Source organism: Xyrauchen texanus, chromosome 49 (assembly GCF_025860055.1).
Source record: "Xyrauchen texanus isolate HMW12.3.18 chromosome 49, RBS_HiC_50CHRs, whole genome shotgun sequence".
Taxonomy (NCBI): domain Eukaryota; kingdom Metazoa; phylum Chordata; class Actinopteri; order Cypriniformes; family Catostomidae; genus Xyrauchen; species Xyrauchen texanus.
The window spans coordinates 8,170,894-8,295,512 of record NC_068324.1 but is presented as its reverse complement, the minus strand read 5'-3'; the positions used below and the strand labels follow the sequence as shown (position 1 = coordinate 8,295,512).

General features: G+C 40.4%; 6 protein-coding genes across 8 annotated transcripts; 5 read left to right on the top strand and 1 right to left on the bottom strand.

The window, feature by feature from the left end:
- The first annotated feature begins 16,535 nt into the window (after nt 1-16,535).
- Nucleotides 16,536-79,699, top strand: LOC127640056 (sphingomyelin phosphodiesterase 3-like). Of its 3 annotated transcripts, none has more exons than XM_052122429.1 (8): nt 16,536-16,664; nt 48,282-49,970; nt 57,221-57,296; nt 60,601-60,762; nt 72,784-72,873; nt 75,015-75,078; nt 75,162-75,324; nt 76,096-79,699. In XM_052122429.1, exons 2-8 carry the CDS (start codon nt 48,519-48,521, stop codon nt 76,195-76,197), a joined length of 2,109 nt encoding a protein of 702 aa, XP_051978389.1. In that variant the 5' UTR covers nt 16,536-16,664; nt 48,282-48,518; the 3' UTR covers nt 76,198-79,699. The 3 variants fall into 3 exon arrangements, with proteins under 3 accessions (XP_051978389.1, XP_051978390.1, XP_051978388.1); XM_052122430.1 differs by lacking the exon at nt 16,536-16,664 and adding an exon at nt 45,271-45,486; XM_052122428.1 differs by lacking the exon at nt 16,536-16,664 and adding an exon at nt 45,271-45,503.
- Nucleotides 79,700-90,873: 11,174 nt separating this feature from the next.
- Nucleotides 90,874-92,322, top strand: LOC127640688 (C-C motif chemokine 3-like). The gene is made up of 3 exons (XM_052123382.1): nt 90,874-91,134; nt 91,357-91,471; nt 91,844-92,322. Exons 1-3 carry the CDS (start codon nt 91,065-91,067, stop codon nt 91,953-91,955), a joined length of 297 nt encoding a protein of 98 aa, XP_051979342.1. The 5' UTR covers nt 90,874-91,064; the 3' UTR covers nt 91,956-92,322.
- Nucleotides 92,323-101,027: 8,705 nt separating this feature from the next.
- LOC127640242 (monocyte chemotactic protein 1B-like) lies at nt 101,028-101,711 on the bottom strand. The gene is made up of 3 exons (XM_052122694.1): nt 101,595-101,711; nt 101,279-101,402; nt 101,028-101,178 (listed from the first exon to the last, which is right to left on the bottom strand). The coding sequence occupies exons 1-3, from the start codon at nt 101,656-101,658 to the stop codon at nt 101,028-101,030; spliced, it is 339 nt and encodes a 112-aa protein (XP_051978654.1). The 5' UTR covers nt 101,659-101,711.
- Nucleotides 101,712-104,100: 2,389 nt separating this feature from the next.
- On the top strand, nt 104,101-104,778 carry LOC127640241 (monocyte chemotactic protein 1B-like). Its single transcript, XM_052122692.1, has 3 exons — nt 104,101-104,210; nt 104,403-104,526; nt 104,628-104,778. The coding sequence occupies exons 1-3, from the start codon at nt 104,147-104,149 to the stop codon at nt 104,776-104,778; spliced, it is 339 nt and encodes a 112-aa protein (XP_051978652.1). The 5' UTR covers nt 104,101-104,146.
- A 2,687-nt stretch (nt 104,779-107,465) lies between these two features.
- LOC127640240 (monocyte chemotactic protein 1B-like) lies at nt 107,466-108,098 on the top strand. Its single transcript, XM_052122691.1, has 3 exons — nt 107,466-107,529; nt 107,723-107,846; nt 107,948-108,098. Exons 1-3 carry the CDS (start codon nt 107,466-107,468, stop codon nt 108,096-108,098), a joined length of 339 nt encoding a protein of 112 aa, XP_051978651.1.
- Nucleotides 108,099-116,132: 8,034 nt separating this feature from the next.
- On the top strand, nt 116,133-121,337 carry LOC127640239 (C-C motif chemokine 2-like). Its single transcript, XM_052122690.1, has 5 exons — nt 116,133-116,265; nt 116,437-116,560; nt 116,662-116,800; nt 120,158-120,234; nt 121,063-121,337. Exons 1-5 carry the CDS (start codon nt 116,202-116,204, stop codon nt 121,199-121,201), a joined length of 543 nt encoding a protein of 180 aa, XP_051978650.1. The 5' UTR covers nt 116,133-116,201; the 3' UTR covers nt 121,202-121,337.
- The last annotated feature ends 3,282 nt before the right edge of the window (nt 121,338-124,619 follow it).

Here is a 124,619-nt window from a genome sequence, read left to right as displayed (position 1 = left end):
TGTTTTTATAGACAGGATTGATCTTCTGGGTTTGCTTCGTCCCGTAGTATTAAAGCAGAACTATCGCACAGCCAGTAGAGCTTTATGTGTCATTATAATAACTCAGCTGGCAGTTCCATGAGTCAGGCTAGAAGACAAATGGCTCTCATGATTGTAGAAGCGAGCTAAGGTCAGTCTTTGCTTGTTATTGGCCAGGTGCTTCAAAATGATATCTAGCTCAGTGAGTCAGTCTGACAAGTAATAGATCTTGTGGGCAAGGCTCTGGTAAAATCAGATATCAGATTGAGTACATGAGCATCTTAGAACAACTGTTCAAATCAGCTGAGATGGAAGGGTATGACATCTGGTTGATTGGCATATGTGTTATATAAAGCTCTAAAATGAAGATTTATATTCTCTTTATTTGACAAGAAAAAACACTCACCTGAGTCTGTGATGATAGTGTCTAACAGTTGCTGTGTCATCAAAAACCTGCGCTCTATAGAAAATGTACACAAGTATGAAATACGTAAGGGATATAGTAAAGCCAGACAGGGTGATCAGGTCTTGTATCACTTTGAAGGGTTTTATTTTGCAATAATGACTGGCTGGCTGCACATATAAAGCAAAAGATCATTTTTATTGTTAAATAAACAACTTTAAACCAGTAGTTTTATATTTTGCTATAGTTTTAATTCTATTACATCAATTGCAATGCCATATGGTATTGTAAATCATTCCCTCATGAAGGACGTTAAGTATGCAGTCTTGTACCTTTGTCTGTATGTACAGTTCGAACCACCTACCTTGCGATTAGTGGACAACCCACTCTACCACCTGAGCCACAGCCGCAGTTCAATTCCCCAATGTTTAATGAAATCCCACAGAATAATGTTAGTAATAAAATTAGTACACAAATTTGAACTCCAAAGGAGCAGATTTGTGATTTTACTTTAAGGTACCAAATGTGCATATTACAGGCCAATATGTACAAACATACCTAATTACGTAATGCCGCTTTTGTTTTTCAAGTTCTAACTTGACGCTGAGGTGCTCCACTTCCTCACGTTGTAGATCTAGCTGAAAAGCCATGTGCCACCAAAGCGTGCACACACACACACACACACACACACACACACACACACACAAAGAGACATGGGTTTTATACTTATTATAAAGATATGTGTATCTGTTTTTATAATGCACTGAATTAGCACCTTTCCATTAGTGAGGAATAATAAACAATATTATGCTAAATGTAATATCACCTGTTCACATGAGATCTTGACCTTTTTGATTAGCCTGCACATGCTGGTAAGCAAAGGGGGCCTACGTCCTTCTAAAATAATAATAATAATAAAAAACATAACATTTTACATTATAACATTCAACCTATGCTATATTGATACACCTAATGATATTTATCTTTACAAAATCTCAGTAAGTTGTTAACTCATGCAATATCTAGTTCTGTCCCCAACTCTTGTAAAATCATGGAAAAATCTGGATTTCTCATCTCTAAATCTCTAAATTTAAAGAATGAAAATATAAATTTCTCCAAGTATATACAGAATGTGTAGGAGTATGTGTGTGTGTGTGTGTGTGTGTGTGTGTGTGTGTGTGTGTGTGTGTGTGTGTGAGCGTGTATTTATCACTTTGTGGGGACCAAATGTCCCCATAAGGATAGTAAAACCCGAAATGTTTGACCTTGTGGGGACATTTTGTCAGTCCCCATGAGGAAAACAGCTTATAAATCATACTAAATTATGTTTTTTGAAAATGTAAAAATGCAGAAAGTTTTCTGTGAGGGTTAGGTTTAGGGGTAGTGTTAGGTTTAGGGGATAGAATATAAAGTTTGTACAGTATAAAAACCATTATGTCTATGGAAAGTCCCCATAAAACATGGAAACCACAACATGTGTGTGTGTGTGTGTGTGTGTGTGTGTGTGTGTGTGTGTGTGTGTGTGTGTGTGTGTGTGTGTGTGTGTGTGTGTGTGTGTTTGTACATACAAACGCTGCTACAGTTTTGGACAAAATTTCTAAGTATGTATGTGTAAATGAGTGAGTGAGTGAGTGAGTGAGTGAGTGCTTCACCTGTAGTAAAGGGCTACAGGTATCTCATAAGAATACTGTTGGTCCAATCATATTTCAGCTCTCTGTTATAAAAAAACTACTGTATCCATTGAAACAGGCAATTCTTGTAATCTGAGACATTCATTTGTGTCTGTGTCTGAATGCATGAGCATTTTACATGTGAGCCCAGTTAAATTATGGGATTTTGAAATTAAGATTTAAATTCAAACTTCTGTGTGACAACATAGCATGTAATATGAGACAAAATGATCTGTTCTTGCACATGTCATTGAGCAGGAGGTCAACAGTGAGTGGCGTTTGAAGAAACCTATCACACCAGTGTCAGCATGGAAAATGAGGGCATCATATTGTCCTACCACGGACTGAGTCTTCAAAAGCTGTCCATGAAACAAACATCTACACATGCAATACACAAACATAACACAGACAAATAGACTTTGACAGTGGTTAATTAGCGAATACAAATAAATGAATAAATAGCATTACTGCATACACACAGCAGAGGGCAGTGTTTATGCACAATGAAAACATACAGCTTGCTGAAAATATGTAGGCAATGTTTTTTAACTTAAAACTGATGTTTGTAATTTCTAGATTGATTTAATCTAAAAGTGAAATACACTGGCTCTGTGGCACTATATAAACTTTCCTTGGTTTGTTTGAGCAACCCGTCCAGTCTGACACAGTAACACTGGCTCGACCAATTGTGTGGGGCAAGACTATCTGTTTATACAACCAATGGAAGACAGGGGGTGTTTTCTGGAATTTGTTGAAAAAAAAAGTGCCTTTCTTTTTGGTTACACTTGTTCATTCATGAATTAATCAGAAAAAATAATAATGAAAGTTTCAAATGTTTTTCTATTTTTTGCATTTTGGTGTAACAAAGTTTTTTGTGTTTTGGTGTAACAAAGAAGAATGTGAAAGTAAATGAGGAGATTGATTATAAAAATAAAAATACAAATACCAAAAAAATATGATTTGTTCATTTATGATTAATACATCATATTGCTTCTGAAGACATGGATTTAACCATTGGAGTGGTATGGATTACTTGGTATGAGGGTGAATAAATGATGAGTATTTTCATTTTTGGGTGGCATATCCCTTTAAAAACTAGACATCTTAAGTCTCTATTCTGTTCTCAGGTTGTGTGTGTATGTGTGTGTGGCAGACACTATAGGTTAAACTAAACCACAGGCCATATGGAAGCCTCTGGCACAAATACAGAGAGCAGGAGAGAGAGCGTAAGAAAGGAAGCAATAGTCTCTCACTGACTGGTAATATCGCGCCACAACCAGTAGGAGAGGGCAGGTCTCTCCACTCTCCTGTCCGCCTATACTGGATATAGACTCAGGGTGGAGTAACAGCCCTTTGGTTGGATCTTATAATGACAAGGCTTGTTTCAGTTTCATGATATATAAAGTATTTTTTAGAAATTCTGGATGGAATCCACTCATAATGAGGTAAAATGCTGACTGAGGCTGCAAGCAGGGACAGACAGTGATTTGTTCTTGGATCTGGACAGAGTTTACTGTGGTCTTTTGAATTTCAGGTGGAAGATTACAACATTTTTTGAATAGATTTGCATTAACAACACAGAAAGTATTAATGTCTTTTGGGAACGTTGTAATGCAATTTAACTCATGAGTGAAAGTGTCCAATAATAAGGAAGCTTCTGTGATTGGTATTTGGCTGGTCATGTAATCCTAACATGGCAGCAACCATGAGGGGACCCTCCTCATGTAGAATAAAACAGATTTTATAAAGTTACAAATATGACTGGAATATTCATTTTTGTATGTATTTACACAAGTGGTCAGTCTGTAAATTTATATGTATGTTTCAAAATTACTGTTCATTTTTTAGGAGCAAAACTTTTATAATGAGCAAAAAATAACTGAGTGCATATGTAAACTTGTATAGATGCCAAAACCCGCCAAAATAACCAAAGTTCAGCCTTGAAACTCTATGTGGCGCCTATTATAGCCAAACCTATTGGTCCGATGTTGGATTCCAACAGAATGGCCACTGAAGGTTTGTTGTTCTGTCTTTTCTGAGCGCTGAACCAAACACACTTATTAATTTGCACTTTATCAGTTGACAATTTGCTTAATTTTATCTGACTCCAATTTTATATTAATCTGACTCCAATTTAAGTTGACCTCTAATTTAGATTACAGCTCCAATTTACTTCTGATCATTCTTTTAATTTGATCTTTTTAAGTTCTTGCTTTCTCTGAATCATCCTTTCATTCAGGTCCCGATTGTCGCTTGTCCTGGACATACGTTTGCGGTAACAAAAGGCTTCCCTCGAATCTACCAGTGATAAATAATTTCTGAGGAATAAAGAATAAATGAAAAAGTAACTTTATTTGCCAGGTATGATTTAAAACATAAGTTACAAATTCAATCAAAGCCAATTTCACACATGATCAGATTAAATAAACATTCCTAAAAAATAAAAGACAAGTCAAAGCAACATACCTGGCAATAGAAAGTGACACACAGCAATTTGTGCGGGATATCTGAATACAGATTCCTCGAGCTCTTGGCAAACCTTCCTTAAATATCCAGACAGAATAAACATTGTGTACCAAATGGTATTATCCTTAGAACAATGAATATTTAGGGGTGAATGGGTTCTTGACTTCCTGGGATTTAACCTTATTAACATACAGGAGATCATTTAAATTGTAGGTCAAGGAGGGGGATATACCTTCAGAATAATGCAGTATTTGGCAAAGACCTTATAACTGTGTCACCATTAGTTTTACTGACATGGGAAAGAGACCATTATGCACAGAGACCTCTTAAATGCATTCTTTGTTTTCATGGTTTTCTTGGTTACATTTTCACATATACATCTTGTATGTATGTGTGTGTGTGTGTGTGTGTGTGTGTGTGTGTGTGTGTGTGTGTGGACCTTGTTGAGGAGACAAGGTGGAGAGAGAACAGCTGGAGTTTGTGGGGGTAGAAAGAGGATGGCAGGATGCCTCAGGTGTACAAATGTTTGTTAACAAGGAAGCTGGGTTTCTCACACAGTGATGTCTTTGTTTTCTCAGGTGCAGATCCTACTTGTAAGAGAGTTTGAGCATTGTTTTTCCTGGAAGTCTTTTGTTGTTCCACGTGGGCATGTGCTGTGTTACAGTTCTCTTGGCACCTAGCCTTACAGTCCTTTGACATGTAATCAGGTAGCAAATCAACTTACGTCTCTCTCTTTGTCTGACATTTAAATTGCATGTCACGTTTAAATGTGTTTTGTTCATGTTTTGTGTTCATGTCTTTTATTTGTTTTGTTTAGTTCCTGTTTTATAGTCCCGTGTTCATGTTATGTGATTTCCTGTTCCCTCATGTGATCTTGTCATGTGTTTCCCCGGTTCATGTGTCTTGTTTTCATTGGTTCATGTTTTAGTAGTCCTGTCTTGTTTTTAGTTTAGTCTTGTAATTGGTTGTCATTGTCATGTGTTTACTCATGTCCTTGTATTTAAGCCCTCATGTTTGCCATTGTCTTTTTTCAGGTATTGTTTGGTGTAATGTTGTTCAAGTCAAGCCAAGCCAAGCCAAGCCAAGCCAAGCCAAGCCAAGCCAAGCCAAGTCAAGCCAAGCCAAGTCAAGCCAAGTCAAGCCAAGCCAAGCCAAGCCAAGTCAAGTCAAGCCAAGCCAAGCCAAGTCAAGTCAAGCCAAGTCAAGCCAAGTCAAGCCAAGTCAAGTCAAGTCAAGCCAAGCCAAGTCAAGCCAAGTCAAGTCAAGTCAAGTTGGCTGTGGCTCAGGTGGTAGAGCGGGTCAGCTACCAATCACAGGGTTGGTGGTTTGATTCCCGGCCCAAACAACTCCACATGCCAAAGGTCCTTGGGCAAGACACTGAACCCCAAGTTGCTCCCAATGGCAGGCTAGCGCCTTGCATGGCAGCTCTGTCGCCACTGGTGTAAAGTGCTTTGGTAACCTCTAAGGTTAAAAAAGGATATAAGTGTCACTGAATATCTAAATAACAGTTGTATTGTTGCAGAAACTGCCAGTAATGCAGTTCCAGATGTCATTGTAATTTACCTTAATAAGCTCAGGATGATGTTTGTAAAACCTGGGGCATGAAGGTAACTTTAGGGGTTAAGAATAGAGCTGAACAGAACCGAACAGAAATACTTGACAAACTGGTCTATTGTCGAGTGTATTTAATCCCATTTAGTGTCATTTTAGTCAACAAAAGATGTGTTGCTAATGTAATATAATGATAAATAATGAAAACAAATTCTAATTAGTGACCAAGGCTACCCACAGCTAATCGTACCTCCAACTGTGATAATGGTTTTATGATTTAACCTTTTTTCTAATCTGTCAATATTACATGTTTATTCTGGCCACATAAAAAAAAAAAAAAATACATGATTGACTTGCTGGTTTATTGTGGTTTATAATCCCAGACAAATCATATAGGTCATATTGATAATATGGATCTTCATTCGTGTCAGAAATATAATTTACATCATACACTGCATGTTATCCTCTGTCCCATCCTCTCTTTCTCACTCTCTCTTGAACATACTCTCACTCATCCCTGACTATCCATTAATTCTCTCTTCCCCCATAGTCTTATTCACTTTGTCATACCCACTATTGTCTTATTAGCAGAATGGAAATTTGTGCTAGTCTAAGCTGGTCTTTTCAGCAAGGAAGCTCCAAAAAGCACCATTGTGTGCTATAATACTAGTCTTCTAAATCCAAACGAGAGCTTTGTGTGAGGAACAGGCCGACATTTAAGTTATTCAATCAAAATGTTCACCTCTGCTGTGGCTTTCAAATCTCCTTCACACAGTGCCGTTTTGCATTATTGCAGTCATAATTAACGCAACACATACTGACATGCCATATTTGAATATTCATGGGCACGAAATAGATTATAGAGCTGTGGCAAATTTGGCATGCAGGATGAGCAAATGATGACTGAATTTTAATTTTTTGGATTAACTATATATTTAAATGTAAGAAACTTACCTTTAAGTTCTGTGCACATTTTCATGAACTCGCACCAAAACACTGCTATACCAATGTAAAGTCCAAAGTAACAGTGAGCATGCACAATCTTACACCGATCAATAAACAACATGTTTGGTCATTAAAATACCTTAAATGTTTTTGTTTTATCTGGTAAACCTATCGGCACACCTCGAATTTTGCCCAATACCTGGATTTCGCATTGCATGTAAACACCTTCACTGCCGTTTTTACAGGCTTATCCAATGTGCGCAAATATTGTTGGCATAACTGTTCACGTTTTGACGTCAAAAGCAGAGAATAACCAGATGATTTCAAATTTCATGTAAACACAGTTTTCTTGCATTATTTATTCATTTTTTTAATGAAGCGTCACACAAGCAGACTCAAAAACAACTAGAATTTGGCTGAGATCTCACTCTCTTCAGTCAGGGGTATGACAAATCTGCTGATTAAGAATGGTGGAGGGGTGACAAACATACTGATTAACTGCTCTAGCTTTATCTTTATCTCTATTTCTATTAACTCTATCTTTCTGATTCCCTGTCACGTGGAGCTCACCGTGTGAGCATAAACAATTGTAAAAGAGTGATTTAGGATGCCATTCATGGAGTAACTTTACCTTGTGAAAGTGCGTGATTATGTATTTATCCCCTCAAGGCTTGATGTACAACGAGTTTGTCCATAGGTTAAAAAAACAATCTGTTGTTCCTCTGCTTTCTGATTTTATAATCTTTTTAATGTAGGAGAAAAACGCTTGGTGGCAGAATCACTTTGGATTAACTCAGCAAGGAGTCTTGATGGTCAAGGGATTGATTTTTTGTTTTTGTTTTTTTTTCTGGTAAATTTACAATGAAATAACCAAAAAAAAAAAAAGGAGTATGCTGAAGCAGAGGCTTATGTTTTCCTACCCTATTTAACCATATACCTGAAGAATCAGGATTATAAATTATACAAAAACAGTATACATTTTTTTTTTTTTTTACATAATATTAACAAAATGTACATACTAACTGAATACTCATTAACAATTTTCTTTTTTTTTAAAGATCTTTTGAAGCTGAACAGAGAAGTACAAATCAACATTATTAATTATAAAAAATTGTATACATAATTATACAATACTGCACATGCATTTTTTTACATAATATTAACAAAATGTACATACTAACTGAATACTCATTAACAATTTTCTTTTTTAAAGATCTTTTAAAGCTAGACAGAGAAGTACATAATTTCAAATCATCTTTTAGTAAAGTCCATAATTTCACACCCATAACTGATACACATCTAGATTTTACATTAGTTCTTTCTTTTCCACATTCAAACATAAACAGGCCTCTTAAGTTATATCTACCCTCTCTTAACTTAAATAATTTCTGAATACCAGATGGGAGACTTTTATTAAGTGCTCTATACATTATTTCCAATATTTTTCTATATACAATAACTGTAAATTTTAAGGTATTACTTTGAATAAAGAGTTTGTTAGTTGGTTTGCGAAATCCTACTTTTTTAAGAAGTCTAATAGCTCTTTTTTGTAACTTAATTAATACAACTATATTTGTTTTATTTGCATTTCCCCATATTTCTGAACAATATGACAAGTGTCTGCTAGCGGGAGATTAATAACCTCCCGCTAGCAGACACTAGTGGCTAGTGTCGATTAGTGTGGCACCACCTTAAACTGATTTTAGGCAGTTGTCAGCATATTGGTGTGCAGATAAATGCACTCAGTTACAAAGGTGCCATTCATTACAATAACTAAACCCATTACTGTACAGCTCTGTGAGTAGGTTGTGTGTGGAAAATGTTCTGTCATTTTTTTTTACAGGGTACTGGCCTGAAATGGCTTCTGGGTGTTTTGCCTTATATCTTTAAAGAGAAATCAAATGGAGCATAAATACATCCTAGATTAACACTCTTTCAATACAGAACATTGCTGGATCTTACAGTATCAGAAGTAATGGTCCAAGCTAAACTTATCCCTGAGCGTAAACAGTCCAATTCACTTAATCATAAGAACATTTACAAGCATACACTCATACCAACAACATACAGTATGCATGAAGTGTACATGTCAACACATTGCAATAAACATTTCATGAGTTCACTGGTTCAGTTAGAAACTGAACGTCACAAACACGCATGTTACCATGCCGTCATCGTCCACAGTCATAGATCTGGTTCATTCCACGTAAATTGCAATCTGACACCAACCCCCTAACCCAACATGCTTACAAAGCTCTGGCTGGGTGGCAGTGGAAAGCATCCTCTCAATTAATACTGGAGGTTCCTGGACAACATGACGGGAGGCTGAAACATGACCTATATTCACAATCACACAGGCTCAATGTGGCAGGGTGGAGGGCGGGGCCGGGTTGTGATTATACACACCCGGTACCTTATCAAGCTAATTAAGCCTCCGAGAGGGATAAAGGTCGATGGCAGACAGTGGTGCGATGAGAGAGATCATTTACGGACATGTCCGTTATGTGTGTGTGTGTGTGTGTGTGTTTGTCTTTTGTTTAAGTTTATATTAAACTATTATTTATATTGACAAGCCGGTTCTCGTCAGGAGGTATGCCCGAAACGCGGAGTCATCAACACTGCCGTCCACCCAGGGGAGCGCCGCTGCCATCCATTGGGGGAGGGAGTAGACCGACCGCCCGGACGCGGTGAATGGCCGCCGTCCGCGAGGCGAGTGGGGACTGGACTCCCTGACCGCCTGGAGCAATGCAGCCACTGCCAGGGGCAGAGGAGAGCCCTGCCATCCCCCAGAAACGCGGAGGGGTCGAAGGAAGACCGCCGCCCGTGAGGGGAGGAGGGAAGTGTCTCCCCGACTGCCTGGAGCGGTAGGGCCGCTGCCAGGGGCGGAGGAGTGTCCCCACGAGTTGCCGAGAACGCGGAGGGGCGTTCTGACCGCCGGGGGTCGTGAGTCTCACTCCGGTCCGCCCGGGGAGAAGCAGCTGTCGTCCGCCTGAGAGGGTGGAGAAGTGATCGAGGACCATGCGACGGTGTATCGGAGAACCGGCGAGTAGTTTTTTTTTTATCTCTCTCTCCTCTCTCTCTCACTGCCGCTCTGCGTTGGGCTTTTCCCTCTCGTTTAAATTTTACAGTGTTTTTTTGGGGGGTACTACACTGTTACAGGAAGTACCCGCCCATTTTAATTATTTCTGTTTCCCTCCCCTTGTCCCCTCCCAATGAAAGCCAAGCTAATATTTCAAATACAAAGAAGGAGTTAATTCATTGAAAGGCAGTGGAGTATGGTTTTCAATAATCAACAAACATCAATAAGGGGAAAGCCAGCATGATAATAAAACAGACTAAGTGAGTTTGGGAGAGATGGAAATGAATTAGCGTGTCTGGGTGTACAGTAAGTGTATGGGCGTGTATGAGGCAATTCTGTGTGTCATATGAAGACATTTCTGTTTTGTTATAGTACACCATTCTTATGTACAGTACAGGACACAGTATGTATTTCATTATACAGTTTATAAAATAATAGTAGGTAATTTCACTGATCATTTTAGCTCTTTTTTGAAGATGAACCAGCACAGAGAAATCTTTGTCCTTTCCAAATGTTAAAATAGCACTCGACTCCTCACCCACATATAAAGATATGAGAGCAAGGGAACACAAACAAATGCCTTGTGATGTTTGCATAGTCCAGTGTGATATTTGCCATCCTTAGAATAATATTCCAAACTCAGCCCACATTATATTTACAGTCCCCAGAAGAACAATTAACTATAGTTGGCATGTCAAGCATGGACAGCAGTGTTCTGCAGTGTTATAGGCCTACAGTAGCTGTACTTCAATTTTGCTATCCAAAAACGTAATTTTTTTCTTGTATAATTATTGTTTAATAATTATATATAAAAATTTTATTGTATTTTTGTTTTTTTGTTTATTTTGAGAGACAACATAGAATACTTTTTTAATTATTCTTTCACATCATAGAATTGTCTATGTGAATCAGTAAAAGGTGAATAATATAGTAACCATGCTTCAGGCTTTATGGGATGTAATTTTGATGCTTGTTTTTTTTTTTTTTTTCTGATGTATGTTTTACGGTGCATTACCGTTTATAATATTAAATTATATAAACGTAATACTTTAACTTTCTGAAACTGTACAAATATGCTATTCACTTTATAATGTATTGTTACTCACCATAGTATTTACAGAAAGGCACAAGATGACATGGATTTCATCAGTAGTGGCCTCTACAAGAGCAATGACCAATAAACATGTAGAGACCATGCTCAGTGTCACTCACACAAGCAATAAACACCATCAGTGTAACACATGTGAAATTAAAATTATGCAATAAACATTAACTAAACTTCATAAAATATAACACATAACACCCCAAATACATAACTGAAATAAAAAATAAGAAGAAACAACTATTCCCATATAATGAAATGTGATGCCAAAGTTTTGGGAATTCTGGGAACGCACGATTATTGTTTTTATAACTGTAATTTTAACAATAATTTACTGTAAAAAATACTCTCTGGTTAAACATATTATACATTTTTACTGTTAATTATATGGTAAAATCATACTTTTTACATGTAAAAAACGAAATAATTTACAACATTGTACTGTAAAATACATGTGAATTTAAGTCCGAATTTTACATAAAACTTAGCCAAACACATTTAAACTCAGTTTTTCACAATTCCTGACTTTTAATCGTATAAAACATTCCCTGTCTTCGGTCAGTTAGGATCACTACTTTATTTTAAGAATGTGAAATATCAGAATATTAATAGAGAGAATGATTAATTTCAGCTTTTATTTCTTTCATCACATTCCCAGTGGGTTAGACGTTTACATGCACTTTGATTGCATTGCCTTTATATTGTTTAACTTGGGTCAAACATTGCTTTCCACAAGCTTTTCACAATAAGTTACTGGAATTTTGGCCTATTCCTCCAGACAGAACTGTTGTAACTGAGTCAGGTTTGAAGGGCTCCTTGCTCGCACATGCTTTTTTCAGTTCTGCAAACAAATTTGAGGTCAGGGCTTTGTGATGGCCACTCCAATACCTTGACTTTCTGTCCTTAAGTCATTTTGCCACAACTTTGGAGGGATGCTTTGGGTCATTGTCCATTTTGTAGACCCTTTTGTGACTGAGCTTTAATTTCATGGCTGATGTCTTGAGATTTTGCTTCAAGATGTCCACATAATTTACCTTCCTCATGATGCCTTCTATTTTGTGAAGTGCACTGGTCCCTCCTGCAGCAAAGCTCTGCCACAATATGATACTGCCACCCCTATGCTTCATGGTTGGGATGGTGCTCTTCGGCTTGCAAGCCTCACCCTTTTTCCTCCAAACATAATGATGGTCATTATGCCCAAACAGTAAAAATTTTGTTTCATCAGACCAGAGGAAATTTCTCCAAAAGGTAGGATCTTTGTCCCCATGTGCACTTGGCTTAGCAGTGGCTTCTTCCTTGCTGAGCAGCCTTTCAGGTTAAGTCGATATAGGACTCGTTTTACTGTGGATATAGATACTTGTCTACCTGTTTCCTCCAGCATCTTCACAAGGTCCTTTGCTGTTGTTCAGGGATTGTTTTGCACTTTTTGCACCAAAACTACATTCATCTCTAGGAGACAGAATGCATCTCTTTCTTGAGCGGTATGATGGCTGCGTGGTCCCATTGTGTTTATACTTGCGTACAATTATTTGTACAGATGAACGTGGTACCTTCAGTTATTTGGAAATTGCTCCCAAGGATGAACCAGACTTGTGCAGGTCCGCAATTTTTTTTCTGAGGTCTTGGCTGATTTATTTTGATTTTCCTTTGATGGCAAGCAGAGGCACTGAGTTTGAAGGTAGGCCTTAAAATACATCCACAGGAACACTACCAATTGACTCCAATTATCCAATTAACCTATCAAAGGCCAATTGGATAATTGTCTAAAGGCTTGACACAATTTTCTGGAATTTTCCAAGCTGCTTAAAGGCACAGTTAACTTAGTGAATATCACTGGAATTGTGATATAGTCAATTAAAAGTGAAACAAGCTGTCTGAAAACAATTGTTGGAAAATTTCTCATGTCATGCACAAAGCAGATGTCCTAAACGACTTGCCAAAACTATAGTTTGCTAAGATAAAATCTGTAGAGTGGTTAAAAAATGACTTCAACTGTATTGTCTTTTCAGATATATTATAATTTTACTGTATATTTTAAGGTAACTGCCCATTTACCAATGACATTTTTTTTAACTGTAGCATTTTTGCAGTCTTATACTATTAAAATTATGGACATTTTTTACAGTGTGCACTATCCTGTAAAAAGTAAATTTATTACCTAAAAAAAGTCAATTCACTTTTTTTTTGTGAACTATCCAATTATGGTTCAAAATGATTGTCTGGAAGTAGAATGATACACTTTGGATTCCTAATGAGATATTGGTCTAGTAGTTATTTAGTAAGAATCTGTAAAATCTACAAATGTTATGAATAAGAAAGAAGAGTAAGTCAACCGTGAGCAGGCACATCTTTGGTTTGGAGGAGTTGGTGGAAGTAGATTTTGATGGGCTGGGTGGTTCAGTCACTCCGAAATTGCACACTATGCAGACGGACCACACATCCCTCCATTACCCACCTCAAACAAGCTAAAGAGAGGGACACAGCATTAAAAGGGACCAGGTTGAAGTTTTTTCGTGGAATGGATACTATAAAATCTTTGCTAAAACCGAGGCCAAAATGTATATGATAATTTATAAGTACTGTAGGCTACGCATGAGACCACAACAACAATGACACTTTACAGTAAATACTACATTATTTAGGTACATTAGTTATTTTTCATGTTAAAACACAACTTTTAAGCCTAATAAAAGTAAGCTAAATACCTCTGATACCTGCTAGAGGAACACTGACAGTTAAAAAGCCACCTTTGAAAACTTAGCTGTGTTTGTATTTAAGCACTTGGACAGTACGTGTAACTATGCTGATGGTAGAATGGGAAATCGATTGCACTGTCATCTGGGATTTGAAGTCCCCAATAATAATGCGATAATGGGGATGCACCGTTTTCAATACAATCTTCTTTTCAACTGACTAGTTCTAAACATTTTATATGCACACTTTTCATGTCTTTCTGGCATGTATAATACTATGTAGTGTGTTACAATGTAGACTAGGGGACATTCACGCCGTTTCTACTTCCATCTGTGCTGTTTTTCTATTGTTTTTCTATGTAAACCTAAGCTAGACCAAAGCTTCTTTCATGGCAATTCAGTCCACTCGGCCTCCATCTTTGAAATGCTCTCAGAAAGGCTGGGCAGCTAAAGAGAGTAACAGTGCCAGCGCAACAGTGTCTGCCCACTTAATTAACCATCTGACCACTTCTTTTTAGAACAAAAAAGTATTTGAATATGGACAAAAATACAAATGTAGAAGGCTGTGTTCTTAATGTCATTGCGAATAATATAATATAGTTGAAAAAAATAAATAAACCGATGGGAATATATCCCATTATTGATTTTAGGTAGTTGTTAGTATAGAAACAATTTTTTGAATAGAAAAAAGGTTTATTGCAAAATATTCTGATATGTACATACAGATAAGTAGTTTAAAGGTGAAGAGACATGGACTCGATTATGTCATTCGCAGTGCATCATGGGAGTGGATGGTCACTCTGAGGCACGATTTGTGGGTTTGGTTGGTTGTGATTCTCTGATTGGTGAAGCTTTCTCTGCTGGACAATGGGTAATGTTGTTAATGTTGTTAATTATGTTGTTTTAAAACAATGAAGTTGAAATAATGCAGATGGATGGCTTCAACAGAATAATACACCATCGATGAACAACCTCGTAGCTCACGGTTGTCAGCATCTAAAGGTTTATAAGTTTATTAAACAAATTGGATTTTTACTTCCGGAACCAGACTGATGCAGTCTATTTTCAATGTAAACAAGAGGCATAAAAGTACAGCTCCTATCAACTTGAACAGGGAAAGACCGAAATATCCAAAATAGTAAGGCCAAGATTAAGAACCAAGAACATATTTACAATCAGAAGAAAAATCTGACAACACTGGTATTTCCTGGATAAATAGCACATCTTCACGAGATCACGAGATCTCCACAATCACGAGAATTTAATAAAGAATTCTGGCTGTTTCAGCTAATGCGCAAGCAAGTACTCGAGTTAACAGGAGATGTCTGTATCTAAATGGTGATTGGCTCTTGTACCTGAAATGCGGGACTTCCTTTTCTACATCCGTTGGGAATTCCAATTTCCCTTGTAGACCTTATTCACAGTAGCACCATCTTTGATTTTTAACATGAATGAAAATGAGGCTGAAGTATAGACTAACCATCTCTTCAATGGCACGCTGGGTATTAAGCTACCAAAAAGCTCCTAGATCCCATCTAAGTTTTCACAATTCAAGTTGTCTGGATTTTTTTGTCTACTGAATTTTCTAGGAAATATTTTTTTTTTTGTCAGCTGAAGAAGGAATGTTTTGTCAGCAGAATGATCCAAAAACACGAGTTAAAACACTCTAGTTTAAAGTGTTTTTGGATCATTCCCTCACAGCCTCATTGTAATTCATGTCAAAAATCAAAGATGGCGCTGCTGTGAATAAGGTTTATTTTCATAGCAACGGTCCATCTGTGCTAAACTTTGGCTGGAGGGACGAACTTTGCGACGCATCTCGCTGATATTTCGGCATCTCACGCACGAGAGCAACATTTTTGGATGCCGCGTCAAGTTTAAAATAACTTCAACTTTTCAAAACGCGTCTCGAGAAAATGCGTTCGGTTCGTTTTGTCATGCTGCATCTAGCTTTTTTAGCATAATAACTTGTTTTGGTCTGAAAGGCCCCTCTTTCATAAAGAAAACTAGCGTATGTCTTGGAAATTATTTAATTATTTTATTTTTTATATCTAAGTGTCATCGTTTACCACTATAGAGGGCCAAACTACTCGAATTTAAATAGTTAAATTAACGTTTAAATAAATAATTAAATACATCATAAATTTGACAATGAATCATTAAATCACCAAATAAAACAATCGATGTAGACCCTTTATTCCATTTTAGCACTAGTTTGCGTCCATTTCTATTTTAGCGTGATCTTTAGGTTGATATAAAGCTGCGCGCGCGCTCGTGTGCGTGTGTATGCGTATGTTTGGCGATCAATTTACTTTTCTTTGTGTTATGAAAAAAATAGGACCATTAAAAACTCTGGCAATCTTGTAAATTAGAATATTTTGTATTTATTTATTTTTGAATTGACTGGGATATGAAAGCTTCCACACATACGTAACGCCCCTGGAAGTATTCAGTGTTAAATGTTGTAGTGTATATTAGGTGGGGTCTCTGAAGGCTAGCTGCTGTCTGTAGTGTCTCGCTCGGTCGTTATCTTAAAGGTATGGCGTTGGTTGGCTTGGCTGGGAATGACGTCAGTGGAGCTGTTCAAAGCGCGGTGGTGCTGGAAAGAAACTCAGCGTCGTCGTCAGCAGTTGCAGCGCGGGGCGGAGAGGCGGACCGCAACGAAATCACATATCTGGAATCTCCCAAGGAAATAGCGCGAAATCAAGAAAAAATCACCTGTTAGAATCGCTGAATCGTGAGTATTCAACACATCCCATAAGACCGGGTTAAAAGGGGAAATTTGGGGAGGGAGAAGAATGGGGAGCATCACTAACCACGCTTCTTTGTGCGACTTGTACGACATATTATACACTCTCTGGAAGGGGGTTTGCTCTACATAACTGTTGTGCTTCAGTGTTTATCAATTCATTGTTTCACAGAAGTGTACCGCCTCTGGTTTTAAATCCCCGATTTCCTGGCTCTCTAGGAAAAGAGACATTTGAATAGTATTTGCATGTGCGAGGCTGTGCCAGATCAAAGCAGGTGTGCTTTTGAGTGTGTGTGCGTGCGTGAACGCTCGAGACCGATTGACCGCTGAACCCACGCTGTTCTTATATGGTTGATCACTAATAAAGTGAGAACTGCTTCCTTCTTATATCATCTGCAGCTATACAAGGCTCGACTTGCATCTGCCAAGCATAGGCAAAGTATGCATTATATATTTTGCCTATATCTCTAACGTGGTATTCCACTAATATTGATATGCCTGATTAAGAATGTCAAATTAAATCTGAATTCCTAAAGGCGCATTCACAATTTCAAGATTCAAGGATGAGAGAGGCTTAAATCTTCTGTTTACCATGGAATCACTTGATTTGTAGCTTAAACCTGTGTATTCAGTTGTATTTTCTTACATACTTTCTCTGAGATAAGACTGTAGTGCAGTAGTGGTTTATTTTGGCGTACAGTTTAAGCCATGGATCAAGGTGTGGCAGCTATGGCACCAGGACCAGAACAGGTTGCGATCCTGGTGGTGGTGTTTGTCTCTTCATCGGACCGGGGTAGAGGAGCTGCCTTGATCACTTCACCATCCAATCGGAACTGGGGGCACAAGGAAAATCAATGGGGGCAATGCCCCTAAGCACGCCCACCCCCCAACCATTAGACCCGGCACAAGTGTTACCCCATTTGCCTGACATTTGAAAAGTCTGTTTTTTCTACCTTGTCAATACAACCAGGTGAACACTATTCAGTCCCAAAAAGTCGATTATTCTCTGTTACAAGTGGCACACTGTCTAAAAAGCTCTCAAATCTACAAAAAGCCCATCAACTTTTCCACCACATTAACACTTGTTAATGTTTCCATTAAAAAGTCATGATCCTCCTTCAGGCGCACTTCTCACTAATAGACCAGGTCATCAAATGGGGCGGAGTCATATGCATGCCCAGCCGATACGTGATACCAGAAAATGCGTGTCCCAAGGTGAATTAGATGTTAATTACTTCTACCGCCATCAAACCGTGTTGCTGTGTTACCCACACATGAACCCTTTTGGCTGGTAATTTATTTTTCTTCTTCTTCTACTTGCTGTTTTGTTTTTGTTTTTATTCCACCTTAAAATCAACATGAAATCAAAATGGGCCCTATTATTTTTAAATGCATGCGCCTTGTCTGGTTTTTTCATGTAAAGCTGATGCTGGTTTTTCAATGGTAAAATTCTTTCTTGTATACCAGCTTAAAATACAGTGTCAACAATAAGTAAGCCATTTGTAAGTTGATTTCACCTTAATGTGTAACTCTGTGGCATTTATTAAAACATTCCTCTCTTTGTTTGAGCAGCCCGTCAATCCCGATATAGAAACACTAGTGGCACATAAATTACACTTCAGCCTTCATAATCTTTCATCAAAATGTTATAACTTGCTTAGCCTTGACACAGCTTTTTTTATGAATGAGATCACAAAAATCCCTTTTACTTTTCAACCTCTCTTGTTCATCCATCTGACTAAAAACTGGTGTGTAATGCCCAATTTTCACGATCCAATCACTCCCTGATGGATAAAATCAAGCCCCGCCTTACATTTTTTCTTGATTAATTTTTTTCCCATTTGGAAATACACCAGCTTACACAAGGAAAATGTGCAAAACGTCATTTCATGTTGACTTTGAGATTAGCTGCTAAACCACCCATAGCCTCCAGATTTAAAGAGGCCCTCTTTTCATCTAATCCTTGTCGAACCTCTCAAGATTGGCATTAGGCCAAGTCGTGACAGTGGGTGAGGGAAAATGTGGTCACTATATTGAAATGAGCAATGACGCAGTGCTAATCCAACACAGGGGCTATTTACTCACTATTTGCTTAAATTTAGTTTTAGAGCATATTTTCTGAATTTGAGACAACAGAAGGAAAAAAATGAAACCGGTTAGTGTCAAATACTGTTGTGAGTGTGCCAAAATGGCCATCAAAAAGTGTTCACGTGGGGTTCTTTAGGCAGTTAGACATTCCTCATTACATAATTATGTTGAAGCCATTACAGGAGCAGCGGAGAGGAGCTTGTGTCATGCTAATATGCTTCTTAAGAGCTCAAACGCATGATACATTTAATCTGCTTGAGAATGATGTGCTTTAGTGAAAACCACAAAAAATCTCTTTGTCTTTCCTATAGAATGACATAATGGAATTCAAGTATATGTCGATTAGCTTTGAGGCTGTCTATATCCTTGCATACTCATGAAAGTTGATCAAAAGAACTTTTAGTAGGAATAAGCATTTAAAAATGTCTCATCTGGGAAAATAGACCACATTTATTGATAACTTATCTTGCACTGAGGGGCATATCCAAATTTTTGTCCAATAAAATGCTCTTTAGAATGAGAATGTCCCTCCTCTTAAAGGAATATTCCAAGTTCAATACAAGTTAAGCTATGTCGAAAGCATTTGTGGCATAATGTTGATACATTTTGACTCGATCTGTTTCGTTAAAAGAATGCAAAAATCGAGGTTACTGTGAGTCACTTACAATGGAAGTGAATGAGGCCTATTTTTGGAGGGTTTAAAGGCAGAAATGTGAAGCTTATCATTTTTTAAAAGAACTTACATTTATTATTCTGTCAACAATTGTGTATTATTTGAGCTGTAAAGTTGTTTAAATAATACATTTTGCAGTAATGTAGGGTTTACAGAGTTTTGTCGTCAGGACAATAAAGTTGTAAAAATTGGATGTAACCTCAAAAGGTTAATGAGAGATTTTTTGTTCCCTTTAAATGATTTTAACACCCATATATTTTGTTTTTTTTTACATTTACCTACTGGCCCCATTTCACAATTGTACGTCTCTCACTGTACCTCGATTTTTTCATTTTTTTATTTTTAAAGAAAAAGAAGGACAATCAAAATACATTTTTGTGTTAATCAACATTATGCCAGAAATGCTGTTGATTGAACTTAGTTTAACAATATTCCTTTAATACCTCTTTTCATCCTTCTGTTTTGCCTGTATTCTCAGGATATATACTCAGGAGTTTTCTTTACCTTCTTATTTCGTGTAGTACCTTGATCGGCTCATGTTTGAGTGTTTTTTATGTTATGATGGTGGTCCTTTCACATAGATTTTTTATAAAAAAAATTTATCACGCACCTGCCTTAATGTTTGGATGTGCTTCTACTTTCGGTCCTTTCGCATAAGCCAACAAATACCCCTTAAGCACACACCCACCCACACTGATCCTTATTCAAGAATAATAATATGGTGTAGGAGAACAGGGCTTTAGGTCCTGAATATAGGGCATTTCATCATGTCATTTACCTCAATCTCAGCTGCAAATGGAATACCTAGGAATCCTCCAACAACAATCCCATGTAGAAGCAGTGTGGATTGTGTTAGTGACGTGGGAGTCTATTTTTAGGACAGGACTTTAGTTTTGTTTTCAGGTCTACAGATGTTACTCTCGCAGAGCACTCGGCCAGATATAGGGCTGGTACGGCACATGGTGTCTGATTGAGAGTGTGTGTGTTTTGCCCAGTACAGTATGTTCAGGTTCATTCAAACACTGTGCTGAAATTCAAGGATGCTGCTGAGTGTTGAATGAGTGGGTTGACACAGTACATGCATTCTACACTACATGTGGTCTGCTTGTTTTTTCGTGCTGTGTGGAGCAAAATCAATGTTTGCAAGTGGAAATTTTGTTTAGAAATATATAAGAAAAATACTTGCTTAAATTCCTAGACCGACCATTAGTTTGTTTTCTTGTTTTAAGTATGAATCTCACAAATTCATAGGGGTTAATGCTTTAAACAATTATACACTATTTACCTAGGGATAATAATAATACACTTAATTCAGTATATATCCTCTGAAAACAAGTGTTATCTTACATAATTTTGCTATTTAATAAATATATCTTGTTTAATGGATGTTTAGATTTGTTTTACTGAAAACCTAAATAAGATATAGGACAAAATGATTATATACTCAAGATGGTCAAATTATTAAAAATGACCTCACTAATATTGTAATACATGTGGAAAACCAACAAATCTACTGCTATCAACAGTTGTTTTGAGGGTAAGGTTTATGGATAAAGTTTGAGTTGGGTTCAGCAAATATCATCACCTCTTTATAAAAAAAAACATTTGAGATGACCTTATAGTGAAACCAATGTGTGTGTGTGTGTCTGTGCTGGCTGATGTTGGCAGTGCTCTGTGAACAGATTGTGTGAACATGGGAGAGATTAGGTGTCCTCTGCTGGTACACAGGGAAATATGAATGTGATGAGAGAGAAGGATTTGGTTTTTGTTCAGTTAATGCTCTGCCGGAGCATTGCGATGTGATTGTGTGTATGTGTGTGTGTGTGTGTGTGAGAGAGCGAGAGAGAGAGAGAGAGAGAGAGCCCTTGCAGGTCATTTGTAGAACATTGGGTCTTTGCTCAACTCTGGTTTTAACATTACCTTGCTAACCTTCCATTAATGGATTGATAGGCATTTGGTGAGATGATATGTTATTGTGATGTAGGATCACTTTATCTGTGCGATAATGATGGTGATAATGATAATTGAGGGAACCTCTTATTGGCCTGCCATGTTTGACATGATCAAAACGTGATGTAGTTGTGAAGAACTGAAGAACTCACCGCCTTGATGCAAGGGTGTTCTGGGTGGTTGCCAGGACATTGCTATGTCGTTGCTAAGAAGTTCTGAGTGTTTGTTAGCACATCAATATGTAGTTGCTAGGATGTTTCAGGTGATTGCTAGGGCATTGTTATGTGATTGCTAAGGTGTTCAGTGTGTTTGGTAGTAGGTTGATAGATGCTCGCTGTGACAACGCTTGGGTGGTCAGGATGGTTGCTAGGTAGTTATTGTGTCTTGGGACCCTCCTTCAATGTAAACCAATAGGACGGACATCTATCAATCCATCCATCCATCTCCTGGTAATATGGAGCTGTGCACAGTAAAGAGCTGTAATGTTAGACTAGTACCCATGCTTTGCGTTTGCTCTCTTTAACTCTACCTCCAACCATATTTAAAGACTGTGGTTCTGGTAGAACCTCCAATTAAGGCTCTTAGCCAAGCCAAAGATGCCAGTTGTGGGTGTGCGCTCAAGACCATGGCTGTTGGTAGATTACAGAGGGCGCTTTGATTCTGAACCACCCTAATGCACCCTGCTCTTTTCGTTAGGGGCCAATCAGCACAGCGATGAGGTCTGTCATTACCTGCAGGACATGTTCTGACCTCAAAATAGATGAGAAGATTTTCTGATGAAGAGATGTATGTTTATGAAGGTCGGGTTTGGAAATGTGTGTATGTGTCGAGTGTGTTGGCAAACAAACTGTACAGTGGCTCCAAAAAGTATTTGGTCACTTAAGATACAGTTAAAAAATTATGAATTTCATTGATTTAGATACTAAATACAATGTGAAACCAAGGCTGACATTCTGCCATTTGTGGTCCATAAAGAAACTATGGAAATGTTCCACTATGTTCCAAATACTTTCTGTGTTATTGTTTGAAACGTGCTTGTGTTATGTTTCTTCAAAATTAGTGCTACTTGGTTTGATATGTTATTATTTAATGTTTGTAATGTTAAGTTTGATCATGTGCTTCATGGACGGGTTTAACCATTGCTAAATAAAGTCATTTTTATTTGTATAGCGCCTTTCACAACACACATCGTTTCAAAGCAGCTTTACAGAACATCAGTCATTAACAAGATAAAACTGTAATGTCTATAATGTATATGAGTCATCATTGTGTAGTTTGATAAAATACGATTGTGAATTGTGTTTAAAAATAAGTAATTCAATATTAATTGTATTTATAACCCCAGTGAGCGAGCCTAAGGCGACTGTGGCAAGGAACACAAAACTCCATAAGATGTTGGTTAATGGAGAAAAATAACCTTGGGAGAAACCAGGCTCACTGTGGGGGCCAGTTCCCCTCTGGCTAACATCATGAATATAATGCTGTAAAGCAGTCAATGGAAAGGAGGAGGCGAGAACCGGCTTGACGATATAAATAATATTTTAATATCACGACCCGGCCCCGCCCTCCGCCCTGCCACATTCCTCCCTCGTTCTCTCAGGAAGGGAGCCCCCGGCATGACGTACATCCCCTCCCCCTTTTTCCCTGGGGAGGGGCGTGCCATTTTGCCCCGTCTGCCAGCAGGTCATCCCAGTCTACCTTGACGAGGGAGGGGACAAGGGGAGGGAAACAGAAATAATTAAATAGGGGGACTTCCTGTAACAGTGTAGTACCCCCCCAAAAAATACAAAAATTTAAACGAGAGGGAAAAGGCCAACGTGGAGTGGCCGTGAGAGAGTGAGAGAGGAGAGAGAGATAAAAAAAAAACACACTTACTCGCCAGTTCTCCGATATGCCGTAGCTTGTTCCTCGGCCACTCCTCCACCCTCTAACGGACGACAGCCGTGACTCTCCGGGCGGATCGGAGGCAGTCCTCCAGCCCCTGGCGGACGGAACGCCCTGCCGCATTCTCGGGGAACAGAAGGGGTCTCCCCTACCCCTGGCAGTGGTTCTCCTGCTCCAGGCGGTCGGCAGTGAGCCCCTCCCCGCTCGCGGTCGGCGGTCTCAGACCCCGCCACGTTTCAGCAGATGGTAAGCGATTCATCCGCCCCTGGCAGCGGCCCTGACCGCTCCAGGCGGTCGGTTAGGAGCCCCTTCTCCCCTCGCGGTCGGCGGCCGTCGTCCTCTTCCAGGCGGCCTTTACATAGTTTAAAATGATTAAACTAAGTAAATGTTAAGGGCCAGTGTTTAAACAAAGATTTTGTATGAACTGTAAGATTAATGACTATGTCTTTGAAGTCCATCCTGGATTAACTGCAGAAGTTCACATAGATGCAGTTGTCCTTGTTAGTTGGCTGATGAAGGGTTTTGTTAGCAATTCAATGATAGTCTATGTATTCCATTTCAAGAGTGTAGTCCATCAATAGACCGAGGTGATGCAGGCAGAGATCAGTGAGGTTCATCGCTGTTCAACCTGGCCGGTAATTTTGGTGAGGTCTATCCTAAGTCCAAGGTTCAGGCAATGGCATATGAACTATCCCATGTCTTATGGTTGGAGTTGGCATCAGTTCATCCTCTGAATTCCATCGTAATAGACTGAAGTGATGTTTGGCTGGCACTGGCTGCTATTAGTCATCATCACACAGTGACAAAAAGCATTGGAGTGCAACACAAAGCAGGAATGGAGCTGGATCCAGCCGGTTCTGGTGACCTCAGGATAGGAGTCCCGATGTTGAGACAGGGAAACCAATAAAATCATATTTGCATAGATGCCATTCAATTTATTGCACTTAACTGAGTGAGTGTGTCTGCATCTCGAACAGTGTTAGGGAAACTATTCCATAGTTTAGGTGTCAAATATGAAAAGGATCTACCCTACTTTTTGTGGATTTTGATATTCTAGGAACTATTAACAGGCCAGAATTATGCGATTGTAATGAACGTGATGGAATATATATGGTAGAATGTCACTTAAGTACTGCAGAGCTGGACCATTCAAAGCATTGTACGTTGTTAACAGAATTTTTAAATTAATATGAAATTTAACAGGTAGCCAATGTAACAGTGAAAAAATGGGGCTAATATGATCATATTTCTTGGTTCTCATCAGCACTCTGGCTGCTGCATTTTGAACCAAGTGAAGTTTATTTATTGATCTTGCTGGACATCCTCCCAGTACAATAATCTAGTCTTGAGGTCATGAACGCATGAATCAGTTTTTCGGCATCAGCAACAGAGAGCATGTGTCGTAATTTAGCAATATTTCTTAGGTGGAAGAATGCTGTTCTACAAACATTGGTAACTGCGGCTTATTTTTAGAGGTTTTTGGTCCAATAATTAGTACCTCTGTTTTGTCGGAATTGAGTTTACTAAAATATGCTGACCTGGCAGCTTCTAGTGCCTGTCTGTAGCTACAGACACATGCCTCTAATTTTGTATTCTTACACTTGCGCTACATTTTCCAATCTACTCTCTTATGAGCATTGAGTGTGATCATTGTACCATGGTGCAGGACTTTTTTCTTAAATTTTCTTTAAACGAAGGGCGGCGACAATATCAAGAGTGCTAGAGATGACTGTATTTATATTTTCTGTTATTTCATCAAGTTTTTCTAGGCTTTGGGGTTTACTGAGTGTATGAGATAGAGCTGGAAGATTATTAGTTAAGATATATTTAGTGGTCGAAAGAATAGTTCTACCTGAATGATAGTCTGAATCTACATGTGGTGTAGATTGGGTAACAGTAGCTTATTGCAGCAAAACAAGAGACGCGGTAATAATCTGAGATGTCATTGCTCTGTGGCAGAATTTCTATAACATCAACTCCATATGACAGAATTAACTCTGGCATATGATTATGGTGATGAGTTTGTCCCGTTACATTTGGTCTGACTCCAAGAGTTGAGAATATCGATACATACTAATCCCAATGTGTCATTTTCATTATCTATGTGAAAATTGAAGTCACCAACAATTAAAACTCTATCTACAGTAACTACAAGATCTGATAAAAAATTTGCAAATTTACCAAGGAAATCAGAATAAGGCCCAGGTGATCTATATACTGTAGCAAGGGTAAAAGTTTTTTTTATTTATTTCTGATGGTGTCACATTAAGCATTATTAGATTATAAGGCTTAAATTGATATCCTGTCCTCTGAGTTACACCAAAAACTGCACTGTAAATTGTAGAAACACCTCCTCCTCGACCCTTCTGAAGAGGCTCGTTTTTATAACATAACCTGTATGATCTGTAACAATTTCATTTAAAATGAGTGCTTTGGTAGAAAGAGATTTAATGTTTAGTAGCCCTCTTTATATGATGTTTATCTTTAATTTGTTTGTTTACATTTCGTTCAAGTTTGTCCTTAATAAAAAGGTTTCTAAATGTTTTAATGAGGGTTTTGTTTTTGGTAGTTCAGGGAAAATACACGGTCTCTATGAGATATCTAGGTGATACAGTCTCTGTGTTGTAGTTTATGTGACCTGTGTGACGTCTCAAGGCAGCTAGTAGACGTTCGGAATAACCAGTTTGTCTGCTTCCTGACCTGGGCTTCCCAGTTAGTCAAATACTATCATTATTAAGACTATGAGCCAAATTACTAGAGAGGATAGCGGAACCTTCCCTGGAAGGATGGAGTCCGTCTCTCTTTAGCAGGTCAGTTCTACCCCAAAAACTCTTCCAATTGTCTATAAATCCTATTCTATTCTCCAGACACCACTCAGACATCCTACCATTCAGTGACACTAATCTACTATAAACCTCGTCACCACAATGAGCAATCCACTCAAATGTTAATATGAGTGGATTGTCTCTCTCCACATGGAATGTGAAGCTGTTGGGGAACCCCATAAAAAGAGGGAAGGTTAAAATATGATATAGTGTTTCTTCAAGAAATGCATCTTTTCCCGCAGGAAGCTGGGAGATTTGGGAGGATGTGGGGTGGACATATTTTCTTTAGTGCTGGCTCAGGTAGAAGCGGGGGAGTTATTGCATTGATAAGTTAGCATCTATAGTTCAAATTTTTCAAACAAATTAAAGATAAATTAGGAAGAGTCATTATTGTTTTACCAGACGTTCAGGGGCAAAGGTCGATTTTGGCTGATATTAGCACACCTAGCATTGATGATCTAAACTATTTTGTGTATCTGGGGGGGATGTTGTGGGCCGCTGGCACACCTCATGGTATGGTATTGGGAGTAGTCTTTGATCTTTTGATGGACTCGGCCCTTGATCAAGGTGAGGTGGGGGTGTGCAGGCCCCCTGGAGCAACATTGATGATGCACAGGATGTGTAAATATCTTGGTCTTGCAGATACTCGGAGACTTTTGAACCCATCTGGTAAGGATTATAATTTTTTTTCATCAGTCCATAAGATTTATTCTAGATTAGATTTTTTAAAAAATATTTTGGTCCCTCATTTCATCTGTTGTTGATAGCACAATTGGTAGCATCTTGGCCTCAGATCAAGCCCTGGTGAGTTTCAAGTCAAGTGGTTTTAGAGGTGTTGCCACATATGGAGAAAAATAAATAATATAGTTGGTGCTTTAATGTATCCCTTTTGCAGAGTCCTGAGTTTCAGCAAGTGTTGAAGACTAGTAAGCAAATGTATAATTTGCATCACTGCTGAAGAACATTTGGATGAAATGTTTGATCGTGGCTTGTTTTTCCTTCCTATGAATGTTTAAATTACACTGTGTTGACTGTACTATACTTTAAACCTGCCTTCAAAATGCAGTAATCCACTGGAAAAACGTCTCGGGTTACATGTGTAACCCTTGTTCCCTGAAAAAGGCGGAACGAGATGTTGCGCTGCTAAGCGCTACGGGGAACAGCTTTCGCTGTGAGCCGAGCTGAATAATGTGTGGAACACGTCAATGGACATTGACCGGAATTTATAGCCTCGGCTGATGTAATCATTAGATGCACCAGAGGCCAGGCTATAAATGGATACGTCACCAGGTGTCGTCAGATACTTCTTTTTGAAGAGCAGTCCTGGGACGTCCCAGTGCGGCAAAGCAGCGCAACATCTCGTTCCGCCTTTTTCAGGGAACAAGGGTTACACATGTAACCCAAGACGTTCCCTTTACAAAAGGCTTCACTACGATGTTGCGCTGCTAAGCGCTACGGGGAACGCAATACCCACGCCGCCGCACTTGGGGCTGTCCGGACCCCTACGGTTGTGAAGTGTACTCACAAAAACATGAGAGGTCTCAGACATGAGCTTGAGATGTCGACTCAAGGGCATAAGAGCCCAGAATAGCAAAGCATCTAACCCACAAAGTTCGATGAATGTGTGCGAAGAGAACCCTATCGCAACACAAACCTGTCATAAAAACTGATGAAAGTGAGCGGAGAGGACCAGCCTGCCGCATCACAAACTTGTTCAGGCATGAGCTGAGATGTCGACTCAAGGGCATAAGAGCCCAGAGTAGCAAAGCATCTAACCCATAAAGTTCGATGAATGTGTGCGAAGAGAACCCTATCGCAACACAAACTTGTCATAAAAACTGATGAATGTGAGCGGAGAGGACCAGCCTGCCGCATCACAAACTTGTTCAGGCATGAGCTGAGATGTCGACTCAAGGGCATAAGAGCCCAGAGTAGCAAAGCATCTAACCCACAAAGTTCGATGAATGTGTGTGAAGAGAACCCTATCGCAACACAAACTTGTCATAAAAACTGATGAATGTGAGCAGAGAGGACCAGCCTGCCGCATCACAAACTTGTTCAGGCATGAGCTGAGATGTCGACTCAAGGGCATAAGAGCCCAGAGTAGCAAAGCATCTAACCCATAAAGTTCGATGAATGTGTGCGAAGAGAACCCTATCGCAACACAAACTTGTCATAAAAACTGATGAATGTGAGCGGAGAGGACCAGCCTGCCGCATCACAAATTGTTTAGGCATGGGCTGAGATGTCGACTCAAGGACATAAGAGTCCGGAGTAGCAAAGCATCTAAACCATAAAATGTGATTAGTGTGTGCGGAGAGTGCCAACCTGCCTCACCACAAACTTGTTCGGTGTCAACTCAAGGGCGTAAGAGCCAAGAGTGGCAAGAACATCCAAACTATAAAAGTTTAATGAATGTGCGTGGAGAGGACCAACCTGCCGCACCACAAACTTGCTGCAGAGGGAGACCTCTAGCCAAGGCTTTAGAGGAGGAGAGCCCTCTGGAAGACCTACTGGCGAAGCTTGACCGCGCGCCTCGTAGGCCCGGGCAGTAAGGTCCCTCACCCAAAGTGACAACCCGGTCACGGCTTCAAAGTGAAGAACTGCTGCCCTGACTTTACGCCACTAGCAATTGCGGTGGACATAAATCTGAAGGGCACAGACTGGACAAAGTCTGAGTAGTCTTTAGCTGCTCCGGCATTACAAACGGCAGGGAGCAGAAGGCTTAGAGAATGACTGGCCAAGGGTCGAGAAAGGCACCTTGGGCAGGTAGTCAGGGTGAGGGTGCAAAGAATGCTCTTGGTCTTACCTGGGGCAACTCAAAACAGGCCGGCAAAAGAGACAGAGCCTGTAGGTACCCAAGTCTCCTTAGAGACGTAATTGCCATATGAAAAACCATCTTGAGAGTCAGAAGTCTACCAAACGCTGACTCTAGAGGTTTTAAAAAGGGGGGGGTCTTACCCTATGAAGAGGTCCTAGCAAGGATGCCTCTTAGAGGGCACCCCGCCCACCAAGGCATGGCAAACCGAAGTGGAAGCCACATAGAACCTGGCAGTGGCGAGGCAAGTGCCCGCTGACAGTTCTTTCCACAGAAAATCCAGAACTGAAGCAAACTGGCAGTTAGCTGGTTCTGTAATTTGAACTTATTAGAAGGAAACACATGCAGGCGCATTTGTGCCATGTATGCGCCACCACGATCAGCACCCCTGAGGGGGGGGGACTGGGTGACTCGGGGAGAAGTAGAGGAGACATTGCGCTATCAACAGAGGCGAAGAGGTCCTCTTCTGCCCTGTAAAATCTACCCAGATCAGTTCCAAGGGAGGGAGCCCTAGCACTTGCAATGGTCTCGATAACTTCAGGAGAAAGCCCTGTGAACCTCAGTTGGTACCCTACAGGGGCCAAGCATGAAAGGTTTCAAAATTCGGGCCGGGGATGAATATGCCCCCTGAGCCTGAGAAAGAAGGTCCTACCTGTTCGGAATCGGCCAAGGCGAGCCGTCGAGGAGAGATATTAACTCCAAGAACCATATCCTGTTCAGCCAGTGCAGCGCCATTAATAGGAGGCAAGACCCTTGCTGGTGAACATTGCCAAGACTCCCGGGAGCAGAGAAACCGGGGAAAGAAACGCATACAGATGCATTCTGGGTCATGTATGTGTTTTAACGTCCAGACCCAAGGGGGCTGGGTGATTTCAGGGAGAAGTAGAGGAGACATTGCGCTATTCATAGAGGCGAAGAGGTCCTCTTCTGCCCCAAGATCTCACCCAAACTTGTTCCAAGTGGAAAAAGCCCGGCATTTAAAAAGGTCTCGATAACCTCAGGAGAGAGCCCTGTGTCCCTCAGTTGGTACCCTTAGGGGCCAAACATGAAAGATTCCATGAAAGTTTGGGGCAGGGATGAAATATTGCCCTGTGCCTGAGACAGAAGATCCTTCCTGTTCGGCATCGTCAAAGGCGAGCCGTCGAGGGAAGAGATTAGCTCCGAGAACCAAGCCCTGTTCGGCCAGCGCGGTGCTATCAGTAAGAGGCAAAAACCCTTGCTGGCGAACTCTGGGCAACTACTACCTTAGGGTGGAGTTCTTAACTCCCCCGTTGGTATTTTCTGTCTGGACCGTAAATCTGCTCCCATATACGGGCATCCAGGGATATAACTGACATGAGTGACAGGAGCTTGCCATGGGCCCTAAGGAGAACCCAACGTGTCAGAAATACAGCTGACAAGAACGTGGGTCTCCTTGATGATTTATGTAAGAGGCTACCGCTGCATTGTCCACCCGCACCAAGACATGGCAGCCTCAGGAGGAGGTATTTCAGGGCCAGAAATACAGCCATCAACCCGAGACAGTGACTGTGACAACCGAGCTGACGACCCTCCTATCCCCTTAAGCTGGAAGACCACTTAAGGCCGCTACCCCGCCCATCAGGGAGGCGTCTGTCGTTAGCAGCCTGCGACAACAAGACGCACCTAGAGTGGGACCCAAGGCAGAAAACCGGGGTCTGAACCACATAGAAAGGGAACGAAGCCTGAGGCGCGTAACCCTATTTAGCCTAGGGGTTTTGGCCCTTGGAAGAAATCCCCTGGCTTTTGGCCACAACAAAAACGGTCGGTCTCATGAGCAGAAGGTCCAGAGGGATCACTGTGGACGCATTTGCCCTGAGACCTGGAAATCATTGATACTGATAACAGTGCAACCTTGACCTAGCCTGACTTTGCTCAGGGTAATCTAAATGGACTCAATCCTAGCGGGAGACAGTTGTGCCCGCATTGAGATTGAACTCCATACGATGCCCCGATAGACAGTGTTCTGAGTGGGAGAGAGGACGCTTTTTTGGCGTTGAGCCTCAACCCCAGAGAAACAGATGAGCTAAGACGATGTCCCTGTACTGAACTGCCAGTTCCTGGAACTGCGCTAGGATCAGCCAGTCGTCTACATAATTCAGAATGCAGATGCCCCAGAGTCGCAAGGAGCCAGCGCTACATCATGCATTGTGAATGTGCGGGTAAAAAGGGCTAGGCTGAGTGAACCTGACCCTGAAGACTTCGCCCCGGAAGTGAACCTCAGGAACTTTCCATGTTGTGGCAGAACTTCTACATGAAGTATAGAAGTGCGTCATAAGATCGATGGTGACCAGCCAAACGAGTTGTAGGGCTTGAGACACGACCGTCTTGACAGGCATCATCTTGGACTTGAACACCCACGGGTAGTTCAAGCTTTAAGATCTAAGCCAGACGCCACCCCTCACCCTCCATGGGAAACGGGAAGTATTTAGTGTAATAACCTAACTCTCTCTCTGGAAGGGGAACACATACCATGGCCTCTTTAACTAGGAGATTTAGTTATATATTTTTTTTTTTTACATAAAAAGAAATCCGGTTCACGGTAGTGAGAACATGCCGTTGAAACACGGAAAAGCGGCGGGTGAATTAAATCCTGACGCCCTTATAAGACCCACAGAAAATAATATATCCGGCAGAAGTTCCCACGCTGCCAGGATCTCTGAGATGGGTATTAAATTTTAACACTTCCTGTTGAGGGGTTGTCGAGTGTTTCGAGTCCTGAATAAAATGCAGGAACAGCGAAAACACCCAACTGGGAGGAACAGCATAGTGTGCAGAGCAGCATAGTGTGCAGAGCAGCACCAGCCTGACCTGCTGCTTGATAAGCCCTTCCCACTAAAGTGGAGGTTGTCCTACAAGGCTTTGAGGGGAGAGAGGGCTTCTTAAGTGACGATGCCGAGCCCGGCGAGAGATAGCCCATAGCGTCTCTTCGACCGGCGGCATCACTGAATACCGCCGTGCCTCAGCACCCATGACAGTCGAATATAATGACGCCGAGGGTATGTGAACACGGGAAGAAAATATATATATATATATATATATATATATATATATATATATATATATATATATATATATATATATATATATATATTTTTTTTAGGGGTTCTCCATGAGCGAAAAAGCTCTTAATGGAGGTTTATCAAAGAAGGGAAGGAACCCATGAGGCGTTCCCTTTCTTAGACTGGAAGATAAAATCTATCCCCTAATTTGGAGCGTTTGGGGGTCTCTTTTTCGCGTGGCCAGACCAATCTGGCAACCGCACGAGTAACAACATCGAGCAATTCCTCCGTAGATTTTTTATCGCGGACGGAAAGCTCGGAGGCGGGCGATCCACCTCATGATCTGAGAAGCGTCGAGATCATGTGAAGAAACAGCTGGGTTTGGGGAGAGAGTGAGAGAAAGGGATCAACCCGTCTCTTGCTCCTCAGCCAAAACCATGCAAGAGCCCCACGAACGATCTTCTTTTCGAGAGTGCTGACTCCTGGAAGCAAGCGAGGCGAGCACGACGCACTCTGCCTGTTTAAGCAAATCGCAGAGCTCGCACCCACCCTGCTGCAATGCGAGAGCACCGTTTGCGGCTTTCAGTCATTCTCTCTTTTTTAGAAATATATATATATATATATAATATTTTCTAAACAGAAGAGAAAAGAGAACAAAGAACAAAGTTCACTGCACACTGTCTAAATGATTCTAACTCCTAACAGAGGAAAGAAAGTTTTGACAGGGTGTGTGAAACACACAGAAACAGAATCGCTCTGAAAAAAGAGTTTCTGACGACACCTGGTGACGTATCCATTTATAGCCTGGCCTCAGGTGCATCTAATGATTACATCAGCCGAGGCTATAAATTCCGGTCAATGTCCATTGACGTGTTCCACACATTATTCAGCTCGGCTCACAGCGAAAGCTGTTCCCCGTAGCGCTTAGCAGCGCAACATCGTAGTGAAGCCTTTTGTAAAGGGAACTGAGAAATACTTCTAGAATATAAAAAAATGTTTGCACCGTAGATCTATATATTTGTTCCCAGAGAGAGTTGGATTCAAACTGGATGCGTTTATGTGTTTTGCGTGTGTTTAAGCATGTATTTGTTTTTGCTTTTGTACACATGCAAGTTTTAGAAAGTAGGTCAGAATTTATTGATTTGCAAGTAGTCTTACAAGGGTATTATGCTATAAATGTGGCTTATGAGGACATTTCTAGTGTCCCCATAATTTAAACCACTTCAAAAACATACTAAACAATGTTTGTTTTTTTTTTATGTAATTTTTTTTTGTTAGGGTTAGAGAATCTATAGTTCGTACAGTATAAAAATCATAATGTTTATGGAGAGTCCCCATAATGATAGCTGACCCAATGTGTGTGTGTGTGCAGCAGTGTATTGATCTGGCATGATCTAGATTTTCTAGCAAGGGAGGGGGAGGGGGGGGGGGCACTGCCCAAGCACATGATGGTAATACTGAATCAACATAATCCTCTACATGTCATTCTGCAAAACAAAGGATCTGTGTGGAGCAGCTTTAAATCATTCATAGACAAGTACACACACAAGTATCCATAGATAATTTATACAATGGGGTTCACAATTATTTGTGCAAAACCTGATCCATATTATCCTACCATAATTTGAGTATGTTCCAAAAGGTGTGCCTGAATGAAGGTAATTAAATCAGACCTTTTGTAACAATGAGTTAAAGCTTAACCCTTGTGTGTCAATTAAAAAAATTACTCAGAGGTCTTTAGAGGACAAAAATGTCTGCGTCAAAAATTTATATTTTCCATATACTAAATGCAAAGGGGATTTTATTTTTTATTTTTGGGGGATTATCACAGTCTGGGATATGTCAGTGATTAGCAACAACATTGATTTTGATGCATTATTATTTTTTGTGCGGTGTCCACGTCAAAAAACTGCCTTAAAAAATATTATATATTAATAGTATTTTCCACTTTCACTGACTTTTTATCCAACATCATAACTACCAAATAACCATTCATTTTCAGGATTTTAACCCTTTAGATTCCAGTTTGTTTACATAATGCCTCTGTTGTTTTACACACACGCGCACACACACACACACGCATTTCTCAATACACACTTACAAAACACACTCTGACATCCATTCCAACACACCCACACAATTTTAGCTGCATCGTTTATTCAATTGTCCTGCAGTGCTCTATAATACAGCAAACAGAAATTAGGAAAAAAGCATGTATTTGCTCCATAGGCTAAACATGAGAAAAATTGTGCCATCTGGTGTAAAATATAAAAAAAAAACATTTTTGAAGCCAGGGCTTTGTAAAAAGGGCACTGGGATCAAATATTGCAGTTTAATGGGTTTCAATGGGGACATTTTTGTCCTTAAGGTCCTGCATGTAACCATTTTGTGCACACAGTGTGTTATAGATGTGTTGTAGGAACTGAGGTTGATATATAAAAATTTCCCAAAAAATACACACCTTTGGCAAAATGTATGCCATTGTCATTAACAAAATGTTTGAAAAAAAAACAAAATGAGAAAGACAAAAAAAGGTCCCAAAGGTTGCATAAGGGATAAGTATGTAACTTTTTCTGTGTTAAAATATTTTCTTCTATCCCAGCTTAATATGCAGAGACAACTATAAGTAAGCCATGCATATGTTAATTTTCTCGAAAACTGTAAACACTTTGTCTCTCTGTGGCAATATAAACATTTCTGTGTTTGTTTGAATGACTTAGAGCCCCAACAAGGTTTCTCAACCAATGGCGTGATTATTTCTTTAGCCAACAGTAGACGAGGGCCGTTTTCAGAAAGCTGTTTTTAAGTTTAATTCTGTTCGGTGGTGCAGAAATTTCATACTTCAGCTTTAACATGATCAATGTCACAAATTTGCTTACTTGATTAGTGATCTAGAAATAGTGCAGGATCTTAAATATTTGTTTTATTTTATAGCTTTTTTATAGCTTTTCTTTTTTTTTTTTTTACATTTTTCAAAAACGTAAAACTTTGTGATTATTTCTAGGTTTAGATTAGAGTTTGAATTCCAGATTTTCAATTTGAACCCACTGTATATCTGTTTTCAGTGCAGCTGTCTTTACAAGAAATGAACAGTAAGGAAAAATGTAGCACAACCATATCTAATAGCACCTTGCCTCTCCTCTGCCATCCCACGCACTTCTTCACTCAAAACACTCTCTGTCTGTCTTGCCCCTGGATGCCACTCAATCTCACAAACGCCCACACAGTAAAAGCACTCGTCACCTTGTGTAACCAGGTGTCAGGGAGTCTGGCTGAGTAATGGTCGCTCCTAGCTTAATGAAAGTGATAGCAGAGGCAGATTTGAGTTACTGCAGAAGACAGAAAATTATTTATGATAATTGGCAGTAATTCATTTCATTAAACCATTTCAGTTAAATGTCTTAAAATTCAGACATAGTTGAGGATAAATACTCCACATGAAGGGGAAGAACCATTTGAAGTCTTACCTTGATGAAAGTTTAATTTGTAATTTTTTTTTATCAGATTCTTCAGTTAGCCAGGCAAGTTGTTTTCAAAAGGCTAAACCATAAGTATTAAACTGGCGCTTAAATCATTCAGCATTGTTCTCTCCATTTTCGGTGGAGGAAAACACCATGCTAGTGTGGATGAAGCATACATGGAGTGAAATCAATTTGTTTTCAAATGTAAACAGATTAGTGTGGACATTGCCTTACTTTGAAGGATGGACCTGAGACTTGAACATCCTAGCAACCTCCAAGCAATTCTCTAGCAACTAATCAGAACACCCTAGCAACCACATAGCAGCACTCTAAAAACTACTCAGAACTAGCTGCTGCATAGAAACACCTTGGCAAACACTCTTGGCAATCACACAAAACCCTTGCATAATATTGTGACTTTTGCAAGGGCAAGCAGTTCTCACATATTCTTCAGAAAATGTAAAAAATGAATTTTAGTTAGACAGTTTGGTAACGCTTTACAATAAGGTTGTTTTTATTAACATTATTTAACATGAACAATTAACAACCCTGTTACAGCACTTATTAATCTGGGTTAATGTTCATTTCAACATATAGCAATGCATTTTTTAAATTAAAAATTGTGTATGTTTACTTAGTTAATGCAGTATGAGTTAACGTAACAATTTGTTTTAATGCCAGCAGTGGTCATTTCACAATTAAACATAATACATTAAACAGTATGTTGTTGAATCAGACCTTAGTAAATTTGTAGAATTAGAGCTGTATTGATAAATGAGGGATTATGGAGGATCTGATATTCAAAAATGTCACATTGTTTAGCATCTCAAATGAGGTTTATCTACAGTGCAGAGGAAATGCATTTGATCTGTTGATGGATTAAATTATATCATGACCAGTATGCTACTGCAATTAGCCCAAATTTGATCTCAGTCTGAGAATAAGAGAGGGAGTATGCCGGCTGGAATATCCTCATCTAATTTAAACTGGAGTCATGGTGAGGGATAAATGCACCTTGCATAAAACATTGTTTTCTTTGGCTTTGTGGATTGAAGATCCTTTGCATTTAATTCAAGTATACAAATAGTAGTCATCATTTGCCCAAAACACTATTTACATATTAAAAAATAATTTAGTTTTAGCATCTACTCCTATATATATGATATGCACATTTGCAGCTGAAATATATAGTGTCTGTTTTACCTAGATGAAATTATTTTTCGAGCATTAGAACATCTGCAATATGCGGTAATTCCGCAGATGTTTTGAATATATATTTATACACACTTTTTAAAGATGTTTATCAGAAGTGTACAGACAAACATGACACTTAAAAAAGAACACAGTGTTTTTCAGATGATGTTTTCTTTGACTGATGTCTTAGTGACATGTTTACATGCTGAAAACCCTTTACACATAAATCCATTTGTTTGTATTTCATGGGTTCTTTAACAACAGTCAAGCAAACAACATAAACAACTTTTTGTTTGTATTTTGCTTGCATATAAATCTTTAAAATCTAAGTAATAGAGTTAGTTTAATTTTGTTGTTGTTGTTGAAAAGTGTGTGTTTAAGCGTGTCAGATTATTTCCAGTAAAACACTACTTAGAGAACAGATCAATGTTTAATTTGCTTTGCAAATGGAAAAGCTCTTTTTGACAGAAGAGTAAATAGCTCTAATCTGACAGCTTTATATTTGATAATTAACAAGGCTTATTTTTACAACACAAGCTTAGATCAGCAGAAGAGTTTGACGTGTTCGGCTTCAGCTTGTATAATCAAGTTCTACCCAGTAATGTGCATTTATGTGTGTGGATTTGGGGGGCATAATATGTGTTTCCAAATTCTGAGAGCCAGAGTAACATGTTGCCTACAAGAAAAACATGTAGTAGGCAAGAAAACACCTCCTTACACATATAAATAAATAATATCATATAATAATATATAATATATATTATTAATATAATATATAATATATATAAAATAATTTTTAAGTGATTAGGGGATAGAAATTGTCACTCAGCAAGCATAAAAACAATTGAAGTCAATGGAAGTCCTTTCCTTCTGTGAAATAAAAATGTGTGTGTGTGTGTGTGTGTGTATTTGTGTTAGACTTAGTGGGGCATTGACCAGACTGACAGACAATAGCAATAAGTGAGTGCAGTGTCGCCATGGCAACAAACTCCCTTGAGTGCGCTCAGTTTAGTGTCACTCGCTCGCTCTTTCACACACACACACACACACACACACACACACACACTTATACATACAAACATTAGTCAAGAATAAGCATTTCCCGACTTCAACAGGAAGTTAAAAGACAAGAGGGGAGAGCAAAACAGAGATGTTAAAGGAACAGGCAGATAATGTGTGAGGAGTACATCAGGAAAATACATACACGATCAGCCACAACATTAATACCATCTGCCTGTCCCCCTTTTGCTGTCAAAACAGCACCAACCCCCATCTCAGAATGGCATTCTGAGATGCTTTTCTTCTTACCACAATTGTACACAGCGGTTATCTGAGTTACCGTAGACTTTGTCAGTTCGAACCAGTCTGGCCATTCTCTGTTGACCTCTCTCATCAGCAAGGTATTTCTGTCCACAGAACCGCCGCTCAATGGATGTTTTTTTTTTTTGGCACCATTCTGAGACAATTCTAGAGACTGTTGTGCGTGAAAATACCAGGGGATCAACAGCTATAGAAATACTCAAACCAGCTGGTTTTCCACCAGAAATCATGCTATGCTCCAAATAATTGAGATCACATTTTATCAGCATTCTGATGGTTGATGTGAACATTAACTAAAGCTCCTGAAATGATTCTGCATGATTTTATGCACTGCACTGCTGCCACATGATTGTCTGATTAGATAATTGCATGGATGATTGTTGGTGCCAGACAGGTTGGTTTGAGTATTTTTGTAACTGCTGATCTCTTGGGATTTTCAAACACAACAGTCTATAGAATTTACTCTGAATGGTGCCATAAACAAACAAAAAACATACAGTGAACATCAGTTCTGTCGACAGAAACGCTTTGTTGATGAGAGAGGTCAACAGGTCAGACTGGTTCGAACTCTACGGTAACTCAAATAACCACTTATGTGGTGTGAAGAATATAATCTCAGAATGCTATTCTGAGATGCAGGTTGGCGCAGTGTTTGGTAGCACGAGGGGGACCTACACAATATTAGGCAGGTGGTTTTAATGTTGTGGCTGATCGTGCATGTCTGAAAATTCTTTATTGAAATAAATTGAGCATTTATTGATAATATTGATATTGCTGTCACCAAGTCATGAGAGGAATAATTAAATAAATGTGTTAAACTTGAAGGATGCATATGAAAACTGCAGTATGAAACTTTCAGTGAACACTCCAGCCGATGTTTGTTCTTTTTTTTTTGTGTTTGATAAGGCAGATAAGTGTATGTAAGGTGTTGATTTTGTATCCGGTAACTTGCAAGATCGATGGAAACCCATTAAGCGGGGCTGTGTCTCTTTCCTATTGGTTAATTACTAATGGACAGCAGGAAGAGAGAAAAAGAGAAGAATGAAACAGAAAGAGGGACAGCTTTAAGAGTAAAGGCCAGAAACATGATCTGTACAGATGTCTTACTTTAGGCTCTTTGATGGAGTAAACAAGGAAAGCTTAAAGGTATAGTTCACCCCAAAATTACAATTCTGTCATTTACTTATCCTCATGTTTCTCCAACACTGTACTACTTTCTTCTATAGAACTGTGCCTTTAAATCATATATTTAGGAATCCAAAACCCTTTCTTTGGCTCCTATGGAACAATGTTTACATCAAGTAAACAGTCTCAGATATTGATGTGGTATTTCTCTGTCCCTCACTGTTTTTATCTTTATCTTTTTTTCTCATGGGGAAAGTTGTGATCAGTATTGATTAGATGGTGAATGATTCGGGTTTAAACAGATCTATAGGTGAGGCTTTCTAAACATGTTGTGAGCTGAGACTTCCTTATTGTATCCACATTCATTTCATATGTTGCCTTGATAATCAGTCTTCTTGTTGGCACTGAAGCAATGTTGGACTTTAAAGGCAAATTATTGAAGGCACTTATAACATTTTAAGTGCATACTCATAAAGTAAACACACAGGAGGGGGCTGGACTGATAATGATAGACAGAAGTCTCCTGAACACAATGTGAACTGTTACGCTAAATGATGAGAATAGATGATATCTCCTTTAGGAAAGAAAACGCAGGGCTGCCGCTGGCCAAATTGATGCCCTACGCATAGTTCCAGGTGGAAACCTGAGAAAAGTCCTTAGTAATCTAACATGTATCAATCGATAAGTCAATGGAAAATGGCCACCATGATAGAAAAATAAACATACCTGCTGAAAAAACAGCATAACGCTGGTTCCCTATCGGTCACTCACTCAACGTTGTGTTGATGTAGTGACACTAGGGGTCACCCTTGGGAGCCCCAAACACCACTGATCTTTGAGGAAAGGCCAATGGGAATTAGTGATTGGAATTTGCATGCCACTCCCTCGGACATATGGGTATAAAAGAAGCTGGCTCGCAACCACTCATTCAGATTTTCGCTCCGGAGACAAGCGGTGTTGATGTATTCCACTGCCAATGCATTCGCCTCTGTAGAAAGCAAGCGATCTGTAGGAGGATGAGATCTCGATAGTAGCATCGGTAAGCAGGCTGCTTCAGTCCGATGAGGAGGATTTGGCTGGGCTTCTACCTTTAGGTGTGGTCTCCCAGTCTGAGGCTGAAGGTGAGCTGACGGCCATGCTTGCCCGGGCTGCTGCAAGTGTCGGGCTGGAGTGGAACCCTCCGTGGATAAGGCGGTTGCGGTGCACCTTTGCACGCAAAGCGCCGCCACCTGGTGGAACCGCCCAAGACTCCCGTCCAGGGCCTATAGGTTTACGTTGTCATGGCGACTGAGGCCTATGGTGCCGCTGAACAGGCCACCTCCGCCCTGAATGCCATGGCTCTCCTGCAAGTGCACCAAGGCAAGGCTCTGAGATAACTTTACGAGGGTAGTTCTGACCCGGGATCAAAGCAGGCGCTGCGCTCGTCATCTGATCTCACCCTCTGGGTGACGAAGGTCGCGTTGTGGACTCTCGTGCAGGCGATGTCCACCTTGGTGGTCCAGTGGCACCACCTGTGGCTCAACTTGGTCAAGATGTGGGAGGCTGACAAGGTACGGTTTCTTGACACCCCCATCTCCCAATGTGGCCTATTCGGCAACACCGTTGAGGACTTTGTGCAGCAGTTCTCGGCAGTCAAGAAGCAGATGGATGCCATTCAGCACATCCTGCCCTGGCACGGATCAAGATCCCACACCCCATCTGCTCGTCGCGAGGGGCATCCCCCTGTGGCCAGAGTCCCGGCCCACGTGTAGAGACCTCCGCAGGAAGCAGATGCCCCCACCTCATGGCCCGCCACCAAGAACCGGAGGAAGGCTTCTAGGTGACCCTGAGATGGGCAACCAAGGTATGTGGAGACCTGCTGCAGGCCTAGAGGTGGTACAGTGCATCAGGAAAGTATTAACGGTCTGCCACCAAGAACCGGAGGAAGGCTTCTAGGTGACCCTGAGATGGGCAACCAAGGTATGTGGAGACCTGCTTCAGGCCTAGAGATGGTACAGTGCATCAGGAAAGTATTAACAGCACTTAACTTTTTCCACATTTTGTTATGTTACAGCCTTATTCCAAAATGGATTAAATTCATTATTTTCCTCAAAATTCTATAAACAATACCCCATAATGACAACGTGAAAGAAGTTTGTTTGAAATCTTTGCAAATGTATTAAAAATAAAAGCAAAAAAATAACATGTACATAAGTATGTCCTAGTGTCACTACACTGACACAACGTCGAGTGAGTGACAGATAGGGAACATCCTGGTTACTTTCGTAACCTCCATTCCCTGAAGGAGGGAATGAGACATTGTGTCCCTCCTGCCACAACACTGAACTACCCGCTGAAATGGCCAGGACCCTGTCTCGGGTCCTCAGCACAAAACCTGTATGTCCAGGGGAGTGGCATGCAAATTCCATTCACCAATTCCCATTGGCCTTTTCTTAAAGATCAGAGGTGTTTGGGGCTCCCAAGGGTGACCCCTGGTATCACTATATTGACACAATGTCTCGTTCCCTCCATCAGGGAATGGAGGTTACAAAAGTAACCAGTATGTTTTCTCTTAGCTGGTTTAAGGTGGCCGAGCTGATGTTCAGTTGGTTTAAGGCCCCGGCACACTCACGGCAAAGTGTTTCTTCGTTCTTCGCTCAAAGCCAAAAAGAAGTTTGATACAGCTGAGCAAAGAAATACTACTTGTGAACATTCGGACACCCACCACACTGCTGTATAGAGGCGTTTAGAGGTAGGCCTACATGTAAATTTGAGGATGCTCAAGACTTGATATAAAACATAAACTAATATGAAATTCAAATGTGTTATCTTTACTTCGGCCTCATTCTATGACAAGAAAAAAGATGATGATGATTAAAAATAATATATGTGCTGTAGATTATGTGTAATTTGTAATGTTTTGTGGTGCTAATGTGCTAACATGCTATACCAGACATAACATGTGCCGGTTACCTTCTGTTATTGCAATTTATGATGACACTGATACTACTGTAAAGATATATAAAAGAGTGTTAATGGGTAAAATACAGACAAAATAATGATGATGTGTATATCTTACTATGGGCAGATAATGGGCTCTGTCTCAGACTCTGATTGTCTCTGTGGCACTAAAAGTTCCTGTGTTTGTTTAGAGTGACCCATGAGTTGGGGGTGGGACTATCTGACAGTTCGAACAATAGCAGACAAGGGGTGTCTTCAGAAAGCTGTTTTGAAAACAATGTTTATTTTTTGCAATTCCTTTTGGTGGTGCTAGTGTCATTTAACTGGCTTTTAGTGCCACTTGGTGGACATTTTCGCTTGGAACAGCCGCAATATGAGTTTAGCTGGTCATCCAGCTGATCTACCAAAACCCAACTAAAACCACTCTAAAACCAGCAGACCAGACCAGCTTAACCAGGCTGGGAAACAAGCAAAGTAGGGCTGAAACGATTATTCAATGTGATCGACAATGTCAACAATAAAAAATTGTCTATGTCGCTCATAGTCATAGAATTGTCGTTTGATCTCATTTAACGTAACATGAGATGACATTAAATTCTAACGATGACACACGAGAGCAGCACTGCAGATCACGTCTGACTGAGGAGAGGAAGAATTACACAGCTCACAGTCCAGATGCACTCTAAACTTCCACAGCTTCAGGTGATGTAGATCACAAAGTATAAGGGAATAAGTTTTTTATTTGTTTTGGCTTGTTTTCCAATATAAATATCTTAAATTGCTTTAAAACAACGTATGTTTTATTAGCAGCTATACTTCAGAAGAAAAAATTATTATCTGAGAATGTTGAATATAATATTAAAAACACAAATAATTTAAAATATCTAAAAAATCTTTAAAAAAAGATACATTGACCTGAGAAGCAGGATATTAGATATTTAGAGTTGCTTTTAGAGAATAGATCTTGAATATAAGTATATTTTGTCTTTACTGCACTTGCAGAATTAGAACCAAGTGAAAAAAATACACTTATATAAAAAATACACTTATATAAAAAATACACTTATATAAGATACATTCTCTTAAAGCAAGTCTAAATATCTTATATGTTGCTTATAAAGTAATGTCACAGTCTGTTCCCTAGGACCCTTATTTTGAAGTGTACTACCGGACTACGTTACCCAGGATGCACTGCCCTCATCACTGCCATCTGTTCTTCATTGTTCTCACCTGTTTTCCAGACCCTCATTAGCTCTTGTTTGTATAAATACCCTTTAGTTTTTGCATTTCTTTGTCAGTTCTTGTTTGGTTTCCTGTTTGTTTGTTTGTTTGTTTGTTTGTTTGTTTGTTTGTTTGTTTGTTTGTTTGTTTGTTTGTTTGTTTGTTTGTTTGTTTGTTTCACTGTCATCATTTTTATTAAAGCCAGCAAATAGATCCTACATCTCCCGTCCTATCTCAGCAATGACTTGTGACAGAAGAACTGACCCACATGGATTTAGCGGCTGTCCAAATTCTGCTACTCAATCAAGGGGATCCATTTGAGGATCATGTCTGTTAGTTCTTAGAATTAGCTAATTTAAGAATTATTCTATTCTATACTAATGTGTGTAGCTCAGTGGTAAAGGCACAGGCTAACACTCCTGGAGTGCTGGTTCGAATCCCAGGGCATGTTGATTGACTCCAGCCGGGTCTCCTAAGCAACCAAATTGGCCTGGTTGCTAGGGAGGGTAGAGTCACCTGGGGTAACCTCCTCGTGATCACTACAATGTGGTTCGCTCTCAGTGGGGCACGTGGTGAGTTGTGCGTGGATGGCGTGTATCCTCCACACGTGCTGTATCTCCGCGGTAACACTTTCACAAGCCACGTGCTAGGATGCGCGGGTGGACGATCTCAGACGCGGAGGCAGCTGAGATTTGTCCTCCGCCACCCGGATTGAGGCGAGTCACTACGCCACCACGAGGACTTGGAGCACATTGAATAGTGCACTGAAGGAACTGATGCCTCCGGCTGATCCTCACTGGACCCTCTGTCAATATGTGGAGAAGGCTCTGGAACTTTGCGGTTCCAATTACACAGTGGATTATGGTGGGAACCCTGGGCCAAAACCTCCATCTTCGGCTCCTTGCTCCAAGCCTTCCATGGCCAACGAGCCAGCGCCTATGCCTGCCATGGCCATGGCCACTGCCTCCTGTCTCTGCTCTGTGGCCGCCTCCCAGGCCTCCTGACCCTGTCCCCGCCCTGTGGCCATCTCCAAGTCCTCCTGACCCAGTCCTGTGGCCGCCCCCCCAAGGCCTCCTGACCCAGTCCCGGCCCTGTGGAAGTATTTCAGACCTCCCAACCCAGTCCCTTCACTCTTCCCTTGTTCTCACCTGTTTTCCATTCCCCCATTAGCTCTTGTTTGTATAAATACCCTTTAGTTCCTTTTGTCAGTTCTTATTTATTGTTGTTTGAGTTCCCATTTCTTTGTTTCACTGTCATTTTTATTAAAGCCTCCCGTCTCATCTTAGCAACGACTTGTGGCAAGTAAATGTATCTTGTTTTAAGAATTTTTAGACAAAATAATGGAAAACACAGTGAATTTCTTTACTAAATTAAACTTAACAAAAAGTAGTTTTGTTTCCCTTTTATTCAGTGAATGTCATTTAGAGGTATTTTTAAAAGATTATATTGTCCTCTTTATTGTTATTAAGCACATTTAATACAACATTTTAAGTCAGGCACAAGCTGAATAATCAGTTAAGAGCTAATGATTAATCATTGCAATAATTGCCAAACAGTCGAATAATCGGTTGTTTAATCGATTATCAAAATAATCATTAGTTGCAGCACTAAAGCAAATCTTGCAAACTTAGGCTGGTTGAAGGTGTGTGTGTTTGTGTGTAGGGGCATAATAACAGCAGTACCTTCTCAGGGTATCCAAGATTTGAGGACATTGTTGTTGCACCAGATTCACTTCGCAACCTTTGAAGGTGTGTGTGTCTGTGTGTGTGTGTGTGTGTGCGTGCGTGCGTGCGTGCGTGTGTGTGTGTGTGTGTGTGTGTAGGGGCATAATAACAGCAGTACCTTCTCAGGGTATCCAAAATTTGAGGACATTGTTGTTGCACCAGATTCACTTTGCAACCTTTGAAAGTGTGTTTGTGTGTGTGACCTGAATGCTGTTCAGCATTACTTAAACTAAAGACATTGTCGCTTTGTGCATGTGTTTGCATTTTTGTGTGCGGTAATGTGTGTGTATACAGCATGCACAGCTGCAAACAGCCACACACTCATTTGCTGTGCTTCCTTTTCCTGTTCTTCAGTGCAGACGGACGTTTTTGTCACTTTCTGAGTCAAGCGGCTCAAATTCTCCTGAGCACAGTACTGTATTCACAGCAGGCTGTCAAAATCAGCCCTCTCACAAAATGATGAGCTTTCACCTCATGTCTAGGCCGCTATGCAGTCAGTGCGCCGGTCCAGCACAGATTATTCAGCCGTGATGGAAAAACCATGGAAATTATTATTCCACGGATTAGGTGTGTGTCCAGATGTGGTGAGTGTGGATGCAAAGGGATTAATGTGATTCTTTGTGCTTGCTGGTAACGCTTATCTAGGGGAAACTACAGTACTCTTATGAGGTAGAGTACGGGCAGTGGGTTGGGTTTTATTTTTAATGTGCTTTGTGTGTGTGTGTATTTTTAGAACACTTTGTGTGAGAGGTCATTTTTATGTGAGCACATGTGTTGATTTGGCCACAAGTGTAAATGTTAGTGTGTCCATGCGACTTAAAGCCAACATGAAACAGTTTTCAGCCTTTGATCCACAGACTAAGCCTGTCATCCAGGCATAAATGTTAGTTTAGACTAGTTTCTTTATGTTTATTATTTCCTCCAGTCAATAGGTCTCTATTGTAGGGTGAAAAAGAAAATGTAAGATGAGACAGTTTGTCAGTCAGTTATGGAATGATCACAAAAACTTGTCTCTAAAATGCAGAAGTTTAAGGGGAGGGGTTGAAAAATAAGAGGGATTGATGACATCAGTTTAAAAGGAAAGTTGTTTCAGAGGAAAGCAAGTTATTTATTATTTATTATATTTTAATGAAAGATTATGATGACATTCATGACAGGAAAAAGCTATCTATTAATATTTTCAAATATTTTCAAATCTTAAACCAACACTGCATGCTCCAGCCAGCCTAATCTACACTTAGAACATCCTAATGTTGTTATAATAATGCAAAAAGCACTTACCAGTTTACTTGAAGGGAAAATTAGCCCTCCTTTCCTGTTTACATCTCATGATTTAAAATAATAAGGATCTCTTTCTCAATGGCAATAGTGGTAATAATGACAGCCGACTTGTCAGCTAGACCTCACACTCTTCACTTTCAAATTACATACATCACTTAATGCATGATTGCGTCACTCAACGCCAGATAGAACGCCTCGACTGGGACATATCCTAAAGACCACACCCACCATGAACAAATAAATCAATCTTATTGGTTGATGAATCTGACACTGACTTTAGATGCCCCACTGTTGAGGGATTCTGTATAAATTCTGAAGGCCTAACGGGTTGGAGCTCAGACTCACACGCTGCTTCAAGCTATTTTTGAAACAGCCACCACACTTTGCTTGTAAGCATCAGTTCATAAATTTTGTTTGAATAAACTTTTAATTTTGTGCTATTCGTTTGTAGATGAATTAGGAGTGGAAAGCGATTGGAAATACATAGGCGAAAAGGTGATTGAGAATGAATGGATGGAAAAATATTTATGTATTAGCCACGTTTAGCTTTGCTAGCCTTGGGAATTCACCACTGCAAATAATATGAATGAATAAATTTCAAGAAAACTAGGAATGTGTATTTTTGTAAATATGGTCAATATTAATTTCATATTGACTTTAAAGTGTCTGCATTTGTATGTACAGTATGTGTTTTAGTATAAATATTTATTATTATTTGGGTTATTAGCTATTATTTTACAAAGCCTCCCTTTTGGGGGCTTCGTCATTTTTAAAATAAAATGTAAAATAAAACTCAATGCACTTTTAGAATATACAGCATATAGTTAATTAGTTAGTTTTATATACAGTAAATATACTGTATATAATAAACTGTCTCTTGACATCAGTGTCAACTGTCAACACATTTATAAACAACAAAAAAATAGAGATTCTGATTCTGAGGCACTTTGATCTGTAGTAGAGCTTTTGATGATGTAGGTCAGGGTTTCGATAAGGAGCATCTGCTCCTACAGTGCTGCAAAAAGACAACCAACATTTACATAAAAGAATGAGTAGCAGTCAATGACAGCTTTAAAACAAAGGGTATGTATATGTACTTGGTCTATTACTGAAAAGAACCAACTGTGCACAGATCAACAATAAATCCTAAGGCAAGAAGTGCCACAGAGACGGTGTTTACAGTTTTTGAAGAATGAATGGCTTACATACAGTTGTCTCTGACTATTAAGATGGGCTGGGAGAAAGTATTTTAACAGAAACAAATCACACACTTCAGCTTTGTGTTTGTATTAATATGTTTTAAATCACACAGAACAAAATTCTAAAAACATAAGAATTAGAACACTTCACTGAATTCTTCAGCATTCTATTTTCAAAACCAAGGCAAATTAATTGGTATATCCACATCACAAAGAATATCTTTTCTAATCTTCTTTTCTTACAAGTAATCACTTTTAATTATCTCTGTGTGAGGCTGCAGTCTAGTCTTTCTCATCTATTCCATTTAATGGTGTGTGCCTTCTTTTCATGCTTGTTTATTTCATGTGAAACAATCAGAAAAAACAACCAGCTTTTTCAGCCACCACTTCACAAAGGGACTTAGTTATCATATTTTACAGTGACACCTGTGTGGTGGGAGCTTTTTAAATGGTAATTATCCTAATTTCTCCTTTGTTGAAATCCAAAGGTCACATGGGATAACAAGCCACATCTGGTTGACCTATTTTATGAAAATCCCTTAACAATAACTGTGGCTGCACAAATTTGAATATTGAATATTTATTAGGTAAATCGTCTTTATATAAGCTTTTAGATTATTTATAAACAATTTGAATTTAAAAATGATATATTTAAGTTGCAGACGCATATATGAAACACTTTTAGCAGTGTTCTTACACAGCGGGCCACCTTTGGTGACCTGACACTCTGTATTCTATGAAAAGCTGTCATTATTTATTATTCATCATGATTTCAGAAATGTTTGTAATTTTACTGAGATCTAATTTGTAGATTGCATATTATCCTCCACTTTCAACTGATTGCCTGTTTATTCTGAAACCCCTCCCCTTGCTTTTCTGCAGGCACAACATTTACGACGCATCACTACCTTTTGGATTTGGGGTCCCAGGAGTTTTATTGCCATCACCATGACCAGATTCCTCAAAAGACTGTAGCACTGCAGACCCCCTCCAAGGAGGGCTGAGGCTGGGCACGGAGCCCATTTATATACTGTATTCAAAATTGGACACAGTGAAAGAACCATGTAGTGTATGTTTTACCACCACAGGGGGGCGGGTTAACTTGTGGTTCTTTTTTGTATGTTTTCTTTTTGGGGAGTTAGTCTAAAAGGTGAGCCAGAAATGGTCTTGCACACCTCTCCCTACCCCAGTGCCTTCCTCAGCTTCCTGAGCAGTCTGTCTTGGGCCTTTGTTTTCCCTTGCTACTGGCTGTTGGACCGGTTGTTGGCCTCCTGTGTAGCAACATCACTGGAGAAACATCGACGCTCCCAGGATCCCTGTTCGTTTCTGGCTCTAGGGGTCCTGATCGCAACACCACTCTACCTTGTTCTGCTACTGGCATCCCTCCCATTCGCCTTCTTTGGCTTCCTTTTGTGGGCCCCACTGCAGAGCATTAGGAACCCGTACATCTACTCCCACCAGAAACCAGATAAGCATGCCGCTGAGCAGGGAGGAGTTGCTGGAACTGAGGCAGCACTTGCTGAGTGGCGCCCACAGGGTCGCAGCTTTTGCTTTGGGAGTGCCAATGTTTGCCTGTTGCCGGACTCAATAGCTCGCTTCAATAACCTGGCAGACACTCAACGGCGGGCACGAGAAGTGGGAAAACGGGTCCGAAATGGTGCCAGTAGACCACAGATCAAGATATATATCGACTCACCCACTAATACTTCGATTAGTGCCGCATCCTTCTGCAGCGTGGCCACACAGGGCTTCCGCCGCACCTCTTCTCTGGACCATCGTCCTGAACCAACAGTTACCACTGAAACTGAGACTGAGCCATTAACAGAGTGTCCCATCTGCCCCTCAGGAGGTACCAGTTCAGATTGCCCCATCCACAACAGTGGAGCCCAGAATTCCTCGGAGTGTCCCCTTCACCCCAGTGTAGAAGAGCATTCTCCCAACTGTCCCGTCCTCCAGTTTGCAGACCCACATGCCACCAGTGAGTGTCCAATGCATAGCAACACCACCCAAATCTCTGAGGACTGTCCTTTCAATCCAGCTGGAGTACAGATCAGCATTACCTCTCCTGATCCAGAGCCAGCTGAGGCTGATAAAGGAAACCATCAGACCGGGGATGGGGACACGGGTAGCCTAGAAAGCCGCACTGCCTCCAGGGAATCCCTGGTACGATTCCATGCAGCTGATGGAGGCTTCTTGCCCAATAACACCCTTTCACAACATCGCACCTCAGTCTTTAAAAGACCTAATGGGCGCAAGCGTCGTCATGGCGATGACGGCTTTGACCACGAGATCTCCGCCTTCTTCCCAGCCAACCTGGACTTCCTGTGTCTGCAGGAAGTCTTCGACAGGCGTGCTGCAGATAGGCTCAGGAAGAAGCTGCACCTCTATTTTCCCTTTGTACTAAGCGATGTGGGACGCTATGGCTGGAAAGGCTGTTGCTCCCAGTTCAAGTTCTTGAACAGCGGGTTGCTGTTGGCCAGTCGCTACCCCATTTTGGACGCCCATTATAAGTGCTTTCCCAATGGGCGCAGCGAGGATGCTCTGGCTGCTAAGGGAGTTCTTTTTGCTAAGGTAATTGTGTTTCTTTCCTGGTTTCTTATAGTCTTTAATGTAGCTTTGTAAAAGTGGATTGACTACATCCCAAGTTGAACTAAGACAATGTAAAAGGACTTCTAAAAGTGAAAATTTACACTACATGGCCTAAAGTGTGTGGACACTTTCTTCTAATTAAAATGTTTGGCGATTTCAGCCACACCCATTAATGACAAGTGCATAAAATCAAGCATTTTAGTAGAATTGGGAATACCTTTTCTGTTCCACAATGACAATGCCCCTATGCACAAGGTGATGTCCATAAAGAAATGGTTTACTGACTGAACATGACTGGCCTAAAAAAAGCCCAGGCCTGAACACCTTTGAAACCCTCTGGAATGAATTAGACAACCAAGTGGTCCAGCATCTAATGGAAAGCTTTCCCAGAAGAGTGGAAGCTGTTATAGCAGCAAAAGGAAGACCAACTTTGTTTTAATGCCCTTGATTTTGAAATTAAATGTCAAACTAGCACATATTGGTGTGGTGTCACTTTGCAAAATACTTTGGCCATATAGTGTATATTCCACCAAGTTATATTGATTGATATCAATGAGATTTCTTCATTAATTGTAATAATTGCTCTGCAAATAACATTTCACTTAAAGCATTGATATTATCAATTAGGGCCCTTTGGGTCTATTCCTGTTTTTTAAGTTTTCAAGGCACATGCTCCCTGGAGTTGAAGCTGGACTGGTGGTTTGAGTGTACACAAACAGTCTGAATAATTTACAGCTAGCTTTTTGTAACCCAGAGGGCCTGTTTGAAACACTCATCTTTCATGCCTTCAGAAACATATGCTTCCTCTCTTTGTTGAAGCTTGGTCGACGTACAGTACATTGCCTGTGGGTTGCATGATATATGGTCTTATGGTCTGGGGCTCTGCACTTATGCTAAAGTTATATTGCAATTCAACATGTAATTTTACTGTAAAACAATATTTTATGCTTCTTGTAGTCTAGAATTTGTAAACGCAGGATAATTTATCTTGTAGCTGCTATTGCAAGCATTCCCTGACAAAGTTTTCTTTATGATGCATTGTAGTGCAAAAGCGGTAAATGTCTGTTTTAACTGATTGAATATGAACAAAGGTGGTATTTATTAACAAATATGAAAGTTCAGGCTTAGATCTTTTTGAACTGTGGCACATACTTAGGTAGGCCAAGTATAGAATATAGTTAGTATGTGAGAACTAGTGTCCATATTTGTGCATGATTTTTATTCGAATTAGCTTGTTTGTGCACCCTCATTTAGAATGATGATGAGTGCAGGCTTTTAGGGTGGAATTATCATTACACTCTCAGCACGCTGGCTGATTCTGGCCACATTCCAGACCTGATATCCTTTTCCTTCCAAAAGGGCACCAGGTCAGCCGCCATTGTATGTCAGACAAGGCTGCTAAATACTAACTCTGAATATGTGGGTGTGTGTCTGTGTGTATGTGTTAGAGAGAGAGAGAGAGAGGGTCTTATTAAATATTGAATAGTGTACACAGAGAGACAGCAGGTCAATGCCTTTGCCCTCTACACATGCTCACATCTCACTTGAATCGATGTTTTATCTATCATGGTGTTGTAGATTCAAACTTCAAGCTGCTCTTCGCTGTCCTTTTCTGCAGATCGCGGCGCCGTTTTGTAGTCCATTCTGCATAACGCGATGGCTCATTTTAGCTTAACACAGCTCATTCAGCACGTTTTGCAGCCAACCCACCCGCACTCTCAGTTTTCCTGATGGCCATTCCACCTCTGATCAGCCCCCAAAATGCGTCAGCCTACCGGGAAAATGTCCAGTATGCCAGATTACCAGTCCAGCCCTGCATACCAAAATCAAGCCACAACAATTGCAACTTTCCTAAAACAATGCTCAAAAAGCTTTTTTGGCTTATGGTTACAAAAACAGCAGAAAGAAAACTCATGAAAAACCCCTTCCTATGAACTTTGACAACTCTGCATTAGTTATGCTCAGCTCTAAACATTTTCACTGGCTAAAAATTCCTCCCAGTGAGTGCAATAAAATTAGGCTATATTTTATTTGAACAACAGGACAAAGTCATGGAAATGTAATGGAATATTCAAGGAAATTCATTGGTTAAAGACAGAGGAAGAGCATGTTTTAGCATTTTTATTAAAGATTACAGTATGAATGCCAAAAAAATAAATAAATTGGTGATGAATCATTCACATGTTACACTGAAAGTAAAAAGGGTAAAATTATATTTCAATGTTGACTTTTTAATGAGGACAGAACTTAGACTAGGACCAGAGTTTGACACAGAAACAGTAATTGCAGAAAAAAAACTGCTGTGAAAATCCCATGAGAGTTCGGTGACTGGAGCAAAACTCAAAATAATAAGTTAGAAATCGTACAATTACAGTTATAAAAGTTTTGGCTTAATTAACTCAATCAGATGGAACAAGATTGTGGAAGGTCAGTCTCTCTCTCTCTCTCTACTAAAAATTCAGCCTCTGATGAAGTGAGAGACTGAAAAACTTCAAGAAATGTGCCCAAGTGTCAAACAATTTGGGGTGGAAGGGGGGCTGGTAAGTGAATGGGGAGGGAGGATGAAAGGGAGGGATGTGTGTGGAGTGAAGATATGAATTAAAAATGCTTCCCGTAGGACTGAGCGGCCCTCTAATTAAGGCCTTTCAGCATGTATGTTCAGCCTCTTATTATTATTCAAGAGCTCTCTGCACTCGCACCATCAAGGGTAGAGCACTCGTTTTGCTACATAGTTTGCATATTGTTGGCACACATGCTCCCAGCAGTTCTGTGCTTTTTGTATAAAGGAATGTTTATTTGTATTTGTTTGAAAGTTGGCTCCTATTTGCTCCAGTTTGCAGATTTTGAGCCAGTCGGTGTTGACAAATTTCACAGAAAATTGCATAGAATGGAATTTGATGGGTACAGACTCTGATTTCTTACCCTCACTATGATTCCATTTAGTATTAGTATATCAAGCATGTTTTATATTTTAGAGCTGACAATAGAAGAAAGTGGTGTATGATGCACCAGAACTCAAACTTGAAGTCATATGGTTACTAGCCGATGGAAAACAAGGATTTAAAATGAGAGCTTTGAGTGGAATCTCATTGGTCCAGTGTACTGCTCCACATAGTTCAAATATATCAAAGTGACGGACTGGGAATGAGAGATGCTTTGCTGGCGAAAACACAAAGTTAGAGATCTTTAATGTTATTATGAGAAGTGACAAAATATTTTCAGTTCATTTTGAAACTGTGGCAGGACAAATTAGCCAGTCTAGGTAATTCATGGGAAACACTGATACCACTCAAATTTACAAATTAACATACAGGGATGTAACTAAACATTCAAGATTGGGGGCAGGCAAATGTAAAACCAATTTTGATTGACAACTAAACTAAATATTGAGTGTAACATGCCCTCTTTAAAGTCTGTCATGGCAACAGCCTTGTCAATGCATATTCATTATTCAGTAGCTTGACTTGTCCTGATGAATAACAGTGTGAACTACACCAGTTCATGGTAGTTAGCTAATTATAACAGAAGTCATTTGCATTTAGAAGTCTTTAAGGAGTGTTTAAAATCCCCCTGAAGTACCTTGACAAATGCAGTTTTCTTTAGCCTGATTACATATTTCTTACTGAAACATAAAATTGAGACAGGACTTGATGAACCCAGAGTTTCTGAAACATCCCAAGAAACCTCAGAACTACAGCTGCATTCAACATATGAAGAAACTCCAGCATTCCTTGCATTCAATGTTGGCACGTCCCATTCGGCAGTGATCCTCCCTATGACCTACACCCTTCAAAGATAATTACCCTCCACTGTGAGAGCTTCAGATGGCTGAAAAGTGATAACGGTCTTTTAAAACATAATGTTTGAGTGATTCTTATTGGAATCTGTTGGGAACAACACTACAGCATAGATTGTGCACCCTTTGAAGTGCCTTGCGAAGTCATGATCAGCTCCGGTTAGAATGCAGCCAGACACACTGATCAGATTTAGGGGGTGGGGATGTTCTCATTCTATAAAGCATTTGATTGGTCAAAATTAATGCAGTGCAATGTGAGTCATCATTTTTCTGGATCTTTCTAGCCAGAAGAGAGAGACTGCAAATTTGAAATTATTCTGAAAATGTTTAGAAGTACAAGCATATAGATGGCCTGAAAGCAAAAATATATGGATAAAACTTTAGCAGCAAAATTTTATTTTTGATTTTAAAGGTTAAGCTCAGTCAACAGCGTCTGTGAAGCACTTACAATGGAAGTGAATGAGGCTAATCCGTTAATGTTAATATACTCTGTTTCAAAAGTATAGTAAGTAACAAGATGTAAACAACATGTGTGTTAACATGAGTTTCATGTGATAAAATCGCTTACTATTGACTACATCATATTGTAAATCCTGTAATACAGGTAAATTAGCAGTCGGCCACAAAAATGATAATTTAAACAACTTCACAGCTCAAATAATACATGAGTTTAACACAAGACTTAATGTAAGTGCTTTTATAAAATTATAAATTTCACATTTCTGCCTTTAAACCCTCCAAAAATTGGCCCCATTAACTTCCATTGTAAGTGCCTCTCTGTAACCTAGATTTTTGCTTTTTGTAAAGAAAAGGAGGGACGAATCAAAACTTTGTTGTGGTTATCAACATTATACCACAAATGCTGTCGATTGAGCTGAACTTGTATTGAACCTAGTTTGATTTTGCCACAATAAACCTTGACTAACATTATAAAGTACTTTGGGGGAAAACATTTAATGCTATATGTAGAAATGGTAGAATATGGCCCTTTAAAACTTGAAGATATTCTACTATTGCAAATAGAGGTAAAGAGCTGTGACCCATCGCTCCTGCTGTTGTCAGTTCTATTTAAAAAGCTTTGTTGGCGTAAAGTACTAGCAGTTTTCAGCCTTAGCAGTGTCTTTGCTCTGTCTATCAGCTTAGCCCTAAAGCTGCTTCTTGTAGCAGTGGATTAGAAGGCTGTAGGAAGTTCATTAGACAGCCAGTCTATGTGTGTGTGTATTTGCATGCTGGACTTTCTGAGACAGCCGACTTTTCCTCCTTTGGGCAAATAATCTTTAACCTTCTAAGAGATCCCACATGAGGCAGACAAAGTACAATTAGCACATCGCTCATTATCAAGTATTTACATGTATGCGCTCACACACCAACAAATACGTACCCTCCCTTGCACTTTAAAGCTGAAATGTACCATCTGCTTTACTAATGGAATTGCCAAAAGTTTTTTTGAACACCCTCTTCATCCTGCCATTGGTCAGTCAAACAGATAGTCCCGCAACCAACTCATGGCAGCTCTGTCGGGCTGATTGGTATGCTCAAGCAAACAGAGCAATGTATTGATTGCACCACAAAAGCCACAGTGTTACACTTTTGGGGGAAATTAACCTACAAATGGCTTACTTGTAGTTTTCTATGCATATTAATCTGGGATATCAGAAAGTATTTTAAGATTAAAAAATTACCTCAGATAAAGCATTATGCAATTTCACACACATACAAAAAACACAAAAAACAATTCTGCCCTCCGAGCTCCCTGCCTCCTCTAGTCTGTCAATGCAAACATGCACACACTTATCCAAGCATGTATAAACGCTTGAAATATTCATACACAAGGATGCAGAAAAAAGAAGCACGAGATGGCAGAAAAACATAGAACATAGGAAGGCAACGTGAGCAATGAAAAGAAAGACTATCAGCCATGTTTGTCCATCCAAAGCTATAAGTCAGATTTTCATTAATGTAATTAAATCTACAAATCACCTTAAACACTTTGACATTTATTATCACCCGCTGCTAAAATGTAGAACTTGCATTTTGTGGAGATTTCTGGGCCTTCTGTTTTTGGAAGGCAGTAGAGAAACTGTCATGCCGTACATTTACATTTATGCATTTGGCAAACACTTTTATCCAAAGCGACTTACAGAGCCCTTATTACAGGGACAATCCCCCTGGAGCAAGCTGGAGTTAAGTGCCTTGCTCAAGGACACAATGGTGGTGGCTGTGGGGCTCGAACCAGCATCCTTCTGATTACCAGATTACCAGTTATGCGCTTAGACCACTACACTACCACCATGCCGTAGAGAAGTAGAGGTCTCCATGGGCCTCTAAATGAAACCCGAACCCAACCCGTTCACGAGACCGTGTGGCCCGACCCTACCCGGCCCTAACGATACCGCCAGATTTTAAGCCTGAACCCAACACTAACCCGAAATCGCTTACTATCTCATTTCTTCTCCTAGCAAGTACTGTTGCAATAGGCTGTAATTTATGTAAGCATATAGGCAACATTAGTAACAGTACTGAAACAGTAAACATACACAGTTTTAACAAGGCACAGCAGACCCTGAATACACTAGAGCAGAACAGAAAAAAAGCATTGACTTACCATTTATGTGCTGAAACTTCACCTGGTGCAGAACAATCTGGAATATTGTTAAACAAAGCAACAGTCCCCTCTATGCAGCCTGAACTTGTTTAGAATGTTGAATCTTTGCGACTACTGCGCTAAAAACCATCTAGACGCCGCGCAAAGAATGAAACAGAGCATCCGTTTCTCAACATGCGTTTTTGACAATTTTAAGTTCTTTTTAATTTGACATGGTGTTTAAAATGTGCCAGTCCTGCACAAGATGCTGAAAAAATAGCGAGATGTGGTGCAACAGTCAAAGACATTCATCCAGCATGTGTTTACATGGGAAAAATAGGGGAAAACAGAAAAGACACGCACAAAAACACATTCGGTGTGAACGGCCCCTAACTCTTCCTTTCGCGAGTGAGAGTGCATGCGGAAACAAGTTCGGTGAGCCTGTTTATTTTTTAATTCATTACAAACCCAAACTTGAAGTCCTATTGAAAAACTTAATCACTTTGTCTTTCAGTGCAAATATTCAGTACATTTCAATATTATGCATGAGCCAGGCAGGGAAAAAAAGAGGTATTTGGTGTGCCTGAATAAAATGACGACATGAGCAGGTGTTTTGAAGAGCTCAGAGGTGTGCATGTTGTGACTGTAACCTTTTAACATGCTCCCCTGACAAGCTACAGCCAGATAAAAGGAATCTAGAGTGTTATGATAGATGAAGGATGAGCTGACAGTGATGGAGTGAGAGAGAGGGTGTTGACAGCACTTTGCATTTCAGTAACACTTTTGATGTGGCAAAGTTATCTCTCCAATCTCTTTTGTCCTCATTCTCTCTTTTCTCCGTCTCTCTCTCAGGTGCAGGTGGGATGCTCTGCTCAGGAACAACGGGTTGTTGGATATATCACTTGTACTCATTTGCATGCTATTGAAGGTAGGTGACTGTAACAAATGGATGATGGATTCAGCACACCTAATTTCAACACACACGTTTGTTTTTGTTTAATATATAGTGGTGTTTGCTGTTTGCTAAGGCAAACATTATTACTTTCGTTCAATATAATCGTCAAAATCCTAACTCTACACATGAGCAACATTTAGCTCATTAAATATTTTAGAGCTGAAGAAAACTTGAAAATGTATATTCACTATACATAATTCCATGACTTTTAAGATTGATACATTTTCATGAGTTTTCCAGGCCTAGTTTTTTTTTTTTTTTTTTTTATGACTTCTGGAACTGGCCCACAAAAGAGCTCCCCTCCAAGTCTCTATAATATTCTGGTCCCTAGTTATGGCTCGAGTCCCTCCTCCAGAGTAGTCTATAGGATTTGTTTTGGCTCATATAAAATCTTAAAAAGTAATAGCATATCTCGCCTCAAAAAGCTTTAATTTGATTAAATAATAAACAGTCTGCATGTGCTGCACGCTTGAGAACGGGAGTTGCCGCTGTGTTCCCTTTCGTACTTTTACACACACATACACACACAGATGGTGCGTAATGGCAGGTTGTTTAGTGTTTGAGCAGCTGTGAATACTTACATGAATTCCTTCTCCAGTGAGATTTCAGCTTGTGAGTGTTTCAGCATTTTATTTGGAATGCGGAACTTACTAAAAACTACCATCAAAATAAAAGTTCTGCCAAAATAAAAGCTCTGCTTAAATAGATGCGTAAAATTACATAAACATCCAGAAAAGTTTTAATGATAAACAGAATTTGTAATGGCAAGACTTTATGTAGTTCTTTTAATCAAGTCCTTTTCTGTGTATTTTCATCAGTAATTTGAGGCTATTTACAGAATTTGTTCATTTCATCAATTTAGTATTAATACCGAGTATATAATTGCTGTAAATTACTCTAAACCTTAGGCATTTTTACATGTGAAATAATAAATTTTTAGTCCCCTTTTGAAGCTGTTTCCCATGGGGACTATGAGGTTGGTCCCTTTTGGTCCCCACAAAGATAGCTAAACCTCACAAACACAAAAACGCAGACACAAAGCCCCAGTCGTGTTGCAGTACTATGACTGGAGCAGTGACACTGAGTGATACTGACAGGTTTGTCCCAATCTGCTCATCTGGAATACATCTGTGAGTGGATTTCCACATATAACAAGGGAAACAGATCGAGAAAAAGAGGGAGAGAGATCTGACATTGCCCATGAAAGTCAAATTGGGCTTTAATGCACATGTTTGTGTGTAACCCCCAAAAAGCTGTAAAAAATATCCTTTTCTAACTCCTTATTCTTTACTATGCATATACATTCACAAAACGACAATCCACTCTACACAGGGCACTGTGACATCACTGCATGTTGACCCCCATTCTCCATTCCTCTTCCCTGCTCAGATTAATCAACGTGTCCTTCTCACCCACAGGGTCCCCATTCCCATGGCAACGGGCTCTCGCAGATCCTGGCGTCAGCCCTATATAAAGCTTGTGGCCTCTAGCACTAATTTTTTACTAAGACACTCTTGCTATTCTGGGATCCACCTATGCATCTGTGTGTCTGCACCCCTTCTAATTATAGTGCAATGACTATTTCAGGAAAATAAATGAAACATATGGGAATGAGGCAAAAAGGGGAAGAAGGAAAGAGAGACCTGATTATGTTGTAGTGATGCTGGACAGGGACTTTCAGAGACAAGCGTGGTTAAGTTAATAGAAGGAGGCAGTGTTGTCTCTGGATATTTTCAAGCCCTTGTTTTCCTCTGTCACTCTGTGTGTGTGTGTGTGTGTGTGTGTGTGTGTGTGTGTGTGTGTGTGTGTGTGTGTGTGTGTGTGTGTGTGTGCGTGTGCGCTTGTATGTCTGTGTATATTTTATAGACTTTGATATTGCAGTGGCGGAATAAGTTATTTTCAAGGCGTACATGCATGTATACTAGGTTCCTGTCCTTCCCTACACTGAAATATGGTTTCTTGTGCTATCAGTTTAAAGACCTCAGCCTACACGGCACCGAAAGGAATAATTTATTGCTCCAAAGTTGCTCTGTCATAGCTCTGGAGACTTAATGGAGTTTTTAATCATTTTTAAATTAAGTATCACGTTTCTCAGATGGTTTCCTTAAATTAATTAGAAGAAACAAAATTAGAAACTAATAAGACTATTGTTGACCCAGAGTATAGACAACCTGATTTAATAGAAAAACTTTACCTACATTTTTGCAAAATATTTTTTTACGTGGCTCATTGAACAGTACATATCGCAGCAGTTTCTTTGTATAAGAATCACTAGTGGGTGAAGTGCTATGCTATAACAATGATTTAAAATGTACTTTCACACAAATCAAGCAGATTATCGGTTCAAAAACACTTCATTTTCACCCTTTTCCTCACACAGTGTTATCATATGGCATTTAACACTTTTACTATAGCTCATGACTTGTATGGTGCTACATTTTAACGCTTGCATTACATAACCAGCTACATTAATCAGCTTGTTCAATCACGATCAAATTGCACAGTAGTGCAACTTTATACTGCCTTTGTGTGCTTGTTAAGCTTCAAAGTTCTGGCCACCATTCACATGCATTGCATTACCCTAAAGAGCTGAGATACAGTATTCTTCTAAAAATCCTCATCTGCAAAAGAAAGAAAGTCATACACATCTGAGATGCCATGAGGGTCAGTAAATTATGAAATAATTGTTATTTTTGGATTAACTTTTCCTTTAAGTGTTTTTTAATGCTTTTTAACTTGTTGCTATGCAGTTTCTAAGGAGTTCTGGGTGGTTGCTAGATAGTTGATTACTTGGTTGTCATGGTTGTTAGTCCTGCAGTAACGTTCACGCACATTTCGGTTATTAAAAGAATGACAACACACAAACGCATTTCTTTCTTCAGCAGCTGTTTGAGGGGCACGATTTGATTGCTGTATATTTTCTCCCCTTCTCGCTTTCTCTCTCTTTTTCTCTTCTACACCTGCCTCTGTCAGCTCCAACGCAGAGAGATATTACAGCCTCCTCTTTTCCAATGGTTCACAGCTTACTCTCTCTCTCTCTGTTTTTCCAACTTAGCCACATTATATCGCTTCATCTGAAAATGTGATAAACTGAAGGAACCTCAGTGCGATGCTCTTTCATTACATGAACAAACCAAATTAGTTGTTTTGTGCAATGAAATATGTGCTCTCTTTATTTAATAAAATCCCTGTAAAATAGAATTTGGGGGTTTTATTAGATTTTGCTTCTTGGTAGGTATTGTCGGTGTAAATCTCTCTTGCTCTCTGTTTCCCTCAGGTGATTCGACAGTGCGCTGTGTGCAGTTGGATATGTTGTTGGAGTGGGGTGCTGAATTTAGGAGGGCCACCTTGAGTCAAACGGATGAGGAGAAAGTTCTGGAAGATCAGGTAGCCTTCGACGTTATCCTTGGAGACCTCAACTTTGACAACTGCTCGTCAGGTAACAACATTTGCTCCCAATTTCTGTGCATTTAAATAGTTTACTAAAACAAAAAGCATTATTTTACAAAGTGCCATAATGTTGATGACCACAAAATAAATTTTGTCTCACCCCTTGTTTATAAAAACAAACCAGTCCATAAACACACATACAGTATTTTCAAAAGAATAGCCACAAGATTTAAATGCTGTATGTTACAGTATTTTAGTGTGATAAAACTAATCTTATCTGTGTAAAGTTATATCCAGTACCGTGATTACAGGGTTCCCTTCCGAGGGAACTCGCACTGCGTCGTTGAAAACGACTCTTTGGGGAACGCTCCTTAGCGTGCGCCTCTGAAGTATGAATGAAACTATTCCAATCTTGATTGGTGTTGCGTCATGACGTAACATGTGACGGCATAACCGGATGCATAAAAGTGACGCCGGCACACATACACATTAGCTTTCGCTCTTCAGCAAGCGCTCTATGTATATTGTTTGTCTTATTTGGTGTTGTTTGTCCTATTTAAAAGAATTATGGCCACCAAGCAGTTCAAGAAGTGCGTGCACCCCTGCCCTCGTTTTATTACGGGTAGGGACACGCACGATTTGTGTGTGAACTGTTTGGGAGCGCAGTACGCACAGGCAGCTCTCGAGGGATCTGCCTGTGTAAGTTGTGAAGCACTACCCATGAGAGTGCTGCGCTCCGGTTGGCGTGCTTTGATGAGCACGGTCAGGCTCGCGTTCCCCACGGTTCTGGTCCCGCGTCTGTTGAGGCAGCCGGCGATTGAGATCGTGGGGTTACGCAGCGGATCTTGCAGATGAGAATGAGACTGCTGCGGCACTTTCTCATTCTTCATTTGAGGATCCCGAGCCTACTGTGAGTGGTGCAGAAGCCCGCGTCGCGGCTTCTTCTGCCCACGATCAGGTCCCAATGCTTGAGCTCTCTGCTTCCGAGGAAGTGGAAATGCTCAGCATTGATGCGGACGACCGTGAGCAGCCAAGCACGCCAGTTTTCGGCCAGGCTTTTGAGGAGCTGATTCAGGTTGTGACGCGTGCTGTGGCCAGACTTAACATTAGCTGGCCACAAAATGAGCAGAGAACGCACGTCGGAAGCAAATTAGACGAGCGTTTCCTGCAGCACGCGTCACAACCCCAGCGCCGGGGTTTGCCGTTTTTCCCGATCTCCACAAAGAGATCTCGAGATCGTGGGATAAACCACATTCGATCCCGTGTCTCCACCCCCAGTGTGGTCGATTACAGCGACGTTTTAGGGGCACGGGATATGGGCTATGGGAAGATGCCTGGTGTGGAGGAGGCTTTAGCGGTTACCTCTCTCCTGAGTCGGCATCTTCCCTTAAAACCCGGCGCTGCCTAGTAAGCCCTGCAGAGATACATCTGCATTAATAAGCAGGGCTTACATGGCGGCAGGTCGGGCTGGTTCGTGCCTGCACTCAATGGCGATTTTGCAGGCGTACCAGGCCGATCTCCTGAAAGACTTAGACGAGGGGAGGGGCCAACTCCGAAGATATCGCGGAGTTGCGCAGAGCCGCAGATCTGTCTCTCCGGGCAACTAAAGAGGCGGCCCGCGCTATTGGCCGCTCTATGGCAGCTATGGTGACCACGGAGAGGCATCTGTGGCTAAATTTATCGGGAATAAAAGAAAAAGACAGAGCTTTTTTGCTTGATGCCCCGCTCTCGCCCTCTGGCCTGTTCGGCGACGCCGTTACATCGGTCGTCGACAGGTTTCAAGAGGCGAGGAAACAATCTGCGGCGTTCAAGCAGTTTCTCCCCGTAAATCCAAGTCTAAGTCAAGTAGGGTGGGGCAAACACATCAGCCCCAGCCTTCAGTCAGCTCCTCGCACGCGCTGAGCAAAGGAGAGCGTTTCCTCTAGAGCCCCTCCTCCAGGAGCTTGGCAACAGAGGAAGCGCTCCCAGCGAAGCCCTCCAGCCAGGGGGCCGACCTGAGGGACGTCCTTAAGGCTAGGAGGGCTTCGGGAAGAGGTCCTAACCGGGTGTTAGAACCTCGGAGGGCTGCCCCGCTGCAGAGCAACCGAGGTTGTTCTCGCAGCGAGTCCTCAGGAAATCGGTGTTGGTTTCCGCCGTCTCTGACGCTCGGGCCACACCAATCTCCAGCTAAAGCACACCGTGCCGTTAGCGTCAAAAAATAAAAAACACACATCAATTGTGGTCACAAGCACTGTATCGACCAAATCCTGCCGGTATCCCGCTTCAGGAAGTCGAGAACAGTGCTCAGCAACTACCGAGACCAGCCTCGAGAGGCTGGTTCCCTTAGTAGATTTTGTAGAGGCATGGAATCATCTTCCCAACATATCTGCATGGGTCCTGCATATAATAAATTCAGGGTACAGACTGCAGTTCGGGCACCGCCCCCAAATTCTCTGGGGTGGTGCAGACTACAGTGGTTCCGGAGCAGGCTCAGGTGATGGAACAAGAAGTGCAATCTCTGCTGCTGAAGGAGGCCATAGAACGTGTTCATCATTCAGACAGGGAGTCCGGTCTTTACAGCCGGTACTTTATAGTTCCAAAAAGGATGGGGGTTGAGGCCGATTTTAGATCTCAGAGTTTTGAACCGGTCTCTGAGGAGGTTCAGGTTCAAAATGCTTACTATTCCTGTCATCGTGAGTCAGATCAGATCCGAGGACTGGTTTGTCACGATAGATCTAAAAGATGCCTATTTTCATGTATCCATCCTTCCATGTCACAGGAGGTTCCTGAGGTTCAGCTTTGGGCGAAGCTTACCAATATCGGGTTCTTCCGTTCGGCCTAGCACTATCTCCCGCACATTCACCAAATGTATGGATGCAGCTCTTGCTCCACTGAGACTTCAGGGCATCCGTATACTGAATTATATCGACGACTGGCTCATTCTGGCCCAGTCTCGAGAAATGGCGATTCGGCATCGAGATGTCGTTCTTGGCCACATTCGAAGTTTGGGGTTGAGACTCAACACAAAAAGAGTGTGTTACAACCATCCCAGTGCACAACGTTTCTGGGCGTTGTGTGGAACTCTGTTACGATGCAGGCACGCATGTCTCCTGCACGTGTCGAGTCCCTTATGGCGATGGTGTCGGGTTAAAGCTAGGCCAGGCCATCACTGTAAAGCAATTTCAAAGACTGCTGGGCCTCATGGCAGCGGCATCCAACATTGTACCGTTGGGCCTTCTACACATGAGGCCCCTCCAGTGGTGGCTGAAAGCCAAGGGTTTTCCCCAGCGGGAATCCATTTCAGTATAATCAGAGTAGCGCGCAGGTGCCTTCGTTCTCTGCTAATATGGAAGAAACCTTGGTTCCTGTCCCAAGGGCCAGTGTTGGGAGCGTCATGTCGCGGAAAACCGTTTCGACAGGCGCCTCCCTCACTGGCTGGAGCGCGGTCATGGGCGGCCGCTTTGCCAGGGGTCTGTGGCAGGACCATCATCATTCTTGGCACATAAACTGTCTAGAGATGTTGGCTGTGTTCAGGGCTCTGAGGAGCTTCCTTCCAGACATCAAGGGTTACCATGTCCTAGTGCGTTCGGACAATACATCAGTGGTAGCTTATCTGAACCGACAAGGAGGACTCAGATCGCGCCCTCTGTGCAGACTGGCGCATCAGATAATTCTTTGGTCCCGAGGGAAAATACTGTCTATCAGAGCAATGTATATTCCGGGGTTCAGAATCAGGAGCAGACATCCTGTCGAGGCAGGGGCTGAGGCCGGGGAATGGAGACTTCATCCAGAGGTGGTGAAGTTGATATGGGACAAATTTGGACCATCAGAAGTGGATCTGTTAGCGTCTCGAGGCGTCCCACTGTCCACTTTGGTTCTCCCTCTCACATCCAGCCCCACTGGGGTTGGGCGCCATGGTACAGGCTTGGCCGAGGCTTAGCCTGTACGCATTTCCCCGATCGCTCTGCTCCGGGAGTCCTGGAAAGGGTCCGCCAAGAGGGCATCAGTCTACTTCTGGTTGCCCCCATGTGGCCGGCCCAGTATGGTTCTCAGACATAATTTCACTCCTGATAGCTCCGCCATGGCAGATTCCTCTGAGGAGGGATCTGTTGTCTCAGGCGGGGGGCACAGTCTTCCACCCTGCGTCCAGAGCTGTGGAAACTGTGGGTCTGGCCCCTGAGGGGGTTCAGTACCTAAATGCTGGTCTATCAGCGGGGTGGTTGAAACCATACTTAGCTCTAGGGCTCCGTCTACTAGGAGATTATATGGCCTCAAGTGGAATGTGTTCTCCACTTGGTGTAGAGAACATGAAGTAGATCCAGTTAACTGCCCGGTGGCTTCAGTTCTGGAGTTTCTTCAAGATCGTTTCTCTCGTGGTCTCTCCCTTCCACACTCAAGGTGTACGTGGCTGCCATTTCAGTTCCATGCACCACTGAGTGATGGGCCTCTGGGGAGGCACCAGCTGGTCATTCGTTTTCTCCGTGGTACATGGAGGATGAGACCGACAACCAGGTCCAGGGTTCCTGCCTGGGACCTGGCGGTGGTTCTCGAAGGGTTATCCCTGGCCCCTTCGAACCCCTTCAGTCGGCTTAGCCCAAGGACCTGGCGTTCAAGATGGCTTTTCTCTTAGCTATTACCTCTCTAAAGAGGGTGGGTGATCTTCAAGCCCTGGCAGTGGCGCCAGCTTGCTTGGAGTTTGCCCCTGGCGGAGTTAAAGCCATTTTACACCGAGACCTGGCTATGTGCCTAAGGTGCCGTCTAACACGGCACGGTCTACTGATCCTGCAGGCTTTTCATCCTCCACCTCATGTGTCGGCAGAAGAAGAGAGGCTCCATTTGCTCTGCCCTGTCAGAGCTTTGAGCGTTACCTCGAGAGGTCCTCTTCTTGGAGGAGGTCGGACCAACTGTTAGTGTGTTTTGGGTCACCTAAGAAGGGGCTCCCTGCCTCGAAACAAACCATTAGTAATTGGATTGTTCAGGCTATTATCTCGGCCTACAAGGTGCTTAATTTGCCTTCACCTTTGGCCGTGAGGGCTCATTCAACTAGAGGCATGGCGTCCTCTAGGGCTCTCTTATCGGAGTACCCCTCCAGGAGATCTGTGAGGCAGCCGGTTGGGCTACCCGCACACTTTCATCAGGTTTTACAGTCTGCACCTCCCTAGTACGCCTGGCGCACGTGTGCTCTCGTCCTAGCTGAGTGCCTGAGTTCAGTTTCACCCTAGGGCAGGCCTTTTTTTGGTCGCGTGGCCTAGTGGGCATTCGTTCCCCAAAGAGTGGTTTTCAGCGGCGCGGTCGCAGTTCCCTCGGAAGGAGCGTCTCGGGTTATGACTATAACCCTTGTTCCCTGAGAAGGAACGAGACACTGCGTCGTCCTGCCACGCCCCTCAAGGCCTGAGGCGGCTTGCTTCATCGCTAGGCTAAGGTGTATGTGTGCGGCGTCACTTTTATGCATCGGTTATGCCGTCACATGTTACGTCATGGCGCAACACCAATCAAGATTGGAATAGTTTCATTCATACTTCAGAAGCGCTAGGGCGTTCCCCAAAGAGTCGTTTTCAGCGACGCAGTGTCTCGTTCCCTTCTCAGGGAACAAGGGTTATAGTCATAACCCGAGACGTTCCCTTCGAGGAACTCGCACTGCGTCGTTGAAAGCGACTCTTTGGGAACGCCCTAGCGCTTCGAAGTATGAATGAACTATTCCAATCTTGATTGGTGTTACGTCATGACGTAACATTGACGCATAACCGATGCATAAGTGACGCCGCACACATACTAACCTTAGCTCTTCAGCAAGCGCTCTATGTATATTGTTTGTCTTATTTGGTGTTGTTTGTCCTATTTAAAAGAATTATGGCCACCAAGCAGTTCAAGAAGTGCGTGCACCCCTGCCCTCGTTTTATTACGGGTAGGGACACGCACGATTTGTGTGTGAACTGTTTGGGAGCTGTAGCACGCACAGGCAGCTCTCGAGGGATCTGCCTGTGTAAGTTGTGAAGCACTACCCATGAGAGTGCTGCGCCCCGGTTGGCGTGCTTTGATGAGCACGGTCAGGCTCGCGTTCCCCACGGTTCTGGTCCCGCGTCTGTTGAGGCAGCGCGCGATTGAGATCGTGGGGTTCGCAGCGGATCTTGCAGATGAGAATGAGACTGCTGCGGCACTTTCTCATTCTTCATTTGAGGATCCCGAGCCTACTGTGAGTGGTGCAGAAGCCCGCCGCGGCTTCTTCTGCCCACGATCAGGTCCCAATGCTCGAGCTCTCTGCTTCCGAGGAAGTGGAAATGCTCAGCATTGATGCGATCTGACCGCGAGCAGCCAAGCACGCCGGTTTTCGGCCAGGCTTTTGAGGAGCTGATTCAGGTTGTGACGCGTGCTGTGGCCAGACTTAACATTAGCTGGCCACAAAATGAGCAGGAACGCACGCCGGAAGCAAATTAGACGAGCGCTTCCTGCAGCACGCCACAACCCCAGCGCCGGGTTTGCTGCTTTTCCCGATCTCCACAAAGAGATCTCGAGATCGTGGGATAAACCACATTCGGTCCCGCGTCTCCACCCCCAGTGTGGTCGATTACAGCGACGCTTTAGGGGCACGGGATATGGGCTATGGGAAGATGCCTGGTGTGGAGGAGGCTTTAGCCGGTTACCTCTCTCCTGAGTCGGCATCTTCCCTTAAAACCTCGGCGCTGCCTAGTAAGCCCTGCAGAGATACATCTGCATTAATAAGCAGGGCTTACATGGCGGCAGGTCGGGCTGGTTCGTGCCTGCACTCAATGGCGATTTTGCAGGCGTATCAGGCCGATCTCCTGAAAGACTTAGACGAGGGGAGGGGCCAACTCCGAAGATATCGCTGAGTTGCGCGAGAGCCGCAGATCTGTCTCTCCGGCAACTAAAGAGACGGCTCGCGCTATTGGCCGCTCTATGGCAGCTATGGTGACCACGGAGAGGCATCTGTGGCTAAATTTATCGGGAATAAAAGAAAAAGACAGAGCTTTTTTGCTTGATGCCCCGCCTCGCCCTCTGGCCTGTTCGGCGACGCCGTTACATCGGTCGTCGACAGGTTTCAAGAGGCGAGGAAACAATCTGCGGCGCTCAAGCAGTTTCTCCCCGTAGAATCCAAGTCTAAGTCAAGTAGGGTGGGGCAAACACATCAGCCCCAGCCTTCAGTCAGCTCCTCGCGACCGCGCTGAGCAAAAGGAGAGCTGCTTCCTCTAGAGCCCCTCCTCCAGGAGCTTGGCAACAGAGGAAACGCCTCAGCGGAAGCCCTCCAGCCAGGGGCCGACCTGAGGGACGCCCTTAAGGCTAGGAGGGCTTGGGAAGAGGTCCTAACCGGGTGTTAGAACCTCGGAGGGCTGCCCCCGCTGCAGAGCAACCGAGGTTGTTCTCAAGAGCGAGTCCTCAGGAAATCGGTGTTGGTTTCCGCCGCCTCTGACGCTCGGGCCACACCAATCTCCAGCTTAAAGCACACCGTGCCGCTCAGGTCAAAAAATAAAAAACACACATCAATTGTGGTCACAAGCACTGTATCGACCAAATCCTGCCGGTATCCCGCTTCAGGAAGTCGAGAACAGTGCTCAAAAACACTCGAGACCAGCCTCGAGAGGCTGGTTCCCTTAGTAGATTTTGTAGAGGCATGGAATCATCTTCCCAACATATCTGCATGGGTCCTGCATATAATAAATTCAGGGTACAGACTGCAGTTCGGGCACCGCCTCCAAATTCTCTGGGGTGGTGCAGACTACAGTGGTTCCGAGCAGGCTCAGGTGATGGAACAAGAAGTGCAATCTCTGCTGCTGAAGGAGGCCATAGAACGTGTTCATCATTCAGACAGGGAGTCCGGTCTTTACAGCCGGTACTTTATAGTTCCAAAAAGGATGGGGGGTTGAGGCCGATTTTAGATCTCAGAGTTTTGAACCGGTCTCTGAGGAGGTTCAGGTTCAAAATGCTTACTATTCCTGTCATCGTGAGTCAGATCAGATCCGAGGACTGGTTTGTCACTGATAGATCTAAAAGATGCCTATTTTCATGTATCCATCCTTCCATGTCACAGGAGGTTCCTGAGGTTCGCCGGGGCTAAGCTTACCAATATCGGGTTCTTCCGCTCGCCTAGCACTATCTCCCCGCACATTCACCAAATGTATGGATGCAGCTCTTGCTCCACTGAGACTTCAGGGCATCCGTGATACTGAATTATATCGACGACTGGCTCATTCTGGCCCAGTCTCGAGAAATGGCGGTTCGGCATCGAGATGTCGCTCTTGGCCACATTCGAAGTTTGGGGTTGAGACTCAACACAAAAAAGAGTGTGTTACAACCATCCCAGTGCACAACGCTTTGGCGTTGTGTGGAACTCTGTTACGATGCAGGCACGCATGTCTCCTGCACGATCGAGTCCCTTATGGCTGATGGTGTCCGGGTTAAAGCTAGGCCAGGCCATCACTGTAAAGCAATTTCAAAGACTGCTGGGCCTCATGGCAGCTGCATCCAACATTGTACCGCTGGGCCTTCTACACATGAGGCCCCTCCAGTGGTGGCTGAAAGCCAAGGGTTTTCCCCAGCGGAATCCATTTCGTGATAATCAGAGTAACGCCGCAGGTGCCTTCGCTCTCTGCTAATATGGAAGAAACCTTGGTTCCTGTCCCAAGGGCCAGTGTTGGGAGCGCCATGTCGCCGAAAACCGCTTCGACAGACGCTCCCTCACTGGCTGGGGCGCGGTCATGGACGGCCGCTTTGCCAGGGGTCTGTGGCAGGACCATCATCATTCTTGGCACATAAACTGTCTAGAGATGTTGGCTGTGTTCAGGGCTCTGAGGAGCTTCCTTCCAGACATCAAGGGTTACCATGTCCTAGTACGCTCGACAATACATCAGTGGTAGCTTATCTGAACCGACAAGGAGGACTCAGATCGCGCCTCTGTGCAGACTGGCGATCAGATAATTCTTTGGTCCCAAGGGAAAATACTGTCTATCAGAGCAATGTATATTCCGGGGTTCAGAATCAGGGAGCAGACATCCTGTCGAGGCAGGGGCTGAGGCCCGGGAATGGAGACTTCATCCAGAGGTGGTGAAGTTGATATGGGACAAATTTGGACCATCAGAAGTGGATCTGTTCGGCCTCGAGAGACGCCCCACTGTCCACTTTGGTTCTCCTCTCACATCCAGCCCCACTGGGGTTGGACGCCATGGTACAGGCTTGGCCGAGGCTTCGCCTGTACGATTTCCCCGATCGCTCTGCTCCCGGAGTCCTGGAAAGGGTCCGCCAAGAGGGCATCAGTCTACTTCTGGTTGCCCCCATGTGGCCGGCCCGAGTATGGTTCTCAGACATAATTTCACTCCTGATAGCTCCGCCATGGCAGATTCCTCTGAGGAGGGATCTGTTGTCTCAGGCGGGGGCACAGTCTTCCACCCTCGCCCAGAGCTGTGGAAACTGTGGGTCTGGCCCCTGAGGGGGTTCAGTACCCAAATGCTGGTCTATCAGCGGGGTGGTTGAAACCATACTTAGCTCTAGGGCTCCGCCTACTAGGAGATTATATGGCCTCAAGTGGAATGTGTTCTCCACTTGGTGTAGAGAACATGAAGTAGATCCAGTTAACTGCCCGGTGGCTTCAGTTCTGGAGTTTCTTCAAGATCGCTTCTCTGCGGTCTCTCCCCTTCCACACTCAAGGTGTACGTGGCTGCCATTTCGGCGCTCCATGCACCACTGAGTGATGGGCCTCTGGGGAGGCACCAGCTGGTCATTCGCTTTCTCCGTGGTACATGGAGGATGAGACCGACAACCAGGTCCAGGGTTCCTGCCTGGGACCTGGCGGTGGTTCTCGAAGGGTTATCCCTGGCCCCCTTCGAACCCCTTCAGTCGGCTTCGCCCAAGGACCTGACGCTCAAGATGGCTTTTCTCTTAGCTATTACCTCTCTAAAGAGGGTGGGTGATCTTCAAGCCCTGGCAGTGACGCCAGCTTGCTTGGAGTTTGCCCCTGGCGGAGTTAAAGCCATTTTACACCCGAGACCTGGCTATGTGCCTAAGGTGCCGCCTAACACGGCACGGCCCACGGTCCTGCAGGCTTTTCATCCTCCACCTCATGTGTCGGCAGAAGAAGAGAGGCTCCATTTGCTCTGCCCTGTCAGAGCTTTGAGCTGCTTACCTCGAGAGGTCCTCTTCTTGGAGGAGGTCGGACCAACTGTTAGTGTGTTTTGGGTCACCTAAGAAGGGGCTCCTGCCTCGAAACAAACCATTAGTAATTGGATTGTTCAGGCTATTATCTCGCCTACAAGGTGCGTAATTTGCCTTCACCTTTGGCCGTGAGGGCTCATTCAACTAGAGGCATGGCGCCCTCTAGGGCTCTCTTATCGGGAGTACCCTCCAGGAGATCTGTGAGGCAGCCGGTTGGGCTACCCCGCACACTTTCATCAGGTTTTACAGTCTGCACCTCCCTAGTACGCCTGGCGACGGTGCTCTCGCCCTAGCTGAGTGCCTGAGTTCAGTTTCACCCTAGGGCAGGCCTTTTTCGGCGCGTGGCCTAGTGGGCATTCGTTCCTCAAAGAGTCGTTCAACGACGCAGTGCGAAGTTCCCTCGAAGGGAACGCCTCGGGTTATGACTATAACCCTTGTTCCCTGAGAAGGGAACGAGACACTGCGTCGCCCTGCCACGCCCCTCAAGGCCTGAGAGCGGCTTGCTTCATCGCTAGGCTAATGTGTATGTGTGCCGGCGCCACTTTTATGCATCCGGTTATGCCGTCACATGTTACGCCATGACGCTAACACCAATCAAGATTGGAATAGTTTCATTCATACTTCAGAGGCGCACGCTAAGGAGCGTTCCTCAAAGAGTCGCTTTCAACGACGCAGTGTCTCGCTCCTTCTCAGGGAACAAGGGTTATAGTCATAACCGAGACGTTTCCCTGTCATGAAAACAAAGTTGTAATATTTTATAACTTTACACAGACAAGGTTAGTAAGCAGTTTATCACATTAAAATCATGTTAACACATATAATGTTTACATTTTGTGGCAATACTTTTGAAACATTGTATTTTACCATTTGTGGACTGGCGTCATTCACTTCCATTGCAAGTGCCATATATACTGTAGCCCAGATTTTTTCTTTCTTTTTTTTTTTTTAATAAAGGAGGGAGTCAAGGTTATTATCGTAAACTAAATGAAATCTAAAATGTATTTAAAAACAAACATTTTCATAAACTGAATTCAAAATAAAAATCTACATAATTGGAAAAACTGAAACAAAACTTTCATGGCTCTTAAAAAGTGAATTAAATGTAAGTAATAAAATAAAAAAATGAAAAAAATTCTTCCAATGATGCTACCCACTATCACCTTAACATGAAGATGCCATGAGGTGAAATGAAAGTGTTTTGCTGTCACACTGTAAATGTTCCCATGGCCACAGTTTAACAAGCACTAGTACAAGCACTTCAATTTGGAATTGTATTTGAATTTTTAAGGTCTAATGTCGCAAATTTTGTGTAAAAATGTGCAGCTGACAAGACATTTCAAGCACTGACTAGTCATCATTAGTAGATAGAATAGGCTACATAGATATTTACAAATATCTCAAATGTGGTTAAAATCATATAAAACAATATATAATAAAATAAAATAACATTTCACATACTAAAAGATTTTATATTGAATTTAGCTACATATTTTAATACAATGTACAGAATCCTTTGGATTTTCCTGGCAAAAGCGTGCCGCCCCCCTTCGCATGAAAATCAGTCTACAGGCTTTAATTGGCAAACTAGGAAGTCTGGGAAGGGCACATTTTTTAAGTTGCGTTACAAGCTGTTCAAACATTGGCAAAAAAATACCAATATTACATGAAACGTTACATATTGCACCTTTAATAAACACTTCAGTTGATGTGTAGTCACAGGTGTTTGTATATAACACCATTTTATAACAGTTTTGAACTCTTATCCGATCAGATTATATAGCAAGAGCTATCCTTTTTCAAATTATTATATGATTTAGATTTTTCCAAGATGAAGTTAAAAATGTGTTCTTTGAATTGAACTGTCTGTTTGTGTATGACCAGAAGGAGGCAACATTAAACCCTTTTTGAAATGCTTTTTTCTTTCTTTCAGAGGATAAGCTTGAACAGCAGCACTCTCTGTTCACTCATTATAAAGACCCTTGTCGTCTTGGTCCTGGAGAGGACAAACCATGGGCTTTGGGTAAGTTCAACACCTTTTATCTGTTACAGATAATGTCATAAAAAGATCTGTCTGTCTATCCATCCATCCATCCAAAATTCACTCAAAAATATTTATGTCCAAAAATTGGTGATAGATATATCAGTCTGAAACAACTTATAACACAAACATTGAAGGTTATATGCCAGAAAGAAGGGGTGATTTGTGATCTACGGCCTTCTGCTAAAGCATCTGCTAAATGAAGAATACCCAGGAAACTTCAAAATCAATGTGTGCAAGATGTTAGGAACATGTTAGTGCAAACAACTACATAGCTGTCACTTCCAGGACATCTGAAAAACTCAACAAAGAAATCAAGAACACCGCTTGAGCGTGTCTCTATTTCAGTGAGAGTTTGGAGAGGCCTTCATGTCAGAGCTAAATTAGATGTCTCACCACAGTCACAGATGGTGCACTAGATGAGCTGGCGCTAGACCACGGGAGAGAAGTTCTTGCCCAGCCCCACTTCTGAAATAGAGCTAACGGAGTGAAGGCCTTCAATGACACTAGATTTTAGTGGGTGCTTTTGTGGGCGTGCTCCACTTCTCTTTTTTAGCACAATCTGTTTCATCAACTAACCTCAGAAAAAAGTTGAGGCACTTTTTTATTTTAGTAGAGAAAACCAGAATTTTTATATCAAAAAGATGGATTCAAATTAAAATTCTATCATAATTTACTCACCTTCATGTTGCTCCAAACATGTATGACTGTCTTCCATGGTACATAAAAGGAGATGTTATGCAGAATGTTAGGAACTGACCGCCTCAGTCACCATTCACTTTCACTGTATGTGAAAAAAAATCCCATTAAAAAAAACAAGTGTTCAATGAAAGAAATGGAGTTTCATTAATATAATTCGGGAAGAGCTAGTTAATTTAATCCGACCAAACACACTGCCAGAGCAAGTGTATATAAACAGTTGCTTACCACTACGTGGCATTGAGCCTTCCAGCATTTGGCCCCACCCATTTGCTCCGAGAGACTCGAATCATCAGATGCTACTTTGCTGCAAAGCATTCGCCCTCATCAGAACAGCTCTTCCATCGAAATAATCTAGTAATTCAACAGAAGCTATCACATTAGCGCATGTGTTCTTGCAGCATTGACCGCTACCACTTTAAGTGCTATGTTTACTCTGTCTTTCTTTCTAATTTCTGTTCGCCGAAGCAGTTATCATAGCGTGAAGCCGCTTCCGCAACTGGCTGCTTCAACGCTGTATCCATGTCAAACAGCTTCCTATGCTGTTTACATGTTCTCTTATTTAAACTTTCCATCCAGAGCGGTCCATCGAATGAGCCTGGCTCTGCATGGCAACTGCATCTTCGCTATGTTCTCTTATCTGAACTGTCCACCTGGAGCGGGCCATCCTCATTTTAATATAAAAATTATTTGGTATTATGGATTTGGTCTCATTAACCTTGTACTAGCACAATTAATTCAATGATTTTAAAGAAATTTTAGAAACCCGTAGATATTCAGCCAGACCGCAACTAGTACCTTCATTAGAATATTGACCTCTGGAAAGTACTGGAACTAACTAACTTGCATGCTTGGATCAGTGAAGTATAAAGAGCGAAAAACAGAACAGAGAAAATTGTTCATGTGGATGGCCAGTCAAAACCTTAGAAACTCATAATGGCTTTATCCTGTATGTATCAGAACTATAGTTTGACTCATAGAGTTTCCCCTTGAGCTTATTTTAATGGTGTGTTATACCCCGGGTGGTCCCAGTGGGTATTGTCTCTAGGCGTGGCTTATAAGGGACCTTGATTTCACAAAGTGACTTAAGGGTCTATTAAGTATTCATACTGTAATGCTATAAATACAGTATGGTGACAGTACATTATATACAGTGCTATTGTGATCAAAAATGGAATCGGTAATTTAGAAGGGATGTATGACCCCAACAGGGGGTCTGCTGCGGTACTGCTGGAGGGCTGCCAATTAACTTTTGATCTCAAACAAATTTTTGTAATAAAAAGATAAAAAAAGGAAAAAAAAGCAATGTGTGTGTTAAACAAAAATACAGTAATAAATTCACTTCAAACAAAGCTATCTACATCTACAACTTAAAAATAAAACCTGTTTTGTCTGTGTTGTCACATTTTCATGCATTTGTACAGGCACATTGTTGGACACAAGCAGGCTATACGACGAGGAAGTCAGCTCACCAGAGAGCTTACAAAAGTGAGTTGAACACACGCAAACACACAAATACAAAGACTATGCATTTATGGTACATACTCAGTCATACTGCATTTGTCTGATAGAGTGATGGAGAATGAGGAAGGGCGGAAAGAGTACTTGGTTTTCCCCGCCAGCAAGAACCACTGTCCCAGCCAGAAGGGGCGCAAAATCCCCCTGAAGGGCAATGGCAGGAGGATCGATTACATCTTGTATAAAGAGGAAGGCCTGCAACAGGACTGGAAAGTGGTGAGTTGTAATTAAAGATCAGCTTTCTATATCAAGTTTCTTGTGCAAATATGACTAACCACTAACGTGTGTTCCAAAAAAAATAAATTTACTGTTATTTCCAAAATCACTGGATGCCACTTGCTGAACTGAAGACCCCATGAAATCGCTTAAGTGCAGTTTTCTTACTTTGTTGGTGTGTTTCTGATTGTTTGGAAAGAACAGACCAAATTGTCCTTGTTTTTTAAATAGTCAATTGACTTTAGGTATGTCGAAGCCATGAACCACATTTTGCAGCTTGCCTCTTATTCTAGAGAGCATTTGATTGGACAAAAATCTATGTAGTGCATATTTTTGGTCTGTTTTGTCCTGATAAATGTTATTTCTTTAAGTACTATATTTGGTCTTAAAGCTAAATGGACTAAATCCAAGTAACTACAATTTTAAACATGCAACAAAAGGTAACATACTCTTGTTTGAAACATTTATTGTTGTATAATGCATTCTGTTTCACATAATATTTTCTTTAAAAATGCAGTATATACAGTGTACATATATACTGTGCAGCATTCAGCATTATATTAATTCAGCTCTTTGCTGCCATCCCATGGAGAAGCATTGGAATAGCATTTACATGTCCTTTGAATGAGTTGCCCTCTTAGAAGGTTTATCTGCAGCACACACAATTGTTTCAGTTATTTATGGTGGTATAATCTACTGCTATCTACAGATTATATATTTTTGCTGTTATTTTTAATAGTTATTAAAGATTTGATCTATCGCACTCTACAGGATATAGACGAGTTTAGCTTCATCACTCAACTGGCTGGATTGACTGACCACCTCTCAGTGGCCGCGAGACTGCTAGTGTCAACCGGTGAAGAGGAGACTTAGGACCCAGCAGAAATTCAAAAAAATCAATGCCACGGAGAGACCGAAAGAGAGAGAGAGAGAGAGAGAGAGAGAGAGAGAGAGAGAGTTGAGTGAAAGGAAAAACAGCAGGAGGGAGCATTAGTCAAGCTTCCCATCAGATGAGGGCTGAGTGATTGAGATGGTTGAAGAGTCGTAAAAAAACGATGGATGATTTGAGATGGAGAGCAGACAGAAAGGAAGGAGAGAAATCAACCAATCATCTGAAAGCAGAATGCAAGTGTGTGACGTTCCAGACAATGATACTTAAAAGACTCGGACACACACACATTTTGATGATGCCATGGACACAACAACAGACTCACACTCCATCTTTTCCTGAACTCTCCATGTTTACATCTGAACTGAAGAACAAAATGAAATATTTAACTCACATTTGCACTTCTAATGCTTTTTCTCTGGGGTGCATAAAGGGGCAAAGTCCATTTTCTGGTGCCATGACCCGGAGAATCATCGAAGGAAAGGTACTGCATGGGAAATGTTCACGTTGACTCTACTGGTCATCAATGCAGACCTGAACATCTGTTTATTTAAAGTTAGTCTACAACAAGAAGACAAGACTTCTCTGTTGTCTATCCCTCAGACCCTCAAAAGTGTCTTTCTTTTCTAATGTCTTTCTAAGGTTTCAAAGGCCTTGAGCCATCTTTTTAGGCAGTTTATATACTGATATACAGTTCTGATTAAGACTTTAGGTGGATTGTATGGCCTCATACAACACTAATTTGACCTCAAACGATTAAGTGCAGTCAGAACATTTCATTCATGCTTTGTTGACTGCTGGGACACAGTGACCAAATCCTGAAATCTGCGCACCATGGAAATACTTAGCAATTGGTGGGAATTTTAAACTTTCGAATGTTTGAACTGTTGGTAGACGCATGTTTTCTAATTGCACTGCCATTTTATGGCCTGCATGTTTGAAGTAAACTCCTTCAAAAAGCTTTCACAAAAACATACACAAGCACCCCCCACAAACAACACTTTTTTCCCTAATTCAGTATTGTTGTGGCTTCATCAAAGGGATGTATGATGCCCTGAAAGCCTCCTATTTCAGTGTTACTGTTTACATGTTTGAGCCAAGATGGTGGTCCCCTGCAAATGTTTACATGTGTACCGAGTTCAGGCAACAGAACCAAAAATGGCTGATCTGAATCCCCAGTTAAACCCACCAAAGCTATTTTTCACCTGTTAACACAACTGCTTTTATACTCTTTACAATTGTCTTGTTATTATTATTATTGCTATTATTGTTATTATCATTATTCTTACTATTGTTCATGGATTTTACATGATGTGCTTTTTACAAATGACTACATTCCCCATGATGCATTTATCTGCTTTATGCTGTGTTAGAGGATTACAGCAACCTTAGAGTAGAGCTCAGCCCTGTTTTGACTGACAGACTAATTGACCAATCAGCAAGCCGATAAACATCTTTAGCATAGCTGATCGCAATGTAGTGCTGCGTTCCATTTCAGAATCTCTTGCTACTTGGAAAAGTGCAACGGAATTCACGAAAATGGTGGCACATAGGGCAATGTACACTGTTAATAAGCAAGCACTTGCATCGATAATGGATCAATGAGTGTGTTTACATGCACACCAAAGACATCAAAAAACATCAGCTAGTCCTTATAAGTTGTTGGCTTATTAAGCATAAATGATGTAAGATTGTGCATGTAAACCTGGACAATGAGTCAAAGTTCCAAAATGTAAAGCCGGTTTTGACACGAACACCTAGTGTTTGCGTACCACCGAACACTTAACTTTTCAAAGTATACTTAATTTGACTGTGCACACACACACAGGTGACATTATTTCTCTTCAGGAGTTTAGAACCCTTAAAGATGTCTTTATATACATTCAGAATCCAATTACACAAATGCAAGTATGTCCTGACCTCCTTACATATGCATCCTTGACTTGAACATCCACTGTTGTTAATTCTACTTTCATCTCCTTTTGTTTAGCTGTGATTACATTTTATTCTAGTGCTTCTTTGGGAAAGCAACAGCTCAACCGTGAGTTTTGCTACCTTGTGGACCCACTTATTAATGCAAACAAATCCAGGCGCATGCCCATAATACAAGTTTACAGTACACACGTTTAGAAAAATTGGGCCGCATGCGTTCAGTGCTCGAGCACCCTGCTTATAATGAAATTTGTTTCATGCGTCCTGTACGCAGATGCCTAGCATTCGCGTTTAACTGAAGTATACTTTGTGCTTAATAAACATATTTAGCATTAGCAGAGCTAATTTTAATATAATGCTGCTGTGCAATTCGAAAAGTCTTCCTACTGTCAGTAAAGTGCAATGGAATTCCGTGAACATGGTGGCACACAGGGCAATGTATGCTGTTAATCACAAATCACTTGCATTGAAAATGAATGCGGTTACATGCACCAATATGCTGATAACTACCAAAAATCTGCTTATTCCAAAATACTATCTGCTTTTACGTCAAAACATAAACAGGCATTGGATGAGCCGGTAAGAAAACCGGTAACGGTGTTTACATGCAATGTGAAATCAGGGTAATTAACCAATCAGAATAAAGTATTCCAGAGAGCCGTGTAATACCTGTTTAGCAAAGAGAGAGGTACACCAATTGTACACCTGTAAAACAAATGCCAGGATTACCATTTTATTTCTTTATACATCATCTTATGAGAATTGGACAACAGGTTACGTTTATGGTTGGAAGTCAGAGAAATTGAGTAGGAATATTCCACAACTGATTTTGGATGGAACGCAGCATTAAAACAGATCCAGTCAGCAAGCATACACCTGGTACTAATTTACAATCTCACGTGTTGTTCTTTGATCAGGTCAGTGTGCCATAATTAGCGGTAACCGTATTCAGATTCACCAGTACACAAGCTAATAAGGTATTGTGGGGTGAACAGATTTATCTCTTGATAGTGGCAGCACTATTTATAAACTGCCATCCTCTTCAAAGATACTGAAGGTCAACTCTCGACAGATCAAGGGTCAAACAGGGAGAGCTGTTGTAGCTATGTATGTAGTAAAATAATCAATCGTCACAAATTCTCACAAAGATCTTACTGTTGTCTATATATTGTTTTCAAGGCTATATACTTTGTTGTTTTTATTTTTATTTTCTTTGTTAATCTTGAGGAATGTTGCTTGCTACAAGCTTTAGCTGGTCAGGCACTCAAGGGGAAAATGGTAAGGGAAACGCTTTCTCAATGTCAGCTCTTTATAACTGCGTTTTGGTTCTGCTTTTTATAAAAACAAACAAAAAAAATCCCTATTTGATTCAAAGTGTGTGTTTGATTATTCACAAGGGGCCATGCACCGAAACTTGCTATGTATCATGGTACCCTGAACATTTATGACCAGTTTTGTGACCGAGACACATTGTGGATGAACATGGCCAATAACAGAAACCACTTTAAAAACTTGATCTAATTCTTTGCTGTTGTGATTCTGGGGACCTGCAGAGCGATATGAATAAAGTTTTTTTTAACAGCTTTCTGCCATTTTGAACCGATTCACATGTAGATTTTCCCCACTATTCCTCTTACAAAGTTTGTGGAATCTTCCTCAAAATTGCTTCAGATCACATTTAGAAACCTCATAAATGTAACCTATTGAATTTTTGTGCTTTAACACTGTTATGCTGAAGAACTAATTGGCAAACAGGAAGTGAGTCATAGCTAGGTTTCCATCTAAATGTTTTGCATTTTTAAGCACATTTAGAAATATTCTACTAAAGAAAATAAGAATCGTTGCACGTTTCCATCCACTATGCATTACGAGCTGCCTTTTCATCGAATGACCTCCCTGCTTTGGGAGAGTTTTATTTGCAAGATTGGAGCAAGTATCTAATTGTATTAAATGCATCCACGAGACACCGGAGAATAAGTGTAATATTTGATATAATGGGGCCGAAATGGCTGCGATGCCCACACACATACCTGGTAGCACCCGCTCTCAAAACTGTTCTGGCGGATTGTGAGGACCCACTTTGACAAGCAGCTGTGGGTTAATCACATCCAAATGACAAGGGCTATGTTCAAAGGATTGACAAGGTTGGACCTTTCAGTCGCATCAAGCTATCGCACGCTCATAACACATACACGAATGGTCAAAACACATCATAAAGTTTCCATTAGGAGAGCCTGACATCTACCTGTTGCAAAATTGTCCATGACTTCTCTTTAAAAAACAGCAATTTTATAATAGTAAACTCCACATATAGTTTGCTCCAAATGGATTGTTTAGTGTAAAACATGTTGAAGATTAGCAGACATGCAGTCTTCATGAAGTGATTAGCTGTTTTCTCACAAAAGTTTATTTAGCATACTGATGCATCTCCAACACCAACATCCATTCAAAAAGAATGACCTCTTGTCTGCTAGCCAGTTTATCGCCACATTATTCTGTTTTGCTAAGCTTGAAGGGGTTCTGACAATACTACTTAAATGTGGTTTTAGCTCTACCCACTGGACAAATGTTATAAAGTTTTAAATAATGGCAAACGACTCACTTTGAGCTACTTTCATAAATATACCATTGGGTGTTATGACTAAACAAATCTGCTAAACTTTACATTGTGCCATTGGGGTCCTTGGCCCCGTAATTGCTGGTTACAGCTCTATTTTAAAATGTAGTCAGATGAGTTTGTTTCACAAAAATATCTCTCCAGACTTTATTCACAGCAGCCCTATCTTTGATTTTTAACGTGAATGAAAACAAGGCTGTGAGTGATAGACTTACCATCTCTTCAATGGCATGCATGATATAAATCTGTAAAAAGCTCTTAGATCCCATCTGATTTTCCACAACTCATGTTGTCTGGAGTTTTTTGTCTAGTGAATGTTCTTGAAAAGATCAATTTTTTATGTTTTGTCAAAGGAACGATCCAAAAACATTTTAACTGCCGTCCAGACAATTGAAGAGTTTGTACATCTATCCCTCACAGCCTCATTGTCTTTCCTGTCAAAAATCAAAGATGGAGCTGCTGTGAATAAGGTCTATTGACTTCATTGTCATATATCTATGGTAAGCTCTATACAGAATTTACCATTGATAGATGTTGCTTAGCAATATATAAAAGCTAAAATTTTAGAACCAGAGTGTATGAGAATAACCCAATCTAAAGTGACATTTATTCCTTTGAGAAAGCCCCAAATTCTTATAATGAATTTTAAAGCACAAACATTTGCAATAAAAATGGTTTTCTATGAAAGACTTATGATCCTGTGAATTGTCAGGTTTGATGAATTGAAGTGTAGAGAGAGATGAAGACCCAAAATCTGATGACAGTAACAGAGTCTTTATTATTCCGTCAACAAATTAACAAATGGCAGATGAGAACAGAGGCTCTCAGAATTTAAGGGATATGCGAGGCACACAAACACACTGAGAGTTGGGTAGAAACCACTAGAGGACTAGCCAACAAGAGATACCATTGAGGGAAGAGAGTGCGGAGTTGTATACAACACAACTCGGGATAGAAGAGGTGCTGGGAGGAACAGGAGCTTGGAGGCTGCTCCACAGGGTCTGAGGGAATACAGAGGAGGCACAAAACTGGGATGGCAACACAGGGAGAGATAACAGTTAGAACTGGATGGATCCGAGACCCAGGGCAGTACATGTACCAAAACTGAGGGCAAGCACATGGCTAGTAATAATTAAAAACAGAGCCCTGTGCCCAATCACAAAACAGAAACAAGCATACAAACACACAGAGCACATCCAGATCAGCCCAGAGTCCCAACAAGCATGTCCTGTCCAAAACTTTCATTGTACACAAAAAAGGCCTACTAGTGACAAATCTCGTAGCATAAGCAATTCATTGTGTTAAATAGTTTTATTTCAAATCCAGCTCTGTTTAATAATTACATCTTTATTTGTAGAAATTGTGGCATCTACACCTTCGAAAGTGCTCAGAGTCTGTCAGAAAAACAGGCTGTAAGAAGATTGTGCTATTAATATGACTGATGTCATGGGCAGAGTGAAAAGAGGATATGATACTTGCTGGGACAGTTTGTCTCTGGCATCTATTATCTAAGTTATTTTCTTTGTAAAGTATTACTTGACTTGCACTTGAAACGCTGACAACCAGGGTCAAATTAAGATACTCCAGAGCTAATATCTAACGCTAAATGTGTTTACATATGCATCTTCCCACAGACATAAACAGGGGGGACATGGTGGTGTGGATGCCGTGACTGCCCCCAGTGGGATCAAACTTCATTTTGATCATACTCTCATGAAATCTCTTCAGTCCAGAGGAAAAAAAGGCATATTGCTAAAGATTTATTACAAAAATAAGAATATGTAATAACTCTAAATATTAAAGACACAGCTTGCAATAACCTAATATTCTGTACTTATTTGGTATTGCCTCATTATAATAAAAATAATTATATTGTCCACACAAAAAAAAACCCAATGAAGCCTAAATTCTTATCATTTGACACAAGCCTACTGACTTATGTCATTTGCACTGGCAGATGTCTGGAGATGGTGAGGGACTCATGGTAAACAGACACATGTTGACTCATCAGCAACAACTCTGTTACTGAAACCCATACAAAAATATTATTAAATAAGCATCAGCTTGTGAGTGTCTGGCATTTTGGCAAGCCCTGCTGAGGTCCTTGTCTTCTAATGAATATGAGAAGTTATCTTGAACTGAACCATGCTCTGTCCTAAATGTAGAATGATGAAAGTGTAATATATGCACATGAAGATGAACGAAGAACATATACTGTATATTACTATTACTTATACTGTACTTAAACACTTGCAGATGCGATGCAAACTGGCTTTTTCTGTTTTTTAAAATGCGTTGCCCAAAGAATTAAACATATAATTTTAAAAATACAAAGGAACTTCAACAATATTTGTGCTGGCTGTCTTTTTGTATGCAAATCTAACAAAATTGGAGAAAGGGTCAGAACTTATAGAGAATGAATACAGCCTATGTTAACTATCCAAAACATAAAAGACAAGGCCTGCAATAACCTGCACATGGTAAAGGAATTGCTGTACATATTTAGCATGGACTCTGAACAGTCAGGAGGTAAACTGGGTCAGAATGCATTTTTGTATAGGAGTTAATTACATTATATTATAAATAACAAAACACTTAGGTGTTCTGAGCTTGTAGCACAGATACCTCAAATGGCTATCTAATAAAGAAGAAAACAAGAAATAATGGATAAAAGTGAAGATTATTGACAACAAATGTAGATATTCAGTTAAGGATGTTAGGTCAATACCTCTTGCTTTAATTTACGCAGATTATTGCAGTATTATGTCTAAAATTTTATTTTTTTATGACATCCTTGCTGCCCTTATTACACTAATTTTCCAATTCCAAAAAGAAGAAATAAGAAAGTTGAAATTACATCACCTTTTTGTCCAATCCAAGCCATTATGTAAGTATATATATCTACAATACATTATAAAAAGAAAACATTTCAATAGCCCAAGCTCTTCTTCTCAGAAAAAACTACAAACAAAAATGGCAAAAAACCTTTTTATTTTCTGTGCTTCAGAGTTATAACACCAATGAGTGAATTTTGTGTGGACAAAGATGAAAATAAGTTGTTAATACAGCATTTTAGGAAAACATTCTAGTTTTAGATAGTTCCTGTACAAATGAATTACATTGTTTCTCAGTACTTCTGTGCATATTTTGGTGTGTTTACAAATGAGATTAATTGCTCTTCAAAGAGACGTGACAAATGGAATTTATTTTTAGTTCAACTTCATTAAACCATGTGAAGTAGGCCTATGGCAAGTGCACAAAGTAAAAAAATAAATTAGTGTGAGTTTACAGTAAAGTCCTGGCTACTAGTTGCATGACTTTCACAGTATATTTTACAGTAATATTTCTACTGTTTATTACAATTAATACAACTGTTTACTGACTTTGCAGTGAACAGGGCTAGGCAATTACTGGAATTTAACAGTGTTGTTTTATAGAATCTCAATGTCACCATTGATAATGCCTGGTTGACAAGTACACCAAAAGTTCATGAGAGACAAATGTAATCATCGAACCAGAGACCTTCTGATTAACAGCCCTGTGCTTTAGCCACTACGCCACCACCACCAAAATGAATACAGAATATTAAGTCAAAGGTCCCAGCCAAAGGAAACACTAAACACCATAATGTTGACTTCAAATGAAACTCTGTTCTCCCACCATGCAGTGTGTTATTATAATTATTTTTGTTCCTGTAATTTTTGGTGTTATGGCAGACAATTACATATCCTGCATTCATTTTATAATAAAATTCTGAATACAGTAGTTTATTATAAGAAACTAATGGTAAATATTGTAAAATATTGGTAATTTTTACAAAGCAGATAAGAACAGATGATAATGAAATTATGACAAAAGTCGAAAAGCCGTCTCTTTGCCCTCTCCAAAATAATGTGTGAGTATTTTACTCTGAGATGGTCTACATTGATACAAATTTCAATGTCTTTTCAGCCAGAACTAAAATCAGAAATTCCCAAAACTCTCCTCTCTGTTCCTTAGAATTACAACAGCTAAAGGTGAATTTTGCTTTCAATGTACCATGACTGAAGAATGTAATGTTCCCCTCCTGCTTAACAGCCTAAATATAATGCCAATATTAATTACGGCACCTATCTACAGTATAATACAAGTCTTGTTTTATGTGAGTAAACTGAGTTGGTGGCCAACGTGTAAAACTAAAGGATTTTGTAGGAACTCTTAAGATTATTAATTGTGGGGCAGATTCACTAAACAATTGCGCCACTTTTGCACATGGTATTTCAGCACATATACCTGCATCATATTCACTAATAGATAGCTGTGGAGTGGTGGCGTAGTGGCTAAAGCACAGGGCTGTTAATCAGAGGGTTGCTTGTTCTGACCCCATGGCCACCACCATTGTGTCCTTGAGCAAGGCACTTAATTCCAGGTTGTTCTGGGGGGATTGTCCCTGTAATAATTGCACTGTAAGTTGCTTTGGATAAAAGAGTCTGCCAAATGCATAAATGTAAATGAGTGTGTAAACCTCACTCCCCTGGCCTTAAGAGGTGCACTAGCGATTGCTGCTAGGGGCTGTAGCTGTGAGCCTCCTCGTAAGCATGCCTGCCCCCCATGCCAGAGATGCTGGTTGAGGGTGCTATTGTGCCAATGTTGAATTTGACAGGAACAAACAATGCTGCTCGGTTTTGGTCTCAAAATGATCTTTGAGTTTTTGAATCAGGGGCGTGGCTAATTCAAGGCTCAGTCACGTGAAAGCTTCAGAACACTAAAATCACTTTCAGCACCTTTAAAGCTCATGTTCTGCATATATGAAATGACACATCCTTTCATCCTTTCGGGACTCTGTGATTCTTAATCCGAATATTCTGATGTTATTTTTGCTGTCTTAATTTCTGTCAACTGCACACAAGAATCAACACAGTCACTGTGCAGTGTAAAGGCAAAATAAATGCAAGGAACACAAGACCAATAACAATTAAGTATGGAAATAGATGTAAGGAAGGATACCACTGCCAATTTACCTGTTTCAGTGGTTTCCTCTCAGTGGTTATATTTGTGACCATCAGCGGGAGGAAGCAGTGAGCCTGTGCAACAATAACAAGGAAAACGTCAAAAATTGCTTTTGATCCATGCCAAGTCCCAGGAAAATTGCATACAGGTCTGAAGTCAGCACAAATATTGCCAATTTGGACTTTTGAGGACATTTAAATAAACGTTTTCCACGATAAAGCAAGTCTAATGTGTGTGTACACACGCCTACCTGTACATCATTTTAACATTTCATTTAGAAGTAACAAATGTTTTAGTTTTTTTTGTTTTTCTGGTCTGATTTTGTCATATGTGTGAATGTTAGAGCTGCCTACAAGGAATAAACAGTAACTGTGGCATGATAGTGTTTAACTAATATGTTTACATTATAGTCTGGTGTTGTGAATAATGTCTGTGGTTCATAATCTTATGATGTGTTGTTTATTGACTACATTATGATAGACACATTAAATACTGTATATAGGACTGTACATTACATTGACATTATATTGATTTTTATATATTCCAATGTGTCAATTCACCTATGACATTAGATTAAAAAAAAAAGGTTTCTGAAACTGAGTGCCTATCAAGCAAAGATGGCAGCATGCAGTTTGTGTATGCTCTTGTGTCTGTAAATATGCCCCAGCTGACAACTGCCATTGCAATTAACAGGAATGCTAACGGATAGCTTGCTCCAGGTAAATTAGAACTCCTCGATTGATCACAACCCCGCTCTTGCCATAGAATTATCAATCAAAACAGTTTCAGCATGATCATATAATTTTCATAAATGAATTTTTCTGTTAAGAAAATTAGAAAACACCATTAGCATGACCTAATCATGCTGTCTGTTGTAGTCTGAAAACCCAGAACAGAATTAGCATTTTTGAGTCATGTCCCAATTCCCTTGGGAATTTCCAATGGGTTTTTAGAATACAGTTTTCAATTTATCAGTAAAAAAGGATAAACTTAAATAGACTTTCAAGTATTGTTCTACAGCTTAAATTAAGTCATCAAGTCATTTGTATTTGTATAGCACCTTTCACAACACACATCATTTCAAAGCAGCTTTATAGGAAATCATGCATTAACAGAAAATGAAACTGTTATATCTATAATGTCTTAGAGTCATCATTCTGTAGTTTGATAAAATACGGTTGTGAATTATGTTTAAAAATAAGTAATATTGACTGTGGAAAGGAACACAAAACTCCATAAGATGTTGGTAATGGAGAAAAATAACCTTGGGAGAAACCAGGCTCACTGTGGGACCAGTTCCCCTCTGACTAACATCATGAATATAATGCCAATATTACTTATGTATAGTGCTAGGAAAATTAGGTGTATGCCTGGCTAAATAGATATGTATTTAGTCTAGACTTAAACTGAGTGAGTGTGTCTGCATCTCAAACAGTGTTAGGGAGACTATTCCATAGTTTAGGAGACAAATATGAAAATGATCTACCTCCTTTTGTGGATTTTGATATTCAACAAATAGGAACAATCAATAGGCCAGAATTTTGTGATCGTAATTAACATGATGGAAAATAGCGTGGTAGAAGTTCACTTAGACCATTGAATTGGAGCTAGACCATTCAAAGTTTTTTAAGTAGTTAACAAAATAAAAAAATGAATACGGAATTTAACAGGTAGCCAATGTAACGATGATAAAATGGGGGTAAATTTATCATATTTCTTGGTTCTTATCAGCACTCTGGCAGCTGTATTTTGAACCAATTGAAGTTTATTTATTGATCTTGCTGGACATCCTCCCAGTAATGCATTACAATAATCTAGTCTTGAGGTCATGAACGCATGAATCAGTTTTAGAGAGCATGTGTCAAAATTTAGCAATATTTCTTATTGGAAGAATGCTGTTCTACAAACATTGGTATCAAAGATTGGTATCAAATATAACACCTAAGTTCTTTGCTGTTGAAGATGATGTAACAGTACATCCATCGAGAGTCAAATAATATTTTTGCGGCTTATTTTTAGAGGTCATTGGTCCAGTAATTAGTACCTCTGTTTTTTTCGGAATTGAGAAGTAGAACATTTCTGGCCATCCAATCTTTTATTTCATTGATACACTCTGCTAATTTGGAGAATTGTGAAATTTCATCAGTTTTTGAAGAAATATAAAGTTGGGGTATCGTCGGTTAACGTGCAATCATACCTCAAACACGATGTTTGAACTTGCTGTGTAAGTTGCTAACAAGTTGCTTGAATAAGGACTACAGTACGTGTGAGTACACATGCTTGACCAAATGGACAACACTTGTAGTCTTTATCTACATATTTAAAGTAACACAGCAGCTTGAAAATTTGTTGTAGAGCAACATGTCAAAGTCAGGTAATGTAAACCACAGATCTTATTTAACTCATGAAAACAACTATTTTATAAATCTTTTGGAGGGAAACAATGGAGAATTAGCCTTCCTGGTTGGCCTACCAAGTGCTATTATGACTAAACTCAATTATTTCTTCATAAGTTAAACTTTGCTCTGTCTTAGATAAAGATAAAATATAATTAATATTAGTCATTTGAAGCAATTAGTAGTTTACAAATGCTTCACAATTGCTTGGGAGGTGAAATTAAATACATAAAAAATGCTCAAATCTGATGTTTAGTATGGGAATGAGTATGATGTTAATCCAAGAGATAAACACAGTTCCTTTAGAAAAGTTCCCTAAAATGATTCCCCTGCGTTTTGTACCAAAAAAAAAAAAAGTAAGTTCAATTAATAATATGTGTCATTTTATTAAAATGATGGCATACCTTCATTACGCATTCTGATGATTGAAAAAAAATCCAAAGGGAATTGTCTGGTTAGAATGATTGATGAATGCTACATTGTCATGAGGATCTTCTTTCCAAATGAAAATATTTTTTTTAAAAGCAAATGGTTTGTCATGTTGGCCAAAGAGCACCATAAAATAAAACATCACTTTGTGAATCATCAGGAAGGTACCTAAACTTAACTTACGTAGCTTTGACAAATTCAATTATACTAGGAAGTATCCTCTAATGGCTGTAAAATATTAACAGGACTTCTACAATGGAAGAGCAATGACTATTTGAGCATTGTGCTCTAGATGTGGCTTTTCAACAAGCCCTATGAAAGAAAAACACAAGGTTACAGAAGTGTGACTTCTGGAATATTGTTTCACGTTGACACACTCAAATGTGTATGAAAAAGCAGTCAAAGAAAGAAAGTACAATCTAACTCAACAGCATCTCAGTGCATTCATGGAACCGAGAGAATAAATAATGTGGCTCCTAAACAATCAACTCTTCAGGTTATAGTTTATTTTTGTATTCACATATGGAGTGTTCTTTATGGAGATTTTTTTGCTTGGTCTTTTCTAACTGAAAGGAGGTTTAAATTTCAGGTGAAACTGTCTGTGCATGTCTAAATAAGGCATGTCAGCGGTTCTTGCTGTTAATGTGGCTGTTGTCATTTGTCATGCCATTATCAAGAGGATGTGATACTTAATCTTTGTTTGGCTCCTCTAAAAATGCTGCCTATTTTTCTTTAAATATGTTCATAAGATGTAGGTAGTGGTCACATGACACTTTTACCTCCTCTGGTTTGTTTTAAATGATCCTACAGTGTGTCAGATTAATTTTAAAAGCTCAAATATTCCATGTATTCGCTCAGTTAACACGATGATAAAGCTACATACAGAATAATTAGCGAAATACTGTTCACAGTACTGTAGTATCAGATGGAGTACATCATGCCACACTGCAGGACAACTTCCCAAAAGTATTACTTTTAAATGCAGAATTACACTGAGATTTACGGTAATATTGAATATTGAATTTAGCCAAAAAGTTTAACTGTATTCTCAGGACAAGGGTATTCATTCATTCATAAATGCCAGGTCAGGGCCAATGCTAAGTAAGATATCTGTCAAATTGTGATTCAGTGACTTAATGACTTCTCATTACGTCAAGTGAATCATAATCACATTACTACATATTTGACTTTTAAGTTACTTTCACAAACCAATTATTTTTTTCTGCTCAACAAATTCAAAACAATGTCTATATCCTCCTTGTTCATTGTACATGCAAGTCATACACTCAGCACCACACATTTCTCCCTTACAATGACAATGAAAAGCTGGCACAGAAACACAAACAGATCTACATAGTGACATAATTCATGTTTTTAATGCTGAAGTATATGTAACCCAAGTAATGTACATAAAGTAATATACTTAACAGAACGTCAGTTACTGTAATCAGATTGCAAGTATTTAAATTGTAATGGGTTACTGTTTGCCTGCTATTGGGGCATGTTGTCACATAATGTGTGTGTGAAGTGTAAAAAACTTTGACCATTTTCCCTGTTTCCCCTACTTTTTTGTCCCCTTTTCTCCCCAATTTGGAATGCCCAATTCACAATGCGCTCTAAGTCCCTTGTGGTGGGTAGTGACTCGACTCAATCCAGGTGGTGGAGGACAAATCTCAGTTGCCTCCGTGTCTGAGACCATCAATCCGCGCATTTTATCACGTGACTTGTTAAGTGAATTACCGCGGAGGCATGTGGAGGCTCACGCTATTCTCCGCGGCATCCACACACAACTCACCACGCGCCCCAGCGAGAACAAGAACCACATTGTAGCGACCACAAGGAGGGTAACCCAACGTGACTCTACCCACCATAGCAACCGGGCCAATTGGTTGCATAAGAAGCCTGACTGGATTTACTCAGCACGCCCTTGATTCAAACTTGCGACTCCAGGTGTGGTGTTTCCCCTACTTTTAATTACTTTTTTCAAATATAATAAAAACATTTTATTCCATATTTACTACTCTTTTTTTTTTTTACATTATACTATATGGCTTATTTTTTGATTATAATAATGAATAATTCCATTATTATCTTTCTATTATAATTATTGTTACACATTAATATCTTTCTAGTATCATCATTTGTAGTACACTAGTGATTTTGTTCAAGGAACAATAACGAAAGAGGAACCGAAAGGTTTGCTAATAGGGCTGTCCCTTTTAAAAATGAGTCAGCACTGTTTCCCTCGAGGCCTAAGTAAACTTGTTAAGGTCAAACACAAAGTGGGAGAACAGCAGATAATGCTGGACTTTCTTTGTGTGTAGAAGAATTCATAGCAAAATCCCCTACAACTGAGGGGTCTCCCACACACAAAACACTCCCTATAAAGACTGAGAGCCAGGACAGTAAATCACACAGCAAGTCCAGCTTGAGTGATTCACATCATCCAACAGACTCTCTATTAATTCATCTAGATATCCAGTAAAATATGACTGCCTCTCGCTACATCATTTTCTCCGCAGTTGTGGTGCTTCTGGCCTCAATTACCCTCAGTGAAGGTAAGATAAATGAGAACTAGAGATATATTTAAAAGTTACAATTAAATTTACAAAGCATTTTAACATTAGGCCTATATTGGAAAAGGAGAAATATCCTTTTTTTGCAGTCTTGTTTGTACATTGCCATTTCTGTTGGTTAAAATCGAATTTACAGGCTTGTATGCACATTTGTAGAGCAAAGCGAAGAGTTCAAGCATTGATTGTGTTTGTTCTGTATTCCAGGTTTTCGTATTGGACCAAAGAGATGCTGTTTTTCCTTTACGGACCGTCCCCTGCCCATCAAATTAATTGTTGAGTACAGTATGACAAGCCAGCAGTGCCCCAATGAAGCCGTGCTGTAAGTATTTTCTTCTGAATGTCTAAAAACATCTAATATTTTACAGCTTTAATTGAATAGGCCACCCAAAAATGAAAGGTACAAATCAATACAAAAAAATCTTTATGCAGATCTTTTCCATACTACAACAATTCATAGTTACCTTGGCTGTTAAGCTCCAAAAATGACAAATTATTGGTGAATAATGACTTCAATTTCAATCTGTTCCTCACACAAAGCTACTGTGTGGCTTCAGATGTCTCAAAGTATAGCTCAAAAATTCCTAAGTAAAAAGTTACTTGTGTTCATTTGTTAACAGTTAATATGCTTGAATTATTTTGACCCAGAGAGTGAGTTAATGTGTTTTTAACAGTACCGATATTCTCTTTCCAGATTCAAGACAGTTAAAGGGCGTCAGATGTGTGCCAGACCCACTGACTCATGGGTTCAGGGGCACATCAAGACTCTTGACAGCAAGCGCATTGGTAGCCAGGGGAATTTGTAACCATGATGGACTGCGTCCTCTGCTTTCTGAATCTGTTTGAAAGCTTCTAATTGTGGAGCATCCTGAGAGGAGCTACATATGAGAATAAAAAACCAAAAAAAAAAAACGCAATTCCTGCACTCACCGACAAACGCATTGTCACTAATTGATCAGCACACTGAAGCTATGGGTTACTGATCCAGAATGTATCTAAGTGTCTCTTTTCCCTGTTGTTTGAATTGTTTACCTTTTTGACTTGTCTGTTATTTATCTTACTAATGTATTTCTAAAGAGAGTTTTCCCTGCTGATACAGTATTACAGACTATAGCCTAAAATAATTATATGATACATAATGGAATATATAGATTCTGACTATTTCTATAAAGGATAAACAACAATGATATGAATAAGTTTGCTGTATGTAACTTTAAAGGTTCATAATAAAGACTGAACTTATTCAAATGGAACTTGATTATTTCAATCACTATCTGGGTCTCTACTGGGTTTTCACACTTGGAATTGGTAACCAAATATAGTTTTAAAACAGAGCTAATGTAATTCTGAAATTTCTTCCATTTTTACAATGCTACAATACTTCAGGACAATAAGATTTCTTGATTCTACATTAGTAAATTCTTGGTTAATGTTTTTGTTTATATATTTTAAAGGTTAATAACATTAATAGCACATTGTAACACAGTTCAATGGAAAGGAGGAGGCGAGAACCAGCTTAACAGTATAAATAATATTTTAATAACAAACTTAAACAAAAGACAAACACACACAGGTGCCGGGCAGCTGCCCGTCTCTCTCTCTCTCTCTCTCTCTCTCTCTCTCTCTCTGGAACTGCCTACTCCGGACGCCTTTATCCCTCTCAGGGGCTTGATTAGCCTGATTAGGGGCTAGGAGTGCAGCATCACGACCCGGTCTCACCATCCTCCCTGCCACACAAATGTTCAGAACAAGATAAACTCAATCGAGTTTGGCGTAATGTTCAATACCACCTTTAAAAATAAATATATATATATATATATATGAGGTTACATATAGGCACTTACAGTACAATGGAAGTGAATGGGGCCAATTTTTGGAGGGTTTAAAGGCAGAAATGTGAAGTTTATTATTTTAAAAAAGCAATCACTTTCATTCTTCTGTTAAAACTTGTACAATATTTGATAAATGAGAACTAGAAATATATTTATAAGTTACGATTAAATATACAAAGGATTTTAACATTAGGCCTATATTGGAAAAGGGGAAGTATCTGTGCTTTTTCGCAGCCTTGATTGTATATTGTCATTTCTGTTGGTTTAAATGAGTTTACAGGCTTGTATGCACATTTGTATTGCAAAGTGAAGAATTTAAGGATTGATTGTGTTTTTTCTGTATTCCAGGTTTGCGTATTGGAACAAAGAGATGCCATTTGATTGCTTTTGATGCATGCTTTTGATTGAACTTAACTTGTATTATTCCTTCAATAACTGTCCATCCATGTAAACCCATTTGGTTGCCATAATTATTCAGAATTTTTTTTTTTATAAATACCACAAAAAAGGATTAAAAGCAGTTCTAGAGAAGTGTTGCCTAAACCAGAAACAATAGTGTTCCTAGCCTAGGGTTAATAAAGTTGTAAAGCCAGGCTTAAGTGTAGTGTGAAAAAACAAGTTGGAATATTTGTGATGTTTGAGATCTCAAAGTGCGAGTGACGTTGTTATCCACATTTAGGGTTTGTGGTCATGTGTATTACACTGTCGAAATTGAGAAGTTGGCAGAAACATAAGCCAATTTTAGTTCTCTTTTCTGTACGCAAAAACAAATGTCATCTATTTAAAAGTCAGTGTTGACACACTCTTCCGTTGAACTTTCAGGTGCATATATGTGTATTTATGAAGGTATCTATTACAGCCTGTTTGCATTGAAAATTGAAAGCCATCGCAAGGGGGTGAATTTGAGCTTAATAATGATAATAATAAAAAAAGGAAGAAAGATAAATGTTTATACAGAGATAAAGTACATGTGATCTTGGAAGTGAGAAGCACTAGAAGTGCATCCCAAACTGCACAATTCTTCACTATTCTACGTGATTTTGTAGTGTAAGTAGAGCAAGTAGCAGGTTTACACTGAATATGCAACAAAAAGAAGTGTACTTAAGTACCCAGATGATGCACTTTTTCCACCATCAAAACGGAGTGTTGAACGTTAGACACTTTGTGCACTCAGAGCTTGTGGCTTGCAGTACATAGCCGAAGGGGCGGAGTTACTGGTCTGCATTACTGGTCTGACAAAACAGTTGTATGGGATCAAAATCTCATCAAAAGTATTGAGGTCACAGATCCAAAAATAATACGCATGAATTAAAATAATAAGCGTGAATCAAAAAATAAGCACAGATAAAAACTCGTAAGAGCAAAAATAATTTCAGACAAAAATAATAAATGCAGATCAAAATCGATACATGACTCGATACATGTGTTAACGGACTATGATATTGGCCTACTCGGAAAACCCAAGCAAATTTGTCAGAGAGCACAACTGTCATGTGTTACCCTGTCGTGTTTCACCTTGCTCCTTAGTTTTCACTTTTGTCCATTATTTAACTCCATAGTCTCCTTGTTAGCGTTCGTGTTCACTGTCATTGTTCTCACATGTGTCTTGTTTGTAATCATCCTGCCTTGTGTGTATATAACCCTGCCCGTTCCTCCATTACCTGGTCGTTTGTTGAATGTTGTTGATGTTCGCTTCCATGCCCGTGTTCCAGCGTTTTTTGTGTTTCGTTTTCATTTTACCCATCCTGGTTTTGTTTGCTCCTGTTTTGCTTGTTTATCAATAAACCTGCTTTTGGATCCTCAACCTTTGTCAGCCCCCGTCCTCAATCGTAACAATAAACAGTAATATAACCAAGAAAAACATGATTTTGTTTGCAATTCAGATGACTTTGCTTTAATTTCTGTTGTTTTTTTTGTTTTAGTTTTTTGCAGCATATCTTAAATGTGTTTTATATATTTTTGATTTTATGCTTGTTATTTTTAATTTTATCTTCACTAATTATTTTGATCTAGGCTTATTATTTTGATTCATGCTTATAATTTTTGGATCCGTGACCGCAATAGTTTTGATGGGATTTTGCAGTTTAACCGAAAACACAAATCTGATTCACGCGTGCAGAAATCAATGTCCGTGAGCCACGCGCCTGTACACTTGCTATAACCAAAGCCACTTCAGCGCGCACAGCCACACACAAGTCCAGGGGCCGGTTGCACCAGCTATACATACGTTACAACTTAGCCTAGTTGTGGCGTAAATGGGCACTAAGTCACAACTTACGCACTGCTAAATATTTAAGCGTTGCACCATTAAACTTAGGTAGAACATAACCCTACGTATGAACTAAATATTTACGGAAGCATCCGACCAGGAGTAATGGTTCAGAGTCAGGTTTCAGACATCAGATGAAATGTCAAGTCTCAGGAAAACCTCCTTCAAGTCTATGGAATTGCAGAGAATTATTATTTTTTTTGTGTTCTCTAGTACTGTCTTTGTGTATGATAACAGTTAATCAATCTTTTGGATATGAAATTAATCATTTAATTCACTAGCGCTAGTTTAGGACACCACATAAACAGTTGGCAGTAACTATGGCTGCTGTGTGCTAATTACCTAGCAACTAAAATGGACTGTAGTTTGGCTTGTTTTGAGATGTCGTTGCAGGTAAACTTAATGAGCATTTATAAAGTTAGAGATAGCTCAGTTAGTTTCGCAAGCTAGCAATCAAACAGCCAGTTTAGCTACCAACTCTGCCTAGCTACCAAATCTCTGCTCATTCTTAGAACCTTTTTGTCTAAAGCCGTTTTGTCTAAGGCCGTTTTGCCTGACGTTGGATAATGCAATTCCATAGACTTACTTGACAAAGGTTTTCCTGATGTGTAATGTGTAATATAGAATAATCCTAATGTGCAAGAATGTTTCTTCGGTTTTATTATTTGCATACAGTGTATGCATCTTATGCCGTAAAACATGTTGAGATTGTTCATGTACATAATGTTCAAGTAAATATTTTCCTGAAGATTAATATCTCTACATGTGTACATTTCCCAGTACTAGTTGCAGTTTAGGAATAGTGGGTTAAGCTAGGGAAGTTTGTATAGTGCATTGTTTTGCACACTTCTTGCACGCAGCAGGCTTTCAAGAAAAAAAAATAATAATTATATGTGTAATGGGGGGCCTGTGCCCCAGTAGAGCTTTATGTCTAGCAACGCCCCTGGTTAGGAGCATATGAACAGCAAATTTCCCTTATGTTAGTAAATATTACTTGATAATTAACATCCTTAAAAATATATTGCATATAGCAGGCTATCTATTAGAGTAAAGTGAAGAAATACAAAAAACAAAGAGAATATACAGTATATCTTTAAAGGTTTAGGCATATATTAACAACTAAACAGAATTCCTTCAATGGGGAAAACAACATCCTGCTTCTTCAAGTGCTGTTGAAAATCCTCTACTGCCATCTTGTGATGAAAGTCAGAAAGTCTGAAAGATTTCAGTGGGAGCGATAGTTTTTAATAATAATATTTTTTATGTTATATATATATTGTACACTGTTACACACACTTTGAATATTGGCATCTTACAGTAAGTAACAGGGACCTTTAGCAATCATAGGTTTGGTCCTTCATTCTTGTGATTACTTATCCAGACCTTGCTCTACATATACCTTTTAGCATGACATGGTCAAGCAGAAGCAGTGTTCGAAGTAGATGAAAATCTCTAGCAGAACTTACAAGCACAAATGTCACACGTCCTAAGAATAAGAGTACTGACCACACTGGACCATTCATCTTAACAGAAGCTTGGTGTAGAGTCAGAGTGTGGGAAGATTGGCCTAGCTGAGAGTGGGGTAAGATGAGCCAGTGGGTAAGTTGATCCACCATCAGTGTCTGGGCTATATTTTTTTGGCATATCAGGAGTGATCAGTCTCTCATCAAAAGTAATTCATCTCAGTTTAAAATGTTATATCAGATATGTTGATGAACTGGCAGTGTGTAAAAACATGTGAGTGAATTAGCAAAAGTGTAGCTCTGGGTTGCTAGACTAAGCACTTTTCCCAAAATGGTGGCTGTGGGACAAAATGAGCCAGAACTAAGGCCGGATTTACCACCGTGCCGATTGGGCCAGTGCCCTGGGGCCTCCGACCTGTAGGGGGCCTCCAAGACCCCACTAACTGTGTGGCCTCATCCTTTTTTTTGTGTGTGTGTTTGTGTGTATGCGTATTAACAATCATTTATTTGCACACAAAAAAGTATCATTATCAGTTTTTTGGCTATGTCGGCTTTGTCTGATGATGACAATGAGTCAGGTTACCACGGAAACTGTTGATAGCGGCAAGACCGGCTGTAGAAGATAGTGTGAAAAAAAGATTTTGTGCCCAGGGGCCTCTGCTTTCTAAATCCGTGCCTGAGCCTTCATCTTACTCCCTCATGTTTAGTGTTGCATCCTAACAGTGAATAACTGACATTATATTTCATGTTAGCTGTCATGCCACATAATTACAGAAGATTGATATGTCATACCTTCACAGATATCTACAAAAGGTAGAGGATAGGAAGACATTAACAGCTGGATACAAAGGAACCTCTGAGGTGAAGAATATATTTTGGGAAGACATAGTGAAGGAGCTTGCAGACCACACAAAAAAACCTTCTGAGAGATTCTGTGGCCACACTACAAAGAAATGCTGTGAACAACATTCCAGTCCCCAGCAACGGGACAGAGAATAGACTGCCATGTCTATTTCTTAATCCTAGTGACTTGGCAAACCATCTTCAGGTTTCAGAAAGTTTTGGCAGGTTATTCTGAATGTATAGAACAGGCTAGGCTTAGTGAGTGCAACATAAAAAATGCATTCCACAAAGTTAAACTGAGTGACACTAAACTCTTATACTGTAGGTCGAGATTGTTTCAGAAATTAGGCAAATTAGTTGTAATATTTATTTCATGAACACCAATAATATTGGTATTTAATTATTAATAATATAGTTATTCTTTCAAATCTGGTTAATACAATAGTTATTGATAGTTGGCCTAACTGTTTTCTCAGATGGCTCAACTTACCCTGTCAGCTGGATCAACTTACCCCTAACATGAGGCAAGTTGGGACCCCATATTTTGTTGTCTATTTGAGTTAGACACACTGCTAAGGTGTCTTTAACACGCATGTGGGAAATGACAGGGACACCTGGAAAGTGTGATTGGGAGGAACGGCCTCCCCGATCTGAACCCAAGTGGATGTTTGTTATTAGACTTCTGTGCTAGTCATTGATTATCTATAACAAACACCATGTTCGAACATAAGGATGCTCATAAGTGTACGTGGTACCAGAGCACCCTAGGCTCGATTTTGTAATCATGTCGTCGGATCTGAGGCGGAGAAGGGCAGAAGAGAGGGGCAGAGCTGTCAACCGATCACCATCTGGTGGTGAGTTGGGTCAGGGGGTGGGGAAAGACTCTGGACAGACCTGGGAAGCCCAAGAGAGTAGTGCAGGTGAACTGGGAACATTTTGAGGAGGACCATGTCCACGAGATCTTCAACTCACACCTCAGGCAGAGCATGAGCAGAGGTTGGGGACATTGAACCGGAGTGGGCAATTTTCAAAGCTTCCATTGCCGAAGCCGCGGTGGCGAGCTGTGGCCTCAAGGTTTTAGATGCCACAAGGGGTGGTAACACTCGAACACCGTGGTGGACACTGGTGGTCAGGGAAGCTGTCCGACTGAAGAAAGAGGCCTTGAGGGATTTGTTGTCCCGGAGGTCTCCGGAGGCAGTTGCAAGGTACCGACAGGCCCGAAGGGCTGCGGCTTCTGCCGTGAGGGAGGTAAAGCAGTGAATGTGGGAAATGTTCGGAGAATCCATGGAGAAGGACCGCACCAAAGTGCTTCTGGAAAACCATCCGCCACCTTAGGAGGGGGAAACAGGGAACCATCCAAGCTGTATAGAGCAATGGTGGGATGCTGTTGACCTTAACCGATGAGGTTATTGGGCGGTGGAAGGAACACTTTGAAGAACTCCTAAATCCCAACACGCCCTCTATGCTAGAGGCAGAACCAGAGGCTGATGGGGGATCAGATTATATTTTCCTGGGGGAGGTCACTGAGGTAGTCAAACAACTCTGCAGTGGCAAAGCCCCAGGGATTGATGAGATCCGACCAGAAATGCTGAAAGCTTTGGATGTGGAGGGGGTGTCATGGATGACACGCCTCTTAAACATTGCGTGGAAGTCTGGGACTGTGCCTAAGGAGTGGCAGAACGGGGTGGTGGTTCCCCTCTTCAAAAAGGGGGATCAGAGAGTGTGTGCCAGCTACAGGGGTGTCACACTTCTCAGCCTCCCTGGTAAAGTTTACTCCAAGGTGCTGGAGAGGAGGGTTTGGCCGATTGTTGAACCTTGGATTGAAGTGGAACAATGCTGGTTCCGTCCTGGCCGTGGAACGACGGACCAGATTTTTACTCTCGCAAAGATCCTGGAGAGGGCCTGGCAGTATGCCCTACACGTGTTTTGTGGATCTGGAGAAGGTGTATGACCAGGTCCCCCGGGAGAGACTGTTGGATCTGCTGCGGGAGTACGGGGTGGGGGGGTCCCTTCTTAGGGTGATCCAATCCCTGTATGTCCAAAGCGAGAGCTGTGTCCAGGTCCTCGGCATGAAGTCGAGTTCGTTCCATGTTGGGGTTGGTCTCCGCCAGGGATGCGCTTTGTCACCAATCCTGTTTGTAATATTCATGGACAGGATATCGAGGCATAGTTGAGGTGGAGAAGGTGTGCGGTTCAGTGGACTGGGGATCTCTGGGTCACGACAGAAAGAACTAGGTCGCGAGTACAAGCGGCCGAAATGGGCTTCCTCAGAAGGGTGGTGGGCTTCTCCCTTAGAGATAGGGTGAGGAGCTCAGTCATCCGTGAGGAGCTCAGAGTAGAGCCACTACTCCTTTGCGTCGAAAGGAGTCAGTTGAGGTGGTTTGGGCATCTGGTAAGGATGCCCCCTGGGCACCTCCCTAGGGAGGTTTTTCAGGCACGTCCAGCTGGGAGGAGGCCTCGGGGAAGACCCAGGACTAGGTGTAGAGATTACATCTCCACATTGGCCTGGGAACGCCTTGGGGTCCCCGAGTCAAAGCTGGTTAATGTGGCTCGGGATAGGGAAGTTTGGGGCCCCCTGCTGGAGCTGCTGCCACCGTGACCCAACTTCGGATAAGCGGTTGAAGATGGATGGATGGATGGATGGATGGATGGATGGATGGATGGATGGATGGATGGACACTGCTAAGGTTTCAATTGATGGCACACATCCTGAAATTGTGGTATTGCATTAGTTTTATTCCTGTCTCATATTCTCTTGGCTTTAGGTCAACTTAAGTAAAAAAAAACGGCTCATCTTACCCCACTCTCCCCTACATGTTTATGGTAGTCATGAAGAAACTTTAGACTTTCAAAAATGTTCATGCACTCAGTTCACAGATGGCCTTTTCATAAAGCATCATAAAAATTCCCACTGTAGATGGCATCACATTCAGACAAATGTAGCCCGTCTTTGTTGGTTCTCCTTTGCCATTGTTTGATCTTTCATATACAGTGGAAGTATAGGCACTGTTTCCTCTCCCAATTTCTTTTTTTATCCCTGGATAGACATAATTTACTCCCCTGAAAAGGTCTTGAATGACCATCCTTAATTTTTATTTATTCATTAATTTTGAGTTTTTAAAACCACTGCTTCAGTATACTGTATTCTGATGTTCTTAACCTTTCCTGGTTTCTTTGGCATATGTTTCACTGATTTGTATTATGAAACACTTGCATCTCTATGAGCTTGCTGTAATATCTTAGACTGCAACAGACTTAAAAGCTTGGATTTGATGCACTCATGTTGAATACTAACATATAAAAGCATAACATATAAAAAACACTTGATAAGGATATTTTTTTATAATTTATATTTTAATAAAAAATGGTAAACCAAATCACACATTATTTTATAAACAAAATATTTGTTATTAACATGAGAATATTACATAGCAAAAGGATAGCAAACACACAGTATAAGATGTATACAATTTAAATAGAAACAGAGGAATAGATTTTGACTGTGGTGTTTGGAGTTTTTGCTGTTGTCACAGTTCTTCTGTTGTCCAATTTAACAATATGTCTGCGCACCCAGTTTTCCTCAAGGTCTGCACAGATTTCTCTCCCTACAATTGTCTTAAACCTGAATACAGAAACACAAAAAACAAGACTTAGATCAAGGATTTCAATGGAGGGATCCTTTGACTATGAAGTTGAAAATGAAATAATTTAAAGATACTCACACAATGCCTTGTTTGACACAGCTGCTGCTGGTCTGCTTGTATGAGACCAACCGTTTGAAAGGAATCGCTGCATTTGTAAATTCTGAACAGCACGTTGACTGAGCCATAGCAATTGCATTGGGAGCTGAAAGAATTCAAGATTCACATAAGATACTCGAGATATCAAGATATTAAATTTATCACCAATAAAATGTTTTTAATTATATTAATATTAATTATTAATTAACAAAATGCAACTTGTGCAACTAGCATCACTGAAACTGAAATGAAATAAAAAAGGCAAGATTTTGTTTTCATTTATAAAAAGAGACCTCACCACTTGAAGACACCTGCATAGAGCAGAACAGCACCAGGAAGATCAGAGACATCAGACTTTTCATTCTTCAAGGATCTCTGTTCACACTGTAAGTTCTGTAGAGCTTCAAGATCTCCAAGCAAGTGATGTGTACTGAATAGCTTCAGATCACCTCCTTATATACAGAGTAGGAGAGACTTTCCATGTAAATGTATTTCTGAGTATCAACATATTGTAGAATGTGTGTATTTTAGCTCTTCCTTTTCCTCATCCCTTTTTCTACAGTACTTTCTCTTCTTCTTTTTACTAATAAGAATGGCAACAGGCCATTCCTTTTAAATTCATTGAACATATTCTCCAGGAAAACGATTCAATGCTGAGTCTTTATGTTTTCATTTTTCACTCACTGAGCAGTGTGTGAAATGTGTGAATATTTTAAAAGAGCAAATAAAAAGTTAGAGACATTCCTCCACCACCAGACATTTGTGTAATGCCCTCACACTGCATGTAATGGTACATCTTGCTCTGATTGAAGCGCATGTATTATAGTATTTTATTAAAGCACCTGAATATTCCATTGCAACTTTTATTGAAGTTTTTCTTATTAATATTTGGACCTTGTCTCTTCAATTTTGTAAAACATGCACCCAATACATTTTCTTCACTGATAACACACTTAAAATTTCTATTAACTTCTACTTTTACAAGTCTATCTAACCTAGATGACCTAAATGGACTGAATAATCAGACTACCTGAAGAGATATACTAAGAGTGCCCATACAGTTAAACATACATACACCGATTCAGACTACTTAAAGATATAATCTGAGATTGCCCATAGAGATATCTATACATTTATACTGTAAGACCAATTGTATATAGCAAAATATGGAATTTTAATTTAATTGAATGAAGCTATACATTGTTCAATCTATAGATTGTTCTAGTTTACATTCTGGGAACAGTTATCAGAGTTTCTGCTTCTGAAAGCACAAACATGCAACTCCAATGAGAAGAAAGAGGGAAGCAGCTTTACTGAGAATAAAGGACAGAACGTATGACCTTCACGTTTCTAGACTTTCAAAGCAATATAAATCTGAAACTGAATAACAAAAGAGGACCTTTCTCTGTATCTTGCATCACTTATCTGTGGTTTTCAAATCGCCACCTCAGCTTATTCAAAACTATGTCCTGGCTTCCAGCACATGTTTCACAGCTTAGTATTGTGGCACATTGTCGAGTCTGTGTACTGAGCTGTAATGTCAATATGCAACTAAGTGTAATGCAAAAAAGCATGACTGCCAAAAATAATCTGAAATCAAAAGTTATTGGAGTTTTTTCTTAATATATAGAAAGAGCCCCCATCACTTGAAGTCAGCTGCATAGAGAGATATTCCTCCAACAGGAATATCTATTAAAGGAATAGCTCACCCAAAATTGCAAGTGAATGGTGGCCAGAACTTTGAAGGTCCAAAAGGTTACATGCCTTTTGGACCTTAAAAGTTCTGGCCACCATTCACAGGCAGCATAAAATAATCCAGACTTGTGTGAATAATTTTTATGCTGCCTATATGTGCTTTTCGGAGCTTCAAATTTAATTCAAAGTTAGTTTTACAAAAATGTATTTTGTGTTCTGCAGAAGAAAGTCATATACATCTGGGATGAGGGTGAGTAAATGATGAGAGAATTTGAATTTGGGGTGAACTGTCCCTTTCATATAAGTTCAATTCTGAGTATCAACCTATCATGGAAGAAGGTATTTTTTTAGTTCTTCCATTTCATAACCACTTCTCCTTCCGTGAGAATGAAGAAGGTACTTTTCATTTAGATTCACTGAAAACATGCTTCAGGAAAACAGCATGTTGTTTCCTCTTTTTGCAGACCTGTCAATCTCAGCAGTAAATGGTTTGAATATTTCACAGGTACAGATATTCAGAGAAAAGCAAGAATGAATGTTCAAATACCCTCAACACACACAGGAAACAGAAGTTTATTGGTTTCATTGGGTTCCTTGAGAGGCTCACCATGAGCAAATGTGAATTTTGCTATCAACAGAAATTGGTCCCTAAGCTTTGATGCATATTAAAGATGGGGTTACAATATAATATACAAGCAATGTTTATTATTAGGCTATTATTTGATCAATTTGTGGACTTAATTTGACATATTCGTTAATTTAATGGAATGCAAAATGTCCCGGAATTTGAACATTTGCCCAATGTGTTCAACCAAATGACCACTTCCTTATATGCACAATGAGTTTAAAGAGGAGAAACTGATTAAACTGATCATTAAATTGATTTCATGGTGAATGTTTTCAATGGATTTAAAAGAAAATGTCTTGGGGCCATTCTACCAAACACTGAGAAGTAAAACAGATAATAGGATGAGGAAAAGGAAGAGCTAAAATACACACATTCTACAATATGTTGATACTCAGAAATACATTTACATGGAAATTCTCTCCTACTCTGTATATAAGGAGGTGATCTGAAGCTATTCAGTACACATCACTTGCTTGGAGATCTTGAAGCTCTACAGAACTTACAGTGTGAACAGAGATCCTTGAAGAATGAAAAGTCTGATGTCTCTGATCTTCCTGGTGCTGTTCTGCTCTATGCAGATTACTTTAAGTGGTGAGGTCTCTTTTTATAAATGAAAACAAAATCTTGCATTTTTTATTTCATTTCAGTTTCAGTGATGCTAGTTGCACAAGTTGCATTTTGTTAATTAATAATTAATATTAATATAATTAAAAACATTTTATTGGTGATAAATGTAATATCTTGATATCTCGAGTATCTTATGTGAATCTTGAATTCTTTCAGCTCCCAATGCAGTTGCTATGGCTCAGTCAACGTGCTGTTCAGAATTTACAAATAGAATTATTCCTCTCAAACGGTTGGTCTCATTCAAGCGGACCAGCAGCAGCTGTGTCAAACAAGGCATTGTGTGAGTATCTTTAAATTATTTCATTTTCAACTTCATAGTCAAAGGATCCCTCCATTGAAATCCTTGATCTAAGTCTTGTTTTTTTGTGTTTTTGTATTCAGGTTTAAGACAATTATAGGGAAAGAAATCTGTGCAGACCCTCAGAAAGACTGGGTGCGCAGCCATATTGCTAAATTGGACAACAGAAGAACTGTGACAACAGCAAAAACTCCAAACACCACAGTCAAAATCTATTCCTCTGTTTCTATTTAAATTGTATACATCTTATACTGTGTGTTTGCTATCCTTTTGCTATTTAATATTCTCATGTTAATAACAAATATTTTGTTTATAAAATAATGTGTGATTTGGTTTACCATTTTTTTATTAAAATATAAATGATACAAATATCCTTATCAAGTGTTTTTTATATGTTATATTTTTATATGCTTTTATATGTTAGTATTCAACATGAATGCATCAAATCCAAGCCTTTAAATCTGTTGCAGTCTAAGATATTACAGCAAGCTCATAGAGATGCAAGTGTTTCATAATACAAATCAGTGAAACATATGCCAAAGAAACCAGGAAAGGTTAAGAACATCAGAATACAGTATACTGAAGCAGTGGTTTTAAAAACTCAAAATTAATGAATAAATAAAAATGAAGGTTGGTCATTCAAGACCTTTTCAGGGGAGTAAATGATGTCTATCCAGGGGTAAATAAAGAAATTGGGAGAGGAAACAGTGGCTATACTTCCACTGTATATGAAAGATCAAACAATGGCAAAGGAGAACCAACAAAGACGGGCTACATTTGTCTGAATGTGATGCCATCTACAGAGGAATTTGTATGATGCTTTATGAAAAGGCCATCTGTGAACTGAGTGCATGAACATTTTTGAAAGTCTAAAGTTTCTTCATGACTTCCATAAACATGTAGGGGAGAGTGGAGTAAGATGAGCCGTTTTTAATTTTTGTTTTCTTAAGTTAAACTATAATCCTAATGCATACACCACAATTTCAGGATGTGTGCCATCAATTGAAACCTTAGCAGTCTCCATGCATTCATACATCTTCAACCGCTTATCCGTAGTCGGTTCGCGGGGGCAGCAGCTCCAGCAGGAGGCCCCAAACTTCCCTATCCCGAGCCACATTAACCAGCTCTGACTGGGGGACCCAGAGGCGTTCCCAGGCCAGTGTGGAGATGTAATCTCTCACCTAGTCCTGGGTCTTCCCCGAGGCCTCCTCCCAGCTGGACGTGCCTGAAAATCCTCCCTTGGGACGCGCCCAGATGCCCAAACCACCTCAACTGACTTCTTTAGACGCAAAGGAGCAGCGGCTCTACTCCGAACTCCTCACGGATGACTGAGCTCCTCACCCTATCTCTAAGAGAGAAGCCCGCCACCCTTCTGAGGAAGCCCATTTCGGCCGCTTGTACTCGCAACCTAGTTTTTTCGGTCATGACCCAGCCTTCATGACATTAGGTGAGGGTAGGAACAAAAACTGACCAGTAAATCAAGAGCTTTGCCTTCCGGCTCAGCTCTCTTTTCGTGACAACGGTGCGATAGAGCGAGTGCAAAACTGCCCCCGCTACCCCAATAATCCGGCCAACCTCCCGTTCCATTGTCCCCTCACTCGTGAACAAGACCCCGAGGTACTTGAACTCCTTCACTTGGGGCAATACCTCCTTCCCTACCCGGAGTATGCACTCCATCGGTTTCCTGCTGAGAACCATGGCCTCAGATTTAGAGGTGCTAATCCTCATCCCAGCCGCTTCACACTCGACTGCCAAGCGATCCAGTGAGAGCTGAAGGTCACGGACCGATGATGACATGAAGACTACATCATCTTTAAAAGCAGCGATGAGATCCCCAGTCCACTGAACCGCACACCTTGCCCACCCGACTACGCCTCGATATCCTGTCCATGAATATCACAAACAGGATTGGTGACAAAGCACAGTCCTGGCAGAGACCAACCCCGACATGGAACGAACTCGACTTCGTGCCGAGGACCCGGACACAGCTCTCGCTTTTGATGTACAGGGATTGGATCGCCCTAAGAAGGGACCCCCCCACCCTGTTCTCCCATGAACTAGAACAATCTATAGATTGAACAATGTATAGCCTCATTCAATTGAATTAAAATTCCATATTTTGCTATATACAATTGGTCTTACAGTATAAATGTATAGATATCTCTATGGGCAATCTCAGATTATATCTTTAAGTAGTCTGAATCGGTGTATGTATGTTTAACTGTATGGGCACTCTTAGTTTATCTCTTCAGGTAGTCTGATTATTCAGTCCATTTAGGTCAACTAGGTAAGATAGACTTGTAAAAGTAGAAGTTAATAGAACTTTTAAGTGTGTTATCAGTGAAGAAAATGTATTGGGTGCATGTTTTACAAAATTGAAGAGACATGGTCCAAAAATTTATAATATTCCATTGCAATAAAAGTTGCAATGGAATATTCAGGCGCTTTAATAAAATACGATAATACATGCACTTCAATCAGAGCAAGATGTACCATTACATGCAGTGTGAGGGCATTACACAAATGTCTGGTGGTGGAGGAATGCCTCTAACTTTTTATTTGCTCTTTTAAAATATTCACACATTTCACACACTGCTCAGTGAGTGAAAAATGAAAAAATAAAGACTCAACATTGAATAGTTTTCCTGGAGAATATGTTCAATGAATTTAAAAGGAATGGCCTGTTGCCATTCTTATTAGTAAAAAGTAGAACAGAAAATACTGTAGAAAAAGGGATGAGGAAAAGGAAGAGCTAAAATACACACATTCTACAATATGTTGATACTCAGAAATACATTTACATGGAAAGTCTCTCCTACTCTGTATATAAGGAGGTGATCTGAAGCTATTCAGTACACATCACTTGCTTGGAGATCTTGAAGCTCTACAGAACTTACAGTGTGAACAGAGATCCTTGAAGAATGAAAAGTCTGATGTCTCTGATCTTCCTGGTGCTGTTCTGCTCTATGCAGGTGTCTTCAAGTGGTGAGGTCTCTTTTTATAAATGAAAACAAAATCTTGCCTTTTTTATTTCATTTCAGTTTCAGTGATGCTAGTTACACAAGTTGCATTTTGTTAATTAATAATTAATATTAATATAATTAAAAAAAAATATATTGGTGATAAATTTAATATCTTGATATCTCGAGTATCTTATGTGAATCTTGAATTCTTTCAGCTCCCAATGCAATTGGTATGGCTCAGTCAACGTGCTGTTCAGAATTTATAAATGCAATGATTCCTTTCAAACGGTTGGTCTCATACAAGCAGACCGGCAGCAGCTGTGTCAAACAAGGCATTGTGTGAGTATCTTTAAATTATTTCAATTTCACCTTCATAGTCAAAGGATCCCTCCATTGAAATCCTTGATCTAAGTCTTGTTTTTTTGTGTTTTTGTATTCAGGTTTAAGACAATTATAGGGATAGAAATCTGTGCAGACCCTCAGAAAGACTGGGTGCGCAGCCATATTGCTAAATTGGACAACAGAAGAACTGTGACAACAGCAAAAACTCCAAGCACCACAGTCAAAATCTATTCCTCTGTTTCTATTTAAATTGTATACATCTTATACTGTGTGTTTGCTATCCTTTTGCTATTTAATATTCTCATGTTAATAACAAATATTTTGTTTATAAAATAATGTGTGATTTGGTTTACCATTTTTTATTAAAATATAAATTATAAAAAAATATCCTTATCAAGTGTTTTTTATATGTTATATTTTTATATGCTTTTATATGTGTCACGAACCCCGCTCCTCTGCCCCATCTCCGCGTTCGTGAGCACGCACACATGCACTCCACGAGCGTGCTCGCTTCTCGCTTCCCGCTTCCTCGCTCCGCCCCCTTGAGCTCGTACGCTCACACGCTCGTTCTCGTTCTGCTATTACGAGCTCTCGTTCGTAAACTCTCTCCCCCCTCTGACTCACATGCTGGCTTCTCACGCGCTTCCAATCTGCCAGAACATTATGACCACTTGCACTCACGCGCTTCTCGTCCCCACACATTAGTAACACCTGCACTCGTCTCGTCACCTTCATTGTTCACCTGCACTCGTCTCGTCACCTGTCATTGTTTACACCTGCACTCGCCCCTATAAATACACTATCCTTCCGTTTGAATCCCGTTGGTTATTGTATTGTATTGTGTTTAGTTTCCCGTACCTTTGCCCTGCTAGTCCCGTCTAGTTTTGCCCCTGCAAGTCTCATCTAGTCCTGACCTCCCTACTCGTCACCTCTTAGCTTGCCAACTCGTCCCCCTGTCCGCGTTCCCACTTGTCCCTGTAGTATCAGGTTAACTACTGGGGTAGGAACCTTGTGTAGGGGGTTGTAAAAGGGGGGAGGAATAAATCTGTGGGTTCAATGAACGTACTGTTGTTATCCTTGTGTCGAGCCTCCTTATAGTGTACTATAACCCACATAACATGGTGTCAGAAGTAAAAACGTAATATTAACGGACGTCGAACAAATAAGAGATAACACCGGACACAGGCTAGTTGTTTATTTGTTTTCTCTCTGCCGTTTACCGAAAGTTTGAGGCTAACGCTAATGCTAGCGAGCTCACGGACGGCAAAATGAATCAGTTCCAAGTTTCCCCACCAGAGAAGTTCACATTTAAAGCCGAAGACTGGACTAAATGGATTAAACGCTTCGACAGATTCCGCATCGCATCTGGATTGGAGACACAAGCGGACGAATATCAAGTGAATGCACTGATTTACACAATGGGGGAGGAGGCGGAGGATATACTGGTTTCCCTGCACCTCAGCCCAGAGGAAGCGAGTGAGTACGACACAGTTAAGAGAAAGCTGGATGCTCACTTTGTAACACGCAGAAATGTGATCTTCGAGAGGGCAAAGTTTAACCAGAGGCAGCAAGAAATGGGCGAGTCGGCTGACAGCTTTCACACAGCGCTGCACTGTCTAGCAAAGCACTGCGGATACGGGGCTCTGCATGACGAAATGGTGAGAGATAGACTTGTTGTGGGTCTGAAAGATAAACGCTTGTCAGAACAGCTACAACTTGATCCCGAACTGACTTTAGAGAAAGCAATTAACAGAGCTAGACAAAGCGAGCAAGTGAAGAAGCAACAAGAAATGCTAAAAATGAACTTCAAAACAGATATCTCTAACGCTCAGCTTGACAGCGTGCACACGCGACAGCGCAACGGCGCACGCGCAAAACAACCCATACCAAAACAACCCAAGCAACATTACAAGCAAACAAAAAAAAAACAGAAGGAAAGACAAGCACAATGCAGCAGATGTGGTGATTCAAGATGGCATAGCCAACAACAATGTCCAGCTAAAGAGGTAATATGCAATAACTGCAGAAAAAAAGGACATTATGCCAGAGTGTGCAAAACCAAAAGAATGTGTGAAATGCATGTAGCTACAGTGGTTGAGGACACTGATGAGGAAGTTGCATTTCTGGGTTCACTGTCAGCGGACGCAAATGACAGCCCATGGATGACAGACATACATGTGGAGAATCTCAATGCACGCTTTAAAATTGACACTGGCGCAGACGTCACCGCTATATCGGAAATGCTGTATAACCAAGGCCAGTTCAGCAGGCTGGAGAAGTCAACGAGGGTTCTCCTGGGGCCAGGAGGGACTCGTCTGAATGTGAAGGGCAAGTTCACCGCCACTCTCAGAAAAAACAGTAAAAGTACTAAAGAGGAAATTTACGTTGTGGAGGGGCTGTGCACACCACTGCTAGGCGGGCTTGCTGCAGTGGCACTGCAGTTGGTCGCCAGAATAAATAACGTCAGCCTGGACTCCAAAGAGACAGTAAAAAGGGAGTTCCCAAAGCTTTTCTGTGGACTAGGTAAAATGGAGGGCGAGTACAACATAGTACTGAAACCAGGCGCTCAGCCTTTCTCCCTCTCAGCTCCCAGGCGCATGTCCCTCCCACTCCTGCCAAAGGTCAGAGAGGAGCTGGAACGTATGGAGCAGCAGGGAGTTATCTCAAAGGTGGAGGGGCCCACTGAATGGTGTGCGCCTATGGTGGTGGTGCCGAAACGCACGGGCAAGGTGAGAATATGCACTGATCTCACACAGCTGAACAAATCAGTTATGAGAGAGAAGCACCCCCTCCCCTCAGTTGAACACACTTTAGGACAGCTCGCTGGGGCCAAAGTGTTTTCAAAGCTAGATGCCAACGCAGGCTTTTGGCAGATTCCACTGTCCAAGGAGTCAACTCTGCTAACCACTTTCATAACTCCATTCGGGCGGTATTGTTACAATCGCCTGTGCTTTGGAATCTCGTCAGCACCAGAACATTTCCAAAAGCGCATGTCACGCATCTTGGAGGGCCTAGTGGGTGTTCTGTGTCAGATGGATGACGTGCTCATTTGGGGAGCCACACAGACGGAGCATGATGAGAGATTGTGGAGAGTACTGTCACGACTGCAGGAGGCGGGAGTGACGCTCAACGACAAGTGTGAGTTTTCTAAGAGCAGGATCAAATTCCTGGGGCAGGTCATCGAGGCATCAGGTGTCAGTGCTGACCCTGATAAAGTGAGTGCTGTAAAAGCTATGCCAGCACCCAGTAAAGTCAGTGAGGTGAGACGCTTCCTGGGAATGACAAACCACCTGGGGAAGTTCCTGCCTCACTTGGCTGAGAGAACACGACCACTCAGAGACCTGCTGAAAAAGTCCAGTATGTGGGCCTGGGGGCCGCAACAACAACAGGCTTTTGATAACATAAAAAAAGAACTGACGACACCCCCAGGGCTTGCATTGTATGACCGAATGCTGAAACGCTTGTCTCCCACGACTCTTCCTCATATGGGATGGGCGCGTTCTTCTCCAGCGGCACACAGACACAGAGTGGAAACCTGTAGCGTATGCCTCGAGAGCCCTCAGCAGCACTGAGCAGCGTTACGCCCAGATCGAGAAAGAGGCTTAGCATCAACATGGGCCTGTGAGAGGTTTGCAGAGTTCCTCATTGGAAAGAGTTTTCATATTGAGACAGACCACAAGCCCCTAATTCCTCTACTAGGCTCAAAGAGCTTAGATGAACTTCCTCCACGCATACAGCGTCTGCGCATGCGACTAATGCGTTTTGTCTACACCATATCACATGTGGCCGGCAAAGACATTGCAACTGCGGATGTGCTGTCCCGAGCTCCCATCAGTCACACAGCAGGAGGATTGCAAGAGGAGGAAATCAACCTCTATGTTGACTCTGTTGTAGCGAATCTCCCAGCTACAGAAAAGAGGTTAAGAGAAATTCAGAGACACCAGGACGACGACTCCACACTCAAGCACTTGAAGAAATTCTGTGTCGAAGGATGGCCAGATAAATTTTCAATTAACAGAGAGTTTCAGCCATATCTGCAATTTTCAGGTGAGCTCACAATCCAAGATGGTCTACTGTTGTATGGCAGCAGGATAGTCATCCCAGCATCACTCAGGGCGGACATTCTGTCAAAGCTGCACGAGGGCCACCTGGGAATAACTAAATGCAGAGAGCGAGCTAAGTATTCAGTGTGGTGGCCAGGGCTCAGCAGAGAGCTGACAAACATGATAGAGAAATGTGATGTGTGTAGCCGTGAAAGAGTCAATTTCAAAGAAAAGATGATGTCTACTGAGTTTCCGCCAAGACCATGGTCCACTGTAGGAGCGGATTTATTCCAGATAGACAGCAGACAATACCTGGTCATCGTGGACTATTTCTCCAGATATTTTGAAGTAGCCAAACTGACATCTACAACATCTGGAGCTGTGATTGATCACGTCAAGTCTATCTTTGCTCGTCATGGTATACCTGAAGTGGTCCGCTCAGACAATGGCCCACAGTTTGCATCTGAGATTTTCAGACAGTTCAGCACAGGATTGGGGTTTTAGTCATGTGACATCCAGTCCCCATTTCCCACAGAGCAACGGGGAGGCAGAGCGTGCTGTGAGGACAATCAAAAGTCTTCTCAAGAAATCCAGCGACCCTTATCTAGCCCTGATGGCTTATCGAGCTGCTCCCCTCTCGAATGGATACAGTCCCACTGAACTTTTGATGGGGAGGAGAATGAGAACGCCAGTTCCTGTCATTCCGTCCAAGCTCAACCCAGGGTGCACAGACATGGATAACCTGAAAAGGACAGAGCAAACGTACAGACAAAAACTGCGACAGAATTATGACCAAAGACACAGAGCACGCGACATGCCGTACCTTCAACCCGGTGATCATGTATGGGTCAAAGATACATTGTAAAGAGGCACGGTGGTGTCTACTGCCGGCACGCCGAGGTCATATATCATTGAGACGCCTGGGGGCACTCTGCGAAGGAACAGATACCATCTTTCACCAACCCCTGTGGCTCCTGGAGAACCTGCTAACTTAATTGAACCAGCACCCGAGAGCACAGTTCCTGACACACACACTCCTGTCACACCCGGAGCACAGTGTGTAGCCAGTCAGCAGTCTCCTGTGTGCGAAAGACGTTTCCCAGCCCGAATAAGGAATCCTCCATCTTACTTGAAAGACTTTGTTCGTTCTTAGGAATGGCACCCGAGAGGTGGGGGAGGGCAGGGAGTAGTTGATTGTCGCCAATTTATGTTGTTGATAAAGTGTTTACAGAAGCACATGTTCATAGTACTTCACAGCCAAACTTATGGAAAAAAAAAAGAACCATAAATGTGTGTTACGGCTGTTACTGATCTTGATCATCATTTTAGTGATGATATGGTGATCATTTTAGTTATATTTTCAGTATAAGTAATCGGAAGAGCCTTCTGTTAAAGTTTAGAAATGCTCTTAATGTTATTAATGTTTCTGCATCTGCACATAGTTTATCCTTTGCTTAGAAAGGGGGATGTAGTATCAGGTTAACTACTGGGGTAGGAACCTTGTGTAGGGGGTTGTAAAAGGGGGGAGGAATAAAGCCGTGGGTTCAATGAACGTACTGTTGTTATCCTTGTGTCGAGCCTCCTTATAGTGTACTATAACCCACATAACAGTCCCTAGTTGTTAACTGTTTTCCCGTCCTCGCCCTCTTTGTACTTTGATTCCCCGGCTTTTTCCCCTACGCTTCCCACGACTACTCTTCACTGGATTTGCCCCTTGTTTGTACCTTCGCCTGCTTTTATTTACAATAAAGCAGTTTTCCATCATTGTGACTGTCTCTACTTGTGTGTGTGTGTGTCGGGTTACAATATGTTAGTATTCAACATGAGTCCATCAAATCCAAGCCTTTAAATCTGTTGCAGTCTAAGATATTACAGCAAGCTCATAGAGATGCAAGTGTTTCATAATACAAATCGGTGAAACATATGCCAAAGAAACCAGGAAAGGTTAAGAACATCAGAATACAGTATACTGAAGCAGTGGTTTTAAAAACTCAAAATTAATGAATAAATAAAAATTAAGGATGGTCATTCAAGATCTTTTCAGGGGAGTAAATGATGTCTATCCAGGGGTAAAAAAAGAAATTGGGAGAGGAAACAGTGGCTATACTTCCACTGTATATGAAAGATCAAACAATGGCAAAGGAGAACCAACAAAGATGGGCTACATTTGTCTGAATGTGATGCCATCTACAGTGGGAATTTTTATGATGCTTTATGAAAAGGCCATCTGTGAACTGAGTGCATGAACATTTTTGAAAGTCTAAAGTTTCTTCATGACTACCATAAACATGTAGGGGAGAGTGGAGTAAGATGAGCCGTTTAAAAAAAAATATATATATTTATTTTTATTTTCTTAAGTTGAACTATAAAACGAATGCATAAACCACAATTTCAGGATGTGTGGCATCAATTGAAACCTTAGCAGTGTCCATGCATCCATACATCTTCAACCGCTTATCCGAAGTCGGGTCGAAGGGGCAGCAGCTCCAGCATGGGGCCCCAAACTTCCCTATCCCAAGCCACATTAACCAGCTCTGACTGGGGGACCCCGAGGCGTTCCCAGGCCAGTGTGGAGATGTAATCTCTCCACCTAGTCCTGGGTCTTCCCCGAGGCCTCCTCCCAGCTGGACGTGCCTGAAAATCCTCCCTTGGGATGTGTCCAGATGCCCAAACCACCTTAACTGACTCCTTTTGACGCAATGGAGCAGCGGCTCTACTCCGAGCTCCTCACGGATGACTGAGCTCCTCACCCTATCTCTAAGGGAGAAGCCCGCCACCCTTCTGAGGAAGCCCATTTCGGCCGCTTGTACTCGCGACCTAGTTTTTTCGGTCCTGACCCAGCCTTCATGACATTAGGTGAGTGTAGGAACAAAAACTGACCGGTAGATCAAGAGCTTTGCCTTCCGGCTCAGCTCTCTGTTTGTGACAACGGTGCGATAGAGCGAGTGCAAAACTGCCCCCGCTGCCCCGATAATCCGGCCAACCTCCCGCTCCATTGTCCCCTCACTCGTGAACAAGACCCCGAGGTACTTGAACTCCTTCACTTGGGGCAATACCTCCTTCCCTACCCGGAGTATGCACTCCATCGGTTTCCTGCTGAGAACCATGGCCTCAGATTTAGAGGTGCTAATCCTCATCCCAGCCGCTTCACACTCGACTGCCAAGCGATCCAGTGAGAGCTGAAGGTCACGGACCGATGATGACATGAAGACTACATCATCTTTAAAAGCAGCGATGAGATCCCCAGTCCACTGAACCGCACACCTTGCCCACCCGACTACGCCTCGATATCCGTTCCGTGAATATCGCAAACAGGATTGGTGACAAAGCACAGCCCTGGCAGAGACCAACCCTGACATGGAACGAACTCGACTTCGTGCCGAGGACCCGGACACAGCTCTCGCTTTGGATGTACAGGGATTGGATCGCCCTAAGAAGGCGACTTCTCCCTTGAAGTAGAACAATCTATAGATTGAATAATGTATAGCCTCATTCAATTGAATTAAAATTCCATATTTTGCTATATACAATTGGTCTTACAGTATAAATGTATAGATATCTCTATGGGCAATCTCAGATTATATCTTTAAGTAGTCTGAATCGGTGTATGTATGTTTAACTGTATGGGCACTCTTAGTTTATCTCTTCAGGTAGTCTGATTATTCAGTCCATTTAGGTCAACTAGGTTAGATAGACTTGTAAAAGTAGAAGTTAATAGAACTTTTAAGTGTGTTATCAGTGAAGAAAATTTATTGGGTGCATGTTTTACAAAATTGAAGAGACATGGTCCAAACATTAATAAGAAAAACTTCAATAAAAGTTGCAATGGAATATTCAGGCGCTTTAATAAAATACGATAATACATGCACTTCAATCAGAGCAAGATGTACCATTACATGCAGTGTGAGGGCATTACACAAATGTCTGGTGGTGGAGGAATGCCTCTAACTTTTTATTTGCTCTTTTAAAATATTCACACACTGCTCAGTGAGTGAAAAATGAAAACATAAAGACTCAACATTGAATAGTTTTCCTGGAGAATATGTTCAATGAATTTAAAAGGAAAGGCCTGTTGCCATTCTTATTAGTAAAAAGAAGAAGAGAAAGTACTGTAGAAAAAGGGATGAGGAAAAGGAAGAGATTAAATACACACATTCAACAATATGTTGATTCTCAGAAATACCTTTACATGGAAAGTCTCTCCTACTCTGTATATAAGGAGGTGATCTGAAGCTATTCAGTACACATCACTTGCTTGGAGATCTTGAAGCTCTACAGAACTTACAGTGTGAACAGAGATCCTTGAAGAATGAAAAGTCTGATGTCTCTGATCTTCCTGGTGCTGTTCTGCTCTATGCAGGTGTCTTCAAGTGGTGAGGTCTCTTTTTATAAATGAAAACAAAATCTTGCCTTTTTTATTTCATTTCAGTTTCAGTGATGCACAAGTTGCATTTTGTTAATTACAAGTGATTAACTTTTTTTATTGTTGATATCTTTTTATATCTTTATCTCGAGTATCTTACGTGAATCTTGAATTCTTTCAGCTCCCAATGCAGTTGCTATGGCTCAGTCAACGTGCTGTTCAGAATTTACAAATAGAATTATTCCTCTCAAACGGTTGGTCTCATACAAGCAGACCGGCAGCAGCTGTGTCAAACAAGGCATTGTGTGAGTATCTTTAAATTATTTCAATTTCAACTTCATAGTCAAAGTATCCCTCCATTGAAATCCTTGATCTAAGTCTTGTTTTTTTCTGTTTTTGTATTCAGGTTTAAGACAATTTTTGGGAGAGAAATCTGTGTAGACCTTCAGAAAGACTGGGTGCGCAGCCATATTGTTAAATTGGACAACAGAAGAACTGTGACAACAGCAAAAACTCCAAACACCACAGTCAAAATCTATTCCTCTGTTTCTATTTAAATTGTATACATCTTATACTGTGTGTTTATCCTTTTGCTATGTAATATTCTCATGTTAATAACAAATATTTTGTTAATAAAACAATGTGTGATTTGGATTATCTATTTTATCTGTTTTTTCTCTTTTCTTAATGTCTTAATCTTGAGTCCAGCAAAACAAACTTGTGCAAAATTTGTTGTCGTCTAAATCATCACAGCTCAGTACAAAGATGCAAATGTGTCACAATACAAATCTGTGAAAAACATGCCAGGAAACATTAAGTACAGCATAATATGCCAAAGTGCTAATTAATACAGATCCTCATTATAAAGCTTTAAAGCTTTATGACATCATCATAGTAAGTCATGCAATCACTTTTTGTTATTGCATGTCGCTGCAATGTGATCACACAGGAAGTCGGCCTTTTGTCTTACGAGTGACTAGTTTCTAGTTTTCCTGAGAAAATCTGATTATTTTTCCCAATTTCCCAGAATGTTGACTGGCATTTATCTATAGACTACATAAAACTGTAAATAAATTTCAAAATTGAATTAAAATGGCACATTGCTTTTTACTTTGGAGAGTTGCAATAATTGATGTGTACTCGTATGGACAATTCAGGTAATCCAACTGAATTGCAGTTATGTCCTAGAGTGTTTTCAGTTAACTTAAAGTGACTTTGAAGAGACATGGTCCAAAATGTAGTCAAGAAATGTAAAAAAGAGGTGGAGAAAACTTGATTGATTCCCCTAAAAAAAACAGAAACACTATTGCTGTGTTCAGAATTGCATACTACCCATACTACTCTTCCTACTTCTGCCATTTCTATCACATTTCAAACTCATCTCATAATAAAAACAGTACATTGCAATCAGTGCAGAAAACACTAACCAATTGCTTTTCACTTTTATTATGTGATGGTTTTATCGAATCCTAGCATTCTTATTTGTATGGTGATAGAACGGCTATCATAGCACCAAACACAAGCAATGCTATTTCAATAGTACATTCAAGTCAAGTCATTTTTTATTTGTATAGAGCTTTTCACAACACACATCGTTTCAAAGCAGCTTTACAGGAAATCATGCATTAACAGAAAATGAAACTTAGTCTTAGAGTCATCATTGTGTAGTTTGAGTAAATATGATTGTAAATTGTGTATAGAAATTAAATAAATAATAATTGTATTAATAACCCCAGAGAGCAAGCCGAAGGCGACTGTGGCAAGGAACACAAAACTCTATAAGATGTTGGTTTATGGAGAAAAATAACCTTGGAGTAACCAGACTAAATCTGGAGGGCCAGTTCCCCTCTGACTAACATCATGAATATAACGCCAATATTAGTTACTTGTGTGCTGTGAAAGTCATGGTTTAAAATGTGTTAATTAAGCGTTAAGGTCCATTGTTTAAAAAAAAAATTTTATATACATAACTTTAAGACTAATGATTAAATCTTTGAAGTCCATGCTGGATTAACTGCAGAAATTCACATTGATGCAGTTGTCCTTGTTAATTGGATGATGAAGGTTGGATTATAGTCTATGTATTCCATTATAAGAGTGTAGTCCATCAATAGACAAAGGTGATGCAGGCAGAGATTGAGGTGCAACACATTTCAACCTGCAGGTCATTTCGGAGAGGTTCGGTGGGGTCCATCCTAAGTCCAAGGTTCAGGAAGTGGCATATGAAGTATCTGATGTTTTACAGTTGGAGTTGGCATCAGTTCATCCTCTGAAGTCAAAAGACTGAAGTGATGTCTGGCTAGCACCGGCTGTAGTTTGTCATCATCTTTTAGCGACACGTAGCAGTGGAGTCCAACAGCAAGCAGGAACGGAGCTGGATCTGGCTGGCTCTGGTAACCTTGTATATGAATCCCAAAGATTTTTGCATATATGCCATTCAATTTCATGCAGAGTTATATAGATCATGATGGATGTTTCTGAAAAAAGAAAAAAAAAAAACATGCAATGTTCATAGTACTATATCCAAAGAATCATAGTAATAACATGGTAGGTTTCTCTAAGTGTGCTGCCATGGTCTGAATTGATAAAATGTCAGAACTCGTACATAATTAATTTTTGACACTTGCGAATAAGAAACAGGTATTTGAAAATACCCCAATAAAATGTTACCCTATATCATCTTGTACCTGTCATGAAAACAGCTCATTGTTTTCATGGAGAATGTTTTCAGTGAATTAAAAACATGTGCCTGGGCTCGCTTAAAACACTAAGAAGAAGTAAGTCAGAAAGAAGAAAAAGGATGAGGAAAAGGAAGAGCTAAAAAACCACATTCTACAATATGTTGATAGTCAGAAGTGCATTTATAGGAATATCTTTTGGAGGAATATCTCTCTTATACTGAGTAAGCTGTATAACTAAGATACCCAGAAAAATAGATTGATTTTTCTTTTTCCACTTTTTGTGTTTAAATTATTTGACACTAATTGCATCAAAACGCCAATTTTCTGTGTATTTATTTAAATGTTTGTTGCAATATAAGTGTATATACTTTTCATAATAAAAGTAAAGTTCTTAAAGTCTCTTCTGATGTTTTCTTTTCATTGATTATTCTAACGATATTCATTTAAAAAATCACTTCTTGTAAGCGTGAAAGTAACATTTCAGGAAGCTTTTTTTTTTTCACTCTAATGTCTGAGATACTAATTGATCAACATACCTTCCAGGCTGATTAATTGGCCGATATTTGGCATTACATTTTGAGATTAACATATGCCGTTAACCATGCCCGCTTGGCCAATTAACAATTGTATAATAAACTATTTTTATTTATGCCTGTTTGTTTTTTTAGTGCATAGAAAAGTGTTACTTTTATGCATGTCATTTACTGTAATTACATTTTATAAATATTAGTATTATATTTGGCTACTCTTTATATAGTATCTCAGAATCAGTCATTGAAAAAATTATTGGTCACCCACTTATGTGGATATATATTCTGCATTATGAATGTATATTGCAGAAATTACATTTTTATCTTCTGTTGTGTTGGAATAAAATGAGGAATAAAAGTTTATCCATAAAATAAAACTCCTTGGTATATGTTTAGCAAGGTGGACCTTTTGGGAAATGTTTTGTTTTCTCAGCACACACACACACACACACACACACACCAGTAAATACAGTCAACTTATAAGAGGAAGTAATGAACAGAATAAGGGAAGAGGTAAATCGTTTCCTCTTTTAATGTCACTTGAATACTTTGGAATGGTTTTCCTTGTATTTATGGTCTCCTGCACTCTAAAATGGGGCACAGGCTGTGAATACTCTCAAATCCAATTCAGAGATCATAATTTATGCTCTGACAAGCTTCTCTGTCTCTACTGATCTCTTTGTGTAAGCAGTTACTCTTGAGGAATGAGGAATCTGTTCTCTCTGCTGCTCCTGGTGCTGTTCTGCTCTATGCAGCGAACTTAAAGTGGTGAGTGTGAATAATACGATATTATGTGCTTCAAACGACTATTGTGCTATTCTTTACATTTTTAAGGTAAGTGATTATGTTCATTTTAGATACTACTTTATGCACAGTCATATATGCCAGTAGTAAAACAGTAAATCTTTCATTCTTTTAACAACAATATTTGTATGTCCAACAGTCCATTACAGTATTATCAGGTTCCATTGACTTTTAGCTATTATGAAACAACCTTCTGCATATTTGTATGATTTTATTTAAATGCTGAATGTTGAATACGGTCTGTATACAGCATGGCCCAAAAGTCTGAGACCACTAGTAAAAACATTTTTTTTTTTTTTTACTGATAATTTAATCTTAATCTTTCATTATTATTGCAAATTCTAATTTACTTACATATGATTAGTTACCTAAAAGGACTCTTTTTTACATTTTTCAAAATCCTAAAATGTCCTGTTTAGTTCCAGGTTTAAATTAGATTTCCCAGATTTTCAATGTGGTTTCAGACTTTGAATGTATAACGTTTAAAGATGAAAGTTCTAACAAGTTTTTCAAAGACAGTAGAAACAGACTTTGCTGAAATAATAAGTGATTCTTGAATTCCTTCAGCTCCTTTTGCGCTTGATTTGGCACAATCTACATGCTGTCTAAAGCTGTCAAGTATGGGACACCACCTCTAATCCGGGTGGTGTCCCATACCAGCATATGTCTACCAGATATTGTGTAAATGTTTACTCAGACATAATTTCCTTTTCAAACTTCAAACCCAAACAGAATGAGTCCATTTGATAAAATCTTTGGCTTAAGTCTTGTTTTTGTACTTTTTGCCCTCAGGTTTCGAACAATTACAGGAAAGGAGTTCTGTGTAGACCCAGAAACCAGCTGGGTGAACAGCCATAATGCGAAAGTAGACAGTAGAATAACTGCTACGACAGCAAAGACTCCAAGCAATCACCACAGTCTAACAGATTAGAAAATGCATCCTCACATATGTTACACAAATTAACTCTCTTGTTAAGAATATGGCACAGAAATATCACTGAAACATATCACTGTATTACTTTAAAGAGATTAGAATTTTGAAGAATGTATTTTTTTCTCCACTTTGTGTTTAAATTATTTGACACTAGTTGCATCAAAATGCCAATTTTCTGTGTATTTATTTTAATGTTTGTTGCAATATAAGTGTATATCCTTTTCACAATAAAAGTAAAGTTCTTAAAGTCTCTTCTGATGTTTATATTTCATAAAAACAATAATACCTTGGGTTTCTTTATCACGTTTGAGCAGATAATTGATTAATGGGGAATCTTTGTTACCCAACTCTTTTTAAAGGAACAATTCATTAAAAAATAAAGGTTCTCTCATCATTCACTCACCCTCATGCCATTCCAGATGTGAGAATGGTAGAAAAAGACTCACTCTGCTTTATATATATAGCCTAAGAACCACTTTAAGTGCCTCCCAAGCCATGCCCACAGAGGATACTTAGGACCAGTTCGTCTCCATATAGACACTGATTTCAGCCTTTAACATTTGTTGGAATTCAGGATTTTGCAAAAGGGTTACATTAAAGTGCCAACTATATGATTTCTTTTTCTCCATATGTGGCAACACCTCTAAACTCACCAGGGTGTGATCTGAGACTAAAATGTTTCCAATTGAACAATCAACAACGGATGAAATGAGGGACTTAAATATAAAAAAAAATCTATTTTTGAATAAATCTGATGTACTGATATAAAATATTTATAGTCCCTACCAGATGGGTTCAAAAGTCTCCAAATATCTGTTAGACCAAGATTTTACACATCCTATGAAGCATCAAAGTTGCTCTAGGGGGCTTACACACTTTTGCTTAAAAATGATTGAGGACTGAGTTCATCTATAAATTAAAGTCTCCTCCCAATACTATATCATGAGGGGTGCCAGTGGCTTGCTACATCCCTTCAAGATCTATAAAAAAGCCCAAATCATCAGCATTAGGTGTGGAAATATTAGCCAAAATCAACCTTTGCCCCTGAATTTCTGATAAACAATAATGACTCTTCCTAATTTATCTTTAATCTGTTTGAGACTTTTGAATTGTAGATGCTTACTTATCAGTGTAATGACTCCCCTGCTCTTACTTGAGCCAGCACTAAAGAAAACATGTCCACCCCATATCTTCCTAAATTTTTCAGCTTCCTGCGGGGAAAGATGCATTTCTTGTAAAAATATTATATAATATTCCTTACATTTAAGAAAAGAACTAACCTTCCTTCACATTCCACATGGAGAGACATTCCACTCATATTAGCATTTGACATTTTGACATATTACACAAATTAGGAATAAACACAAAAAAATATGTAGATTCATCCACTTAACTGTCACAAAGGTATGTGCCTCCACAAAACAAGCTGCAGCCACTAGCGGAACCAGCACAAAAAAAAATGGCCATTCAGTTCTTCGGGCAGTCAAACTATTACTACGCAGATCTCTGAGCCTGGACCCTTTGAGCTTGCATGATTTCCAGCTTATGGCCTGTTATGTCAAGCAGACTCCTCTTGCTCAGGAATTCCAACAATTTGGACGTTGTTTCGTTAATTACGATTCTCAAAATACTTCCAAATCTCCCTTGGTCGCCTGCGGATTAGCAGCTAATTCCCTCTCCGATGACTCCAAATAATCGATACGTTTCTTGATGTCCCCCATCCTTGAAACCAACTCAGAGAATTTCGTCACCATGGAATTGATCGATCAACGTATTACAGCAAGATCCTCCAATTCTGCAATGACCTTCGTCAGCATTGCTGACACATTCATCAATTCATGCCAGATTTCTTTCAGTTCACCATCCGAATTCCTGCTGCTGGAGTGGAGAGTTTGTGGTTGTTGCTGTCTGAATTTCAGAATTTGCCATTTTTTCATATACAGAACTGTCAGTAAATGTGTACTTTCCCTCCCCTCTCACATTTTTATTGCATTTTATTTTAAACAACCATCCAGTGATGTACAGATGCAAATTTGTTTTATTAAAATAAAAAGTTATATTTTGGCAAATTATTATCCAAAACCTCTAAAAATGTAAGGACAAAGTTTACCACCAGATCAATCAATCATGTTCTTGATTAAATTGCTGATCTGTGTATTCATCTACTGACTAACACAATCTCAAAACTGATAGTGGCATATGTAGAATAGAAATTACCATATTATGTGAAATATTTATTTGGGTGCTTGAATCAGTCATTAAGAATTTGTATTATGTCATTTTATTTTTCATGTTGGCAGATCAGTAGCAAAATGATTAGTACAGTATGTGGTTCCTGTGGAAATACAGTTATATAAAAAATTCATGAACATTTACAATTTGATAATTTTGTAATTGTTGCAATGAAGCTTGGAACCTTAATCCATAAGAACTACACATGGGTGCTTGCTTTGATGCTGCCACCCTCTTGCCACACTATTAATAGCTTTCTATCTGCCCATGCACTCAATAATTATAGACAGCGGTTTATAGACAAGAAATCACCATGGTGAAATATAGAAAGGAAAAATAAGCAGCATGTAGGATGCACAGAAATTTCACAATTTTTCGCGGTACACAAGAGTCTTTAACTATAGAAACCGCAATGTCCTCCACCATTTTGAACAGTACTTTTTCTCCAATGTGGAAACTCCATTAAGAGGTAAGTAAATAAATGCCTTGAGTTGTGTAATTAATCTGTCTGTTGTGTCTTTCAGCTGTGATGAGCCGTAATGCTGAAGTTGTTCATTTAAAGCCGTTTAAAGCTATTTTCTAGCTGTAGTCATGTAGTGGTAATACGAGAAATCACGGAGCACTGTTCGATGTAAACAATGACTAACGGATTCACTTCAAGTCACCAACTGCTCATATTACACACAAAAATTATCTTTTGACACCACCTGCTGGCTAACATATGTAATTTAAAAAAAATACATGTAAGAGACACTTTTACAGTAAATCTTAACACATATGCATTGCTGTTACACTTTAGTTTAGAACGGCACGAACACAAGCGGAGTGATACATACACAGTGAAGCGCCCGAGTGCTGATGGTGTGAGACCATCAGTGCTCATGGAACGTCTCTCTCGTCCAATCAGATTCGAGGTCCAGAACTAACTGTTTTATATATATATATATATATATATATATATATATATATATATATATATATATATATATATATATATATTCAGATATAATTGAGATATTACAATTATCAACATTATTTCAGCAGGTTATTGTTATTGTTGTTGTTATTATTATTGGTGTTATTATTTATTCTCTAAACAATGCAAGTGAAAGCGAACATTTGTAGTTAAAAAGTATATAAGTATTGTTTTGTTTCTAAAAAAAAAGAATCTATCGTTTGTGTT

Coding starts and splice junctions, on each gene's coding strand:
- LOC127640056 (XM_052122429.1), top strand. CDS start 48,519: ATGTTTTCTTTTTGGGGAGTTAGTCTAAAAGGTGAGCCAGAAATGGTC. Junction 57,297..60,600: donor TCATTTGCATGCTATTGAAG/GTAGGTGACTGT, acceptor TGTTTCCCTCAG/GTGATTCGACAGTGCGCTGT. Junction 72,874..75,014: donor GGACAAACCATGGGCTTTGG/GTAAGTTCAACA, acceptor GCATTTGTACAG/GCACATTGTTGGACACAAGC.
- LOC127640688 (XM_052123382.1), top strand. CDS start 91,065: ATGACTGCCTCTCGCTACATCATTTTCTCCGCAGTTGTGGTGCTTCTG. Junction 91,135..91,356: donor CTCAATTACCCTCAGTGAAG/GTAAGATAAATG, acceptor TCTGTATTCCAG/GTTTTCGTATTGGACCAAAG. Junction 91,472..91,843: donor TGCCCCAATGAAGCCGTGCT/GTAAGTATTTTC, acceptor TTCTCTTTCCAG/ATTCAAGACAGTTAAAGGGC.
- LOC127640242 (XM_052122694.1), bottom strand. CDS start 101,658: ATGAAAAGTCTGATGTCTCTGATCTTCCTGGTGCTGTTCTGCTCTATG. Junction 101,403..101,594: donor TATGCAGGTGTCTTCAAGTG/GTGAGGTCTCTT, acceptor GAATTCTTTCAG/CTCCCAATGCAATTGCTATG. Junction 101,179..101,278: donor TGTGTCAAACAAGGCATTGT/GTGAGTATCTTT, acceptor TTCTGTATTCAG/GTTTAAGACAATTGTAGGGA.
- LOC127640241 (XM_052122692.1), top strand. CDS start 104,147: ATGAAAAGTCTGATGTCTCTGATCTTCCTGGTGCTGTTCTGCTCTATG. Junction 104,211..104,402: donor TATGCAGATTACTTTAAGTG/GTGAGGTCTCTT, acceptor GAATTCTTTCAG/CTCCCAATGCAGTTGCTATG. Junction 104,527..104,627: donor TGTGTCAAACAAGGCATTGT/GTGAGTATCTTT, acceptor TTTTGTATTCAG/GTTTAAGACAATTATAGGGA.
- LOC127640240 (XM_052122691.1), top strand. CDS start 107,466: ATGAAAAGTCTGATGTCTCTGATCTTCCTGGTGCTGTTCTGCTCTATG. Junction 107,530..107,722: donor TATGCAGGTGTCTTCAAGTG/GTGAGGTCTCTT, acceptor GAATTCTTTCAG/CTCCCAATGCAATTGGTATG. Junction 107,847..107,947: donor TGTGTCAAACAAGGCATTGT/GTGAGTATCTTT, acceptor TTTTGTATTCAG/GTTTAAGACAATTATAGGGA.
- LOC127640239 (XM_052122690.1), top strand. CDS start 116,202: ATGAAAAGTCTGATGTCTCTGATCTTCCTGGTGCTGTTCTGCTCTATG. Junction 116,801..120,157: donor CAGTCAAAATCTATTCCTCT/GTTTCTATTTAA, acceptor TTGTGTAAGCAG/TTACTCTTGAGGAATGAGGA. Junction 120,235..121,062: donor TATGCAGCGAACTTAAAGTG/GTGAGTGTGAAT, acceptor TTTTGCCCTCAG/GTTTCGAACAATTACAGGAA.